This window comes from Achroia grisella, unplaced genomic scaffold (genome assembly GCF_030625045.1).
Source record: "Achroia grisella isolate CSIRO2021 unplaced genomic scaffold, CSIRO_AGI_Agris_v1 utg1971, whole genome shotgun sequence".
NCBI classification, from domain to species: Eukaryota; Metazoa; Arthropoda; class Insecta; order Lepidoptera; family Pyralidae; genus Achroia; species Achroia grisella.
Genome location: NW_026712700.1, coordinates 129,507 through 273,685, shown reverse-complemented (window position 1 = coordinate 273,685; position 144,179 = coordinate 129,507). Strand labels below are relative to the sequence as shown.

General features: G+C 30.5%; 8 protein-coding genes across 9 annotated transcripts in view; 5 read left to right on the top strand and 3 right to left on the bottom strand.

Moving 5' to 3' along the window:
• Window positions 1–5,380, bottom strand: part of LOC131841870 (SET domain-containing protein SmydA-8-like) — a 10,746-nt gene extending 5,366 nt beyond the window's left edge. The window contains 2 exon segments of the mRNA XM_059190233.1: window positions 4,060–4,858; window positions 4,861–5,380. Of these exon segments, the coding sequence (XP_059046216.1) occupies window positions 4,060–4,858; window positions 4,861–5,259 (1,198 nt within the window). The 5' untranslated portion in view covers window positions 5,260–5,380.
• A 2,149-nt stretch (window positions 5,381–7,529) lies between these two features.
• On the top strand, window positions 7,530–11,474 carry LOC131841857 (visual pigment-like receptor peropsin). Its single transcript, XM_059190212.1, has 7 exons — window positions 7,530–7,714; window positions 8,171–8,333; window positions 9,097–9,224; window positions 9,496–9,718; window positions 9,805–9,889; window positions 10,340–10,486; window positions 11,229–11,474. Exons 1-7 carry the CDS (start codon window positions 7,621–7,623, stop codon window positions 11,358–11,360), a joined length of 972 nt encoding a protein of 323 aa, XP_059046195.1. The 5' UTR covers window positions 7,530–7,620; the 3' UTR covers window positions 11,361–11,474.
• Window positions 11,475–11,959: 485 nt separating this feature from the next.
• LOC131841858 (rhodopsin-like) lies at window positions 11,960–15,291 on the top strand. The gene is made up of 7 exons (XM_059190213.1): window positions 11,960–12,080; window positions 12,560–12,725; window positions 13,203–13,333; window positions 13,424–13,640; window positions 14,053–14,131; window positions 14,532–14,687; window positions 15,058–15,291. Exons 1-7 carry the CDS (start codon window positions 11,960–11,962, stop codon window positions 15,184–15,186), a joined length of 999 nt encoding a protein of 332 aa, XP_059046196.1. The 3' UTR covers window positions 15,187–15,291.
• Window positions 15,292–16,047: 756 nt separating this feature from the next.
• LOC131841848 (monocarboxylate transporter 12) lies at window positions 16,048–36,345 on the bottom strand. 2 transcript variants are annotated; one of them, XM_059190200.1, is made up of 6 exons: window positions 35,988–36,345; window positions 22,834–22,953; window positions 20,935–21,159; window positions 18,980–19,771; window positions 18,698–18,898; window positions 16,048–18,542 (listed from the first exon to the last, which is right to left on the bottom strand). In XM_059190200.1, exons 1-6 carry the CDS (start codon window positions 36,136–36,138, stop codon window positions 18,385–18,387), a joined length of 1,647 nt encoding a protein of 548 aa, XP_059046183.1. In that variant the 5' UTR covers window positions 36,139–36,345; the 3' UTR covers window positions 16,048–18,384. The 2 variants fall into 2 exon arrangements, with proteins under 2 accessions (XP_059046183.1, XP_059046184.1); XM_059190201.1 differs by lacking the exon at window positions 18,698–18,898.
• A 25,450-nt stretch (window positions 36,346–61,795) lies between these two features.
• Window positions 61,796–64,856, top strand: LOC131841867 (trypsin epsilon-like). The gene is made up of 4 exons (XM_059190230.1): window positions 61,796–62,087; window positions 62,596–62,825; window positions 63,248–63,429; window positions 64,712–64,856. The coding sequence occupies exons 1-4, from the start codon at window positions 61,796–61,798 to the stop codon at window positions 64,854–64,856; spliced, it is 849 nt and encodes a 282-aa protein (XP_059046213.1).
• Window positions 64,857–65,546: 690 nt separating this feature from the next.
• Window positions 65,547–68,918, top strand: LOC131841866 (trypsin epsilon-like). Its single transcript, XM_059190229.1, has 5 exons — window positions 65,547–65,823; window positions 66,353–66,582; window positions 67,714–67,811; window positions 67,867–67,944; window positions 68,765–68,918. The coding sequence occupies exons 1-5, from the start codon at window positions 65,547–65,549 to the stop codon at window positions 68,916–68,918; spliced, it is 837 nt and encodes a 278-aa protein (XP_059046212.1).
• A 1,173-nt stretch (window positions 68,919–70,091) lies between these two features.
• On the bottom strand, window positions 70,092–74,680 carry LOC131841865 (trypsin epsilon-like). Its single transcript, XM_059190228.1, has 5 exons — window positions 74,460–74,680; window positions 73,533–73,623; window positions 72,752–72,856; window positions 71,705–71,830; window positions 70,092–70,277 (listed from the first exon to the last, which is right to left on the bottom strand). The coding sequence occupies exons 1-5, from the start codon at window positions 74,678–74,680 to the stop codon at window positions 70,143–70,145; spliced, it is 678 nt and encodes a 225-aa protein (XP_059046211.1). The 3' UTR covers window positions 70,092–70,142.
• A 9,710-nt stretch (window positions 74,681–84,390) lies between these two features.
• Window positions 84,391–134,691, top strand: LOC131841852 (uncharacterized). Its single transcript, XM_059190207.1, has 6 exons — window positions 84,391–84,491; window positions 91,558–91,687; window positions 130,488–130,602; window positions 131,384–131,541; window positions 132,193–132,341; window positions 132,438–134,691. Exons 1-6 carry the CDS (start codon window positions 84,438–84,440, stop codon window positions 134,229–134,231), a joined length of 2,400 nt encoding a protein of 799 aa, XP_059046190.1. The 5' UTR covers window positions 84,391–84,437; the 3' UTR covers window positions 134,232–134,691.
• Window positions 134,692–144,179: the final 9,488 nt, after the last annotated feature.

Here is a 144,179-nt window from a genome sequence, read left to right as displayed (position 1 = left end):
GAAATGTTAAGTACATGAGCTGTCACATTAACTGTCTTCAATCCATGGAAAATACGTCAACGACGACCTACTTTATACTGAAACCTCATTTTAAAATATGTCTATCATTATTATGTTTTTGGGGTTAATAGATGAGGCGAGTAGGTAACAATTGATGAACAATCGTAAATATAAAAAATCTATTTTATATATAATTTTATTAAAATCCTCAATAATTATAGGATATAGTAACAATAACCAACATATAGTTAGATATACAATATATAAGTACATTAAAAACCACACAAAAATGTTATTGAGAATCTCATCTTTTGATGTTAATTGAGAAAATAAATCTCACATTTCCCTTGTTCATTTCGTGATATTGTGATGGTCTCCTCGAGCGCACATGTGAAATATTGAAATTATAATATTTTTCTTATGACGTCGAAGTGGAAAATACTTGTATAAATTTATCTTTCAAATAAATGTGTATTTTAAAACATAGAGAAAGCAATAGAGTCTACAGTACATAATATTTTTGTATTATCAATATTTGGCATCATTTGGAAAGCAAAATTATAAACAGAATAAAAAAACGACTAGTACAGTCGTCGAGTTGTAGTTGAAGTGGTTAGGTAAAATTCAACAAAAAAACAAATACTGCCTATTCCTTTATGAAATCGGATGAAATTGATCACTGACTGTTCTGGTGATGTCTTTTTAAAATATATTCATTAAATTTTCAATTGGTTACCTGGTAGTAAATAATATTAGTTATATATATATTACATTATTATATATATACAAAACTAATATTATTTACTATAATATATAGTTACGTATATAGGTATGCTTTTCTCTCTCTTAACAGTCAGGGCAGTGCTAACATGTAGATATTGCGGACAGGTGTTAAACAAAAATGAATTGATGTTAATAAGATCAAATAAAAATAAGATCAAACAAAAGCAAATTAATTTTATTATAAATTATTGTCAAAATAAGTATCTAATATCTAATTATTAAAAATTTCATTGTATTTATATTATATTATAGCCAATAATTTATTTTGTAATTAAAATAAACAAAGAAGCAAGTATTAATTTTTTATTAGATATTAGTGTTAGTACGCATACAAATAGATAGCATCGCAGTATAAGTAATATTTTTATTTTAATACATTTCGTTATACCATTCAGATTTAGTCCTTCGGTAAATCCAATCCTTAGGGCCAATCTTAAACGTAAATCAATAAAAATATGGTTCGAATAAGGTATGAAATTCGATAGTCTTTCCAATACGATTGTTTCCAATCGAAATTTGTCGTCCAGGTCTAATGTTCCAACTAAGCTACCCAGCATACTTTGCACATTGTTCACATAGTGAGGTGTTGCTATTGTCTTACAGTTGTCACAACGCCATTCAGTTCTCGGGTTCAACGGCAACAAAGGTATGAGGACACCAATACATTCCTTATTCGAACATTTAAGGGCTGATAACCGTGTACCCATTTCCGTAGGGTCTTCACATCTCCGACATTTACACCAAAAATTCTTGGTTTTGTTTAAATGACAACGCCTTACGGGCGTACACCACAATATTCCCGTGTAACAGGTTAATATTTCATCTCCAATATCAATGTCCTTACTTGCATATAGGCACATTGTATAATCTTTTTCAAATACACTTCTAGTGTTCGGTACACAGCTGTGATTAAGAAAAGATGACAAATGATATACGCCGCGTAAGGATACCTTTTTCTTACAATAACTTTCGGAAATCCGGTATGAGTTAAACTTTAACAAAGAGTTTGTCATTCGAATATATTTTATTTGACATTCAGGTATTTCATATTGAGTGCGTAGTGTTTGTAGTTCCTCAAAGTCTGAATGATCAGCATTTCTCTGCAAAAATAATACCAATTGTCTCTGTTCTTTGTTTAATGTAAGAAAATGCAAATATATCAACATTCGATTGAGGACTTTCCAGTTTTTCGCAAAGTGTGGTTTCGGTTTCCAATAATCAAGAATGAAAGTACATTCTTTGGTATGTTCTCGTGATGTTCCACATTGCTTGGAGCAAATGAGTAAAGAACACTTATCACAGGGATAACAATAATCACTGATTATGAAACAAATGGAACAGAAAGGTTTAGCTGCGCAATCCGCACGGGGGCCTATAACCATTGGTTTATTGGAAAATATAAGTGAACCTTTCTTTATGAATTCAGTTGCAAATATTCCTCTCCCGCCGATATATGACTTCTTAATGGCCCAATTACGATGTATCGTAAATTCGGCATCCATTCTAAGATGATTTATTGCATTTTTTATGTTGTTTGCTATGAATGAAATATCATTCAGCGTTATTCTATTGTGGGACCCGTAACGAACCGCGGCGGACTGACTTCTCTCAACGATGTACAATGTACCTGACCCGCTGTGAAAATAGCGCCTGGAATAACTGAATTCCATCTGTTTCGTGAATCCGGCTTACGTGTCGATTCTTACGTAACGTATGTGTTTTGCGATTTATGTACAGTTTACGACTACGCTTCGAGTTATTAAAGTTGTATGTTGATATTTTTAGTTGTGTAAGTTGCGTGTTACAATAATTTTTCTTAAGTAATTATGCCTCATTATAGGTGCTGTATTATTACAGGAATACAGTTAAGGATTACAAGAAAATCAGGAGTTATTTTGTTGTTCAAAAGGGACAAAAGTGTACAGAAATATGGTAATTGCAAAATAGATTCCGTATTTATAAGTACTTATACGGTTATTGGATTTGCCATTGGATATATAATTTTCAATATCTACTAGTTTTGTTTTAATAGACAAGCACATATCTTTATTTTAATGGCAGTTTACATCTTAACTTTTATTATAGAAGGAATGAATCCAATAAATTATTTGCAAACGATTTTGGTCTGTTTGTTTGTCCATGCCAAAATTGTAGAAAGCGTGAAACACGCGGTACGATAATTGCCTACATATATATCGTTATGTGATATCGATTATTTAATGCTATAAAATAATTTATTATATATATAAAATAATTAATTTTTATATATAATGTATTTTAAATATAAAATAATATAGGAAAATCCTGCTGTATAGCTAATATTTGCTGGTAGCTACATATAATAAAATCATAAGGAAAATAGGACTAATGTACAGTCGTATTTTTGGAATGAATTGGCAAGGGAAACTGAATTCTATTGATGGTTTATAAACAGTGTTGGTGTGTGAGTACTGTTTCACGTAAAAATATTACTCTACATTTAAATAAGCATAATGTTACCTGAATTAATAAAATAGTAGCTATCCTAATATTGTCTTATTTTTTAAAAAAGTTGTTGTCTTAAGAGATATGCTAAGAATTATTGTCTAATAACTCGACCGTAACACAGCATACAAAGAAGTGACTCCGTCAGGTACCGACGCAGATTTTGGTTTTATATCTCTGGTATACCTATATCTAACTTATCAAAACTATCAATATTTGTCGAAAACAATGGGTGTAGTCAGGAGTGCATTACGAATGCCACCATAATTATTAAGCGTGAACATTATTGCATATGCAGTATATTTTATAGCCATAGCATTATTTTATATGCAGTCTTGAGACAATTACGTAATACTATTATATTAATAATGACATGCTTGTACTTAAAGTTAACTCTCATTTCATATACATTTCATGCTATTTAGGCACAGATTTTGAATAATCCGTAAAATATTTTTAAAAATCCAAATTGTTCCTCCGCTGGGCGCACTATTGTATCTTCACGCATTCTTGGTTGAGAATTAATTGGGATAATATTATATAAGTAGAAGATTTACATTATAAACCAAAACTATGCCGACATGAAATATTTTATAAATGAGTATATCGATAAGATACCCGTAGGTATTATAATTTATCTTAGAGATCCAGATAAATGAATCTGTCATTTGGTGAAGCGAGCCAAGACCGAGAACACTTACACAGAAAATGTCTTTGTATGTACGAGTATTTATATCTACTATATGGAGTATGGCAACTAACACAAAAAATACGTAAGCATTCGAAACTTACCATGCCAACGTAGTCCTTCAGACTCCCCAAGTTCCCATATAAGGCGGCATTGCAGATCGACCACAATTTGATTTGTCTTCGGGATGAACTTTATAATACGGTTTAGAAGAAAGTATTCTAGTTCATTCACATTATTAAAGTCTAAGGTACCCATTAGACTTCCTAGAGCTCCTTGCACTGCACAAATATTTTTACTTGGAACAAATAAACCACATTCCAAACATCGCCATCGTGTTGATAGTTTCAGTGGTTCCACAGGAAGCATAGAGCCAGGACACTCCGTAACGAAGCACTTGAGAGCAGCCAGGAGTGTACCACATTCGGTAGCATCGGCACAACGTTCACAATTACATAGGAAATGTTTTGTTTTATAAAGGTAAGTTCGCCGAGCTGGAGTTCCCCATAATGTGCCAGAGTAACATGTAAATATTTCACTTCCAGATCTAATTGGTTTAACTGCTTTGACCGTCATTTGTAAATCGCTATTGAAAGTGTACCGCGTGTTAGACACACAACGATGATTCATAAGTGCTGCAACTGGATATAAACCTCGTGTGCTCATTTCTTTAACACCGAAAGCTGATGCTATTTGAAATGCATTTGCATCGAGAGCGCAACATGCGATTATCATTAGTTTTTCATCTTCGTCCGAAAAGTCAAAATACTTTTTGAGACGCGTAATTTCATTTCCATGTGGCGGTAACATATGTGCTTCTAGTGAAATCATAAGTTGTTTTTGGTCTTCATTCAGCAATAACGATCGGATGGCGGTTAGTGCTCTTGATTTTTATCAAGAGCACTAACCGCCATCCGATCGTTATCATCGATTTCTTCGGTAGGTAGTTTTTTGGTCCATCTTGATATTATATCACAGTCGTCTTCATGGCTGGTAGTGTTCTGACATTGTTCGGAGCACAGTAATAAGCAGCATTTGGAACATTTAAAAAATTCGTCGCTTTCCAATTTGTTACAAATAGTGCATCCTCTTTGTATTGTGGAACCAGACCGTGGGCCGCGTATGAGGGGATGATCTACAAAAAGAACATCACCTGGCATTATGTCTTCGGTTGCAAATAATCCCCTACCGCCAAATGGTGATTCGGTAATAATCCATTTACTGGTATATTGTGTACCCTCAATAAGCGTATAGAGTCCGAGGTGTTCCTTTACCGTTTGCGCCAATTGCTCCAACGATAACATCCTGCCGTGACTGGCCGACGACAGTACTGCACTGCGTACTCAATGCGAGTATACAAATCAGCGTTTGATAACACGAGTTAGTCAGCGTTCGGATGTGACATTAACAAGACAAATTCGATTCAGATCTTTTCCGCATCCCGATCGACGTGCGCCGGCGGCGTACGTTGTAATTGTAGAGCGTAACCACCTGACGTATGTTTCACGGGTGTTGCCAAGCCAATATAGTAATTCCGATTAGGCCTGTAACTGATCGGTCAATTTACGTACTAAACAATATGTATGTATAAGCAGGTCATATAACAGAATGTGTTAATACAGCGGTTACCTTCGCGTTTGAGTCTTGTGAAAGACGAACTGTCATCTGAGTTAAAAATTAAAATTCACGTTATATAAACCACGTAGGTAGTTTATTTTTAAATTCGTGTGAAGTAAGTAAAATATATTAGTAGACGCTCTGTGCTCAGGTCAAATATATAAAAATATCTAACGATTGGTTGGGGAGTGTCAGAGGTATTCCTATACATATACGAATACGGAAACGTTAGCTTCAATTTGTTTGAAATAAAGCATTCGCTCTATATTGTCGATTTCTATAATTAGAATTTATCGTTAGGATATGTATAATTTGAATATTTCAATTTACACAATTCAAAGTTTGACTAGTAAAGAATGCAACTACCTATCTTATAAGTATATTAGTATGTAAGTATTTAATGGTAATTATATAAATAATATTAACTAATAGTATTAGCAAACTTAGTGCAGGTATAAAATGCGTATTAACTAATTTAGTTATACTTAGACCTTCGAAGTATGTACCGTTTAAATGTACTACAAATAAATAAAATTTAAGTCTTTGATCACAATTTTAAATTAACAGCTTTTTTCTAAATGCGCATAAATACGTTACTATCATTAAAAAATATTTTTTTTTGTCTGTCAATCACTATATCGCTCTATAATATAAGATAGTAACTTAGGCTTTATGCTTTCGATTTTTATTTAATTTAATAAAAAAAATGTTAAATCCACATACCAAACAGCGGGTAACAGCTATAATATATAAATGTTACACTCAAAAAAGTGTGCAGGTCTCTATTAATATAAATTTTGGGCAATATGTTAACAAAAAATTGCAGTTTATATATTAAATTGTAGCGATGATAAGTGTGTTTACGCGCATTACAAATTCTTCCTCATTATATGTGTTGTGGTTTGCATAATGCAATAAAATGACTAATACATCAACTACCAACTGTTGTTTTGAATGTGATACCTACTTATGATGTTATCAGAAAGAATACATAACACGGGTTTCGTACACTGCAATAATATTTATGTTATAGTACCATAGAAAATAATTACTATGCACCTGCGTGATATAATTTTTACTAAATAGGTATAAGCAAATTTTATATGACACAAATGAATAAATATTAAATATTGTTAACCTCATATTATTATAGTAGTATCATATTATTATTTTCTGTGCGGAAGAAGTATGGATTTTATCTTACTTAGTAGGCTTTTATCTTACTAGCGATCCGCACCAACTTCGCATGAGTATTTCAATTAATTGACATTTCGAGATTATCGCACATATACAAACAGACTTGGCGGGGAACTTTAATTTACAATATGTATGGATATATATGATATTTGTCGTTGTTACTATCTGTACTAATACTATAAATGCCTAATGCCGGCTTCGGAAGTCTAGTAGTTTAGCACTTCGCTTTTTTTCCGATGGTCGGATTCGATTTCTCTCATTTCTATTCCTAAGTATTATATTTTGTTATTGTTTGTATAGGTCTGCGTGTTTGCTACATATTTTGTATGCATTTACGAAAAAAATGTATACTACTAAATAGTTTTTGATTTGTATAAGTTCACCTATTACGATATAACAATAATAATATTTCCTGACAAATATGTACATATGTACAGAGTTATATTTAACTCTAAATTTGGAAATAAAGATAACATTTTAGCTTTAATGCCAGTTTTCCAACATACTTATACATATCTACGTAATATTGGAAATTAATTATCGTAGTATTCGTCCAGTTATCATTAGAGGTATTTTTTACTTAATTATAATCTAAAACTAGTTGTTTAACGTATAATGAACATTCACGCCCCCAATGTTGAGCATAAAGTGGCGACAGGACTAGTAACATGATCTTACCCTTTGTGTTCAAACTCGCTGGTTCGACAACCTGACCAGTCTCAATGTCTTCTTGTCTAATGTGGACGTCATATTCGGAGAAGAATTAAACTAAATGAATAATAAATGTCCTAAATATCGGGTGTTCACCATTGGTGACTGAATATCAGTGATTTGAAAGTAGTGATCCAAGAATGCACATGTTCGACTATCCAGAGGATGACTGTCCGTGGTATTATTTTGACAGTTCCTATAAAACGTTGCTCGGCTCTTGTCTGATTTTATTTGGTTAGTGATGAAAAATTAATTGATCTACATATATTTTTATTGATTTATCTATATATTGTATTTGGTTTTAAATTTAAAATACGTTTATCTGGTATAAAAGATACCCAATATTGGCAAAAATAACATAGCCATGGTAGTTACTGCGATGTTACGTCATGTTTTTCGACTGATAGCAAACTCCTAAAAAGATTTCCTATCTCCGTTAAATAAATTTATTAAAATTAGTGTGAAAATGTATCTTCAGAATCGGAACGTACTCTGCTATTGCTGTCAGAGTTCGGACTAGAACATTCCAAAATCTTTATATGTTGCGTGCGGAAACTATGACGTACTTGTGACGATTTGCTTTGATTTAAAAATAGTAATGCGCATTTATATTTAGTTTTCTTAATTTTATACATTTTGATAATTTATTATGAATATTTTTACTTCGCTGTAATATGGTTATTTTGACAGGTGTATTCGGGGTGCTGTTAAACGGTTGGCTTTTTGCCACATTCGTCCATAGCCACTTGCTCATATTTAAGAGTCATATATTGGTACTTAATCTATGTTCCGTATCACTTGGCAGAAACCTTCTAGGATTTCCATTTTCGGGTACATCAGCATTAGCAAAAAGGTAAGCTAAGTAATTGAGAGTTCCGTTATTCCGTTAACCTAGAATCTATAAAACGCAATTTTTTTTTATGGGTGATAAAGGAATGGTGCATCTGCCTGCGATAATAGTTTATGCTGGCGGGGCACCAGTGGAGGATTATAAGATGAGCATGAGGTCATGTCAATTAGACAATCGTGGCAAATTCACAAAGAATTTATCACCATAGTTTCCAGGGGAACCGTGTAGAGGTCAACCTGACATGGCACATTGCTAGCAAAAAGATAATCAGTCTACAATACTAATAATCCCCTTTCCCTCCCACACAACGCAATGTTATATAGAACCACACTGAGTAATAAAAAATTACAATCAATTTTATTGTAAATTAATATGGATCAACATCAGAATAAACAGAGTAAGTTCTTTCTATAAAAATGTAATCGTAAAACTTAGTGTATATTGTAACTAGCGAAAAGACTTCAAGCTTTAGTTGAAATTTAGAAGTCGATCGAGAAAAGATAAAATATTTTTTAATTACAATTTCTGATATTATATATTAATAATTAAAAATAATATGGTATAACTGCTTTATATACTACGATATTAATTTTGAATTATTAATATAAAATTGCGAATTAGATATTAAGTATATATACACGCAAAACCAAATAATATTTTAATAATTTGTTTTCAATTCACTTTTGATTGTATGGTGCAATATTTATATAATGGTATATTATATATAATTTAATTACTATACTTTATTTATATAATTTCATTGTAGATGGTTATTTGGTTCAGCATGTTGCAAACTATTTGCGTTTCTGAACCAATTCCTTGGCATATATCAAATGTACGCGTTATTCGCTATTGTATTAGAAAGATACTTACAAGCAAAACTCTACAGAAAAGGTAAGTTATCTTTATGTTTATTTGAAGTAAATCTATATAAATTGTCAATACTTCCAATAACAAGTATTTTTTATTGTACATCCTCGGCAAACATTGTCAATCATCATACAATATGTATTGTAGATGATTATTAAGTTCAGCATAGTAGCATATTGACTAAGTAATTATTTTATAATGTTAATGAAAAAATATAAATTAATAAATTCTTAAATGAAATTAATCACACATTTACAAGATATTAATTACATCCATCGTAATTGCATTGTTACAGAGAAATCTTTATACATCCAACTGTATTGGACATTGTTTGGTGTGTGTTGGTTCACTTCATTTGTGTTCGCCACGCCGCCTTTGTTCGGTTATGGGATCTATTCCTGCGATGCCACGGGTACCTCGTGCACTTTTCTGTGGCCCTCGCTTTCATCAGGAATAAAACATATCGGATTCAGCATACCATACGTCATTGTGTGTGGAGTAATCCCGGTGACAGCCATGTACGTTCAGTCTTAATGTTTTTGACTCACATATTTGACAAATGGAGAGGTACATAATATTTTGAAAATGCATTATTTTCTTTCAGATTTTATTACATGGGAAAAGCTGTACGTTTAGAGAAAATATATTATAGAAGTGAACACCAGAAAGAACAGAAGCGTCTTACGAAGGTATCTAATTTATTGTTACGGCAGTAAAATTATTAACAATTTTTTTTGTCTTCTGAGCTGAGGACCTAGCAGATGGTACGTAAAAACCATCGCCTATGTACGTGAATAGTATCACCGATATTACATCATCCAATAACAATATCATTTATAAGATACCAATCTGGAGGTATCCTGTCTCCATACTATATAATTTAAGTGCCCTATGTCACCTAGAACAGAAGTCAAAGCAGAAGACTTCGTACTAAGTTTATTATTACCATCGAAACAGTTTTCAAAATATTTTTGATAAACTTAACCACATATTAGTCATGTTTATCATCAGAACTGTAATATATCTAGTAACAATGACTTTAGACCATAGCTTGGAGTCATCACTTCATTTCATACTATATTGTACCAAGTTATCACTCGAGAGAATGTAAGATTTTTTAGTATCTCTTACTGTTACAGAGTGCTCATGCACTATGTATAGCAACATTGGCGTTATGGGTTCCAAGTGCAGTGCTAGCAATCTGGCAATGGATACCTCTGGTGGCATACGGATACAGGCCTCATGTGCCTCCTGCTTTGGCACTCATCGCACCGATAGCTGCAGAGGTGAGAGACCAGTAATGATCCTTATTCAATTTTAATTTAATATTCAGCACTTTTGAATAATAATATTTTTATAATTCTTCACATACGGGTTAATAGTATAAAAATAAATATTCTTTAAAACTTATCACTTTTCAACCTTTTTTTACAATTCAATTACAGTTGTGATATTCATGAGTACAAAGAGTATTAAATAAGTACATATTAAAATTCACATACCTTCTTTGGTTTATGAATTTTAATTTGATTTACATGAAAATTATTGTAAAAAATAAAGTAAATTATTCTGTAAGCAATATGCCGTAGTTGTTTAATATATAAATTCGAATGAAAAACAATATTGTAGAATATAGCATTATTATTTGTATTAAGTGAATAAAATTTAATATTATTTTACCAAAAATAAATGGTATAGAGTCGATATTTATTTTCTAGTAAATTCTGTCCAAGGACTTCAAAGAATACTACCGCCGTGTTTTTTTTAAAGTTGTTTTTTAAATTTGATGAATTTATAGGCGACATTTACTTACATATATTTATTATTATTGAATAGAATATAAAATGATTGCATATAATAAATAAAATGATTGTATTTAATTAAGTAATTAAAGTAAGTAGAAAATGTGTATAGATATGAGTATGTGAAGCAATCGTCTACAAAATTTATAATTACTGCGAAGTACAAAAAGAGTAAAAAAACGTCTTATTGTAATGATGTGATGAAAATAGTATAAAAAAATTTCAGGCAGCGACCAGTATACCTGTACTGTGCTATCTGATCTGTGACGAGAGGATTCGTGCTGCGCTGCTCGGGCGGATGCGCAAAAATTATGCGTTGCTGCACCCAGAACGAGCGAAACTCTTCAATAGTGCCTAAAGATAGAGACAAGTCTCATGAAGACTAGACTGACTAGACTGTGACCCCAAGCTGGAAGTATTCCGGCTGACAAGACTGAAATTAAAGTTACCCGGCCGCTGGAGGGTAGTAAGATGAAATTGTACTGATGGCCTTAAGGAATACATTGTAATTGTAATATAGACGAGAAGGATATAAAGCTTTTTTTTTCTTACGATGTGTTATCTGAAAGTTGTAAATAATAGTATGATATAAAAAATAAAATCGTTGATAATTTCAAGCTTGTTTGAATTAGTCAAAAGTAAATTCTACTTATTCTGTATTAACTTGTATCTTTGTTAGTGTGCATTTAGTATAAGCTGTATCCTTATTTTTATTCTAAGCTATTGTTGAAACAAGTTGTATTGTTGAGAACAATATAAAATAGTAGAGCGTATCATGAGCAGTTGTATCTACTGAAGATGTAATGTGAGATGAGTTACTGCTCAGTATTATTTTATTAGTGGTATGGCAGAGTGCATTCTTGTTCGTTGTCTGTTGTTGCAATAGATAGCTGCGTTTTCGTTTAATATTAAAAAGTTTATCAAAAAGATACAAATTAATTATCATTGTCTATTATAATGAGTAGTCTAGTACAGTATTTTCTATTAGGCGACAAAGACCCAGTCGATCAATGTGTGTGGAAGGACTATTTCGATGATAATTCGAGGACTTTTCTACATCATGGATTAGTATTTTCAGGTAATGCAGTTATTAATTTTAAACGCCAATAAATAATTGTAAATTAACGAAATTATTCGAGATATATTCAATGTACGGTACATGTTTCTTTCACTATTGTCATTCTAAATCCTCTGCTGAATGTAATTGACTTCTTTGGCGCCGCTTCTTCTTTTGATGGGGGCCATCAACGTCTCCCTAATCTGTATTTAACTAGAAGTTTCAATTTCATTACTATTACTATATCGAATAGACATCATGGAACTATTGAGTTTGAGCCAGCTCTCCTTTCTTTGAAATTGTATAACTTAACATTTCGGTAATTTTGATAAATCTTTTTGCAATCCACAGTGCAGGTCAGGTCAAGATCATTCTGGTTCTTTCAATCTTAATTCTTTCATTATCTAATGACGTTAAAATTGTCATATGTAGGTAATGAATTATTTAATATACAAATTTTTTGTTTTATGTTTTTACTTTAATAGTTTCCCAATTTTCAGGTTTCGTTTCATTTATACTGAATTGTTGGCTGAACATGGCACTTATTTCGTCGAGGTTATGGTATGATTTGAGTTATCGCAACCTAACTATCTTTACGGTGGTTGCAGGAGTGAGAAATCTGGTTGCGGTTTTGGCCTATCTGCCTAAATTCAAGTACTTGGATATGTAATATGTTTATTGTTAACTAATATCGTGCAATATTCATTAAAAGTACATTTGTGTTCACCATCAGCGCTGCAATATCATATTGTTTTTATAATGAAAAAACTAAAGATCGCTACTTAGAAAACAATATCACTGTATGGCGTTGATTGTCAAATGAGCAAAAGTAGCATAAAAATATGATGCCTATATATGTAATTTAAAAAATGATATATAATAATTTAACATTACTAATATTCTAATTATACGAAAAGTGTTTTATTTCGAATGCTTTTGCAAAACCGAGACGAATATGATGCGGCATGCGGTTCATATGATGGTAAACGGTTACCGTAGTCTATGAACGTCTGAAAGACCAGGGTATAATGTTAATGTAAAATTCTAGTATAATAGAAGATTTTAATATAATATTTACTATTCTTGATGCTGTACCTAAACTAACCTATTGTGAAACTAACTCTACATTTCTTATAATTTCAGCTGGTTCGAATTACCTATATTTTCCTGCATAGTTTTCGCTTTTTATGAGACTTTCTTTGCTATACTAGAAGTTGAGACTTTGAATCATGTTTGCATTGAGAGATTTGTTGTGGCTCGGTATGCTGCTAATGGTAATAAATTTGTATTTTTTTAATTTATTATGAAAATTCTGCATGTGAATTTATACTGCTAATTTATAAATTCATATTAACAATTTCCAGATTGGCCGATACAGAAAAAGCACTACGTGTTATATTTATTTAGTTCACTGTTTTTCACTACCCTGTATACATATGCTCCAGTTTTCGGCTATGGGGGCTATTGGTACGAATTATCATGCAGTTCCTGTACTTTCGATATGATACTACCTGACACGTATGAGAAATATGTCATCCTCATTGTATTTCTACTTAGAAGTGTGAAACCTGCAATAATGATGTATGTATTTTTTTTATTTTAATGTTTCACTGTTTACTCAGTCATAGTGAGCTGAGTTTATGCTAAATATATAAAGTAAACAAGAAAATCAACCTAAAGCTGAATGTCAGAAAGGCGATGGAATTAATATTTTTTCTACTTTTATTGTTTATAATGCCTATATAATGCCTAAATATATTCTTTACTACTATTCATAGAAGTTGTACTAACTGACATTATATAATATATCTTTACTTTTATAATATTTGTTTTGATATTATTTTTTATGTTCCTCGGGTATTATATTTTTTCTTGGTCTTGTGATAAAATATTTACGATTAAAGTATTGTGTTTTTTTTTATTAAGGTAGTACTTGAAGTAGTTTATTTATTAATTAAGTATATAGTAAATTTGTGCTTATTTTTTGTTTAAGGATTACGATGTTATTTTGGGCCAATCTGCTGCAGACCAAATGTATGACTGTTGACGAAAAGCAAATCAAGTTCACAAAGGTAAATTATTGGTATTCTTTCCATAGTTAAATGATTACAATGTATAAAATGCATATTGTGCTTTTAAGGGTTTTAATTTCATGTCTACCTATCTGTTTGACGAATAGTTAAATTCTTTTTTTAATATGTAATGTACTGTAGTAGCAAGAATCTAATGGATCACAGTTATGTTAGTTAAACGTAATACTGGTATCTATTATTCTATCAGGTAAATAGGTATGTAAATGTCACAAATTTTAATTTCAAGTCACCTACTATACCCACATACTGTACGGGTATATTTTATTCTTGCAGGTTTAGAACGAAATAGCAATGTTGGCTATCTTCGTCTATCAAATGCGTGCGATAGTAGTCGATTGTTATCAATAATATTAATATTTTTATTTTTTGTTTGCTACAGAATGTCGTTGTTATAACCGCTGTTAATTTACTCTGCTGGATGCCAATTGCTATTATCAAAGGACGGATCTTGCTACAGCAGCTATTAGTTAACAATATATTGTCTAATTTGTCTCTAAACGCGACTTATGTGAATTGCGCTTTGTGGCTGAATGGGGTAAGAATTAATAAGACTAAATATAATAATAGAAAAATCTATGTTGTAACTTCTTCTAAAGAAGGAATAAAGGAAAGAAAGTCAATTTGTTTCTAATAGAAATTGTGAAATATATTTGAATTAATTGAAAGCATTCCAATAAATACATCGATGTGATGATCAGTTGATGACTGTCATGAAACCTGCTGTCAGAAATCTGGGGAATAAGCATAATGTCTCTGCATCCATAGAAGTATTCACAAATCCACTAACAAAATAATCATCAGTTTTTACACTACTAGTAAAGTTAACTTTTACGATATTATCTTTAATACGGTACGGAATAATAGGTACGGAGTGTATTAATTGGTCTTTGTTAATTAATTTTCAGCTGGCACCAGCATTAACTGTTATTGCTCTACTGATAGTGGACTCTCGACTACAAAATGTTATGTGCAATTTGCACGTTTCCAAACTTATCCAGAATACTCAAGAGATCGAGCATAGAAAAAGTCAATAAGTCTTTTTTATAACTAGTAACTCACCAATTAGCTTCAGAATAGTTTAGTTTAAAATAAATAAGCTGTGCATTTGTGTCTTTTATCAATTAATGTTTTATTAATAGTTTCTGAACAGTTTAAATATCAGTAACGCGGTCATAAAGACGTAAATACGAGTTTTATATAGATAATAATAAAATAATAAACATTACTTTTGTATTATTTATAACTATTGTGTGATGTGATGATGTAGTAATAAAATAGGTATCCCTTATTTTTTTCGGCCTCGGCAGCATGCAATTTTGAATGTAATTTATTCTACACTAGCTGTACTCGCGACTTCGTCCGCGTGGAATTTAACTTTATTTTTCGAAAATAAAAGAATTTTTCCGAAATAAAATTACCGTAAGTTACTTTTTATTACATCAGTTACCTGTCAAAAAAAGTCCCGTCTAAATCGGTCCAGGCATTTCAAAGATTAGCCCGAAACAAACAGACAGACAGACAAAAATTGTAAAAAATAATAATTTGGTGTATGTACCGTATCTATATTCATATGCATTTAGTAAAAAACGGTTATTTCAATATTACAAACGGACACTCCTATTTTATATATATGTATAGATAAACAAATATTTCTTTTCAATTTTCATCACCAGATAGTTAGTCTGTGCTATAAATTTAGATACAAAGTTTTTTGTACATGTCATATTCCAAGTCAACTCCTTTTTGGTGAACAGAAAATATAAATATATAATACTAATAACATAATCATCAACGCCGTTGGCGTTTCAAGGAAATTTGAATCTAATTGGACGTTGGACATGTGAGAAAAGGATGGAAAACAATTTAAATAACATTTCAAAATAGCATTAATAAATTCCAATATATATTTCAATATTAGGTCTATATGCATATTAACATTAATGTACAATTAACGCATTAGATGCGCAAGAATTCATCAATACAAAACAAAGTGACAAAGATTTGTACGAAGATATCAGTAATTTGCACAGTTCAGTTGATTGTATAATACAATATGTATTACCTAGTTCAGTCAAGTATTTACATTATAATATAATTTACGTATCATTTTCAGAAAATGAATAACGGATTACTCTACTGAACACAACACGGAAATTAATAACTAGCGCCATCTCTCGGACTTTAAAATCTATTAAATAATAATATTAATAAAAATACAATATTCTTCAAGACGTGGAAAGACGGAGAGTTGGCACTATTTTGTATTTTATATCTACTGTAAAAATAAACGAAATGAACCAATGTACTTTTAATTATTTATACAATTACTTAAATATAGATTATGCTTCTGTTAAGGTACGTTGGACCTCATCCATTCTACCAACGATTGGTCCACAATAAGGCCATTAAAGAATCATACGTCATCACCTAAGTCGATATATTTGTTTACTACATCTATTGGCAAAGCGGATATTTTAAAAATCAAATTTATGTGCCCTCGGGAAGATGAATAGTGTTTGTATTTTTTTTTACAATTAATAATAAATATTATAAATGATATTATTTCACATAGGTACAAACAATAGCATAAGTTTGATATCAAAGAGATGAAAAAGTTAAAAGCTTCAAGGAAGTGTTTAAGAACTATTTTAGTGTTTAAATTAAAAGTATTTTAATTTGTATATTAATTTTATACATGTTTAATTAAAGCTATTTTTCTTTGCTTACACTTAATTATCTATGCATATATGTTTTATATAATATCCTTGTAGATGTAGTAAAATATAGTATGTACATATTTATCAATAGTGGGGAAGTTGGTATAACCAACTTTCGTGGTTTTCGACCTTCGTATTACTAGGTATACAAACTATTGTATACCTAGTAATACGAAGGTCTAAAATACATTCATTAGTATTCTGTTCCTCCTCTCCCATGGAAACAATGTGAGTACTCTTTTGGTATGATACATAACGTGTTAGTATTTGAATAAAATTTACATATATTGTGGTACTTTGTGAAAAATTGCAAACAGTAATTGATCAAAAGGTTGAATGAAATTTAAGATTTTATAATCAGTAGCAAGCCAGAAGAAGACAAATAAATATATTAGATGGGTATATATCACCCATCTAAGTTTGTTTTTTCTCTTCTTGGCAAACCCATGTAATATTTCAGTTAAAATTTATTGATAAATATGTATTCGTAATTTGAAATTATATTATAATTATGAACGACAGTTAATGAGTAAGCCTTTATTCATAAAATATTCGAACGCCCAATACATATATTCAATTTCATTTATAGAATTTGAACTTACTTGAATTGTTCTAGCTATTTTCAAATTCAATTCAAAATCAAACATGTTTTCTACAGTATTTTTGTTTTGATGTCGTCATTATTAACATAAAAAAAATATTTACATCCAGTGCACAACAAAATGTTTTATTATGCTGTTAACATATATATGTGTAGTAGTCGACCAAGTTGCATTTCGTGATATATTCGACTATTATCTACTGACCTATCATTTAATATAAATATTTTTAAGTCATTATATCAATGTATATAAGTCATTATACAAATATACACATAGCAGATTGTAATATAATATGTTATTGTGTAAATAAACATACTAGTAGTGAAACTATCTTGGGGTATGATCTTACAATATTCGCCTATATAAGAACCATTTTATATCTTCAAACGTCTCTATTCAAGCCAAGCCGTAATATTTCATGAATTAATCACCTTTCACATAGTTGTAGACTAGTTTATGATATTACCAATTGATCAATGTGATTTGATTACAACATATAGTCAGTATACTTCAAGCATAATAAATTTATCCGTTATCTTAATGCTAAATAAAATATATATACTATATATAAATTTGTTGCAGTTCTTTGGATAAAGAAAAACTATCGGCACCTCACGATTAAACTAATATAGGAAATTAATGTCGTATGCACCTTTTATCACTACATGTTCGTTCATACACTCGCCACATTATGTCTGGAATGAGTTAGATAGCTCTCATCAAAGCATTCACTCACCACTTGTTTATTTACATGATTGTAACTATTATCGGTATAAAAATTATTCTCTTCTACTATTGTAGTATCATATACCCTGTCACTATTGGTTTCATCTCCGGAAGTTAGCGCGGAAGATGTCGAGGGACTGTTGAGTACAATAATGGGGTACCCTCTAGTCCCTCGGGACCCGGCCCGCTATATTTGCTCCATATCCGTCTCATCAATCCATCTGCTTCTGTTATTCCTCTTTTCCAATACAGGAATGAAGAATAGGATGAGACCACTTAAAGCGATCGTGCTTCCCGCTACATAGAACCCGGGCGCATATGAGTTCAAGACATCGTATAGCCACCCTAGAAGTAAAGACGTAGGACAATTAATGATTTATGTCGACATTAATCAGGCTAAATAAATGGTTAACAATTTGTAGAATAAGTGTAGGTATTGAATATATAATAAGTCTTGTTTACAAAATGTCCAAATACTATGCTGAGTAAAAGTGATTTACCTGCAAGAGGTGGACCTATAAGTGACGCGATGCCTTGAAATAATAAAAGGAGTCCAAAGGCATTTGTGAGTTTTTCAAGACCCAGTAGATCTACTAGAACTACGGAAGTGAGGCCGACGTAGGCACCGATTGTGAATCCAAAAACGGTTGCATATACAGCTAGACCCCAAAATTCCCAACATGCCATTGCTAAAGCTGTGCCTGTAAATATATCCAATATTAGAAATGTAATTGTTATGCTATTAACATATTCTGTTAATAATAGAATTAGTTTTTACTTACTAATTCCTGCAACCGTAAGGCAAACATTGTAGGCGCATAAGCGGTTTACCCAAGGTTTGTCACTTATGTATCCAAGAATAATCCTTCCGACCAAATTCGACGCGCCAATAATAGATATCAGGTAGGCAGAGTTTGGTACATTCATCTTCCCACTCATAGGCACAATGTAAACATATGGAATATAAAACCCTATGCTAGTTAAGAAATTGGATAACGAAAACAGAACGAATACTGGATCTACTAGAAGAGAGAGATCGAGCATTTCCGATAGAGCAGCTTTCGATTCAGCCGAACACGGCAACCATCCACATCTGTCTTCCGGTTCTTTTTTTGGCTCTTTTGGAAGTACTCTTTCTGGAGAAGCTGCTCTAAACTTTGCTAAACTATTTAGGCTCCCTTGATATAACACATCAGGTCTTTGCATAATACCACTACCATGTCTTGATTGACTTTTAGATAGTTTTCTTTGTTCATGTGATTTATTTAAAGCCGGCTGAGAAAGTGTTAGCCGGGCTACATCATTTTCTTCAACTTTTCCATTAGCTCGAATAACATTCTCTGTACTTTGTGACCTTTTCAATGGAGAATTACCAGATTTGGGTAGCATAGGCTCTGTAACTGGCGTTCTCCGTTGTTCAGGTACAGGGCGAAACATGAGCCCTAATGGCACGCAGTTGAGAATTAAGGCACCGATGATAGCCATGGCCCCGCGCCAGCCGTATTCTGAGATAAGCGCTGATGTTATTGGTGCAAATAGAAATGTACCAAGACCTGACCCACATACTGCAATACCTGCAATAGAAACAAAAGTTTGATGTGACATTGACAAATGTACACATTTTGTTGTTTTGATTTAAATAAAAGTAAGCAAATAAGCAAATAATTTTAACCAAAGAAGTAGCCATAAAAGCTAGGACAGGCAACTTCCTAATGTGAAAAAACTAAACGTGGATCGGTATGGTCGGTAACAAGTTAACAACAGATTTAAATTTACAATTTATACAATTACAGTCGGCGAGTTATTGTCAATCAAATCAAAAAATCAATTTCAGTCAGTTTCGTCTTTTAAACATAATTTTAAAAAATATTTACTCAAAGTACAAAAATTTTAAACGTGGCAGATAAATACAGTAGTTTTATATACATGTATATTGATTAAATAAATAAATATATCAAGCTATATACATTACACAAAAGTCTTTCTATCAACACTTTTTTATCCTTATATATTTTTCTTCTATTTATCACACATATAATTCATCCATTTAACTGATTCTTCATTTTAGATATTTGATTTGAATTTATCACGAATGCTATTTCTTTTTTTTTTTTTTTTTTTTTTTTTTTTCAAGTGGCTCCACTGAAAATCAGCGCTGTAGTGATACGCTGCGGCACCAGCTGAGTGGTAGCCTTTTCAGCATAGCGAATTATTAGTTTTTAAGTTTTCTTTTTTATCTGTACGCTTTTTTATGCTGAATAAATGATTATTATTATTATTATTATTATTAATATCTATACTATATATTTGACGGCCTCGGTGGTCCAGCGGTTTAGCACACCGCCTTACTTCCGATGGTCGCGGGTTTCGCACGGCACAAACTTTAGTATTATTATTTGTATCGGTCTGGGTATTTTCTAAATAATATATCTATATATTTGTATCAGTTAGCTAGTACGAATAACATAAGTTTTAGCTAGCTTAACTTGGGTCTAGATGGAGCTTGTGAATTGTCCTGAGATTATTATTATTATATACGGTATAATTTGTTCACTGATTATACAGAACAGAAGAATTTACTTTAGAGTGGAAATATGTTTATAACAATATGGTGGGGTTAGATTTGAATAATTACCATTCTTGATGATCTATGATATAATGATGCATTAAGAAACTTGTTGAACTTAGAAAATATTTAGTATATACTATAGAGCATCACAAAATGCACATAACTCACCAGTAGCAAGACTCCTATAGCGCTCGAACCAGACAGTGACACTAACAATAGCGGGCAGGTATATTAGACCAAAACCGAAGCCGGCGCCGACGCCGATGGTGAAGATTAAAGTGAGCACATTTTCAGCATACGCCGATGCCACCACACATACAGCAGATAATAGTGCTCCAGCTATAGTCACCGCACGGCAGCCCCAACGATTCACAAAGGAACTTGATATTGGACCTGAAAAGTTATCAACACAAACTTAAAAAATAGTTAAATACTATTATCGTGGATGTAGTTAACATAACATATACGTTTATTCTTATAAATGGATATGACAAAGATAAAATTATAGAATATAGGTACGTGGGTCGTATTTTACAGTACTAGATTACAGATCAGGAAGTTTTAAATTACTAGTTTGCACAAATTGTAGTAATATTTACGTTATTTAAAACTCGCGTTGCTTTTAGAATGTAATATTAATAAACTGGTACATTTTTATTTGCGAGTTATACAAAGCAAATCCTACTCGTATTATGCTTGATGTAAAGTGGCATTATTATTACCCTGGGATAGGTGACAATTATTTTATCACTAACAATTCTAAAGTTGTTCAGTTCGGGATTGATGGATTAAATATGATAAGCTACTGCAATCTATTACAATATTGTATCATAAATTAAATATAAATACTGTTTTGATAGCTAAGAATGACAGCGAAATTACTGGGAGACTTACTACCGGAATGTGACACTCCGGATGTCACAGTGTATTAGGAGATGTTTGGGATAATGTTTAGGTCTATAGACGATAGACTGTATTACGTAGACGACGTGTGTCGTCAGCTTGTTTGCTACAAATTTTAATCTGTAGTCGATACGGATTTCTGTATTGGTTACATATCGTACTATCTGAACTCTTTAGTAGTTCGTTTCAATGAATATTATTGTGTATATATGATGCATTTTAGGTACTTTGGGAACACTCATATTAATCCTTATGGATTAGTCATAATTAACAAAGTATTTTTAAACGTATAATTGTTAAAAGAACTTCGAACGAGGTATACTTTATGTGAGTCGTATTCTACTTGATACATTGATATGTAGTACTCTGTATTCCTACCGAGAAATAAGGACAGTCGCGTCGCTGCAAACTTTTTTATTTCCTTCATCCAGGCAATATCATTAAATAATTGGTATAATAATTTAATGTTAGATAATAATGGTATTTGGTAAAAACATTTAACCTTTTATATAAAGATTGTTTAAATTAAGTGATAAAAATAATGAGATACTAATTAGTTGTCGGTCTTTTAAAAAACAAAAGAGCGTCGAATATTGTTTACTGATATACCGAGTTTAATAAATAGGATTTACATCAATATGTAAATAATAACTTCTTCACAGTTCACTTAAACAAATATATATATATTGTTATATTATAACCTAATTCTAGACATTTATATTCTATTGCGCCCTCATATGATAAATCATTTAGTATATTGATGTTAGGTCAGATTTACATATGAACAAAAAAAGCAATTGTGTACCATTGTGTTATCAAGGGTAATGAAATTTTTAATATCGGTTTATAAATATTCTAAATCATTGTAATATTACATCTGCGATTTAGTCTGTTTTTGAGACAAATGGTTGCCTATGTCTTTTCTAGTGATATAATTTATTTTCATAAAAACCTGTTTTGGTGTTTAGTCGTGAAAAATTAACAACCACACAGACAAACATTAGTATAGATATGTTAAGAATATATATAATTATTTGTTTAGTCTCTGGTGTGTGGATATGACGTTACGTATTAAAGAATACGTTCCGCTTTAATGCTTTCTTTCATTCATGGAGTATAAAAAGGGACGGATATTTTCCGTTTTTCAATGGTGTCTTTAATTACCTGAACTTAATGTGACCCCCACCAGGATGGAGACGATCCACGCGGTCTTGCCTTTGCCCTCGTTGAAGTAGGTCAGAAACTCCGCATAAAACACGCCGAATGAATACGTCATACCATCGGCTGGAACAGGCAATAATGAAGGGTAAACACGTAGTTTGTATAAATCTTATATTAAATTAATGACGTAATGGGACGTCGGTATGTGTATTAACATTTCGTATATTAACTCTACCATAATCTTTCATATATTTAACATTAGATAAATATGGTTCTTCAAACCATGTTATTAAAATACTGTAGCGTCTTATCATGACTAATTAAAACATATTGTAATTACAGAAATCTTTTGTTTGAGACTTACTCTCAGATTAAGTAAAAAGTAAGCAAAATATTAAAAAAGTTGATATTCTAATAACAGGTGAAATTTATTTTCATTTTGCCATTTTTATGAATATATAACAATGGAAATATCGACCAAATATGGAAACGTTGAACTACTTAAAAAAATACCAAAGAAAAACATTGAGATAGCATATAGTGTAAACATAAATCGCCTCTATTCATGTCTCTAGGTGACGTTATCAGTTTTCATGATGTTGCCAATTTGTTTATCAATACAGTAATACAAAAAATATTAGTGGCTTCATTCATACATCACTGTACACTGTTTCATCAGCTGATAAAAACTGAATTTCTAATGAAGGGCCAAATGATCGTTTTAACGCCATGTTTCATCGGAGAGAAATGATTCACAACACAGTACTGATATACTGCATGATTAATACTTCTGTAATTACTTAATAAACACGCATAAGGGACGCATATAGGCGACGGTTACCATTTAGCATCTTATTAGCCTATCATAATATTTGAATTTCCACATCTTATAAAGACAACCTTAATCTTATTTATCTATTTTATACTTAATTATTTATTTACGTAGATAATCCACTTTAAGTACCATAAACATGTAGACTTGTACTTCAAGATAGTATTACCCAGAAGCTAGTGTTTCTTATCTTTTTAGTATAGGCATATAGTATTTAGGATTAGCCGTGTGTTAAGATTTTTATGATCGGATTAAAAATGTCTCAACAAACAATTAATCCGAAACACTATATACGTGTACTAGAAAACATAAGAAATACTATTATTCTTCATATACCCATTATTCTTACCTATATGAACCTATGGCTAAACCGCTTTTTTTGTAAGCTGTGTTTCGATTGGAGAGTGATATGTAGCGAAATGACAGGAGACGTGGCATAATATCTCAAGTTTTTTTGAATGCCAACCCATGAGTGATAATACTGGTATTACAGAATGACTTGGTGCTATTAATGTACCTATAAAGGCGACGTTGTCCACTTATTATAAGAAGGACTGCCTGATTTTTGCCATTTTCAGTTACATAATAAAATATAATAAAAAGAACCTATATATGTATGTATGTAGCTATAAATATAATGTTATAACATCGAGATATGAAGGTGTTCACAAATCATTGAACTCTGAAAATGTGAGTCTGATATGACATAGCAAAGAAAGGCTTAGTTTATAAAGCGATGAGTTCACTCTGGTTGAAAGATATCCATTTTCTTTTTGCTATTTCTGTACCGAGTCGCTTTTAATATATCACCGTACTCTAGATATAATTTACATTTGTCATTAATAATTTACTTTATTTATGAATTATCTCCGCACTTCTGTTCAAGCATAAATTCAAATATTATATATTTACTATTTGAATTGTGTACATTTCTAACCGGTTGATAAGATAAACTAAGTTTCTCAAATTGTATGACAGCAAAATAACAAATGAATAAAGAAACAAATTTCATACATATATATTTAATACATATTAAAATACATTTTATACATATATATTTATATACGAGAAACGATAAATATTGACATCTTACTTTACAATTACAAGTAAAACAAGGTCAAACTACTTTTTTTTTATTATTGTATAGGTATCTATTTAAAAGTTACAATATCGTACATTAGTTATCTATACATCTATACCTATAAATACAATTGGAGTGTCTGTTTGTAATATTGAAATAACCGTTTTTTACTACATGAATATAAATATATATACGGTGCACACACCAAATTAACATTTTTACAATTTTTGTCTGTCCGTCTGTCGGTCTGTTTGTTTCGGTTAATCTCTGAAATTGGTGGACCGATTTTAACGGAACTTTGTTTGGCAGATAGCTAATAATAATAAGGGGTAACTTAGGCTACTTTAATTTCAGAAAAAATCTTTTATTTTAGAAAAATAAAGTTAATTTCCACGCGAACGAAGTCGCGGGAACAGCTAGTCATAAATATAGACCTACATAAATGACTAAGTTCTTTACAACATACATCTACATATAAGAATAATTACAGAATTCATATTGTAGTATTAGATTATAACTTATACAATATTCTGATCGCGTTCAAACTTACATAAACAATCCCAAGTTACAACGAAGTTACATACATATATCTAAATCCCAGATTCGCAACTTCTTCTGACTGAAACGGTGTCTGAAAAAGTTACTGCAGATATTCGAGCTGGAGTAATCAATCATGAGTATCAGCCCCTTCTCATCCTCATCTCAGTCAGTTGATATTTAATTACCTACTAGTATTGGTCCATATAATGAAAACGAAACTGATCGCTGTACGCACATAGAAGATATACTGAGAAAAACTATTATTGAGAAACTTTATCAATGTAGTACAACCTAATACTATATTACCATTTTTGTCTATGCATCTGTACGCGCTAATCTCTGAAACAGCTTAACTGATTTAGGCGTGGTTATCACTAATATGTTGAGGTAGTTTCACTTGAAATACAGTCTTTAGTTTTATTCTAATGTATTTACATGTAAAAAAGATATAAAATATTATTATTCCGAAACACGATTAAAGGCACGGGCTCAGGTAGTCACTAATATAGCCGATATGAGCGACATGTAATTATATTGCTAATTTCCATAAAAAATAACTTATACATAAGAAAAATAATTTTGAAACGTCCAATTTATACGAACTATAATACATATTGTAACACATGTTTGTTCAATAATTACCGACGTCTTACCCTCGCGGGACTCATTTTCTGCCAGAACAGACAGAAAATACTACATACGACAAAAGTGAATTCATGCTCATATAGATACATATATGGTTTAGAAAAGTCTTGTAATATATTGTATAGATTTTTTTAAGTGCGATTAAGAAACAATCACAAAGATACGATAATATGTAATTAAATATTATTTTTTTATTATATTTCCTTCTAAAAAATATAAAATTATTTTATCTTACTAGTATTATATAGGTGAAAGTTTTGTGAGTATGGACGGATGGATGTATAGATAGATATTTGTTACTCATTGAAGCAAAAACTATTGAACGGATTATGATGAAATTTTACATTAATATAGCTAACATCAGAATAACATGTAGGCTATAAATAAAAAACGTATTATGCAAATTGGGCGACATATAATATAATAATAAATGTCAAGGAAGTGGGAAACAGACGAAGTTGGGCGGGTCAGTTAGTGTTATTATATTTCTAAAACAAGTACAGTGGTATATAATAATAAAATTCATATTTTTAAACAAAAATATAAGAGACAGTGCGATTGAACAACGATTTATTTTTACGCCCCCACGCGCCCGGCTCTGTTTATAATTAGCTAATTTACTGGTGTATGATAAAATTACCACTATCACGATTACGCGACGTGTGTCGCACATGTTCTCTTATTGACACATGTATAGTGTAATGATTGCAAAGATTGTATAATTATAAAAAAAACTATGCACGATAAACTTGACATTGTTTGAAACATGATTCACGTATGTAGTTAATGATATAATATTTTTTTATATAACTGGGATAGCAAACAAACTGACGAAGCTGACCTGATGATAACTGGTAACTGAGGATACAGAGCACCACATAGGTATATTATTATCACTTAATTTCAAAGCCATATTTCACTCTTCCATCGAATCAGTATGCCTACATGCACTTATAACATTTTACTCTTATATAATCAGTTAACAGTGCTGTCACTCAACACTCGGCACCCATTTTGTTTCTGCCTCTATATAACTACCACATACATAGCTCTAGTGAAACTTCAGTCCGCATTAAAACACCGTGTTAATTATAAGCCCATGTAACAAAATATTAAATAAACGTAATAATTAGACTGCTTAGAAATTTTTCTAACTCTACTCACTACCAAGACAATACAGTAAGGAAAAAAGTTAAGTAGCGCCAGCTTATTTAAACAAGGTTTGATGCTTCCTAAGTTGAATTTCTATAAGATAAAGATAGTTACGAGTTTGGACTAATTACATCTCAATAAATAATAAAATTTAATACATATCTCACCATTGATAATTAACAAATTTGCAGTAACAAATATTTGAAGAATCAAATTCATCATTATTATTTTTTATTATTAGAAGGCAGGTTTACTATATTATCATGAGCTGATTACAATAAATACTTTTTACTTAAAGTTCCTACTTCTGTTTTATATATAAAAAATAAACGTTAAAAAGTAAATCTAAAACTAAATCAGTAAGATTTTCATAGCACGATCAATCGAACTAGGAAAAGCATCTTGACATCGCACTACCGCCGTGTTCCATTGTAACGTCACGCTTTTGTTCTTTCATACTTCCATGAGCCTATTCATGATACTATGAATAGACTATAGATATACTGTTTATTGACGTACCTACTAGTATACCTACCTGTAAATAAAACCAGTTTCAACGTTTAACCTACTTTTTAATTAGTTACTATCGTACGACCATGTTACGAGGAGCAAGCGAAGCAAACGATGTCGGTGTCAATACAAGGTATAACTGAGTTAAGAATTTTTATTTATTGATTCCTTAAATATTTTTAAGTTATCTATTTTTAGAGTGTTAATTGTTTATTATTCCTAAAGAAGAAAAATACGGGAAATATTGAATTCCGGCCGATATAAAAATAGTGTATCTACTTTGATTTTGATAAAAATAACTTTCCAGTTATGAATAATACCAAAAACGAAAACTACTTCTAAACACAGTAGCAACACCTGCTATGATACAAGTGAGAAAATATATTTTTGTTTTTGTAAAAATTAGATACAAGATTGTTAATACTTTTATGTTCCTTATGAAATTTTGTATTTCTTATAAAATTTTGTGTATGTATTCAGTATATCTGAGGATAGGGGGTAAATCACTTAGGTCTACTAAGTGATAAGTCGACTTAATATTCTATTTTGTCGTTTTATACAAAAAAGTTTATTTAAAAAAAAAAATTTTAATATTTGTTATGAATCGGCATTAAACAATATATATAACCCTAAATGTTCAACCTTCTACCAACAACCCCTATCTTTAATATCGATATTAGTACTTCAAATTATATGGCAAAACAGTATTTGCCGGGTCAGCTAGTAAATCTATAAAGTTCTAAATAATAAATTTAATAGTCTATCCACGTCTATGGGCGTACTATTAAATGCTCGGAATGTTTATTGCAATACAAATTGGCGTTTTATTTTATGGGACAATAATGTCATTCGAACATAAACATAGGTACCTCACCTGGGGATATAAAGTTAAATGCGTTACGTCTATAGAAGCTCGTTCAAAACACGTGCTCGCAGCTCGCAATTACCTAAAGCACGTTTATAACCTTCTATTTTTATATATACATAGGTATAGTTTTGTGGGTTCCGTACAATATATATTTATAAGAGATTTTCTATAACTTTTATAAAAATAACCAGTAAAAGTAACAGATCTCTGCCTGTTCATGAAAAATATGTGTTAAAAACTGCTAGAACCTAAAGCTGCATTAAAAATACAGTGTTTGTTTTATTCCAATCAGCAAACACAAATATATATATATATATACATTTTTTGTTCAATACTCTAAAATTGCTGATAATAATAGTTGTGTGTTTGTAGTTTAAGAGAAGTAATAATAGTGTCCTGGAAATTCAGCGTGTGCTATTGCTGTATGCTACTAGTAGATTTAAAATACGTATGAAATAAGCAAACCAGTTTCTAATTTTGTCATGCTTATTTGTTGCGAAATTAAACCTTATAATTATAACAACTATTTGTATAATATAACAATCACGATATATAACATGGCAATTAGGGGTTTATGGCTAACATTCTCTCTACACTGTTATGGGACTTCGCCGCCTCTCTGTCCCCCACAAACTTGTAAATCAAATTATGTAAGGTGGCACGTGTTTGGGATCATTTCAAAGTTAAATTATAAATATACATAAATAAATATGCAATAATATAAATCTGGCAATTCTTGTGTACGTATTAGGTATACATTCTATGTCGGAAACAATTTAAATTAAATGCATGAACATAACTTTAATAACGCTTTGTTTTTTATATTTATATGTGTATTTATAGAGAAGCTAGATTACCTAGACACTCCTTTTAATGCAGTTTACACGAGGTTGCGTTATAAATAAGAATGTTGAAGACAATCTAGTGTTTGAACCAATCTAGAATAATCACACGTGATAAAAGCTTGTTTCATAAACACGGAATAAATTGTTATTAGTTTATAACTATGTGTTTAGTCTTATTAATACATAAATATACTATATCTTTACATAGTATAATTTGAAGTCGCTACTGCTGTCTGTTTGCTTAGATCTTTTAAACTAAGCAACGGATTTTAATGCAATTTTTAGCAGTAGATAGAATGATACAAGGGGAACGTTTATATGTATAATATATGTGCAAAGCCAAGCAGTGTGAAAATATAAGCAATACAATATATAGGTACAGATGAGTATGTAAAAAATATTTCAATTTACTGAAATACATAAGTTACACAGCTATTTTATGAATATACTTACTTTTAAAATTACACAATCTTACTAATATTTCATTAACTAGAATGATAATTATTATATTACCTTCTCGTTATTAGATTAGGATAATTCCGTCATATAATAATATATAATGTGATAACGAAAGAGATAGTAAAATGCATTACGTAAAAATCAAAATTACAATTGGACCGATTAAACTTGTTCATCACGTTCTATCGATATACGGTTTGATTATCTTATTCAGATTGGTTACATTATTAAATTACGACGCGCTATTTAGATAAGTATATTGACTATTAACTACTAAATTATCTTATGGAAACATTACCACGCTATGCAAATACAGTCCCCTTCCAGCGTATTTTGTGATAGAATAAGTCTTGCATTTTCCTGTGGGAATATTTTCTACATTAACATGTACTTATTATTAGGTATCTAGTTCTCATACGAAATTAATACAAAATATATTCAGTATGGATATATTTCCTAGTATAGATAAATAAATACAGAGCATAATTGTCGAAATAGTTACAAGGCCGTTAGTAGATAGGCATCTGTTGATAGTGGTGTGTGATTTATTTAGTGGTGGGTCATTATAATATAACTTTTCATTATAGTATAATTTAGAAGCATTTATAAAAATATTTGTTCAATACAACACGAAAATGCTGTTTTAAGCTTCTGGCTGAATTAATTAAGAGGAGAGACGCTATGTATATATTCCTAATATGATAATTTCATTCAAATAATATTGACCACAAACATTAGTTACAAGTTAGTATAAAAGAACGTACAAAAGAAATATAAGTAGCCACTAGATAATAGAAAACAAAACATTGCGGTAGCTTTGAGGTCATCCATTTTCAGCGTTCTAAAAACTAAATGACAGATTTACATTGTAAGACACCGTGCCAAAGTAAAATACCAGTACATTAGTACTAGTATTTTATTATTGTTTGGTTTGTAATAAATAACAGCAGCTGACCATATGTTTGGCAAAAAATTGGGTTGGGTTTAGTTTATTATTATAATATTATTACCATAGAATGAGTACCTATTTATATTCAAATAAAAATGGTCTCCGAGTGATTCAAGGTATTAAAATCACAGAATAGATTTCAATCGACTATTTCTACAGTCAAATAAATTAAATTGGGAGATATTGGAATATTATAAATGAATTATTCGTTTTCGTCAATTGAATACAAATGAGAAATAAATATTGAATTTGGCAGTATATTGCAAACAACAACTAAAGTGTAGCCTCTATAGGTGTGTCGATATAGTTAGAATGAGGGTTAATGTCAAAAAATTAAAAACATTTGCATTCTTATGATAGTATTAGATCGTAGAGATTTATTTTATACCATATGTAACTTGTAAAAGATTCAATCATTATTTAGAATTTAAAGAATGAACTAATATTTAGGACTAACATCTGGATTTAGTCGGGCAACATAGATCAAAGTCTTTATTAAGCTTCTATTGTTGGTATTTTGTACAATGTGTTTAATGTGCCAACGTCTAGCAATATAAATAATAAAGTAGTAGCTGTCGTAAAGTGAATAAGACAGATTCCTGTACGTTGTATGGCTTCAGAAAATTGTATATTCACTTTTCTACTTATTTGAAAAACATGTAAATAGTTCAATGGATTACGCTGTGACTCTACAACAGGCTTTTATAAGTTATTTTATTTTATAAATAATTGAGTCTTATAAGTTAAGGCATTTGCAACATAAAAATACAATATCAGCAGGAAATTTGGAGGTAGGGCTGTAGGGACGGGTAAAAATAATAATAGTAGATATTCATGGCGTAGATATTTATACATTGATAACGTTTAGCTTTTCAAGGTTATTTATACAGATGGTTCCCAGCAATACGCGATAAAAAACGTAGGACGTAGTTTGAAGTTTGATCGACGATTTACTTATGATACAGCAGTACCTTGTACGTATGTACCTAATTACAATTTGAAATGGAAAATTATACCAACTCAAAAATAAAGATAGCGTGATTCTCTTTGAGGAATTCTCAGTCATCTCTTTCCACGTTTCATAGAACAACCCGCAAAGGGAAGGTTCGACCTTTGGTAATGGTACAATTTCCTCGATAAATGTATCCGTGACACGCGACTTCGGTAATGTTATCACTTAACTGCATTGATTTTTCGTTAGATGATCTTCAAGTACTAAGTAAACGGTTAGTTTTCTTTTCATCATGTCTAGGACTCGTTTATCAGTAAGGCCAAGTTAGATTTAGTTTTAAAACTCTTTTTATATGGTTCTAAAAATCTATATTCAATATTAATTTAGGTCTATGTGGAGGTATGTATATATTCCCTACATAATATAGTTCGAAATATTAATTAAATTTTGAATTAAACTTTCATTATCTATCATATGACATAAACTACAGTCTTAAATATGTTTTTCTTTGTTTAATTTCTTCTTCATTTATTTGTTACTTGGGAATAAGTTTATTTAATATCGAGAATTCATAACAAATACATAAATAGACAGAACAGATCTAGATACCTAGACTACATATCTTTTTGAATTTTCAAAATATTATAAATTAAACGCTGCATTCTTATAACTTGAATGACCATATTTACAATGTCTCATTTATTTTTTTGATTACTGTTTGTACGTCGTTTAGGAAGTTTCTTTACAAACAAAATTTGTTTGTAATGTAGAAGGTCAGTAAATAAAATTAATTATTGACAGACATTTTTATACTGTGATATTTTCTACACGCGTTGAATTTTTGAGGTCGCGAAACCATAAAGTTTTTTTTTAATTTCGTTTCGTAAATGATTGGACACGTATGATAGGAGTATGAAACAGAAATTTTATTATAAACTCCCAAAAACTTTATTTGACAATATGTTCAATTATTATAGGTGTATAGGATTTCTATACCATGTGCCTACTCTAAACCTACTTGATGTGAATTGGTTCTTATTAATTAGATTATAAAAACACTGTAGAACATCAGTTCTTCAGAGTTTTATCACTAATTAGTAAATCCACTAAATAATAATTGTATGCATTGTCTATTTGTAAAACTGAGAAATATATAAATATTAGCAAAATTAAGTATTATTTGTTATTTTGTATTGTCATTTGTCAATTGTAAAAAAGTTTTAAATGTGTCTAATAGGTACATAATACTGACTATATATTGTATGTATAGTCAGTATTATGTACCTATTAGATTTCTAAACATACTACCTGTCTCAAATAGATTTTGGTCACTGTTTGCTATGAAATAATAATAGTGTCAAAGTCAGAAATTAAATTCGCTTAAAAAAATGTCTTTCTTATAGAAGCATTGACAGTCAATGTCACTCATAAAGGTTAAGGTTTTTAAGCAATACCTATGTATATAGTTGTCCTGGCTAGCCTAGTTTCGTCATATGAAAAGTACTAATGTTGCTATTACAAAAGTGGTTGGTGATAGGTGATAGAAAAATCTAGGGTTGTATGTATTTTAATGCCATATTATAAAAAATAATATTGTCCAAAAAATAAAAAAAATGTTAGGGTTGGACAACCCTTATCACTTAGGGATATGAAAAATATATAGTAGCCTACTTAGACCTACGAAATATGCAAATTCCATAACAATCGGTCAAGCTGTTTCGGAGGAGTATGGTAAGTAATATAGTGCCACGAGAATTTTATATACCTATATATTCGGACGAGCATTTGCAGATACTAAGCTAAGTTAGATACTACGTTAATTGTTTACAGTATATATTACTCTTCATATTTTAATGTTCATTTATTAATATTTAAAGTCTTCCACATAACTAGGTAAATATTTGGATAACTTTTTAACGGCTGTGGTGAAACAAGTCACTCATATGAATAAATCTTATTATCGATACATATAAATAAAATTGGAATGTCTGTTTGTAATATTGAAATAACCGATTCTTCCTACATGCATATCAATATAAATACGGTACCAAAAAAAATCATTTTTTTTATTAATTTGTCTATCTGTCTGTTTGTTCCGGCTAATCTCTGAAATGGCTGGACCGATTTTGACGGGACTTTTTTTGGCAGGTAACTAGGTAGGAATAACTTAGGCTACTTTTATTTTAGAAAATTAAAGTTAAATTCCACGCAGACGAAGTCGCGGAAACAGCTAATAATAAATATAATGGAACTATGTGATTATTATTTCGCACAATAATAATATTAGGTGAATATATGTATCCACACTATAGATAAACAAACGTTAGAATATAAACAATCTGTAATATTTTCCAGATGAAGTTTTTTGTATGAAGTGGTGTTATTTAGATATTTATAAAACACTGATGTTTTCAAGAATTAAGAAAAATGCGAAAAAGCAAAAATAGCACGGATTTTTCATAGGAAACTGTAGTTACTTGGCAAGGTAATGGCAAGAATGCCTCAATTTTTAAGTTTTTGCCTAAGTATTATTTTTATTTTAATTAACACCGCGCCATATAGTACACACGGTAAGCAGAATGTGTCTTATGGGTACTAGAAATCTGATATAAATAATATTTTTTTAAATACATACAAAATATACATAGAAAACACCATACTGACACAATCAATCATATTCATGTATACAAATGCTTGTACCGTGAGAGGAATCGAACTTGCGACTTGTGTGCTAAACGTCTAGACCACCGAGGGCGTCAAAACATAATAACGATTATGAATAAAACACGATATCTGTGAAAACGTTCAAAACCATTGTAGCGTTCAAGCATTAACGAAACTCAGTTGTCCTGGGGTTCCTTATATGTTTAATAATTTTAAGAGAGAGGTTTTACAAAATATTTATTAAATTCGGAGAAACGGATTCAGGAGATAACTTCGAGAGAACTCAGCCTCCAGAATGTATTTACCTACCTAAAGTATACTTTTGAGTAATATGTAGGACTGATTTAGAATGTAACATTGCAAATATTTATATAGCTATCATAGTAAGCTATATATAATGCCATTCAAAATAGTTCAAATATGGCATCGGCTCTGCTTACATATGATAATAGAGTGTATTTTGTGTAATTCAACAAGTTTAATATATTATATAGCGGTTAAATGGAAAGAGTAGTTAATTACATTTATCATATTGTGCCAACCACTTCACATTATCGACATCTAAATATCTGCCTACTCATATTTGGTACAATTGTTTAATGAGGCCAAACAAGTGACTTATCACAAGATAAACGACCTAAGTCAATGTTCATTAGATATATAGATTTTTACTTGAAATTAAGATTTAATTGTTCCGTAGAAGTATATAAATCATATTAGAAAGGATCATGTGCTTTGTTCTTTTTAAATAGATGCATATGTAATATACTCGTTTGTATTAACTATGTATATTGGCGGGCCACGAATGGAGGATGATAGGATGAGCATGAATTCAGATCTTAGTTCATAGTGACGAATAAACTACGATGGTTACCTAAGAAATCGCGTTGTGGAGGTCATGGGGCCACAAAACCTCGTTACTATCAATTTGCTCCTCCCATGAGGTTGTAGCTAAAGAACATTTGATTCATTTTAGATGTTTCTAGATGTATACATCTCTATTGATTAGTAAATTAGTAGCAGGTAAAATCTAATAGACAGGCAGATATGTGTGGTAGTTTACAAAATATATAGGTATGTATTATAGATACAATTTTAAATTAGTAACCCGTAGCGCCAGAATCAAATATGAACTTAAAATATGTATTTTCGAATGGTATTTTTTTAATGTTATCCGAATTTAGTTTTGCTTAGTAACAATTTTGTAAAGATATCGGCAGTAGTTATCAGATTGGACATCTAACGTTGTGAGTACAAGATAAATGATAAAATATGACAAGGAAAAATATTTGTCAGGTATACAGGTAATAACATGTATTTATAGCACTCCCCTATATCTGCGACATCATATTTATAAAAATGGCATTTATGTACAGTCCTTGATTTAATCTGAGGTAGATTGTACATAAAATCGTCCAATTCTGATCCGATCTTGATCTCACCTGATGCGTGGTGCTGATCTTGTTGTAATGCAATAGGTGCTCATTACCATCAGATGAGCCGTTAGTTGTATGCTAAAATACGTGAAACTGAATAAAAACCTTCTTCTGTCAGTTAAAAAAAATCATGGCCTGTTTTTAAAATTAGATTTGATCTCTCGAATTTTATCATATATAGAGATAAAGTACGATTATAAGTATTATTATAGTAGATTACTCACTGACTATATGAATCATGAAAGATGCGATGACAACCATCCAGCCCCATCCTCCATCAGGTGGCGGTGGAGGGCTCTCCGAAACCTCCCTCGTCGACGCCGCTGCATGTGCACTGTTCCCATTCCTAGAATTCTTCACCACGCCGTGAGACATCTTGCAATTATCTTTTTGGCACTATGTATTAATTTGTCACTTTATAAGGCAGCAGAATACTAATGATATGATTATCAAAGCGCTTTGTTTAAAATACTAGATGATTATCTCTAATACGATGCTAATTTGTACAAATATTTTGTATTGTCATTACGATATGATTGCTTCATATACAGATTAAAACTATGTTATTGATCTCGGATATTTCTTTTTAAAGTTGTTTAAGATTAAACAGAATTAATTATACTTCTAGCATAGAAGGGATTGTTGAAGTTGTCTTGAACTGTAAATATAACGGAAGAATAACCAGGAAGATCAATGATTACTTAGGAAGGGGTAAAAAGAATAGTTTTAAAAGATAATGTTTACTCGTTAAGTTCTATCTATTGTCGTAGATCATTATCTCGATATCTATCTGCTATTTCGGATGACTATTGTTCTGAGTGTTGTTTTGCTCCAAATATTTGCAGTCATTTTTTATTTAGCGCTGGTTTTGTATCTGCAACAAGGAAATAACAACATTTTATTATTTATTATGTAAATTATGTGTCGTGTAATGATTTATAGATCTAAGCTACATAAAAGCCAGTGTCTATCTTGTATTTATATTTAAATAAAAAAAATGTAATAACATTATACCTACTCAAAGATTCTAAATGACATGGTTAATATCGTAGTGATTTAGTACGAGTAGATAGTACTACTGTAATATTATGTTATCTGTGGTATTACATAATTAGGATAATTTTTATTCTAAGAAAGTTAATTTACGAATATAATAATAGTTAATACTAGTTACTAGTTTGATACTTCAGTAGTCTTAACCTTTGGTTTATAGTGAAATAATCTGACAGAGATTGAAATCCAGCAAGCTGAAAATAAATTAAAAGACATTTACCATAAAGGTCGAGTGGGTACATTCAGAAGATAAAGTTTTATACTAAGACGTAATGGGACCGTTTCATCAAGCCTCCATGTAGACATTTAATTAAGATTTATGTACAATTGTAGTATTCTATGCTTAGTATAGTGTCACTACAATCCAAATTAATACTTCCATTAAGTAGGGTAGGTACATGCGTTTAGTTTGAAATAAACAAATATTTATTGCCAGAGCTAAAATCTAGTGACAATATTAATGAATGTGAACAATTTTCCTAAAGAAGCAAATCAGAAAATTTATTTCCATATTAAAACCTTCATACAACCTACACGTTCAAGTAATCATACTTGGATTAAGTAGTACCACAGATAATATAATATGTAGTACGAAGAGTGCATTTTTTTTTATTTTCTACATTATTTTTTGGTGAAATAATGTGAACATTTGAAAGTTAATTGTCTTTCTTGACAATTGACCTTGTATTTATTATAGAACATGGTAATACCATGAATGTCTCATAAGAAGATTACGGCGATGGTACTGAGGTATACCATTACCGTTGCTATGCCAGTACTCTACACATTATGCTACTATTTCATTCAGTGTCGTCACCACAGAATAAAATAAATATATATCGATTATTTAATCATTTTTGTAATGGTTAATCAGAAAAATAACTACTGGGCCAAGTATTTTAAATATTCTTTCATCTATAGAAAGGTGCGTAATCAACGAGTTGGTATACCATATGCTTATTTCATAAAGGTAGAGCCGCGGGATACAGACTCGTTTATAATATCATATTTCTCCACTGTCAATCTTGTGACTTTGTTTGTTGCAATGTAAACAAAGCAAAGAGACGATACGACGATGAAATACATAAAACACGTGCTACCGTTCACAATTGTACAATATCACAAAGTAAATATTTGACTGTTATCTTGTTTCAAACACGAAATGATCGATCGACGGTATCATAGCATGTCAATAATTGAGATAGTCTTACACCATAGCACAAATGATTTGTAGATAGTCCGATATATGATTTCTAGATTATCTATCCTAGATTGGATTATCACTATCGCACTGAAGTATCACATAAATTATGCAATATCTGAGCTTTAGGTAGATATTTTTTTATTAAAATAATGGTAGACTGTACAAACGGATAAAAGCAATTGTGCTGTATATTCAATGACATTGTCAAAACTGTACCAGTCAGTGCAAAGCCAAGAGAATTGAATAAGCTAATATAAAGAGAATTTACGCATATAATTGTCTGCCCTATAATACAATTACGACAGAAAAAACCCCGCAAAACTTAATGAACTTAAAATATAGAATAAAAATATTTTTGTTTATTAATTAATTACAAAAACATATTACCTGCACATTTTCTAAATCATCAATGTTGAGTTTTTATATTGTGTTATTCTTTTTTTCATAAATTATATAACTACTTACATCTGTGACCCTTTTCGAAATAGGTACATAGTATTCTCGTATGCTTCGGTCACATGGCCATAACAATCTGTTTGGGCTTCCAGGGTTAATGACACTATTATTACCAATCAAGCTCAATACTTATTTTGATCGATAATAAAAAGTACCATTTAATGACATCAATTGTTCAGTCCTGAAGTTCTACTCCGTATTAAGAGAAACAAGGCAACGAACGTGGACGTAATTCAAAACAAACAATTAGTCCAATAATATATGAATAGTTGTTATGTTATTGGTCGTCGTCGTCGAAGTACTTTTGGATGATAATCGTATTTCGTCCAGATGGAATAGAATATCTGAATTAAAAACTAAAAGCAGAAATAAAATTGGACCCTTTTCACAACCGCGACCCTTTATTTAGAGATGACTTGAATGATGTGTGACACTAATAAAGGTTTCGGTCGAAGTGTCATGTCAAGTGGAAGGTTTCGTAAATAAATGTATTCCTAAAGCCGTGAAATTAACATAGTAATACAAAAATAAAAAATAAAACACACAATAAAAATATTATGAATTTGTCATCATTACTGGGCCGACCGACCGACTATTATTAAAGCTTTAACCTAGTAAGTTAAAGCTTTAATAGCAGCAAAAAGCATTTCATAGGAACCGATGAAAAAGATTTCCGAACGAACAAAACAAGAATCATTTTTGTAGTAATAATAACAAATCTAATAAAATCACACCCTATTGTCTGTTTCTCAAAGTACCTTATACCGATATCTTACGATATGAGAAACTATAATGGATAGCGAACCAATTTAGAAATTTTGTTTCTTTGTCTGAACGGAAAATAGAACCAGAGATTTAGTTACAGCATGCTACCTTGTGTGAATAAATAATAGACAAATAATAAACTAGGTTGAGTTTTTGTACTTCAATGCTATTCTATGTTATCAATATTTACAGTTCGCCTTTCGCTTGACCGCGGCTCCTTATCATGCACGATAAGAGGTCAATACTTAATACAATGCGCTCGCTCAATAAGCTGTTGCATTATTTATTACATCATACAATTAGATATTGACTTTAAGTGTTTCATATTGAGGCCACAAAAGCTGTAATACACATATGTTTAATTCGTAATAATAAGTATCAACATAATAATATCTAATGAAGAGGTCGTTCTTGTTTACACTTGATTTAGATTCTGGTTAAATGTTTTTTTGACTAAACGAACTCGTGTGTTTGCAAAATAATATCTTGTGAAATAAAAAGATTATTTTGTTATCTAGTTTCTAAATTTCCTAGCTAGAAACATCTTCTACAAGTCGAGTTTAAAAATATCCATAGACCAAAATTTCCAATAAGGACTTTTTGTAACTTATTATTTTGGTTGGTTTTATTTATTGTCTTGTTCTATATCGAGTTTACATAAAAGGAAATAGGTATATTATTAAAATTTTATAATTAGTATTTTAAATATTCCTCTTTCATTTTATCAGTATGAGCATTTAATCTAAATACAAATATGTAAGATCTATTTTTCTATACACATATCATTTACAATGTACGTCATATTATAGTATTTATTTTAATTAACTAACTAAAATAATTAAAAATGTAAAAGGTGTATCTATTACATATATAATTATTTTTGTTGAACTAAAATAGACTCTATTCCTTTATTAATTTGGTAAACGTTAGTGTTTAATATTGTCTTTAATTACTTAGTAGCTGATGAAGATTATTATATTAATGTTTGTACATCCAGAATATCGAGTTACTTCCATTTCCTTAATAAAATGTTTATACATCAACTCGCACGAGTAGAGTATGAACAAACATAACCTACTAAACTTAGTGCACAGTCAATATAAATAGGACCTTCCCTAAATTGTAACAAAAATATTAAAAGACGGTATATGACGAGTAAGCTTTTCTCATACAAATCTATCTATTTCTTATTATTTATAATTCTTTTCTATTAAAACTTACATTAATTGGATTATTCTACTTTCATAATAAGTACCTCAGAAATGGGGCAAGGAGACTTTGTTGACTACATGACTAGATTAATTTTAATGTGGACGGTGCGCGTCCTTATATGTGATATATGATGAGTGTTGGCATAAAAGAAATAAAACAAACATCAAAGGGCATGAAGTATTACCATTTTTACATTTATAACACTGGCTGTTATATATTTTTATACATTCTTATGTTTACTTGTTGTTGTAGGTAATAAAATCTACATTCCAAAGGCACGCCAAATACATTAGCGGGTGGATAGATTTTTGTGGCAAGTAAGAATATGTGTGTTGTTCTTCTTATTATCTCCATGATTACGTTTATGATTTTCTATTGTAGACAACTATGGGAACAAAACTTGTGTAATAATCACCACCAATGTAAAGGAAAAAAGTCAATTAGTCCTCATTCCTACGCTTACGCTTAGACAGACCCCATACTCTATATTCACCTATCTTACAATTAGTTTCACTTGAGAGTTGATGACAAAAGTACCTAAATTTGTATACAAACTAAATTTAGCTTGCAGTTGTGACATTAAGACCTTATCAAAGTCATAGTCAAAATTATTGACTCATATAGGACACCTTGTGCCACAATGTATATTATATTTTTTTATATATTATATTCGCGCTTATTCGCGTCCAAGATTGCCATTAAGCACTTTTATTGTAAAGTCTTCTTATGATGTGACCGTACTAAATTCTGGACTCAGCTAATTCATCATATATGGGTTTTACTTAAAGGTACTTCGTAAGTAATGGTTCGACAGTTTGCCTAAAATGGTAACTCCGGCAGACTACTTGAGCACACTCATTTCGATCAAACTCATTTATATGATTGCTTATTTAAAAAAGTTTTATTGTGAATATTTATAAATAAATAAATAACATACATAAATATACAAAATATACGGCCACTGTAAAGTATGTACGTACGTTAGTATAAAAACAATTTGACATTAGAATAACTAATGTATTATATTCTATTTTTATACACTTATCTGTCTGTCATTTGTTGCCTTATCGCGAGTATTTAAATGTGCTTGTTTGTAATGTTACTGTTTTAATATATGGTGCATATTTGTTTTTTCAATTGACTGTAATAAAGAATTTATTTAACAAAAATATATGGGCAATTAAAATTTGAATTTCATTATTCTTTTTCCAGTCGATAGAATTTAATATCATGTAATTCTCATACTATTTTTGTTCCAGCTAAATTTAGTTCTTTTGTATCCATAACTATATTGTTTTATATACAAATAGTTTTTTAATGGGAAACGGTAAGTAAATATTTTTCTATTTAATGAAGCTAAATTGTGTATTTATTTACTGTTTCATGACTAACGATTGAATCCATCGTGATGTATGGAATTTCGCAATAATATAGTATTTACATGCTACTTTGCAATTAAAGCAGGTATACTTTTTACGCTTCAAAATTGTGTGTAGATACTACTACAATATTGAAAAAAAAGTTTCACACGAGAACACTATTAGTCGTAATGAGTGGTGATGCATTAGGAAAATTCATAATATTTAAGTCAATTTTCATCAAATATATTGTAAATTTTATTATAAAAATTAAACAGATACAAGTTGTTACTGGCAGCTTGTCTATCATTCTTTTTATAAACTTTATATTTTTGATATCTATTTTTTATGTCACTTTTGACTAACTAATATTGTTTTGTTACTTCCTCGCTGCGAGCCCTTTTGGGAAGAATACACATTTTATTTAAATAGGTAGTACTTGTGTTCCCGCTCCAGTAACACGAGTATTTCATCAAAATTGCATAGATACCAATTATTTGAATACCACTATTTCTTAGTGTAAATTATTTGCAAATACAAGCTTCCTCTAAATAAATTATCTATTTATGTTATGGCACTCAAAATACATCTCAATGTTTAAATTACTAACAAAGAAATAAATGCGTGTGATGTGTAGTTTGTTAATATTCTTAAGGTATTCTTTGTTTTGAAATACTCCTCGCTGATTCATTACAATTTAATTATAACACAAAGGCACAACTCCTGTAAAAGTCAAAGAGAAGCAAAATTTGTAATCGCTCGTAATTTACAAGTCATCGAGACAATAAAACATTGTATGTAAAATGCAGTAGTTAATAAAAAATAACTTTATAAAATAGTTAATATTTATTATATAATTATTATTAACAATAATAAAATTACATTACCTGTATTTTAGTTAATAATCACTGCTTTTTTAGCCACTTTACGACACAGTTTTACAAATCGTATGAAATATAACAATCGAACGCGTCTCGGCTGGCGTCCAAGCAGCCGCGTCGTCGCCCTCTGACTGACAACGAAAATAACCGAGATCTGAGAAAACATTGGACGGAAAATATGTTTCCAGATGTTAGGAAAATAAACATTGTTCAGAATATTTAATTCAATAATGTCACAAAGATAGTGGCGGAATGACAGGATGACGTTTTTACAACAGGTTGATTACGTTTTGACAATATTTTTTTAGATACCTGCTTATTATTGGCGGTTGATTGTTAAAATGATAATTCCATATATAAGATAGCTACTACTTTTAATGACAGTACAATCCTAAATTATTATAATGATATAGCTATTTATGGAAAGACGCCTTGTCTGCTCAAAAGAACAATATCGCGAATGGTTTTTTGTTTCCATAATCCTTAAGCCTAAGTTGCTATGAATATATAATGGCCAAACTTTTAAAAATACTTTATATTTTTAAAAGTTTGGCCATTGTATATTTAACGTTTAGAAATAATAATTTTATTTGTCGATAATCGAAACTGTGATTTTCAAAGGCTGAAGTTGCAAGTACTGGTCATATCCAAGTGGTCCTTTTACTTATAATGTTCACTAACAGGTCAATCTCCACGTCGTTTTTCCTAGAAATAATCGTGGTTCTTTGAGAATTCACCATAACGAGATTCTAAAACCAATGAAGCTGATATTTTCTTTTTTTACTATACTATGATACGATGGTGGCAACAAGCATACGGCATACATTTGATGGTAAATGGTTACCGTAGCCTACGGTCGCCTGAGTTTCAGCTAGACCATGGACTACAGAGCTCACAATTTTATTAAGAACATAATAAAACATCTGTGACGAAGTTCTTTATCTGATGACGCAAATTATTCTACGGGTCGTCACACCCCAATAGGCTGTCAGAAGCAGGTACTGTGTTGTGAAGGGCTTAGTATAAAAACAGAAGGTAAAAAGATGAATTTGTTATAGCATTCACTTGTATGGAGTCATTAGAATGTGATAGAGTGGATCTATGTCAGTGATAACAGGAATCCGTTTTTTTTTTTTTTTTATACTACTATGGTGGCAATCAAACATACGGCCCATCTGATGGTAAATGGTTACCGTAGCCTATGAACGCCTGAAACACCAGGGGTATCACTTGCGCGTTGCCGACCCTTAAGAAACCTTAATATACCCTTCTTGAAAAACCCCATGCTGTAGTCTCGTGGGAAAACCTCGGCAGGAAGTTCATTCCACAATCTAAGTGTACGCGGGAGGAAACTACTCTGAAACCGCACTGTTCGGGACCACTTAGATTCCAGTGTGTGGGGATGAATTCCCTGTCGATGGCGAGCGGTGCGGTGGTAAAAGGTGGCTGTTGGCATCATGTCAAACAATTCCTCAGAACACAGTCCGTTGTATAATCGGTAGAACACACAAAGCGAGGCGAAGTCTCGCCTCAAGCTGAGTGGCTCGATACCGCGAGAGAGATTAGGATCATCGACAATTCTCATAGCACGTCTCTGAACCGAGTCAAAAGGGCCGAGCTGGTATCCAGGTGCTCCCGCCCAAAGATGAGAGCAGTACTCCATGTGCGGCCGAACCTGTGACTTATATAAGAGAAGTCTCTGGTCCGCAGTGAAGTATCGCCTCGCTCTATTGAGCACACCGAGCTTCTTGGACGCCAGCTTTACCTTTTCTTCCAGGTGACTGCGGAACTCAACAGTACTAGAGATATCGACACCGAGAATCCCAATACTCTTAGAGATGGTAACGGACGTGTTCTGGAATTGAGGAGCCACAGCAAAAGGGGTTTTCTCAGCGGTGAACGCGCAGGCTTGTGTCTTAGTAGGATTGAATTGAACTAAGTTCAGTCGCCCCCAATCGGAGACTCTGGTAAGAGTACTCTCGATTTCAGACACAAGCTGTTCGTGTTTTGCCTCCACAATGGAAAGAGGGATATTAGCACGGCCCGTGTAATATGCGTCCCCGGTACTGTCATCCGCATAGCAATGAAGGTTAACTGTGGTTAACAGATCATTGATATGCAGCAAAAACAGTGTTGGGGAGAGAACAGAGCCTTGCGGGACGCCAGCGTTAATGTCCATGCTATCGGAGCAATCACCGTCTACCACGTATCCGTAATAAGTTATGTATATATATTTGTATTATACTTATGTATTAAAAGAAATAATAAAGTAAATGATTATATCGCAAATCTTTGGTTGATAATTTCTACCATATTTATATTATACTGCCATCTCTCCCTTCAGTGTAACTTCTATAATTAACATGAACCTAATGGCGTCTCTTATAATTACACTACTGTAATTTGTATCAAAGATCTATATTTATCTGCTGTCATACATACAACCGAAAAACATTACTTTATTCGCCAGTACAGCAAAAATTTCTTGTATATATTTTTGTTGATACATATGTATATCAACAAAAAATTATATCAGCAGATATAGAGAAATATACATATATTTCGTATAAGGAGCCTATTGATTGAAACTATTTCAGAAATAATTTTTTTCGATATAGCATTAGACAATGAAGTATTGCCACGAATGCTTTGAAATATAAGTTGTACTATACTTAGACGTGACTCGATATGTCTAAGGTAAGCCAAAATATCGGTAGACGGTAAACAATCACAGTCATGTACATAGAAGTGGTATTCAAAATCGATAAGCAAGACCGTTTGTTATGATGTGGATTATAAGAAACTACATTAAATTCGTTCTTGGAGCGTAGCAATGCGGTATTATTATAGACTTATTCCGACTGACTAAAATATTATAATAGTAAAACAAAAACAATGAGTATAATAGTTGTTACCTAATAGCCTAAATTTTATGCCTGAACTAGGCACAAAATTTAGGCTATTAGGTAACAACTATTATACTCATTGTGCATGTGCTTACTAGGCTATGGTGCTTGAAAATTTATCCACTCAGAAACGATTTTGTGAAATACATATCTTATGGGAAAAAGGTATTGCAGAGTGTAAAATCTCAATTATTAAAAGCATGACACAAATAAGAGCAGCTCTCTGTTCGCTTATTATTCTCCGAGAGAATTTAGGCAATTTCTTCTAAAAGTTAAAGTACTTCTACCTATCTTTAATATTCAGAGGAAATGGACTTAAAAATTACAATTTAATGTTTTTGGGTGGAAATGATCGTGATCCGAGCACTCTTTCTTATTTATTCTACAAATGAACCGCCCCGGCTTTGTCAGAATGCTCATAACTTTCTAGGTTTTTCTAGTTCTTTAAGTAAAATATAACCTACATCTTGAATAATGTACCTACACTACAAATAGTGAAAGAAATGCAAAAGTATTATAGATGCAGTGGCTTTGGTGGTTACTATCCTTATAACAATATCAATCGCTAATAAATTTATTCACTAGCAGGATTAGATATGTAAACTTTAAATATCTTGTTATTATTGTTTTTTTTATTACTATATAATCTTTAATAGCTAGTACAAGAAAAAATTTTATAAGTGGAAAGAATATACTGCTATATTAATAATCCATATATACTAATATTATAAATTTAAAAACGATTCTGTCTGTCTCTTTGTTACATTTTCATGGCAAAATGTCTAATCTGAGTCTAATGAAATTTGAAATGAAGATAGATTGTGTCATGAGGATCGACATAAGCTGCCTTTATGAGATAAATTTATCTGTAGTTAGAATCTTTTTCCTCAGGATAGATAGCTCCGGTCACGTTTTATAGACTTAATATGTGTGGAAGAGCCGACATAGACGCATATTACGTCATGCAACTTGTCATTTGTAGGTACAGGTCAAATTAACTTGTGATATACGAAATATATAGAGACAAATATTTAATTTCATCTTATTACATGGAGAAATGCCTTTCCTTGGGGATATTAAATAAAGTTCATATCTGAGCATTGTAGATTGTAATGTACTTGATTTTGTTACATTACAAAATAATATGCTAAATACAATGCATACACAAAATGAGATTTTGAATTGTCATCTACATATATATAGTAAGAGTTTATGCAAAAAACTCGAGATTTCAATATACATAAGTGAGTCCAAAAAGAATTTTCTGAAATCCAAAGTACGTGTGTACTTGCGAAAAACAGTACTTAATAACGACGGAAGCGGCTTTTGATAGCTAATGATAGCAAATCCAATTTGGTATGTAATCGACTGTACAATTGAGTACAGAGATAAGAAAAGGTTTAATGAATTACTTAAGTGTCTACTAAAGTTTGACTGTTCATAATCGTAATCTGTAATCCATACCAATAATATTAAAGCGTAAGAGCGTCTGTTTGTATATTTGTCACCTTTTTAGGACTAAATTAATGAATATGAATGATTTTAAGAATATAAAGATATACATTTTATTTAAGAAATATATATAAAGAGGGGTGAAATACGAGAGAGGAGAAATATCAATTTGTCTTACTGATATTTTATACTATCAAAACCAAAATGTGTGTAAGGATGGAGGGATCTTTGTTACTCTTTCACGCAAAAACTACTGAACGGATTTTGATGAAACGTTACAGTAATATAGTTTATACATAAGCTATAAATTTCATGCAGGTGAAACTGCGGCACAGTTAGTTATTAAACGGTGGTGATTAAACAGATATGTCTTTGATACACTACTATGATTACATACTAATATTCAAAAGCTTTGATCTAGATTTTTCCATACACGTTCTCGTAGTTATTATAGAACGTATAAATATCCAATTTACGTGCAAGGTTATCACTGTGAAAATAAACAAGTATTTATTTACCTATGTCAACAACATGTATATGTATGAATGTTATACTTAAGTGTATAATATTATTTAATAATAATATCTGCTATCTACTTACAACAAAAATAATGAGATCAAACATGACATTATTTACAAAATATTAGGTATGATGATTCGTTACTTTTGATCACAATATTGTCAAGTTATTTATATTCTATTATATTTTATATCTTACTCAGATATTCCTTAAATTATTTTATAGTTATAAAGTAAATCGGCCGCTATACTGTCTTAATAATCCGAAGTCTGCTTGCTGTTGGATCAGATGAAAAACTGATTTGACTTGACTTGCAGTGTTCATTAATATTTCACATAACAAAACAAACAATACATATATATATTAATCACTGTTTCTTTTGTCCCATTTAGAATACTACTTAGAATGTATACAATTATACTAAACAAAATGAAAAAATAATATTTTGACACGAGATTTCGTATCAAACACGACATTCTAAAGTACTTTATTATGATTTAATGTAGAAGACAAATAAGAAAATCGCTATAAAAAGACAAAATCTAAACTTCGCGACTTTAAATTAGAGAAAATACAAACAAAGAACGAGTTTGAAGATAATTGACGGGATAATGAAGAATTTACTAATGGGTTCGTTAATATAGCGGTATAAATTTGTAGAATAGAAAATAAATTAGAACCTTCCACTTCTGTGTTTAACTTACTTAATATAATGCATAAATAAATTAAAATTAAGCGAACGGGAGGCCTAGTGGTTTACTTGGTCTCACAAGGTCGTGTCGTGATCGATAGAGCATGGTCGTGAGTTCAATTCCGATCGCTAATTTGTGTGTTACTCATTAACGCTCGGTCTCCGGTGATGATAAAAACTAAAACAAAATTTTAGAATAACAATCGTGCAGTAAGTATATTCAATGCCATTTGTATGGTTTTACGATAGTTTTTATAATGCAATGTTTCAATTCTGTCATACCTAATATATACATTTACAATTGTTGTGTAGGTACTTGTCTTTTACATCATCACGAGAAAATTTGTGTATCTGTACACAAATTTTCTCGTGATGATGTAAAAGATGACGAAAATTACTTTCTTAAATGAACTTTTATGTGTAGTTGTTTGAGACAAACCCAAAGCCCAATTTACTTGACGAGGTAGGAATACAATGCACAACCACTCCCTTTGAAGTCACGTGGTTGCGTGACCTTATTAAATTCTTCAGTGGTGTCCCATCAGCGTAGATTCATCATGACATGACTGACTGAATCATGAAGAATCTGTATAAATTTTAATTAGATGCTCATGCTTGAAGTTTTGTACTACATAATCTAATATATTAAGTAATCTGTGACGTATTGCATTGATAACTTAGAACAAAATTAACTGAGGTAGACGATCTAAAAAGTCGTCTATAAATTTCAATCAAATTTCCCTATTTGGTTCAAGTATATACCATAGCCGATCATATCACTTACAATCAGGTGGGTCATCAGGTTGTTGTTATTCTAGTTACGTATATAGAAAATATAGACAAGACAAGAAACAAGACGATGTTTCTTGTCTTTTCTATATTCTGCTTTGTTTTAAGTACGCTTACGTATGATTACTACCAATATTAATATATTGGTAGTAGTGATATACCTAACTATTATATAAATTGCACAATAAAAATAACACGTTTATAGTGTTTTATTACATACTATTTGACAACTTCAATTTGCTGATTACTCCAACATCGTTGCTGACAATGTCTATTTATTTACGATAAGGTGCAAATAATGATTAAACTCTTAGTTGCAATTATGAACGATGAATACAATCGTATTATGCAAATGTCATACCTATTGTTCGTTATTAAATTATATAAAGTTAATTGTAACTACCTATTGCTACTCTGAACAAAGCGATAATACGTTATATAAACAATTACACATATGTACATATTCACTAGATATTGATTCATGAGTCAAAGTATTGAAAAAAATATAATATCATTCCACAGCTCCTTTAATTTGTTGTTATGTGACTCTTTAAACTATAACTTTAATAATAGCTATATGCACGATCATATGTGGCGTAAATAAAATTATAAATATCTTAGTCGAGCCCGTAACTTTAACTTTTTATTTTGTGTACAGATTATAATAATCCAGGTACTAAATCAGTACTAAGTGCAGCTTATGTTAGTAAGCAATACAGTAGTAAAAATAGCCCCCAATATTTAAAATAATTACTTTAGGATTTATTTCGTTGATAAAGTACTTCTATAATAGTTTGTCTTATTAATTTTCTTGGTACAGACAGCGAGAATTTTTTAAATTATATGTATAGATATCAATTTTAAGTACGAGTAACTCAAATGTCGTTTAAAAATGCCAATAAGTATTATATTACACTTTGTTGATTATAAAGGAATGTATCTACGCAATGTGATATGTAGTAAAAGTTAATTATAAATTAGTTAATGTTATTCGAGTACTGTCCTCATTTCGATAACTACTTGTTGCATTGAATTGCATGGCCGCCAATCTTTGTGTAATAGACATACTATACAATTAGAAATATAAAAAGATACACAAAGTTTTTTTAGCGCCGTTTAGATTTGAACTCTTGGGCTTTGTAATGTAAATTGAGGTAGTGACTACTAGTCACTAGGCTACAACGCAGTGAAATTTTGGTAAGCCATAAATATTCGCGTCAAAATTGGAATATTTGGCAACGGTGACCAATCGCCACTAGTACTGAAGGAAAAAATGGTAACAGACGGATATTAGAGAGACATATAATTCTGTTTTTAAGTTATTATAGGTAAAGAAAATATAGTCAGAGTCTTTATATTCTATAGAGCTAACTAAGAGATAAAAATTAAGCAACAAAATGCATGTAGTTGCGACATCTATAGTAAATGTCCCTACTGCGTGCCCTAGATTAACTACTACTACTGTATTTACATACATACTATAGTTTAACAGAGGTCAGGGCTGTCAACTATAAAATAGTTACTAAGTGGCTACTTAGTAACTATGTGACTATGCAGCTAGTCTGTTTATTATATTCAGAACATTTCGTAGTTGCCAACTCGTAAAATATAACAAAAAATAGTAATGAATATAGACAAATTTTGTGTGTAGGAGCAGCAGTGCTCATAAAAAATATTTTTTTTAAAGGTGAGTTTATTTAGTTTACCTAAACGGTAAACTAAAAGAAACTCTGAATTATTTTATTTTAAAAACCAAACTGTGAATTATACTATTTTTTAATTTATCAAATACTCCATAACAATATCAGGTTGACCTCCACGCGGTTCCCCCTGGAAACTATCGCGATAAATTCCTGGTGAATTTGTCACGATGGGCTAACTGACCTGACCTCATGCTCATCTTATCATCCTCCACTGGTGCCCCGCCAGCGTAAACCGTTAGCGCAGGCGGGAACACCATCCCATTATCATGCATAAAAAAAAACTCCATAACATTAATTATATTCCCGCATTATTTAAATAGTTACAAATTGTATTTTGATGATGACCAGCTTTTGGAGATGGAGAATACTGTTGGAAAATCAAGATGTAGTCAATATAATAGTGACTGTAGGGCGAATTGTTTACTATAGTAGTATCTTAATTGATATTCTAAATGTGAGAACATTCTATTTTTAAATTAATGAAATTTTTAAACTAAAAGCAAAAACAGGTTAAGACGCCCACTTCCTTCAATTTAAAATAAACTCGCAGACATACGAACGGAAGGCAGCCCTAAACAAAGTTAGCTACAATTTGTATACTAATAGACGGAAATAAAATTTGTTTCTAAATTGGTTGCAATCAATGTTTGTTGGTGCCATTTAACATTTACAGTGTAAACATCTAAAATCAATTTACGCGGATGTTATTATTTTTAGGTTAGGTATGTACATTATGTAGGATACAGCTGGAAGCATTCGCTGGTACGTTTAACGATGTAATTAATTATTCACTATGTACGACGTGGGGATATTACGGTACGTTATTGGTTATACATACATGTTGATATGATATGTACAGGATGTTGCCAAACTTAATTGCACTATATATATGTTGTATATAATAATCTGTAATAGCTAGATTTCTGATAATGAATAATTAAGAGTAAACTGTGAAATATTGTGAATTACCGAAATAAATTACGTAAAAAATAAAAAAGTTGCTAGAGTTATACCGAGCTAACATAGCAGAAAAATTTTTTTTTAAAATAATTATTTATCTGTTTCATCGGAGAAGGTGTCGTCATAATATTTAGTGATATTAGACACGAATTTGAACACTAGATATTTTCCATAAAAATGCACTAATAATGATGACCGTAGTTTTACTATATAACAATTACAGATTCATAAATAAAAAAATAATCATGCTGTAACTATGACTATGTAGTAGACATGTATAAGATAAATATATTATAATTGTTTTTAGCTATAGTATTTATAGTTCATACACGTGGAGTGCTAACAATTGACATAAATATAATTTAAGTGGATCATGTTTATAGATCGTTTATGCCTTTAAGTTTTCTAGAATTCTACAAAATATATACATAATTATACTATAATTTATTGAAAGGAATAATCTGAAGTACCTATTTTCTATATACTTACTCATTGTACATAGTCAAATACTGTTGAATCAAACAACCATCGACGGACGAACAGTAATTGTAAAGTATAAAAGTAACTACTGCAATTTGCAGAATAGTACTTCGATAGGTTTAGTGGCAGAAGCTCTGTATGCCTATAGTATTATGCTATTACAAGTATATCTATATATAGTTATATTTAATAGAAAGAGATTCCTCTCTTTTTATATAGTGATTAATACCTGACAAATTCGCCACGATGAACTAACTGACCTGATTTCAACCCCAGCTTTTCATCCTTCTCTGGTCCGCTATTATACACCATTAGCGTAGGCGCAATCGCCATTAAAACCTTGGCCTTGCTTCTACTAAAGTGGATGTTTAATGTAACCAAAGATGATAGGAAGAATTTCCTTAGATAGGAAATTCTTCCTGTAATAACATATTATTTGTAGTGTTGCTTATGGGAAATTTAGAAAGATTTTCTATATTAACTACATCTGAGAAATCAGAGCGAAATTAATTGAGAGTATGGCAGGCTAATTTAGGGCGAATAAATTGATACACATGCATATGCATTTGTGATTCAATGCGATGAAATGTAATGGAAGTTACTTACACAATTCCGCTTGTTTGTTTGTCGTTAATACTGTCATACTTTGTACTTCTGGCATTGGAGATCTCATTAAAACCACATTAGTGGTCATTCATACGTGATGACATACGAAGCCGAAAACAAATATTACACTCTCACTCAACTAAGAGTTTCTGTGTAAAAAATATATTTTACAGTTCCTTATTACACAATTTATTGAAATTGGTAGAAACAATAAACTAGTCAATTAATGTTCAGGCGGTAGTACGAATGTGTGGTCCAAATATATTTTTAAAACAACAACACTGCAACGTCGGGATTTCAGCGGCCCAGAGACAAAATGTTAATCGTTACGCTTCCGAATCTCCGAATTTAATTATAAACCAAGACTTTCAACTCAGGATAGGCGCAAACAATTAATAAAATAGCTAGTAATGTCTCTAATAACGTTATTCTTAAAAGCCTAAAGCTCAAAGCTCTTATATTCTATTGGCAATAAAATACAGACAAAAATGAATAATGTAGGCGTATCGTTGAATCCTCAAATCGGGAAATACATCCTTGTTTCCTCAATGTTTGCATATCATTAATATATTAACTGTCAATTACATCTTCATTGTTATCAGACTTGATCTACCTACGTGAAGTGATTTAATTTTAAATAGATTGGAGCAATCAATAATTTTATTCTGCAAAATAAAGCTGTTTCATTTTATAGGGTTGGCACTACATGATAAGTATGCCTGTCTATTGCATTTTTAATAATCGAAATTACGTTTATAAATAATATAGCATTGGTAACATTCTATGACGTGTATAATGTCAACCATATTAACTACATATTGGATGGAAAGTCATCATTATTGTTATTTTATTTTGGACCTAAAAGTTTTTTAATTTAGATATTAAATTTAAAGAAACATTCATTTTACTATATAATAATCATAACTCAAGACAATTCACGTACCGTCATCTAGTCCCATGCTAAGCAGAACATATGTTATGGCTAGACAACTGATGGAAATACTTAGGTACATTTTTATTCTAAATACACATATAATATACCCGCACATTTGTTATGTTTTCCACAAGTAATGACGGCTGACTGAAAATAACCGCTATATATTGTAGATGCACCTCACTGAGATTGTGCTTATATCAGGAATAACTTTTGCTAAATTTGTATACTATTTTTTTCACTCTGGTGTATACTTTTTTAATAGTTGGCATTAAATATTACTATGAATCTATTTCTGTATATATAGAAAAAACGAGACCGATACAAATAATCATGTTCATGAATACAAATAGTCGTACCGTGTAGTAACTTGGTAGGTATAGTAGGCAACGGAGCCCATGTCATATAAATAATAGCATATAATAGCTAAAATGTCAACACGCGCAACTATTCTTCTAAGTTTCTTTATGGCACAACCCTGACATATTGTTGGTCGAGTCAGAGTGGCAAGTAATACGATTATATGCGGGTGATTGGTCGCTCACTCTACTCCTACTATCTAGGGTATGGTGTAAATGAAGCTCGCGTAAATAAAGTCATGTTATGGAAACATGTCTTCATTTATTGTCTATTGTTTGTGGTGTGCATTGGTTTAAGTTTTATTTTTTCATCTATTGAAATAAGTAAAAATGTGTATAGAAACCGATGTGGTCATACATCTAGGTTTGGATCGTCGTTTTAAGTGAATAATAATAAGGTTCCCTTATTCAGATTATAGCTGCGATTTTAGACTGCTATAGATATTTTGGGTTAACAAATCCATATACATATCTACTTTACGTAATTATCATATCTAATTAAAGAGATCAGAATTTTTGGGTTTTTGTTCTATAGAACATTATGTACGCGATTATGAAGTAAAAACAAAATTACCATTTCATTACCCATTTATATTTAAACTTTTAAAAAAATTGAGTGACTTTTTTACATTGCTAGTGAGTTTCTGTAAAAAACACTATGTTAAGGGTTATTAGGTCTAATTTATAGACCATATATTTTTTTACTATTTCAATAAAACTGTATAAATACGAGGAGATAGTCTAGTGGTATATATAAGTCACATCTACTGTAGATAATGCTCAAACGGTGTGCTGGGTCACTGGGTTGTATAAAGAATATATTAATGCAACAATGACTCTATCACTATTATGACAGACTGACTCGTCTGTAATAATAGTGATAGAGTTAAGCTTGGATACAAATATGAATATATAGGCAATTAATAGCTAATTCTTCTTTATATTACTGCATAAATGGTTTCTTTGTATTTATTGGATGGTATTTTTTGTGCATCATTATTGCCTTGCCTTTATCCCACTATTTGAAGTCGGCGCAGTATGTCAATCTCTTCTACTGATCTCTATCAGCTGTCATATATGAGCATACTCTTCTTTTATTCTATATATTATCTTTCAAACAATCAATCCAACTGTTTTTAGTACGTCCTCTCCCTTTTCATCCATCCACGTTATATTCCGCACAGGTAACTTCAGGAAACCCTTTCTTATTTAGTTCTTAAACAGTTTCGAAACTTATTAGCCAGTAATAAGTGTTTGTATCATTGTATACAAATATCTTCCTATATCTCATATTTCTTTCATACAGTTAACACATACACACAAACCTAATGTTAAATAAATAGCCTAGAAATTTCAAAATGCCCGAAAATGATTTTACTTTTTACATAACATCATATTAAATATAAATAGAGAGGATAGTAGAACTGCAAAGTATATATTTCTAGTTAATAGTACCTTTAACTAGATATGTATATGTATATATATACAAAGCACACGTAAGTACGAGTATTCGCAGAGCAGGCAGGAATAAACGGAAATGTCTTCCGTGTTCTGTTTCCTTGGTATGTGAAACATTTGTATTCACGACACATGTAAACAGAAGGAACCTACACTATCTACATTAAGTAAACAAAGCTGTATAGTTAGCCTCATATACCTAAGTTAAAGTAAGTAGCTGTAAAGTCTAATTCAATATTATATTCGCTTGTAGAATAAAATCGGATGCAATTGATATATGACAGTGTCAACAATAATGTTTGCAAAACATATTATATAGATTTTAAATAATATTGTTTGTTTTCTACGTACATTATTAATGCATTTTAAAGTGAAAATTATTGCTTATCGATTTGATAATTTTGAGAATTATTAATTTACGTTTTATATGGGATTTTTTATTATCAAATTATGGATATATTTAAACATGTCTATGATGTATAGATACATTTAAAATTTTAGATACATTTATTACTGAACACTGTCTCCTTTATGAAGCTGACTGTACCTACCTTTAGCTTGTGGGAATCTGTTTTATGTCTAGACCGTGCTATATACTATATCTTTAGAAGCGTATAATATATATATATACAAGTACAGGTATATAAGTACTTAGCATTCATTTATGGTTCAAAATGAACTTGATCGTTGCTTTTAGGCAACGGATTTATACAAGATAGGAATAGGGTTTTATGAAATTATGTTTCTTATAAATTCTTACTTAATATACTTCAATGTTAAACGGTAAATGTAAAAAATAACCCGTTATAGAGAATTCTATTATTTTCTACTAATAATCTATTTTTTCATTCAGTATTCTACAAATCGATTGATCTGTAATTGTTTTTTACAGACCTGATTACAGAATGTATTATAGAAATGGACTAAAATAAACAGACTAAGTCATAAAAATACAATATCATCGACATGCCAGAGGGTTTAAAAATCAGAGCTACGAGAAAATAATTTATTATGGAAAATTCTATTGTTTAATAATCTATTTATTATGTAATTAATAATAAAATGTCATTTTTTAAATTAAATAGCAATCACTACACAATGTAGGTCGAATTGTTGTGAAATCAAGCAAAACATAAAATAAAACTTGAAAATTGTAATATTACATAGACATACCTTTAATAATATTATATTAAATATTTCTAATCATGGTTGTTTACTCCACGATAAAGTGTTAATACAAAAAACAAATAACCCAATTGAAATCAGATATACAAGGAAAATAATCTCGGATATAATTCTTATTAAATAAACAATCAATATCTGCACAAATAACGATTATTATAAGATAATTAATCAATGTTATTAAGATATAAATCAATAAAAATTATAAATTTTAACTACCAATAAACTGCTATTGTTCTTTGTCACGTGGGCGGCCTTGCTTTTATTTCATTGTCGTGTTTTTAATTACTTTAACAAATATTCTGTCTATTTATATCAATCAAGAAAATACTTAGGTACATCCGAATTAGATTAATAAAATCGTTATAAATTCTAAAATGTACTTTTAATAAACTAAAAGTACACAAGTCCCTATATTATATAAAAGTGCCTGTAACCTTATTTTACCTCATATACATATATTTACAATTACATTGTTAACCATTAAATATAGGGCTAGCAGTCTCAAAACTACGACACGTTCGCTACACGTCGCGTTGAGCATATCCAACTCCGCAATTTTTTCGTGAATAAGGAATATATTCATAAGCTGCATATGTCATCATATCTTCCACAAAGATAATAATCTTGTAGACCTCCACATAGTGCTGGATTTCGAAGTGGAATAGCTACACGTATTTATTCTCTATACGCGGGATCCACGAGAACCATCAGGTTTGTCTTAAGATTTCCTTTTTCACCCAACATAATCTAATATATAATATAGTAAAATGGTAAAAAGTCATATATGTCCTTTCATTTTTTATTTCCGCGAGGCGATGGGAGCACCTGATTTATGTTACTATTGAAAATAAAACAGGCACCGTCACTAGGCCAAGGTTATAGTACCGGCATCTAAAATTAGAAGAACGAACAATATTAACGGTCTGTCAGCGTTACATCAAGAATAATGGATATACAGGTAGGTCTTAATGTTAATAATGGCAGATAATGAAGAATATATTGATTAATAAACATTAAACAGTAAATTTTTCATAATCTGAATAATTCATGAGTATCAATGTTTCCATGGTATAAAGAATAAAACAGTATTAATGTTTTCATTAACGATTATGAAGTTAAAACATTTTGTTGAAAGAATGAAATATAAAAGACTTCTTACATACGTAACGTTATTGAAGTAGTCTTTTTTATTTCATCAGATACTTGCCATTCTCTATGTTATATTATAAAAACGTGTGTAATGGTACCTTTGTTTGATGATGATTCTAAGTAACTGCAGCGATAGAACATGTAGTTGTAGTGGGTATCTGTCACTACAACTACAATATGTATTCTTCTTATGTATTATGATACAATAAGGTATCATAAATGTTACATTGTATTTTTTAAAATTACTTAAGGTAATTAATTAAGGTATTCCTGAATCTGACGTATGGGGCATCTTATGTATCATGGCACTTTCATATCCACAGAGTCACTTTCATATCAACAGTTCATGTCAATGTTGGCAAATCCATACACAAAAAAATATGGACACATTTTGAAGGCTACAGTTTACAAGTATGTCTACACATGTCTCACTATACAGCTATGCAGGTATAGATTCGTAATACAAAGGAGGAGGTGTTGGATACATAGTGCACTTTGCATGTGCAAGTACCTGCTTGCACCTTTAAAATGAAAAAAAAAAGTTTAAAACTTGATATTACTGTATACAAATATAATTTACATGTACTATACTTCTTGTTACTTGTCTCTATATATTGTATTATTGACTTTTAATTACTGTAGTAGGTTATGTGTAAATGTATCTAACATTGACTTTCGTGTACACCTCGAATTATAAATAGAGCACTGTACGAAAAATATTGTTCCAACTATAATTATGTCTATTTCTATTCAGACCTGATAATTATTTTTGATATATGTATACTTATAGGTATAATTCCTTAAAAAGTCACATACAAGTAACGTTTTGTACATTCAAATAAAATATGTATATACAAATATTCACTTCCTTTGGGGCAGTTATTAGAGTGGTATAAAACAATTTAAAATTCAAACAAGTATTTATTATACATTACTTACTTTAACATGCGAGTAGAAGTAATTAAATACCTACTCAGAGACAAGAAACTTCAGTTTTATAATTATTTACACTGTATTTTGTACTAAATTTGTACTAAAAAAGTATTACCCACCTAATTATATACTGCTTCTATCACGGAATCAATAGGCACCATTGTTTTGGTATAAACTATACTTGATTTGGCAGATTTTTTGATGTTTTCTTTTGTCACGATATCTGTTCAATGCACTCCATATTTATTTGTACTAAAGTTAATTGAAATAAGATACAAAAACTTGAAAGAAATGTTTTATTTTGAATTGTTTATTGGATTATTAGGCCGAATTAGGTTATGTTTAGTGCATGGAGCGGCCGAGCGCGGCGCTATCTGCAACCGGCTGAGGGCGACTGACTGACAGAATGCGCCAAGGCGGGCGGTTCGGCATTTCCCACTGAACCCTACTGATCTTCTGAAATAACCTATTTCAAGCGTGAACATTATATTTCTGTGAGTTTGAAAGAGAAAGCAACACTGAAGTCGAACTATATCGAATCAAACCGAGTGTGAATTTACGCTAAAGTAAATAGCAAGTCACAATTCGACTGAGGGCACGTTTTCGCCCGTTAAATTAACATATTAATGTCAATCGTAGATTTTATAATGTAGTTACCAAATTAGATGTTTTTGTTTGTTGGCTATAAATATATTTATTGCTCATCGTATTTATTTATAGCGAAGTTAGTTCAAATATGCAGAAGTTTGAAGGTAAACTTTAAGGCTATTTTTACAAAATTTACTCTTCATAACCAATGCCACTGTCTGGTAATGCACACGCAGTTATGTAGATACATATGTACAATAGATTCGATTCCCGGCCAGGAAAGTTTTAGTTGTTTTTATCTATAACGGTACGTGGGTGTTTTTATGAGAGTATTTTCACTTATAATTTTATAGCAAATACTCTCCTCTCTCGACGTAACGACGTCGATTATTTTGTAGGTATTAAATGGAAAAGTTAAAAATATGTAAATAATTTCTTTTTTAAAATGCTCATAGATTTCATTACTTGAAAATTTTACTTGTATATATTATATATATACGACGGCTGTCATTCATTCTAAATTTAAGAACTCTTGTCGGTGGATCTCTTGCCCTTTTCCACGATCTTCTATCAGTCTTTAAACGTTCATACGTCACGACACCTTGTTCTTCTTTTCCCCTGTTACCTTCTATATTTAATGATATAAATTACATATAACGTTTATCCGATTGGAATAATGTGACTTACAAATGATGACACAATTTTTCAAATATGTGATTAGCCTTTACATAAATATAAACGCAAAACCACACACAGTCTTTATTATATTAGAGTTAATTTATTGGGATCTTAGGGGATATAATTGAATCATTGTCCATAAAGTAAAACAACCCCTCATTCGTCATTCCTAGTAGAATAAGAAGTTAAGGTATGGTACTACGTGAGTTTTGTGCAATGGGTCCTCTGAGAGGATTTTTCCGGCATTCTGTTATTTGTGTAGGACAGTAATGTTATTTCTAAATCGTATTTTATTTGTTACTAGTGACTTGCCCTTGTTTTCGTACTCTTGACAGTGTTTATGTCTGTGATGGAGGTCGAATAACTATCTGCATGTATTATATACCTGTATTATATACACCTTCTGGAAGAAATTCTCTAAAAGGTAGTGAAAATGTAATGAAATTCCGTTGCCTGGTTAAGAATAAGTAAGGAGAGAATCAAACAGACAGAAAAGAAGCAACTTTGTTTTATACTATTAGAGATATATACGTGGTCTATTATATAATGAAAATAGGCCTTACTTAATTAAATGCAGATTTTTTTACATTGCACATGTATTCGTATATGTATAGCCAATGATTGTCACTTTATCAGACATGCGTGCTATACAAGTCTGTGCGGAGGTAACCAAGCCTATCTGCTTGGACTCTACCTCAGCATTAATAATAGTTTGTTGACTAATACAATTTAATCCTTATTAATATACGACAGTGTGTGTCTCTCTATTTGTTTGTATGTTTATTATCACTAACGGCTGAACCGATCTTAATGAAATTTGACGAGATGATAAATTGTATTATAGGACGCACATACCTATTTTTTTCTTTGAAAATAATCTTGTCGGGGTCACAACTTTCAAGATTATTTTTAATAGTCGATGAATAGATTGTACTTAGTGGCTTAAAGTAGTGGTGTAATTTAGATGGCTTAAAATTGTCAGTTGCGCAGAATCCAGTGATAAATAGAAAAAGATGGAGTATGGTATCATCAATTATTGACTTTGCTGATACCGTGAAAGTCGTGAAGTAGCTATTTTTAGTTTTACTAATACTAAAATAGAACACGTTGAAATAATCTTATTAAATATGTGTATAAGGCACATAAAAAGTAGTACCTACATACATAGTATCTATGGCGAAAATAAAATATTGTAAAGCAAACGAATAATTCGGAATCTCTGCAAAAAATCTTTTTTAGTAGCTTTCTACCTGAACAAAAAACAAAAATTATATATAATTTTCTGTTATGAACAAATATTTTTGTTATAATGTTATATTTCCATATAAAGTATAGCCTTTATTTACTTAGGCTTTTGGATAAACTTATGTTGGAACAGAATAACATGTTTTATTTGCTAAAGGATCAAGTTATTATAATTACTAGAACTTATTTATTATTGTTACTGAATTGTACAGCAGTTTGCCCGGTTGAAAGCTTATTCCAACAACTCCAAACAAACAAGAATATTTGAATATAATTATCTACTATTGCTTTGTATTGTACATTTGGTAAATACTATAAGTAGATAGGCATTAATTCAGTGAGTTTAATTTACCAATAGAAGTCTGTTAGATTAGTAATTCCATACTTACATCAATGTCGTAAAATTTTATGGATTGATTTGATTAATCAGTGAGTTTATATTACTTCTCGTATACATATACATAGCAAATGATTGATAACAGAGTTGTTGTATTTTTTATTTCTGTACAGCCTTTTGTTATGTGCCATTTAAAAGATATGGGGGAGCTAATATACAATTGGACAGCTTCTAAAGAATATGAATTGGTGGATCGAATCGACGGTGGAACAGAAGTAGATCTAAAAGATTATCCATTCAATGTTCAGTTTTTTAATTTTGGTGGAATGTGCAGTGGCACAATATTAACGACGAAAATAGTTCTAACAGCTGCACATTGTTTCGATTACAATAGAAATATAGCTGAGATGAGAATATTATCAAGTTGAGTGAATATATTGTATTTCCATATAATTCATTACTAATTTTTCAAATATTATAAACGCTGATGCGGCTGTATGGTTAGATACTTTTTCATATAGAAACTACTAAATGGATTTTGAAACTTTACAGTAATATAGCTCATACAACAGAATAACACATAGGCTATAATTTAATAAGACATTATGTAAAATGCGCGGAAGGTAATGATAACTGATGTAGTTGTGGGGATAAGTTACTAAATTAATATAAATGCTAGACCTACAGAGACTTTGTCAGATATCTGTCTGAACTGTCTGAGTCTCTATTTAAGTTACGAAGCAGTATGCTTTGAGATAAGACGAAATTACAGAATAAGAGGCATAAGGACTTAGTTCTCTGGAATGCCAAAGTATGTACGGTATCGCGGGCGTCACATGATTATTGATTATGTGATGTCTATTGTGAAAATACGTTTATTTGTATTTATATAATTGTTGTTGCCAAAATAAAGAGAAAAATATTCTTTCAGATTGCCAATTTGTCTATAATTGTAAATCTACGATTCACCAGATATGGGACTTTATACTACACGAACATTACAACGAAACAATAATTTTCTCAAACGATGTAGCAGTATTAATAATACACGACAATTTTGTTTTGGGTCCTTATGTACAGAAAGCGGTATTGATCGAGAATGATTTATGGATGCACGAAAATGAGACCAATTTTATAGCCACGGGGTGGGGAGTCGCCGAGGTATAATTAGTTGCTATTAGTTTTTTTAAAGAATTTTTAATTTAGCACTTATACTTAATTCAGTTCCATTATACAACCACTATGTAGAAGGTAGCTACTCTATTTACTAAGTTTGTTCAGATATCGCCTCGAGGAATTGAAAACAGGATTATAGAAACAGGTTTATAACATTTACCTAAATGATGAAATTAAAGTAAATTTAAGCTATCCACCCTAATATTACATATAAAGATAGATTCTATCATGAAGTCTGATATCGACTATATTTTATCTAATACCAGCTACTCGCCCCGGCTTCGCCTGGGTGTACATGTATTATATATATATACCTTCTTTAATTATCACTCTATTAAAAAAAGCTCTTTAAACGATAAGTAGGTACTTTTGATTTTTGTAAAAAAAAATTGATTGTATTTCCACAGAAGAATGATGTTAAGCAAAACAAAAATAATGGACTAATGATGATATACCTGAGATATATACCACGTGCTAATTGCTCACGTATGACCAATGTGCGGCTAAGTTCAGACATGTTCTGTATGTATGGGGACGGACAGCGGGACACGTGCCGCGGGGACTCAGGGGGAGGGATTTTATGGAACAGGTAACGTTATTATACGTATGATATTGTATACATACGGTATAATTTGTATATATACATTCAACAATGTATAGCGTTTTGCTTGCTCCTAAATTAAAACAGCAGCGGAAAATGATTATTATTAAAACTCTTTTTGAGCAAAAATTATGAGTCAATCAATCAATCAACCAATCTGGCCTATTGATTGTTTATCTTTATATTTCGTATCCTTATGTATATAGATTTGTATTAGCTGTAATATAAATCCAAACTACATTGACCATGGCTATTTTAAATTTGACTATAGACCGAGTAAACTAACAGCATAATTGTTTGTAAAAATTCAATAGCATTATTCACATCCACATGCAGTTAAAGTAGACATTTACCTCATAAGGTGGTTAAAAACATATATAAAATAAATGTAATATTATTTTTTATTTTTACAAACTTAACGAAGTATTTATTGAGAGGTGTAGACTTAGTAAAAAAAATTTTAGCAGATGAGAGGCCAGTGCTTTATTAATATATTAGTGAAAACAAAATTCGTACATTGATTTGTAAATAATATCTAATAATATATACGCAATGATGATGAACGCCATTCATTAATGATCTAAGATCCATATTACCATTTCAATTTTTTAAAAATAATTAATGTACAAGGCCTCTATAGTTTTATTATGTATTGCTAATATATAATCTTAGATTTGTATGGGTAGAAATAAATCGATTCATGATTATTAATGACTGATTTTTTACCTACTCGGGCTTCGAACTAAAAACCGGTATTTGGTATAAATAGGAAATCAGTGTTTACAGGAAAAAACTATAGTTGATATAGTGATGGTATTCTGGAATTATTTAAATATTAGTTCGGTGCGTAATTATTTTAAGTATAAAATATTTTTAATAAAAATAATATTAAACACTATACACATATTTACGAGTTTCAAAGTCTAATCGTGCCATTCATTACGCTCCTACTGCAGTACAATGCGTTGACGTTTGAGTGTTTATATTTTCATAAGAATATTTCTAATCTTGTAAATTCGATTCGTTCCTATGGCCTCTTTCGGGTGAAATATTATCAAAATTTTCAGGATCATCATTTTGCTAATATCAAAAGGGTTAGTTAGTTCTGATAGTTTAACCTGGTGAATACCAATTTAAATGGCATTGACCTTCATAATCACCACTTACATTGTAACGTTTTCTTTCAGGTTAATTTCAGTCAATTCTTTTAATATTCTACTATATAAATTTTCGATAGACATTCTGCTCTTTTTATTTTTTGTATTTTCAGACAAATTGTAGGCATCGTTTCGCATGGAAGAGGATGCAGTAAAACACCAAGTATGTATAGTAATGTATACTTCTTGAAACCATGGATAGAAAGAGCTACTCAAGAATTATATAGAAGATTTTGTCGATTTCATTATCACGAATAAATTATGATTACATTACTTTGTGTATTCTATCAGTATCAGTAAATGGTTTCCTTTGTTTTACAAATTCTATGCCCAAATGATGGTAGAGGTTCAACATTTTACTTTGCATAAATAAATGAGGTCAAATATAACATGAATTCAGGACAATATAAATCGGCCTTGTAGGACGTAGACTGGAAAAAGAAAATGAAAATGGTTTTTTTTTTAATAGTTTAGACGTTTTCTCTCTTTCTTTCAATCGTTTAGAGCCTAGAAACAACTCTAGGCTCACTACGTATAAATATTATTTATTTTGTAAAAAAGAAAAATTGGCCCCTAGTATTTATTGTGAAAACATGTTTATATGTACATTTGCATATTTATATAATGACTGTCTGTTGCCAAAAAAAGAGAAAAAAATAAATTGCAGATTCTCAGTTTTATTATTTGACTTAGTTGAATTCATATACTATAGTTTTTATATATCTATTTTAATATAAAAACTTTATTCTTTGCCTTATATTTTTATGACTACGAGTATCCTAGACGGTTTTCGGATATTTTGATATTTATGCCACATCCTTTGAGTAGAGTTTGACGTACATCATTAACCATATCATTAATTATGCAATAAAAAAGTTTATTAACTTCTTGATTGATTAGTAACTAGGCAAAATTTATTGCTAAACGCAGGATTTCTGCTTTGATATAATGAAAAATTCCTTACATTTTCTAAATTATATATTTGTATTACTAATATATGGGAGATTTTCGTTATATTGTAAGCCATTATTGAATAAAAAAGATGGTCTTCAGGGTAAAATTATAGGAGGCGAGGCCGTGCCTATGGAAAGATTTCCAATTTCTGTGCAGTTCTTTAATGCAGGAGCAATGTGTGGTGGAGTTATACTTAGTAGTTGGAGTGTTATTACTGCTGCGCATTGTTTCGACGTGAATGCTAATGTTAATGATATGATTGTATATGTCGGTAAGTTACTAGTTTAGAGACCTGCTCTCTTATCTAATAGTAATCCAGGCGTATATAGTTTCCGACTATTAGACAACTAATACAAATACTTAAATATAAACTATCATAATTATCAACAATGTTTGCGCCGTGCGAGGAATCGAACCCAAAATTCTTAATTTGTAAGAATGGTTTTAAATTTTAGCAGTTACCACGAGCACAGATAACATAATAGCCACGAGGAAGAGTTTAGTTGAATTATTGACAAATTACTAGCAATATACTTATCAAATCGACATCCACACGGTTCATTTAGTTCACGGTTTTAGATATTCCCATCTTAGTAAATTACTGGTGAATTCGCTAACATACTCGTATGCTATCTGACCTGATTTAATTTTCGTCCTCCACTGCTTAATTCAAGTATTCAATACAGTACCTGAATTACACACATTGGCGGGAAGATATATTATAATTATTATTATATTAGTTGTCTATAGGTACTTATAATGATATTTTTTTCTTAAACTTGATTATTTACTTAACTTAGGGTCGAGGTATAACTACGACTTCAATGCTAAAGCGCATGATATATTGTCGTTTGTAATCCACGAGAGATACAACCAAAGTACACAATTCGCCTGCGATATTGCGTTGTTATTCCTCCAAACACCTATAAAGATTACAAATAAATCCGAGAAAGCTTTAATTGTGACCCATAACAGGTGGATGAATGCGAAAGAGAAGCAATTTATCGTCACAGGCTGGGGCTGGACTACAGTAAGTGTGTTTGACATCGTATTATATTTTATAGCGATTTTAAAACGTTTTGTATAGTAAACGTGAATTTTAGCATGATTATGTACGTAATGGGAACGAAGTCTTTTGTTTTATTTATTGAAGACTAATTTTTACACTCATAAATTTTAATTGAATTATTCATAAAATACGAGTATATATTACTAACTAGAGCCCGCTTCTTCGTCTGCGGGATTAATGAATACTTCGAGTAACTTATTTTACACAATATATCTTTATAAATTGTAACTTATGCGTTATTCTGATGGATAAGCTAAATTATTAAAGTTTCATTAAAACGCGTTCAGTAGTTTTTCTGTAAAAGAATACACATATTTCTATATTGTTTGTTTTATGTAACTGAACAGCCTGACTAGCGTAATAGAACTACTAACTGATACATAGGTATATACCACTACCATGAATATTACATCTGCATGTGACGCTCTATGTTTCACGCATGTATTGTATTATCATTCCGGAATACTAAAAGCTACGTTGGCAGGGGAAATAGGTGAAAAGACGACTTTGTAACGAATAGTAATAATAAAGTAATAATATCTCTGGATAATTCATACAGCGCCATTCCATTAGTCCCTTGCTAAGCAAAACTGATATATGTATTTTTAAATACATACATAGAAATATAATGTCCTAAGAAGTTTATACAGAAAAGTATCAGCGTAAAAAACCAAAATTCTTATAAAGATGGCTTACAAGTCACTCAAGAGCTTGATGACTACGAATGTTTGTAACGTACGAGGAATCGAACCCGCGTTTATTGGAATATTTCGATAGCCCATCGGGGCCATAAAAGTATACCGCGGTCATGTGTTTAGATTTTATCTTTATATAAAAAGATCTTTTTTAAATCCATATATTTTTTTAAATTTAAGTTTAGCAATATAATATCTATATACAAATGTTTCTGACTAATTGTAAGACAATCTGGTTTTATATATTGTATTATGATCTTTCGATGTTGCACTCGTTTGACTTGCTTGGTTTACGCTGAGTAATATCTTAAATTACCTTTGTGAGGTAAAAGGGCATATTACCTTGTTCTGTTTCTGTGTTATTGGAATAAAAAAAAATTGGTTACCATTATTTCAGTACGGTGGTCCGATATCGGAAAGCGGTTTGATGATGACTACTCTCCAATTTGTTCCCACGACAAAGTGTGAAATAGTTGATAAAAGTAAGGCAGCAAAATGCATGGGATATTCAGACAGAGAATCTCAAATAAAGAAGAAAATCTTAATATACAGATATGTTTTGTTTATATGGTGGGGGACAGAGGGATACTTGCAGAGGAGACTCTGGGGGTGGAGTACTTTGGAATGGGTGAAATATTTTTCCTAATCAATATTGAATTTTAGTCTAAGAAGTTAGATCGTCGATTTATGTTACATTTAGAACATTGTAATAGCTACTCGGTATGTGTGTGTTAAAATCGATATTTCTACGAAATAATCATCATAACATACTCGTATTTTACCCAGATGTTCATAGCCTGTCGTTACAGTAATTATACTGGATGTCGAATGTATCGCGATAACATATAATACAATATTTTCGTGTTATGTTATAATTAATATTAAAACTTATTTTATTAAGCAAAGGGGTTTCAAAATATGTATACATTAGGACTGCGTATTGAATTACTTTTAGTTTATGACAAGAATTTAATAGAATAATATGTTGATGGTCATTTTTTTACCGTAAACTTAAGCCTTATTTTCCATTTATATAACGATTTACAGATTTGTACATTTGCATTTCAAAAGAGTTTAAGCAGAGTTTTTTGTCAGTTCTTCTCGGCTCAGACTACAGACTGACTGATGGTAGATTTGACTTATACAAGTGTCTGTAAAAGATCTGGAGAAATAGATATATTTTTATTTTCCTTGTAATATACAAGCTGTACTCGCCTAGATCTGGGGTAAGGTATCTTTATGTACCCCCTAATTTTGTAAATACCTGAGTTTAAAGTTCTGAAATACTCACGTATTTCAGTGTGAGTATTTCAGAATTCCATAACCGGTGCTAATTATGAAAAATTGTTTCTTTAAATTAGCCCGACTGTGATCGGAGTCGTGACCTAATTTGTATAAAACAACGTGCTCCGAAGGTCGTGGTATAACAATGGGTATTGATGTTACAGAATGCTAGTGGGCATTACGTCACATGGTGATGGATGCGCTAAAAAAGACAAACCAAGCGTGTACGCCAACGTTTGGTATCTAAAGGACTGGATAGAAGAAACATTTTATAAGTTTATGGAGGAATATTGCCAGAATTCAGATTGGACGACATAACTTAATTATAGTTTATTACTGAGAACAATTATTGAGTTTTAATTAATACTGTCAATATATTCTAATGACCTGCTATTATAGTCAATGTCTTCAACACAATATTTCTTTAGTAACTGGTGAATGTTGATCATGATCCACCTGTGAATATAAAAATATATTTAATAGTATACGAACAGAGAATCAATAATGTAAATTTAACAGTCTTAATGTATTAGGTTCAAATATGTACCATTCATCAATCAAAAAGGTTCTTGTTCTAAATTTTTGATATTGATTTGTATTTATTAGATAGCAAATACAAATATAAGAATAATTTCGGACTAAGAAGATATATTTTAGAAGTGATATAAACAAAATTATAGAGAAACATAATACTAAACTTAAATAGAATATACCTATCTAAAGATATATTAGATTTGTGTTATATACACATAGAATTGACCAAAAATCTTTAACAAAGAAATGCAAAAAAATATTTTACAAATCTTTTACTATATAATTATATATACACTTACTGTGTGTAAACATGTCGAAGTAGTTATAACACATCAGCAGACGTATCACTAAATCATCATCACCTTCATTATATAGTATAAAATAAAGTCGCTGTCGCGGTCTGTCTCTATGTATGCTTAAATATTTAAAACTACGCAACGCATTTTGAAGCGGTCTTTTTAATAGATAGAGTGATTCTAGAGGAAGGTTTATATATATAATACATGTACACTCGTGCGAAGCCGGAATGAGTAGCTAGTTACATAGTGTAATATAAAGTCGCTGTTGCTGTCTGTCCCTATGTATGCTTAAATCTTTAAAAAGACGCAACGGATTTTGAAGCGGTTTTTTAATAGATAGAGTTATTCAAAAGGAAGGTTTATATACATAATTATACATGTACACATGTTTGAAGCCGGGGCGAGTAGCTAGTTAGGTATATAACGTGATTGTATTGTGATTATAATTATATGACACTTGATGATTCAGCATCAATCATCATCAGCAATCATTGACATATATTGTCAATGATTTTATTTATTTTTATTTGTACTCTTTATTGCACCAATTACAGAACAAAAAAAGTTTAATATTTATTTTATTAAGTTAAATTAAATCCTACTCGGATTTTAAAAAGAATATTGATAGCTTATTCCGGTCTGACACTTTAAAGTCTAATTAATTTTTAATGTAATGCTACACTATATTACATGTTATCTGCGATATTACCTACCTGTGGAAATACGAGACATTCGTAAACACAGCTACAAATGGCTCTTTTTTGTTTGTAGCCCCGAAAGACAGAATGCCTACTAGAAAGTTTCTATACATGGCCGAACCACCATTGTCGCTGAGACGGCGCTCCTGGGAAATGGTAGTGTATGGTAAGAAAGCTGGAACACTTTTGACATTATTGCCTGACTCTTTGCAAAGATTGTTTTTGTTTCTAGCGAACCAACTACCAACGAAATATTTTACAAAATATATAGGTTTACTCAATTTACTAATTATATAGAGTATAAAATTAACATTGTATAATTTAAATCTGTATGGGAGACAAATATGTAATATTTTACTTTAAAAATATCTAATTCAAATATATAATAATTGATTTATAAATTTAATAATTTACTTACAGTTAAATACTTTGTTTAGGAAATATTTTGTTAGAAAAAGTTTAATTTTATTAACGTCTCGTACATATTTTACATACAGAAATCAATATATCAAAAATCCCAAAGTTTGTAAAATATTATGACTTTTTAGTTAATTGAAGCGTAATATGGTAAACTTTATTTATTTCTAAAGAATTAAATCATTTATTTAAAATCCTTTTATACCTGCACCTATACATGTATAGTATATAGGTATTCTTTAGATAACCAATTAAATACGTGTTTTAATTTATAAAAGTATACATATTAAAATATTCCTAAAATTATGATGCCTTGTTGTGTGTTGACACGTATGTTTACGTACACGCAAATGCATTTCGTGGTTATTCGTAACATGTCAAGGTTATACCTTCAAAGGATAATTACTCAAAACACGTTTATGAATCGTCTAATTACAAATCGACTGGTCGAAGTAAGAGGGTCATTTATAGTTTACGTGACCCAGTGTCCTCCAACCAGATATTAACTCTAAGAAACGACCTTCGGTTTGAGTGTGCGTGACTACTACGTTTGAGTTACTAATAAACTTTGAATGTCAAAATATATGTCTGACTATCTCTTCGGTGATGGAAATATAGATAACAACCAAATAATTCATTATAGACAATGTAGAAGACTCGCTCCCTGCCACGTTGTATTCAAATCTACTGAGTTAAAAGTGGTAGGTATGTCAAATATTGCATTAAATCACCTTGTAGACAGTTGATAACACTTCTGACTATCCTATCCGAGAATACAGTCGTGAAAGTATGAGTACGTACACTAAAATGGCAAAACAATATGACTGTTCACTTGATGGAAAGTAAAGTGGTAACCGCCTATATGCTTTAATGTCCATACTGCTTTGATTCTGACGGCTGTGGGTTCGATGTGTGTGTGCCGATACTTGTTTAATCGGTCTGTGTATTTTAATTTGTATATTATGGTCGTATATACAAAAAATATATTATAAAAGTATTTATATCACTTGTTTAGTACCCATAACATAAGTTCTCTTGAACTTGGTACTTGACATTAGAATTAGATGACAGAAATGGCAATTCAAATGCTTTGTACAAAGTCTTTTCCTGGTAAAGAAAATATATCATTATATTAATAATATAATAAATAACTTACGAATTGATATTTAGCGCAGAAGTTTGATGACGATATCATACTGCCATAGTAGTTGACACAATCTGCTTTGTCCAATACAACCATCTTAGACAACAGAAGTTTGTTCATTTGATTCGTTGGTACATTCTGTAAATGGATTTTTTTTATCAATGTATATGAATTTTTGTGACATTATTATTAACACCATACTTAATCTGTATGTCCTACAGTGCCATGGTTGTGACAAATACAACAGGAATTAACCACGATAGTTTCTAGGGAGGGCCATGTGGAAGTCGACTTGACATGTACGTTTCTAGTTATGGGACCACTAAAGTCCATATTACCCTACTACAAATCCACTCTTTCTCCTTACTCGTCTATTAAAGGTACATATATAATTATATAATTAACTCTTCTATCGATCAGCACATGCTCTTGGCAGTCTTAGATTAGCCTACAAGATATTAGGTTAATTGTGTTACATGTTCATATATTTTTTCATATTATTTAACTCCGACTAAATAATAGGAAAAAGCGCCATCTGTACGATATTAGGGACAACTAGAAGACTTTGTGGTTGAGACTTTGAACAGCTACGTTCATTGCTTTACAATCTGTTTATCAGCAGAATTGTATGGAGATGAAGAAGATCATATAAACTAGAGGGCACTGCTGAGGAATAAAATGAGAATGTGTGATATTTGGTGGTTTTTGTAGGTGATAAAACATATTAGGAATTCAATTATGATGTATATAAATAATGTATATACATATATAAATAGGATAATGACCATAGTCTTTAACTGAAATAATATTAAAATTTAAACTTTAAATATAGAACGTTCTGATTCGACATATGTCATGACATACCATAAGGACAGAATATTTTCTAAAATAAAGGGAATCCAATATTATTAAGTTATCTTCTTCCCTATCTGTAAATAAGCCATGATGGATTAAGTGAGTTGATTTTGTCCTCATTTATTTATCTGTCACCGTTATTCATTAATAGTTCAAGAGACCATTTCAACATCATCCATATAAATTACTTTAACAATATCTTACCACACTACCCCAGCCTGAAACTTCAATTGGAATGCCAACTCGTAGCGCTACATCGGGCTCTACAAGAATTGTCTTTTTGACGTTTTCTCCAAATTCTACATTCTTCTAAAAAGATATTTTCAAAGCAATAAACATAATTATAATATAAACTTTAATATTATAAATTTAAAATGTTGTATTTATTCCTAACAGTGATTCATATTTAAGATTTATTATTTGAAAGCATCGTGGCATAGTGATTTTCTATCCGGTTTGACACCTAAGAGATTGATCTAGCTGCAATGAAAAAAACTGTATCAATTTACATTTCTGATTAACTCTCCGTTAAAGAAAAACACCGGACTAAAACGATTCTTAAAGCTTTTGCTCTCTGCCACGTTGGATTCAAATATAACTCACTAAATGTCAAGTGTTGCGTTCACCACAATATCGAAAGTTGACAATTACTCTGACTGCCCAACTGTTATATCAGTCATGTCGGTATGTTTTATATTATTTCTAGAATCCTATGACTTACTTGAGAATATAGAGCTAAATTATATTCATAGAAAATCATAAAAGTATATTAAATATCATTTATGTTAATATAATTTACGTTCAAATAAAAAACAGCAAAGTTATTACTCATTGTTCTCGGTAGATCTGCATTCAGAATGTAAAGATAGAATTATAAAATGACTAGGTATTCTTAAAATGTTTAATAGTAAGTTTTTATTCTAGTATACGTAGATTACTTACATTGTATCCTATTCTTTTAATTACATATTTCCTTCTTACCTACTTGCAAAACCAATATAGCAATATCATTATCCATGCTGTTACTGCACCCAAAATACTCATGATTCTTTATTTCAACAACAGATATAACTTGTCTGAAAATAATTCAATTTATTATGCTATTATGCATTTACATGTAAATATTTTGTGAATATTTTATGTTTAAATCCGATTGTGATATTGATAGTACCTACCTATATTGTAACTGTAATATTGTACCTACCTAATATTGTATTGTATACAATATTAGGTAGGTACAATATTACAGTTACAAATTGAAGATACACATGATTGTTAGTTATAGTTACAAAGTTCAGCTGGTTTAACTTACCATAACGAGTATTGAAGGTCTACACAAAATTATTTGCCGAGATTTTCTCTAGAGATTCCAGCATGGGGTTTATAGGCGTAGCAAGCCTTAATATAAGGTATAATAAAATGGAAAAACTATTTTAATATACACTACGTTAAGGTTTTTTAAGAACCGGTAACTTGTAATATCCCTGGAATTTTAGGTGTTCATATATTACGGAAATAGTTTACTATTTGATGTATCGTATGCCTGATTGCCACCACTGTGATATAAGATAACTACAGTTAAGAGTATATTATATAATATCAATAGAGTTATACATAGTCCGCATTGTGTATTGTATTATATATTTGTTTTGTACCAATTTTGAATGTATTTTCTTTAGTTTTTCCTTTTGTTATATTTTTTATTGTGACTTTTTGCCTTGTTACTGTGTGTAGCTCCATTATAATTATTTACCATTTTCTATCCATTGTTTGATTAATTAATATCACGTATACATCCATCCATTCTATCACCCACACGCATGGTAGAATAATATGTATGAATACTATAATTAAGTAATATCGTATTAGTATGATGTATATTATATGTATTTGTAACATATAAAATACTCACCCTTGACCAATTACGGTATTGGAGCCAACTTTTACAAAGCAAGGATTTTCCTTTCGTTTCCGGAAACAACTCGCAGTAGTTAGCACAATCTTACTGTGTATTAAGGTGCCAGAACAGTAAAGGCTATTGTAGATTATCAGAGCATGGTGTGGTACATTATTAATGCTGGTAATTTGTTTGTTGTTTATGTTATTGTCACTATTAGAGTACGTCCCTGACATAATTTCCGGCAGGTACCGATAGGAATACACGTAATAAACAGTGTGTAAAAAAATTATAATTGTATACCTGCAAATAATAAGTCGTTAAATATATTTAAATCTATAGAATGAGATATGTCGTTTATTATTGTCTAGTCTCATCACATATACTATTATGGGTTTTAATAATGACTACTTATATTCCCATAATAGTATTTAATATCAATGATTATACCGGTTATTTTATATCCTTAACCAAATTACATATCTTATATGATGAAGTAATAATTGTAACTAGTGCATTAAAATAACAGAATTAGATAACCAGGTAAAATACTGATTCTTTTGCGTCTCTTTGTTCAAATATTCATTTATACAGCAAAACTTTGTTTCTTGATCTATAAATTATATTCCATGTATTATGTATTTGCAGTGATCTGTGCTCTAAGTCAAATACAATATCAGTATATATACTGATATTGCTATTTGTGCTGAAAGTAGAAATCGAAATAGTAAAGTCAAAGTACCGTCCCAGTTTTGATAAAAGTAATATACAAAAATAGCAATAAGTTATAAATAAAAACGTCAAGAGACTTCCTGTACAAAATATATATAGAATGAGGAATAGGAATCAGTCTCGGCACCGCGACTATGGTTGTGTCGCGGAACACGTGTGGTTATAATAATGTAGGTAAGTTACCCACCCGCTCGTTCGCCTGAAATGAGCGGGTCTCTATGAATATTTTCTTAGATTAAAATAAAACCGACAAGTGCGAGTCGGATTCGCACAGCGAGGGCTCTTAATAATTTTATTTATTTATGAGGTATTTTTTTTATATTATGTGAACGCCAAATTCTACATGTGCTCGAACCGAAACACAGCTTACAAACCAAGTTTAATGGCTGAAATACCTACGCAGAAGACTTTGGAAAAATACTTAATAAATGTTATACCTTAATAACATTTATTTTTACAAATATACATATATATGTATATTTGTAGGTATGTAAGGTATGTATTTGTAGGTTTGTAGGTATACACATATATAAATATTTGAATCTGATCATGATACGTCGTGAGCCTTTTTTATCTCATGACCATACTATATTTTCTATTGACTTTGACTAGAATTTAGAACTAATGTGACGTGTGCGAGATTGATATACTATTATTTATGGAATTATATTAGTCTCAAAAGAGCTCATAATCCTGTTTATATAATACATATAAAAGTTTATATATTTCTATGTAAGAATTCATTACAATATGAGGTAATATAACACCTATCTAATAGACGGTAAAGATTAATATGATTAAGCAAACGTATAGCAAAGTTTCATTGTGAAGTACCTTTCATGATGATTCAAAAATAGTGTTAAATAGAAATAGGAAAAAAAGTGCTACATATTCTCTGTGTAGTATTCTTTTTCAAATCCGCACCGTACGGAACACTAAAAAGAGAACATTTATACACGTATAGTGGATACGTGTATAAATGTAGAGGTACCTACATCTACAGAACAGAGAATGTTCTGTAGATAGATCTATATTACAACAGCGTATTTTAATATTCATTCGTGAATGTGGGTTCTTACCTATATCACTACGAACGATTAACGAAATATTTCGTACTCACCCAATCATCTCGCTTCTGTATGAATTTTAATTTCATTCAGGGGTGCCCTTTCAGAGAATATTTTATAGAGCGGCGGTTCTTGTACTCGTGAAATATGGACGCGAAGTAATAAAGTCGACTGCGATAAACAAAGCGACTGTTATAAAAGCGATAAAAGGATTTCGTACTTGTAACTCTCAATCGTGCCACGCTGGTCGAGTCGCCGATTTTGATGAAGGTATTTGCATTTTTGTAGCGAGTGTTGCTTTGTGTAAAATTATTCGTTTGTACGCAGAATTTTGAAAGCCAATAAAATGAATGAACAAATATGCTTCTGTACTATTTTTGTTACTCGATCGAATTTTCTGATGAATTTAGTTCATTTTAATATTTTTTATGTAATTTGTTTATGCAAAACAGATGACAGCCCATCTGATAGTTAGTGCTAACTGTTGCTTCTGTAAATGAACAATACCACGAACATCATGTTATCGTGTGACATTTGGGAATTGCCATTCCAGAGAACTTAGGTGTTATGCCTCTTATGTCATATATGTATATATATATATATACATACAATATATATATACAATACAATATATATGCATCGCCTCATTAGAGCAAATATGCAAACAAATTAAAACCTGCATATTAAATTTGATAATGAATTGGTACTCAAAATCAATACTGCCTAAACCGCCATTATGTATACATACTAAATATGTAGCTACTTGTGCTACTTGGCTTTGTTGCTAAAATATTAATGTCTGAATTTATAACTAAATGAAAAATACACCCACTTGAATTAACTATATATTATACTCTACGGGCAATATATATTGCCCGTAATATATAGTTAATTCAAGTATATATATATTGTTGCCTTAAAATCTGTGATACTTATAGTCAACTCATATTTTATAACACAGCTTCAAATGCTAAGTGAAAACAAACAATCGGGGCACTTCAATGGTAAAATTCAGTTCGCGTATTGTAGAGTGAAACACGTTTGGCCTGACGGAAGCTGAAGTTTCGATGTGGGATTTTATCGTGTAACAAGCCGAAAGAGATTTCTAAGGATATCCTTTTTGGCTTTAATGCTAAAGTGTATACTAGATAAAAGATAAATATCTGTATTTGATTCATCTTTGTTGGGTTGCTTATTCAGTGGATCGTAACACTATCAACAGTAATTTAAAATAATATACTATACATACTAAATGACCTATTAATTCTGCCGCCAAGGAGCTTGCACTCTGTATTCCGCTTTGAAAGGAGCGAGATAGCAGTAAAATTACCGAGTACTATGATTTAAGATTTTAACACCCAATCAAAGTGTTAGTACGTCTCGGATTTCACGGGTGTTCATAAGTTTTGTTATATTCTCAGATATTTCAGATAACAATATGCCATTTAATAACCTATCATCGGGTATCTAATTAGCGTCTATGTACAAATACGCAACTGAATATAAACCTCTAAGTACGTTTTTATTATTTATAATAAAAAAAAATATTCTTATTTGTATTACATTATTGCGTAATTTATTATACCTACCTTTTAATAATTAAAAAGTGGTTCAGAAACTGACTATTTAAAAGTATTCTCCGGATAAATTATGAAAGAGTCCGACAAGGGACTAAATAAAAAGGTTACAGCACAATAAATCTGGAAAACGATCGGCAACCTTGAAATTAAAAATTTAAGTCCGCTCCTAAATTTAGTTGAAACTTTTTGAGCGCTCATAAATTTTCATCCCTAAGCTGGTGAAATGGATGAGTGCGCAAAGTCAAAGAGAATTCATTCTTATCTCCAGACCCTGCACACTGAAATAAAAATTGTCATAACTTTAAACTTTTATTATTATCCCTGAGAATCATATCCCCGGGTACAGCTTTTGTCGCTTTATTGTCGATGTTATAGGCTTAGTAATGACCCAAGAGCGAGAAAAAAATCTTTTCAGTACCTATATACACATATTACCCATATCCTGACATATTTTTGCACTTAAGGTGTTATTTTCTTGTAAATGTTTTCATATTCTCAGAATAACACGGATTTTCTATTTGTTTTCATAAATTATATACAGAAATGAAGCAATATCAAGCTGACGGTCGCTTCTGATTTTACAAGTAACAGAGCAGTGGAGTTTTACAATACTCTATGAAACAGTTGTAAAACAGAGTTCTCTTTTAAAACGCAATAAAAACAATACAATTTAATCATTGTAAGGCCTGTTATTAATAAGTCACCTTTTTAATAATTAGCCTTACCAGGAGCATGGCTTCTCACAGTTTAACCCACCTTACATTTATAGGTAGTAACATGTGGAAATCGTTCTATTATAAGTATTATATGAATTGAATAAATTATTTTTTATGGTACACTAGAGAAGTCAAAAAATTATTAATTAACCTGGTGTGTACACCAGGTTCTACTTGATGCTTGGTCTAACCTACCATTGTGAGTTTTATATATACACATAACATATAAATAACATATGAATAATAAAAGTATTTCACAAATCAGTGTAGTGGCTCAAGAGTTTACTTTCCTCTCGACAAAATCCTCTCTACCTCTTTATAATATTAGTTTAGATATTGGTAAAATGTTCTCTGAATATTTACTTTTACGGTTTCGTGTTTGAGACAGTTTGTCTGTGGTTTTTCAAAATCAGGGATATCAACCTCGCACGCACGCCCTCTCACCTTCGAGTTACACTTGTCAGCAAATCCTAGAAAATGAGACCCTCCGCCTTTTTCAACAATGTGACATGCGGGATACTCGGCACGTAGGTAAAACTCCATATTTACATATATACATATATTGTAGGTATCACAAATTTTTGTAGACACTGTAGATGTAAATCTGATTTTCCCTATATAACCGACTTGAAAAATAATGTTCTAATCGAATGTGTATTTACGCATACGATGACATGTCTAAGTTATCTGTAAAATAATATTTAAGCAATATAGCCGCCTACACATTTTCTTACATAGTGCATATTTTTTTATATATTTTAGTGTATAGTGTATTAGTTATAATATTAATAAATAATTTGTTAATTTTCTGAAAGCATGCTTTGAAAATGAATATGTATTTACACATTTTAAATTGTGAGTTATCTTTGTACGGAAAAGTAAATGTAAATTTGGTAATATTTTTTCGTATTTGACATTCCAAACATGCGGTGTTTGAAGTTCCAAGTCTGTCATGTTGGTAAGTTATTACTGTTTCCTCAGACGCTTCCTTTGATTTTCTATATTACAATCATTACACTTGATGTCATTGCAGAGACGATATACCTATCTACGTTACGATGTAATTTCCGTGAACAAAGTAATTGCATAAATATCTTAGTATTAAATCTTGTTATATTCAAGTTTTAATTTGATAATAAAAATTACATATCAGGATGTACTACATCTAGTAATATTCACTATTCTGGGTTCTAATACGTTGATGCAATCCTCAATAAAATATCCTTGAATATATTTTTATGAACACACCTCGAACACTTATATTTTATTATGTAGTAGTTGCACCCGCGATTTCGTCGGCGTGGAATTTAACTTTATTACCAGAGTTTACCAGGAATGAACAGACAGATAGACAAAAATAGTAAAAAATGTTATTTTGGTGTATGTACCGTATTTGTATTCATATACATATACTAAAAAACGGTTATTTCAATATTACAATCAGACACACCAATTTTATTTATATGTATACATGTAAAAAATGTATGTATGTAGGGGAGCGGGGGGCACGTTGTTACACGCGTTTTTACCGGGATTTTAAACTCTTTGATGGATATAATTTGACTCATTTGTGTTCTTATAACGTCGTGCACTAGATAAAAACTATCAATGACCCGCCAAGCGCCAAGGAGCTAGGTTGTGTGCATGTGTCTCGATTTCAACCAAGTAAGTAAAAAAATCTTTTACGAAATTTTTGATTCCTGATGTCTATATCTTTTATTTCCTCAAAATTTTTAACCTTGAACGTTCATTACATATCTACCTTGAAATTGCAATATTATTTTATTCTGATATTGATATACATTAATGATGACTTCAATTTATATTAAAAAACGTATCATGGGGCAAGTAGTTACAATTTTTTGGGGTAAGTTGTTACATGTAACAACTACGCTTAAGCTTACTATAAAATTGAAGAATTCGTTAATGATAATAATGTTTTTATAGAAAAACTTCAAATCCATAGCACTGACAATATTATCTAATTACACTAATAATGAGTGCGTGTTATACTGTAATTATTTATATAAAAACATCTATTAAAAAGTTTGTTGCTCATTCTTCTTGTGATGAATCTGCATTCCGAATGAGTGGTAGAATCAAAATATGACTATTCAAAAGTGCTTGTAATGAGTTTATTTGAATAAAGATTATTTCTATTTCTATAAAACTCGATTTAAAAAATATTTCCCCCAGTTGGTATAAAAATAATATGGCTGGGCAGGACTGGTTTCCTGGTTTTAAATGTTACAAGACTGTTTAAAATGATGTCTATTGTTTATGTTTCTAAATAATAATAAAAAAATATGTATAATGAATGATTGTGTTTATTTATCTACCGTAACATCGTGCCCCGATGATGTAACAACTAGCCCCAATTGGGGGGTAAGATGTTACAATCGACTTGTTTAGTTAAATTTCCCATCGTGAAAAAATTACATACATTTTAATAAATTTTCAGTCATATTTTAATAGCTAAATAGACATACTAACTTTGCAAGTAATCCAATGTATAATTTGTTTCATAGCTTTTGTCATATTAACATTTATCTAAAAATTGTAACAATGTGCCCCCCGCTCCCCTACCTATAAATCACTCAGTGTAGTTTATTAGTATCGACCTGCTTTGAACTGAGACTACAAGATTATAAGAGCTAAGGCTGGAAAGTTCTCTGTGATGCCCTTCTTCCTTCCATCTCTCCCGGGATTATGTCGGAACACGATCTATATTAATTACTAACTGCTGCACTCGATTAAGCCTGGCATAAATTGACTATTACATTTATAATGAAATGTGTAGAGTACGATTATATACGTATAATGTATTGCTCTTGATGCAGAATAATTCTCTCTATATTTCATTGCGTAATTAGGTATGTAGACTAAATAGCCGTATATAAAACTATTACAAATAAAATTATAATAGGTAGGGACAAAATTATAATATAAAACTTTGACGTTCATAAACGGCTAGAATGACTTACATGAATACATGATTTTTGAATTAGAATTAGAATTTATAATGAAAGTTGATAAAAGATTCAACTGACTTAAATATACAAAAGGTATCCTATACGAATAAATTACTATAACAAAGTCAAAACTTTAAATAAAGTAATCTATGCATAATATGGGTAATAAAGAAGTAGATAGTAGTGTAATACTTATAAAAGTTATTTAAGAATTTTCCGAAAAATAAAAAAATAAATAAAGTCGGTTTGCTGTCGGTTTGCACTCCAAATGTCTCACTCAGATCAAGCGGCACTCAACCGCAAAACTTTATATCATGAGAGCTTTAAACGTCTTCATTCTTATTTAGATTATATAGAGATACATAAAATTATGATACTGTAGACGTGTATTTTTATATTATTTTATCATTAATATTTTAATTTGTTTTGTTATCATTCTAGAAACATGTAATACTTTAAATTACTTGTTTTCTAAATTAATAAAATACATCCAATTATAAATTTATCGCAATTTTAAGTTTGGAAGTGGTGGGAGCGTAGTGTGATGTAAACGTATTAAAATATTTCCAACGCAATACCTCCAAATCTCTCATTTAAACTTATAACTAAATTTTATCAAGGTTGTTGATTTTGTTTTTAATTGAAAAGTGGATAGGTATAATTGAAGTAAAATATAATTTTTATACTTTTATACGAAATTGCCAGGTGTCTTAAGTAAATTGTGAATATTTTTAGATGCTATACAACATTAATACATGATTATAAAACTATAGCTACTATCTATTATAAATATTGACAGGCAAGTATTTGCACGTTATAATTTGTTTTTAGAAGTACTTATATACGAATACACAAAAGTCTCAGTTCTACGATATTTGTTTATAATCAACAATACTCATAATAGGCCATTACTATAGATAATAAATGTACATCTTTACTCTATGGTCTTTACCATGATGTCTATTTATTATCTGTAGTAAATCTATAGATATTACATTTAATTTCTAAACTGCGTGGAAAAATAAATATAGAGTGCTATATTTTACACGTAAAACAAGTTCCCTTTGATCTGTCCTTTTTAATCAGCGTCCGGTATACTACTGTAACTTTACACGTGCCCAGGTAGGGCCTCTGTCGCTTGGGATCCGTTCTTTGTAGAAAAGTCGGGTATAACCTACTTTTCGCGTTGAATATTTCAAAGGTAACGTATTATCCATCGACAACCGTTTCCCAGACTTGTTTTACATGGGTTATTTTACGTGGCACCGCGGTTTAATTTAATATTGTATGAAGCAATACATTTTCAAGGAAAGCACGAACTGATTTAATTTTTAACAATTTTGATAGTACAGTCGTCGTGGTAAATTAATAAATTAACTAGCTAGGAAACGAAGCAGAACGCTTAGCTAGCTAAGGAAAACTAGCTAGCGTTCTATTTGACCAAAAGTCGTGATGGTAAGGCAGTGTCTGTAACACCTAATGGGAAGTAGTCGTCATGGTCCAACACCATAAACATCCCTCACTACTCGAGTATTCCTAAACTTTTTAAAATGTATAATATATATGTATAACTTATTATAATATTTGGTAATTTTACTGCCAGATTGGCCGCTTTGTAGCAAATTAAGGTTTAGAGACAAATATAGGAATAGACTTTAGATATATATGTACATTTTCCATATTTCATGACAAGCCACAGCCCGAGGTGGTTTGGAATGAAACTAAAATTTGTTACATTCGAATTCGAAATTCGATTGCGAAATTTTATACATTCAAAATCATATTGTTATTTTAAATTATACTTAATATTAAACAATGTTACAATATTATATTTAAGGATATAATTTATATAATTAGTTATAACTTAGAAAATATATTTTAGAAAGGATTTAGACAAGTTTTATTTTTCATCTGCATAAATAATTCTTGTTTGGATATTATCACATTTGAAGTTAAAAAGTAATCACAGTACACATGTCACATATATATGTATAATTATATTACTCATGTAAAAGTAATATAGTATTGAGGGCGTCCTTATTTTGAACATGGTTGAATATTTAAATTCTAATCTAAGTAATGGACTGAATTAGTAGAACCATTTCGGTTTAAATAAATCAAATCAAATTCTATAACGTCGTATCAATTGAAGTGTTATTTGAAAGTAGCTCATTACTTATTCACAGAGATAATTAAAGTGATGACGATGCGAGGTCGGAAAAAAATTCCCCTTGACCTTACATAAACAAATTTCAGTTCAAACAAAAAGGTCGATCGTTACTTCCATGTTATTGTCAAATACTTTGTTTACATAATGTACGACGGAGGTCCGAGCATTGAGGTCGGAAGGCGATGGCGCGTGGCACGCGAGCTCAGTGTTACTACCTCAGTGGTTTCACCACTAAAGTTGACAGATTTATCCCTTTGGTTGATTTGGTAGGTAAACTTTCTTTCTTCTGACTAGTAAATATTACTGATAGCGAATCATAAATAAATAATTATTACATATTAAAATACTATTTTATAATCCTATTTAATAATTATTATTGTCCAATAGGATATGTTTGTAATTATTTTACAGGCAAAAAATGAATGTTATAATGGTTATTATTTTAGTTATGCTATATCATTAAACTATATAGTAAAAAAAATATTTTGCAACAATTATCAAATGTATTCCTTATCGCAAAATTAGATCCGATAATTGAATTCGATAAACCGCCAAAACAGGCAAACAAATAAACTATTACAATAACGAAAATATGCCTGCTTATTTGTTCAAAAATTTGGTAACTTTAGTAAGGTCCAGTCAGTGGACTTATTTAATCGTTGTTGGCAACACTTCGCGAGCTTTTGCGGCAGTCACGACACCGCGGCGGGAAGCTACGGTCGGCTACGGTCGGCTACGAGAAGCTACGGCCTCGTAATGTTGTGCACGCTCGCTCTTTTCGCGCTGTTCGCCTCTACCCAAGGACGAGCGGTAAGAAATTTCAGTTTCCACTTTGGTGTTATGTTGTCGTGCCTTTATTAGGGAAACAACGATTTAGTTCGAAAGTTTACTAATGTGAAGTGGTTATGCCGCATAAAGCAGTTACGCTCGAGTTGAAGTTTTTGTTTCAACTAGTTTTCTTTTCTCTACGCTTTTAATGTGAAAACTTTTTAAAAGTTTGAATATATTCTAAAATATTTTTATTACATACCGATATGTAATAAAAATATTACTATGCATAACAATATAAATACTATGTAATAAAAAAATTGTAAGAAGTGTTTTTTTGATTAAATAAAATAAGGGTTGTTATAAATAATTGACCGTTTTAAATATAGAATAAAAGTCTTTTTTTTATATATTGTAGATTCAAATATTGTATAATCCTAAGTGACTCATCATCGCTGAGCTGAAAGTAATTTATGAAAATCAATGCAGTATATTATTACGCATACACGTTATCCGTACTTATCTAGACCCTCGTAATAATAAATGTACATATTTCCAATATTAACCCACAAAAGAGAAAGAATGAAAATTTGATGCTATGATTGATTGATGCGTAAGATTAGATAGATACTGTTGTTAGTTGGTTGAATGTCGCCACTTTAGTTTAAAGTTAGTTAATGAGTTCTGTATAAAAATTATAGTTATTTTATAATTATTTGTAACAAATAAAAATGATTAATTTTGTAATCGTAGAACTTATATAAAAATACCAGACCAATTCATTATTAATTAAAAGAGTTTATATTAAAAAGAGTTTTGAATATAGCTTTTACTTACATCCTTATTTATACTATATTAAAACCTAATAATCTTCTATTGGTGAAAGTAATCATCGTTAAAATTAAAAGATAAAAAGAATATATTTTTAAATATTAAATAAGAATTCATTCGGAATGGCGCTTAGATTGAAAAACCTATAAAGAAAATTTAATTAAAAGCTATTAAAACCTTATGAAAATTGGACTACCGCAGAATAATTACAAAACCACGTGAAATATAAATAGATGTGAGAGTTCATAAATTAGTGGCTTCCAAGAAAAGTCTTTTCATTTCTCTGATATTGCTAGTTAGATGAGATTGTTAATATTCATAGAGTTCCTCGAGATCTAATAATCTTACGGGATCGGAACGATAACATGTTTTTATTAGAACAATTTATGAATAGTTTTTCTTCATATTTCTTTGAGGTTTCAGTAGTGGAGTATCTTTTTTATTCTGTTATTATAAAGATAAAGCAGCATTTCGATCTTGATTAATGTTTAATTAGGTATTATAATTTTTTTTAAACCTTACTAATATCGTGAAAAGATACGAAGACTGGCAATATCCTATTATGATAAAAGTCCCCAAATAAAACTAAGAATAAAAATAGAATTGTAAATGGTACCGTTTTTCACCACTAAACAGCTGCACTGATCTTAATACAAATTGATATGACGGTAGCGAAGACAGATTATCTTTTATCTAAAAAAACAAACGAAGTCGCTGGTAACAGCTAGTAGGAAAATTATTGTATTAATTGTTGTCGGTATATTTAACATTACAATAAACTAGACAATATCGGGATCTCACAAAAGATAAGTTCGATAAAAGTAATATACTTTCGGCAATTAAAAAATAATGACAACATCATTATCCTATTCATAGTGGTTATTCTATGAAAATTGCATTCTAATTGCTCTCGTCGTATTTAAGTGAAACTTTAACACATATAGTGTTCTTAAATACAACGAGAGCAATTAGAATGCAATTTTAAAAGATAAAACATATAAACAATTTTATTATACCTATATATAAAGTAAAAATAAAGATATCGGCAAAAAGTTATAATAAGTCATGAATAGTACATACATCGCTCTTCTAGATAGCCAATCATGTTACACTGCTCAGCTGTAACATAAATACTTACTTGTATTCAAGTTTCTTTTATTATTATAAATAGGTTTGTGTGAAAGTACTTTCATACGATCGAATTGCCGCATCTTTATAGAATTGAAGTATCTAAATCTGATAATTATTTTCTATGTATTTTATGTTATTATCTACACTAGTATTATAAATAGTGATAGAGAATGGATTTTGTTACGAGGAAAGTAAATACCGGAACGTTTGCACCACTTTGGGAAATTCTTTTCTGTTTATTTATTTAGTTATTATAATATATTCAAGACTTGCAAAGTTATGAGTAGGTAAGAAGAAGAGAAATGAGTATGGGAAAAGCCGATTTGCCAAGTATTATTTAATAAAGTTTAATTTGATATGTATTTTAATGTTGATCATATAGTTGTATGCATTTAGTTGTTGCCACTGGAAAATATGTCATTTTATACATATATTTTTCTGTTTCTTTGTATCAATATTATCTACAACAATGACGTATGGTTGAAACACTGCAGCACATTTTATAGTTGAAACGTTTGCCCGTAGCCCACTTTGTGGATTCTTTCATTACGCTACTAAAAATAACAGTACTGCGTGAAAAATAAAGCAAAAATATTGGTGCACAAAATTGTCTCTATATTTTCCAACATAAAAAGTAGAAAGCTAAAATTTGTTAGTTTTATTTAGTAAATCGGGAATTATTTAAATCTTATAGTTAGATTCTACGTGGGTAAAATTGCACGGTTAAATATTATAACATACTTTTATCCTAATATTTCACTATCTATTTACAGTGAAATATTGACTTATACCATGTAATTCAGTCCCTTGCATTATAATAATTTAAGTAATGCAAGTTACTTACTAATCAGATTTGATTCTAATACTAGAAGGACCTAATTTCTTAGTAATTAGTAATTCAAAATTTTATATCTCAGCAAATTTAAATCAATACTAAATTAGTATAAAATTATATGTATGTATATATAGCCTATCAATTGCAAATATAATCTACAAAATTGATACACAATTGGTAAATATACAGAAAAAACTTTGAAATCTATGAAAATGAATCATAACTCTTTTCAAATATGTTATGCTCATGGAATAATGTCAGTAAATTAATTTGATATGACTAAAATATATTATTAAAAGGGGTCCCTTTAGGCAACGTTCCGAAGATACTAGCAGCTACTATAATTATGTATACACGAAGCCATATATTCCTTCATCAAATATAAACGTATACTAAATGGTATGTAATGTCAGATGACTAATTCTAACTCCAGTATTAGCTGTCTTACCTCAGGGGTTAATTTCGACAGCGCAACATTACATACGACTAATTATGTTTAGTGGGTTCAAATTATAAGCTTCTTAACTACCTAAACTATATAGTAACAACTGAAATGAAATTCACATCGTGCAACAAAGTAAAATCTATTAAACTCCTTCTAACTTTAAGTACATTTTGCAGTAACGGTTACTGAAAGTACCATTTTAATAATGAGTAATATTAAAGTCATAATGGCTTACTCAGTTTATTTACACAGATATGTACTATATATTGTTATAAAATTATTGTTGTCTGTTGTATTATTTTTATTTATGAATATGCCTCATTATTTTCAGTTTCTTTTATTAAGATTTAATACACTTTTATTTACTTTACTTTCAATTATATGTCTATTATAGATGATTAATAAATGTACTTGCGATTAATTCATATTTATTTCTGATTTTTAAAAACTACATACTCGTCTTTTTTATAGTAAAGAACGCCATAGGGATAGATATTTTACTAATTTACGATACACGTGATCAAATCACATGACTTAATAATATCATGATTGAACTTGAAATCTAAAATGAGCGTTCTTCATGTATCTGTCATCTGAACTAGCTGTTCGGATGATTCCTATTTATGTGGTTTCGTCCATTTTATTTTCTTGTTTTTTTCTGCTATGCCCTACGCTAATGTTTATGATATCAGTATTTATGTTGATGTTTAAAATTTTGTTTTAAATTCCAAACAAAAACGCTTACCATATATTTTAATAATATTAAAATAAATATTTTATTAATGAAAAGTTTCTGATGAGCTCAATAGTGTTTGACGTTTTAACAAAGTCTAATAACAATTGTTTGATTTACAAAGTTATAAGACTTGAAGCGTTCTCGTTAATTAAGTTATCGGGAACAGCATGTTTTTGCTGTCTACTTGAACTTCGCTGCGTGACTCAAACTGCCACCGAATACTAATTCTGTTTAAAGTATTGGTTTGTACAAAATATTGTGGTAATAAAAGTAGCAGTCATTTTGGATCATGAAGGATTTTTATAAAACAAATAGTACATAGTGAAAAAGAAATTCTTCGTTGAATTCTAATAAAATGGTCATTAATCACCAATCCATTACGATTGTAAGGCACCGATGATGTAATACACGAAAACCCCAATTTATAAGTATCTTAAGTACCTATATAGTTATTAAGCATAGGATAGTTTGCAAGTCGTCGTTGATAAAAGAAATTAATGATGAAATATGATCGTTTAGTGCAGATTGATTATAGAACTTAACCTATGGTGAACATGGGCGATCACTGTTTCTGTTTAGCGTTTATAAATATGTAGAAATAAAATATAATATCAAAAGAAGAATAAATTTTAAATTATATGTACTTATATACATATATAGTTATATTATCGTAGTTCATAAGTATAATATAAGTAATGGTGGATCGGTCACGCGAATTAACCTTTGTTTATATTGACTATTATTACTATTTTGTTATATTAAGGGTTAACAACTCTGGTAGTCTGTATTCATACGTTATGACTTAAAAATGTTACAAAGGTTATTTAAAAGAGCACTACGTAAGTTTCTTGCACGTTCTTCTTGTAATAAGACAGCTTTCCGAATGCAGTAGATTAAACAAGGATGACTATGACTATTCAAAAGAACCTAAATCAAGTTTATTTGAATAAAGCATTTTCTATTCTATTCTAATCACCAGAAGTATCCCACTTTTGGTGAATCATGTAGTATCTACTCTTGCGCCACGGTTTTTGGTACATAAAAGATATATGTAGCGTATATTTTAAATACAGATATGGGTATTATTGCAGTATAACATAATCATCTGTTACTTAACCGACATCATTATAACAACTTGTTAATGTCCTCCTTGTAAGCTTTTTCTGAACATGCATAAAAATACTCTATCGCACTCACTCATAAGGGATACATTACATGCTTGCTATTACCCTGCGTGGGGATTTTATTGCCTGATATAATATTCTTTTGGAGGAAAAGCAGTGGTGACATATTGCATTTGTACTGCTCCACTGCTCCTGTATTATATGTACAGTATTAAAGCAGGTCACATAAAACGAGTTTCAATTTAGTGTAACAGGCTTTCAAGCTTCAAGAAAACAGTAGAGAGTAAAATTATACATTGTAGTTTCATAATAAGAATAATGTACCATGGATTTCGTAATAAATAATAAATTGGAGAACACGTAAGGGACTAGATTTACGAAATAGAAAGGGATTTCTATGTTATACATATATATACATCAGTATATTATATTCTTGAATTATTGGTTCATTAACAAAATTAATATAGCATGTCACCTAAAACCCGTCTGAGAAATTCTAAGAAATAAATTTCTGTAATTAAGATTGAGATCTCTGGGGAGTCACACCGGGTGGTTTCATTTTTCGTACTGAATGTACGATTACTGTCTCTGTATGTCAGACAAATATTGAACATTACTAATTGTTTGATATTTTGTTACAAGTCGAGTTTAACTTATATGGTTATACCGTGTTACAACTAATATATACAAAATTCCAATATTCATGCCTAATTTTGATATTATGCATGTCAAATGTTTCAACTTCCTCAGTTGATAATATATATATATATCTGACTACCCCACTGGGACTGACAGTCATTACGATATAACTCTCTTCAGTAACTGTCATCAAATTTTACATAATAATTTGGATAAAAAACTCGATGGAATACAAATAAAGATTTTCTCGTGAGAATTAATATTAAGACTTAATTTAAAAAATCGGAGTGATCGCAATCAGTCTGAAACGAGAGTTAACAGATGGCGAACAGGAAATTAGTTTTAACCCTACAAAGCTTTGATAAAATCGAGACTCCGGAACGATTTCAGCTCTGAAAAAGTTTTCTGTGACACGGAATTGGTCGGAGTACAGAGCAAGTGCATCGATGTATATAACGTTCACTAAATGGTCTATTCTCAATATAGAGTACACAGGATTAATTTCAAAGGTCAGGAGCAAGACTATAGCATAAATTAATATCTACACATAATAAAAGCGTGACTGATCGATATATGTACATGACTAACAAAATATTATTGTAAGACTTTATCAAATTAACCCAACTATATAATTATAAGTAGAATATTTTCTGCCCGATGTATTGTGGTATGCTTTTAAAAAATATGTTTTGATTAATTTCAAATCGTTTACAAACAAAATAGATATAGGATTGATTGATTGTCTCAGGTAGTAAAACATATTTATTTGTTCTACATATTCTAATTATATAATTTAATTTTGATTTTAGAATTCGTATACATAATTGATGTCAGAATTTCGTATACGAATTAAAAGGTCCACCGACTTTTAAAGCGCCTTCTTTGTGGTAAGTTTTGGTCCCTCGCTTTGGGATGTTTACTGTCATGTCAATATACAAAGGAGGACATAATCAAAAGGGAAATTGTAATATATATATTTGCTTACATATGTAATTGTCTTTCCAACGTAATATCGTGTCAAATGATGTCAACTTAAACAGAAATTTAATATAATGCTTAATAACTTTATAAATATGTACTAATGTTCATTTGTTTATATTACTATGTAATATTATGTTATCTGTGATATTACTAAACCTTTTCTTTAATATTTATTTATATTTAAATATTAAGGATACGGGTTTTTCAGTCAATAACTATCACCAGTTGTGAATAGAATAACAGGATATTTCCAAGTGAGAGTTCCGAAGTGAGAAATAGTGATTAAAATGCATATATAACTACAGCAAATATAAATATTTGAATACTATATTACGTATTCCAATATTTCTGTTTCCAATATATGTACGAAGATTTTTATTTGACAGGTCAATATCAGCAATACCTGGGTACTGCCTGAGGAGGGGTTCCCAGTATTCTACCGTTACTTCAGAGATCGCATCTCCTGGTACGAGGCTGATGCGGTGTGCCAGTTTCATCATGCCAATCTTGTAACTGGTGAGTAAATAGACTTTCATTTGTTTTTTGTACTTGGAATAGCAAACAAACTGATGCTTACTTGATGATATATGATAAATATCTCCATTATTAATAAACAGCATCACGGACTACGTAATCATGTGCCTGTACATGAGCATGTACTGATGCCTGTACCTCTGATGCGTAGTTTCGGTGGACTATTTTATTATGCCTGCGTAATCGGTTATTCACTGCCTTTTTTCTCTATACTCCACTTTATCTATACTTCAACCGAAACACACCTACAAACTAAGCTGGTCAATTTCGCAGACTATATCGTAGTATCACAAAGTATATCTCAGTTAAAATTTATTTCGGACAATATTATTAATCTATTTATTTAGACATAAAATGTGGAATTCATAATATTACATAGTGTACATATTTATTTAAACAATACAACGCTATGCCATTTACCAATAATGGCTATTATCAATACTCAATATGAAAGACAAATTAGTGTTATCAGTTAGATAGGTATATATGTTATATTTAATATATTTATAAGTTTCCTTAAAAGTGTAAAAATTTACTGTTACCTAAGTGTAAATTTATATGATTAGTTATAAACTTTCGTTCATCTTTTCCTGAAGCATTTTAAAATAATTATTTATAATTTATCGAAATTAATAATTTACTTTTTAATATCTACTAATTCTCAAACTTAATGATTATTTGATGGTGTAGCAGTAGCTAGCAAGGCTAGGCTAGCAAGCCTTACTCGTAATACCGATGGTCTCGGGTTCGATCCCTCGCACAGTACAAATTGGTATTCAAGAATATGATTGTTTGTTTTCTATATATATTATGTATATATTTACAAAAAAATATATTTATATCAGTTGTCACCGATAACACAACTCTGCTTAGCTTGGGACTAGATGGCGTTGTGTGAGTCCAGAGATATTATTTTTGTTATAATAGCCTCTAGTAATTATCTGGAATTTCATAGAACCAAAATCTATAATCTTCGTTATATCACACTACTATTTTAAGAAACTAAAATATGTATGACAAAATTATATACCTTTATGAAAAGTGTCGAAGGACAAACAAAAAAATTGACCACTGAATTATTCAATTTGAAACGAATGTAATTTTATGAATAGAATTCAAAGTACTTTGTCCTTTAAGAGGATTATTTTTATGTCAATACATTTTATCCTTATTAAACCTTTTGAAATGTAATTGATAATGAATTCTTGGTTATTACCTTAATATTGACATCGTACTCTTTAGGACTGACAATGCTGACAGCTTGTCAAGCGGTTTGAATTAACGTCGCTTTTTATTTCGCCTTGAGTTAAGAGTTATTGATCTTCTCTAGAATTTGACTAATGCTTGTCTCAAAAAATTGACGCGTCTTAAATGAGCATTTTATTAGTGGGGGTAATAATAAAAATTACAGAAATACAGTACAAATATCAAGAATACAATATATATACTAGAAGCACACAATGTAAGAAAGAAACGTTTAAAAAGAGTATCTTGATAATTTATCATGTAGTTATTATGTCAATTTTTCTTAATAACTTACAAGTAATTTTTTTAAGATTGAATTTCAGCTTAATTGAGAAACTTTTAAGGGCTACTACGGTCGTTATAGACTAAAATGGATTTCGTTGTCTCGCATCACTTGCTTTTATGTGAAACATTCGCTTGTCCGGAATCCAGAATGACAGATTCCGGAACCTGTACATGTATGTCTACAAAAAAAAGAATTTTATTTTGAATATCGTATTATTATTATAAACGCGAAAGTTGTGAGTATGGATGGATGTTTGTTACTCTTTCATGTAACTTTACTCTTTTAAAAACTAGTAGAGTAGCTGGTACTTAATATTTATCATTATCAGTGAATTGTTCGTGGACAACTCTCGTAGCGTCATCTAGTCACAAGCTAAACTAAGCTTGTATTGTGAGTATTAGATAATTGTAGATATCCAAAGATTTCTTTTATAAAAACATACATGTGTAGAATTTGTATGTCGTTTTGTCATTTTGGGTCGTTCTAATGCTTTTCATTGTACCGAGTATGTTGTATTTTCTAAAAAAACAGTTTAAGCTTTAAGACCGCAGGCGAATGACGCAACTTTTGTACCATTATGTTTCTGTGGTGAGTAAGGTTGTCAGGGGTCAGGATCAGTAATGCACACGTGACACTACTACGGCAGGCATTTTGGCAGGTATACATAGCCGTGACCTATACGGGGCATTTTGTTAACTTCAGACACTTGAAAGCATTGAAATCGTAAAACTGGCTTTTTTTATTTTGAGAGTTAATACGCGTCACAAAATTTATTGCTGTGTTTTGGTTTGTTTTTGCGTTTTTTCTCAACGTAATGGATGGATTTAGATTTTATTAAAACTGCGTCTAAGTTTGTTTTTATTTTCATAGACAAAATGTCAAATTACACATGCGACGCCAACAAACAGCAAGAGACTTTAAAGAAACATTTCTACGTACTTATACCTGTTTTCATATTATAAAGTTGTTAAAAAGCGGAAAATATTACAGAAGAAGAAAAATAATAAAAAATTCACGGGAGAATGGTCAAAATTTAGGAAGTTTACTTTTTACTTAAAAGTTTATTTATCATTAAGAACAATTCTGTGTAACACAGAGACTGACTAAGATTACAGGAAGTTTAAATAGCTTTTTCAACTTAGTTACCTAAACAAGTCTGTGATTATTTTTCGCCTTATATAAGATAAGAACTTCTCAGAGGGTTTTACAAGCTAAATTCATTAGAATACATGAAACGCTCTTCTTACGGGATCCTAAGCATTACCCACGATATATATCGAACTATAACGAGGTTTTAACATTGGAAAAAAATAAGATAGGAAATTGAAAATCACACACGATATATTATAATGCCACCTGATCTGGAGGTATTAACAAAAGCGTCATGTTAATTTATTATTATACATTAATATTAATATAATTACAATAATATAAATTATATATAATATTTAACTTAAAAATGTACAAGGCCTCTTAGACGATTATTTGTAAACAGCTCAAATTGACCGTAGCAAAAAATTGCGTATACAATTTTTTTGTCCCACACTATACCTACCTGTAAAATTATTTTTTCTTGTAATACTGTGACCTAAAGCAATTATTATGAGATTCACTGGCGGGAGCTATGACAGATAACATGTTAGTGAACAAAAATATCTATTGATTGTTTTTAATTTAAATTTTATTATAAACTTTTAATATTATAAACATTTATAATTATTTTGTGAAATATAATATATTATTTGGTGTAGCGTGTAAATAGAAAATCAAGAGAGCTAGCACTGCTATGACAGCGGTAAACCGCTGAAGGCTCAAATGTGCTATGTGACAGTTGGGGTTTCAACAATGGGCCCTTGGGGTCGAAGGATATTATTTAATCAAATATTAAAACGCCTAGTCGACTAATACCTTTTTTATACTACGATGGTGACAAACAAGACAATTTATTAATCCAAACAGATGAGATAATATTACAAGTGTAAAAAGTAATAACTTAGTAATGCATCCAACATTAAATATTAGCAGTGGTTTACACTCCTATTATTGTTACAATATATTATTAATAATTGTAGAGGAAAAGGTTTTTATATATTATTGATTTTGTCGTTATTGTAAATGATTAATATTAATATAATATAGTTAGTAATTATCATTGTGGAATCTATATAAAGACGTGAAGCAAAAACTTTGTACCCCTTTTTACGAAAATTGCGCTGACAAAGGGATATGAATTTTTAATGCAATTTTTTTTTTAATTGTACTTAACCAATAAATGAAATGCCGGCTACTACGATATTTGACATACACACACATTTGTTAAACTCTGTGGTAAAATTGAGAATAGGTTCATATTGTTTGCCTTTAACATTATTTGTCTGTAGTCTTTCACAAAAGAAACATGATAGTATTCAAATTAATTAAGGTCGAATGTATCCACTGGGCGACCACTAGTATAAAGTATTAGATCAATTAATCATCTCAAAATTACCGAATAAATAATATTTGAAGCATCAGTGTGTGCAACAAATGTAACATCGCTCAAAATTAGTTGAATGTATGTCAAACATTAGTGAATAATAATAAAACAAGCATAGATACCCATTTGGTAGATAAAAAAACAAATTGGGACCTACATTGTTTCTTTCCCACTCCATCGAATAGACTAGCGCAACGTAGCGCAAAATTAAGGCCGGAGTACATCCAAGGAAAAAGATTACGGAAGCAATGACGATACTGTAGTGTTCAACGAAGCCAGTTGCGGGCACGAGCAAATTTCAATATTCTCTTGGGCCTTTAGCTCTAATCGACAAATGCAATCCAAGCAAGACCCCCATTACTGTTGATAGCGCTCTCGACCCGCGCGAGATAACGGTCTATCACAAATAACATTGTACCTGATAATAAGGAAATATTTTGAACACGCGTCCAGGTTCTTTTGATATTTGGCAAAAACATGCGGTAAGTGCCAGTATGAAATTGTTTTTCTAAAGTAAGGTTTTATATGCGAATATAATGTAAAAACATGCAGAGTACCATTATAAATAGAGGAGATTTATGATAAGAATGTATTTACAACAGATGTTGTATCTAATAAATACATACTTAATTCATTTAATTAATAGAAAAAATAAATACAACGAACAAAGTATTTACCGTACGTATTCATATTTTTTACTATTTTTGTATATTAAACAAAACCTTTTTATTAATACAATTAGAAGATACTAGTACTGTAATTTAAAAAAGTATTATTTCATAAATTGTTGAAGCTATTTCACGAGTCATGACTGTTAATGAAATCTAATTATGTCGTTGAAATTATGCCTGAATACTAACAGTATAAGACCAGTCCGTCGGTCATTATGTTCGCATAATGACCGACGGACTGGTGGGGTCGATTTTGATCATAACCATAACGACGTTGGACCCTTGATATCGGCGGAGACTGATTCCTACCTCGATTATATTCGGGCCCTTGAATTTATGACCGTCCGATACGTGTCCTATAAATGAGCATACCGTAAAAATGAATATCATCATACTCTATAGGGCTATTGTAAAAGATATTATTGTGAAGACTACGTATTTAAGTAAAGTAAAATTCTACCACATTAATAGTAAAATATCGTAGTTTACTTCTTTAGCCATTAGTAAACGAGTTAATGTTTAATATCGACTTACTAGTTATCAAGTAACATTTTGTATAGGTAAGTAGTTTATGTTTTTAGCTCGTTTTTTAAATTAATAGAATGGCACATCCGCCTGCGCTAACAGTTTACAGAGGACGACGGGATGAGCATGAGGCCAGGCTGGTTAGTCCATCGTGACAAATTCATCAGGAAATTATTATAATGGGCTTTACTATAAATGGCTAGCAATGGAGTCGTCAGTTCATATTATTAACATTCCCTTTTCCTCTATTTTAGCTTCTTAGCCAACCTGATGTTAAGTGGCAACCGTCGCCAATATTCACAACCGCCACATCATTATGTGACTCCTCTTATGATTACAAGAACAGTCACATTCTTGCTATGCTATCTCAGAAGAAACTGAATAAGTAAAGTCACTGATATATTTTATTATTCTGCCGAAACATAGGTTACAACGCAAGCTGCTTGGCTGAAATAGGTGAGATAGAGATTAACTTTGTAAGACAACTTTCTACGAAGTCTCCCTCGATATGTGGTGAACATGTTATATGTAACCTTAATTGAATAGTTAACGACTTAACAGCGCCCGTGATTAGGTATGTTAAGCAGAAGCTTCAAGTTATTATTAATACATAACATACTTATTCGTAATGTCGTCAAAGTTCAGTCAAAAGGATCTAAAGTAGCTTTATGCTACCCAGTAATGACTTACGTAATTCTAATAATAATTCTCCACTTATATAATAATTAAGTATTATATTAACTTATATGACTTTTTCTTTATTCCGGTAATGCGTTTCTGTAAGATATAATTTATCCTAAATGGGCAGCTACGAAATAAGAAAGGTAACAATTTACTAAAAGTTATTCTTTATAAAGATAAAAGAAGATCAACAAGAAAAATGAAAACCCCTAACCCCACATAATTTTCCCCTTTAAAAAAGCGGAAAGCCCCATTTGGTTTCGTCTCATTTTATTATATTCCTTCATTCTGGGTGGCGTTGTACCGAAACAATAGGTACAGTCGGCTGCATGAAGACATTATTTGATATTTGATCATTGGTAAGGGCTGTATAGAAAACAGTTTAATTTTTTTCTGATAATAGCAGAGTTAAAATGTAATTTTTATAAAAAATCTTGGGATACAATTTTGACAATTCATAGAAAAAGTTTAAACGGTTACAAAAAAATATTCTGTTATTGTACATTGAACTGAATTTGTATTTCTTATGATAATTTTGGTATTTTTTGATGCCACTATTTATATAAAGTTGACTGTACCTACTTATTCGCGCTGTCTGAGTCTGACGCGTCATTGTGTACCGCTTCAAAGATCTTGTCGAACAAACCCTTTGTAACATGAGTTTTTTTCTTGTAAATGAAAACTTAAATTAGTTTACAAATACCAATGAAAGAATCCACTCGGCATTGCTGTGAATTTTCGAGTGGCTTCATAACGATTCAGCTTTATTGGAAATACGGCTTTAGTTATCATTTTGCTATTTCTTGCAGAGTTTGCACGAACCAGTTTAATTTAAGTCCAGTTCAATTTTCTCGAATTCTAATCGTGAGCATTGGAGAGAAAAGAGTATTTGCTATATATATATATATATATAATAATAAAAAAAATTGCTTATACGTTTTCTATATCTGCCTACTAACGTTATAAAGATGTTTACCTCTTTATTGTACTTTTGGATATTCGGGGTTATTTATTTTATTAATTCAGGCTATATGCTATCTTTGTCTATAAGGAATTTATAGTCTGGGCTATATTATATATAATTTATAGACTAACAGATTCATGAAATATTATTAAAATATAAATATAAATAATTTTAACAACGACAATCTCCCACGGTAACGCCGATACACCACACCTTCGGCTAGTAGCCCTCCTTCATGAGGGTTGTCAGCATGTTTAAACTTGCTTTGATAGTCCACTTATCTAGAAAGGCTATATCTATATATCACTGCGACCAATAGGAGCATCCATGAGATGGAATAAAAAATGTTATAAAAACGGGGAAAGTCTTAATGGAAGGAAGATTAACGCAATTATTATAGTGAACACGATTTTTAACTAACAACCTCTAATAATGTTAGCTAGAAGCGAATGAAATTGTAAAAATGGTAAAATATTTTTGACTTAGTTAATTATTATAATTAATTTAATTTTGTGTATATTCCACATATAAAATAGAAAATTTTCCTCGTTCACAATATTAGGTTTAAAATTTAAAAATTACTGGTAAATTATATACAGTAAGTTATAAAATTAAAACCTTCTCTTAAATCGCCATTCTGCTTACATTATTCAAGTATCTACTTAACTGTTCAACTCTTAGATGGAATTCCTGTGTAAATTGCCACTTCAACTTTGAATATTAACTTTAAAAATCAACTTTAGCGATGAGGTTCTATAAACTTTGTCTGAAGACTTTCGATTGAGGAAATCTTTCATAGAACGATAACGCCGGCGCCTCCGTAATTAAAATGAAAAATACAAAGAAGGTTTTCAATGACAAAATAGACCATTAATTGACTTTGAATCCGAGTATTGTAATATACATGTTAAGGTAATCCGAGTATCCTTTCACAAAAAATCACTTTAGTCGTAACAAAATTCATTTGTGTCAATAAGTAGGTAAATCCTATCAAGGCGAAATGAATTGGCGGTTAATTAATTTTTTTCTTTGTATATATAGTATAATAATAATGTGTATATGCTTATAAAGTCCACAAAACGAATTGAGACCTCTTAAGAATCTTGAAAAGATTATTGTGAATTTTACCTGAACTTGATTTTTAGTAGGTATACCTATTATAAATATATACATTTAAAATTATTAAACTATTTGGTTGCATATTAAAGTAAGCAAACATAGAACTACAGGAATAACAACAAAACAGCATACACAAACGGTATTATCATTTTGATGGATTTGGTACAACATACAATGAAAATTTGTTCAGAAGTTAGTTATTACATATGTATAATATAATCCTTTGTCTTTGCACAAATAACGTATTATGACTTATTTATAATTATAAGTTACTATACTTATTAAACATACTTGATATGTTCATATTGTTAAACATACGCGTGACTTGTAAGTATTAATTGGTAGTTAACTTACATAATACATATAGGTATATATTAAATAAAACTTTATGGTATCTTAAATAAAAGCAGGTATTCTAACAGGTAAAATATAGCAACTATCAGTAAGTATAATAAAAATGTATATACGTAAAAAATATATGAAATTAATCTCACGTTTTATGAACGAGGGCGTTGTAAAAACGCAAACTTTATTACTCAGTTGCTTCCATTTATATAGCTTGTACCTTTATGTACCTATATTCAAGATGCGAATCCCGAGTTGACGAGAGCAATGGGAACACTTCTGAGGGAAAGCTTAGATAGCGACCCGACCGAAAACCGAATTACTTTTTGAAAAGAATATAACTCTTTCATTTTTCGATAGGACTTTTGGATTAAATATTTTTACTGGAATCATTATATAAATTGGGCCATCTGTGTCTTTAATTTCTAATATTAATTATAGTATAAGAATATGCAGTGACATAATTTAATTATTCTAAAATGTTTAAAAGTCCATTATAAAAGTCTATCTTATCCCAGTAAGAAAACCTGGTTTATGCTTTTAATTATAGAGTAAAAGAGTGACGGAAACCAATTTTGATACCTGTAAATAATAAATACCAAGGATTCTACGGAATTACGAGTACAGTTTACACTTCATTCTCTTTACCTATCCCACAAAAGTATTATATAAACTATTATTTACATTAAAATAACTTAAATGGAGTTCGATACTGGAATTATAGTATCTAATGTAAATAGAGCTACCTAATAACTCTTTATGTTAAAGGAAACGTGGTCAGGTTTCTTTTGAATCTATCCTTGAATGAAATACCTATATCCTTTGATGGTAAAAGCAAAACCCTTGCTTACAAATCTCGGTTCCTTAAATCAATTCTAATGTGGTATTGTACAGCTTTCTATTGAATTCCGTAGAATTTTATACACCACATACGTAAGTGTAGTACTATTTATAATTTTTTCTATATATATTCATGTCAGGTATATTAGTCGCACCTCTAATAGTATAATATGAAATAAATTTTACTACAATTTTTAACGCATAGATATATGATATGAATACTATTATATAATATATTATATAACGTAAAGTGGATGTCACCATTACTATTTTTCAGTGGGCTGACATCATTTTAGATCATAATTTGTTTATTAAAGATGCAGTTGCATGGTTTATTTTTTTACTTTATTGCTATTTCATAACTCATTCTGGTTATAAAATCAAGTAATATGATTTTATGATATTATAGTAATTTAAATAATCTCTACATGTTTCCACGATAACTTGACTTCTGTATAAGCACCATTTACAGTGGCAAGTACAAAGAAACAATGAGCGGTGGCGTCCCAGAAAATTGACCCGGAATTGAAAGAAGCCCGAGACCTTCTTATAAACAAAGATTTAAATAATTCTTGCTTGTAAATCTCCCTCGCTGTCTTATAAATCTCCAAACAAATTTAATCACTGACAATAATAAAAGTAGGGAGTTACGAATAATATATTATATATTTATTCGTAGATACTTACTTTTATATAGATCTACGAATATATGATTATATACATATTTGTCAATGGTGAAGAATATTAACTATATAAACTGCAAAGTTTGCATTTGGAAAATCTATGTCTTTTTTTTATTACAACACGGCAACGATTTTTTTATTAATAATAACATGAATGAATCTATATAAGACGCTTTCCACGAAAAAAAATATATTTTACTCAGATGCCTAGGCACTACAGGTACCTGAATATGACAACTAAAGTGTGCTTCAGTAGTCCACTCAATAAGACTCTTCACATATGAGAGTCTTCCAAGTATTTATTTTATTCAATATTTTGAGAGCAGTTAAAGAAAAAAAAAGAGAAATGGATAGTTCTTTAACTAATTTAGTAGGGTAATTGATGATTAAAATTAATGTATTGTTCATTTTTTCTGTAAGTTTATTGGCAAACTTATGGCGATACTTATTTTTTTTTAATACTTTATAGATCTTTAATTTCAACTACAAAATTAAAATATAAATAAAAATGGCTTTCAACATTCGTGATATCTAGAGATAGATTAAGTTATAAGCAACACAAACAAATTTAAGTCATAAATGTAACATGAATTTCATTTGCATGTACAAATGTTCAACAGTACTCATTGTTAAGCATTTGCTAGCGCGGTAATTACATCAAATTCCAAAATAATACGAAACATAAATTAGGCAAATCGTTGGGGACATAAAATTAATTTTATATTATTCAGCGTTGAAAATAATTTGTATAAAACCAATCACGAAGAGTAGTCCTTTGTATAATGAAAATAGAAGTAAATTTTGTATAGAATTTCGTAGTGTCATTATATAGACAGAACGGAGAAGCGACAGCTGACCCTCGCAGGACCATATATCACGAAAATATATCGACTGCGCGCCAGATTTCGCCACCCGCTTATATGGTTTTTTTTTCTAATTTTGTCCTATGTTATGAAAGTTATTATATGAAAAGATTGTTTACGTTCCATAAAGGCGAATGACAAGCTCAATCTAAAAAAAACAGAACATGTCGTCAATAAATCTTAAGATATATGAGATATTGTCGAATATTTCTTTTCTTACGTTACTTTATTTTATGGAATATATCTGGAAGGTACTATATAATATAAAATTTTGTGTTTTATTTGAAGGATAATCAGCCATTTGGTTCATTAAGCATTAGCATTCTAAAACATAGTTATTAGTGTTTCTCCTCTGATCTCCTCTGATTCAAACTATGACGGTCTAAACCGAATTCCTAGCGGTGCCAGGCAAGAGTTGTCCTTCATCTACTCCGAAGACTTCGCTCCGCAGGTTTTCGCTTCGCTTCCGTTTTGACAGGTTGAAGCTGAAAAGGCCGGCGGCGACAAGATAGAACAATAATTAAAAAAAATGATATAGTCCATGACCGAAAAATATATATAATCGAGCACAAACATCAAATCTAGATAAGAGGGCACCATTTAAATGAAAATACAACATCTATAACATAACATAAATAAGTTAAACTACGACAGCAATATTTTCCCCGCAGTATACAAGACGGGTTAATAAAAGTAAAACAGGAAGGAATAGTAATAAAGTATAATGGCGCATACGGAGTCTTATCATAAACTATCTGTATTCCACGAGTTTTCCGTTTGTATTACTACATAAAGAAAAAAAAGACATCGCGTCAGACTTTTCCTGCATTTCGTTGGGTATATTTAAAATTTAGCGTAGCAGATAGCGAGCAACTGCCATTTTAAAGATTGATTTGGTTGGTAATAAGTGTTTTCATCACTAGAGAAGGACACACACAATTTTGTGTCGATCAGATTAGAACTCACGAATTAACTACATTCGGGTAGTAAACCACTAGATTACCAGACTTTACTACAGGTGGACTCTAAAAAGTAGTCTGCAGAGTAGAGTCACCTATTTCAAATGCCATATTGCTTACTTTGTAAGCTGTGTTTCAGTTGTTGGGTGCAGATTAGGCAAAATCACATGATAGGAGGCATGACTTCTTAATCCTTTGGAGTGGCAACGCTTGAGTGGGGTATCTTAATAACGCGATGTCCATGATGAAGGAATGAAAAATTCTTTATTGTATAGAATATAAACAAACATTTATAAACACTATATAGTATAAATATATAAATATGTATAAATATACAACAATAAGTAAGGAGACGGCAATGGATGACCTTATCGCAGAAAAGCGATTTCTTCCAGGCAACCTTTAAGATGGAGAGAAGCATCCGCCCATTCAGGTCCACAGTATACTTATATAGGCGACGACGTTTACCGCTTACCATCCCGTGGGTCGTCAACTTATTTGACATACCAATTACATAAAATAAGGTTACGACCCTATCTCTACTAAATATTATAGGTATGAATGATATTGTTAGTAGGTGCACAGTCACGCGCGCCCGTCACGTCCAAGGCCCGTCCCGGCCTAAGATCATGTTTGAGGAGAAATTATAGCTGACTCCACACAGCGTTATGTGACTTGAATAAGAAATATTAAGAAGTTGATTTTACTACTGGAAAAAGTAAACGTACCATTATCGTAAAAAATTCCTTTGAAAAAAACAGGTAAATTTTTGTAGAACTAGGAATGGAAAAAACGTAGTATTGCTTGAAAACTGGCGCTGGAGTTGTCGGTGTTCAATTATATTATGAGTAATGAAATGCTTTTAAAAACTTTTACAGTATAGTGTAATAGTTATTTATTCTCTAAAAAGTGTTTACTCTTTTCCTCGCTCATTAATTTCTTTGAATTCATGTTCAATTAATTGTACAAAACTGTAGAAGTCTTTTTTATATTATATGTGAACTGCGACCCCTTTTGATATATTTAGGTAACTGAATTTTTGTTGGAGCAAGAAAGTAAACATTCCTTTTATTATGTCGTAAAGAACCGCGTATCCTGAATTTGCTAAGTGCTCCGGCACGGTGTATTACTTCAATGGTTAATTTACGGACCCGCCAACACCATATGACATAAAAACAAATTAAGTATTGAGGCTAAAGAACGCAATTATTTAAGTTTATAAAATATTTTTTACTAATATGAAAATACAGAGTTAATCGGTTTACCATGTAAAAAGTTATTTAGAATACCTACGAAACTGATCCACATTCACCGAAAAACAAAGTGGAGGTATTGAAATATTTTTTTAACTTTTATTATTAATTGATGACGTGTTGGCGCAAACTTTATGAAGGTTATGAAAAATATTGTCAATTTTCTACTTCACTTCTTGAGTAAAGTTCAGTCTCCTGAATACTATCACTAACCGTCAACTCGGTATATATGTATTCTCTACATGGGGTAGTCGTAAGAGTACAAATATAACTATTATAATGACATACACAAGAATATAGGTATACATTAATAAGTACTAAAGAAATAAAATAAAATAAAATAATTATACCATACATATTTCTTATGTTAATAAACAATTCGTACTGCAAACATCGTACTATAGGTACGATCCTGAAACGACATTCGCCAAAGCTAAAGTGGAGGTGGATGGTATATTAGCATTAATTTACATAACTGGATCGGAGTTCTAAGTCCAGTTGGATTTAAATAATAAATGGATGCGATTCCAAACTTGCTAAGAAGTTTGCACAAAGGGCTGGACTAGAGGACACCATGTATTAGTCAACTTGCTACTGTGTGTCGAGCCTTTTATGTGAAGATTAATAGATTACGACCCCAATCAAATACAGAAGCGGGCTATAGTTACATAATTCTTATCAAATGGGGTATTTCATATTCCGTTGGTTCCTTGAATATATAGTGCCCCATTGAGGCTTTGCACGGGTGTCATAACATAACGATTTTTTTTTTATATTAACATATATATATGTAAGAATAAAAAAAAAAGAAAACATAATATATAGCCTTTCTGATTGTTTTATAATGCTCCTTTTAACAATGAAAGAATTCCTCAAATCGGTGCAATGATTCGGATCCGTTGCAAAGTTTACCTTCGCCATAACAAAAACAAAATGCTTTCTCCCGCTCTCTTTTTATATTAGTAGTGACCTATCCTCGTTTTCTAAGTAGGTAACTGCAACCCAATAGTAATATAATTAAGTACTGTTTAAATTCATTATTTTATACTAGATATAATTTATATGAAAATTAGTGAAACTGAACTACTGACTACCAACAATGTAGGCGGTTTTGTGATCACCGTTTTGCTGTGTACTTGTAACTAACAATGCCTTTATTGTTTCTGGTTTCCCTTGCAACCAATCTTAAACTGACGCAATTGATGCCCTTCACAGGACAGTGGTAAGCCATTGATTAACTAATTAATTAATTCCCTTCAGTACTTTGTATTGAGACAGAAAAAGGAAATTAGGCTAGATAATGACTTCTTTTTCTTAATTAGGTAGCTTGGGTAGGGATATTCGGACTTTAATGTTCGTTGCCCAATTTCTCGTAACATGAGATATTCTACACTAAAGACATGTTTGAGATTTGAATAAGAATTTAATTAATGGAATTAAATTATTCCATATATTTAATACAAATTATTTTAATACAAATAGGATAACATATTAGTAACTTTACGAGTACAGTAGATTAATTTACTAAAGAAATAAAATAATTACAAAGTTAAGGAAAGGAACCATTGCTATAAAAAATTTGTATGATACATCATACTAAATTTCCATACTGAATAATACCCAGCGATCTAAGCTATATAAAAAATAAATACTACAGTCAGCAAAATAAATACTATATTTGAATTCTATTATCAGTTTATACGTAGTAATGAAGGTTCTTCGAGTACATCACACAATTTGACAAATCCCTAGGAATATATAGATTTTCCTGTAATTCGCTTGATCAAATCGTATTTGTCGGTAGAAAATTGAGTAGATCGGCGGCCTAATAAGCTTTATTATTCTGGTGAACTTTCCGTAACTTAGAAAATAACACAAAGAAAAAATTCTCAAGAGAAATTACCTAGAGACAGAAGTCGGACAGAAGTTCTCGAGTGGCGTATATACCTATGTTTATTAAATATTACGATGAAACTATGATGAAAGTACAACAAGTTGGTTAATGAAATAGTTGGTTTAACGTTAATAGGGATTGCTTTTCAGAAAATAAGGAAATTCCCTTCCACTTAATTGAATAGAAGAGGATATAAAATATGTAATCCGTATTTCACAGATACATTTAATTTTCCTGTCATTGTTTCACAGATACATGTAATCCATTTTCTGGATTGAAATATTACCACAACTCTGCATTGAAGGTGATATGTGCAAAGCAACCAATGTTAATAATGCACTATCAATACTCGAGTTTCTACGATATAATTGCCCCATCTAGGACAAGCTGTTATAATAATTGCATCTATATCTTAGGAGATGAATCCTTGTCTAGATTATCTCTCAAGAAGGTCTAGCAGTGCTAGTAAAATGTACCATCTAGTAATTTCGCTGTTGGCAAAGATACAAAATAAATCTATTCTGAATCAATGGAAAATGAAAGAAATAGGTAGACTCTATATAACTTTTGGAAATTCGAACAATAGTATAATATGGTATAAAACTGTTGCTATAACAGTAGGCTGAGCAAAGGCACTGAAAATTGCTTGTTTCTTTTTGCTATTAGTCCATGGATTGTACTCGTGTACAAAACCGATTTCAGGGATATTTAAAATTAAGACTATAATACAAAATACTTGCAAGCTGAAGGTATAAATAATAGTAAAAAAAAATATAAATGATGTGAATTTAAAATAGAAAAGTAGTTGTTAGTACCTTCCAAATCGCCTACTTAATCGAAAATATCTTTAACGTATCTAAATTGTTGAAGTTTGCTTTGTTTGAAGTTTTATGATTGTGAACTTTTATGAAAACGATCACTGCGCACTTACTTAAGTCATTTTATTCGCATACCTTACCTGAAAAGAATGCGAATTTAAATCGATATAAGTCACTTGGCAGTTGAAATGTATTGATATATACTTTATTACAATATTACACCGTGTACAGAATAATTCGACGACAAATATAACAGCCATCTTCTCAGCACCTACAACCCATCCTTATCCGATCACTGATCATACACTTAACTGCAGATTGTCGGCTCTTCAAAATCATTACAAATTTTCCTATAAATGTCCACATGAAATTAACAATAATGATAGTTTATTTTAGCAAATACTTCTTTGTTTTATTCATACACCATTTGACACTTGTCACGTTCCAATATCTATTAAAATATCCTTTTAGATACAGATTCAAAAATCGTAATCCTTATTAGGTATTAATATACCTAATTTACTTGGACAAAAATCTTAAAGTTCTCATATTTGTGTTGAGTTATTTATTTTATTTTTATTTATTTGCTTTTTGTCTGATAAAATATTGTGCAAAATGTAATTATTCACATTTTGTTCGGAACTAAAAACTTGTTAAACTAAATGCTAGCAGGGAACACCAACTAAAATTAAAATAATAAATATATGTAATTTATTACGTAGGTATCCATTAAGCAAATATTTCTCAAAATTTCCACGTAAATGCTAGATTACACATTATAAACGCAGTAAATAGTTATTACATTATAAGTTTTGTGAATATTACTGCTATCCGAATTTACGGGCAGTAAACATACAAGCAGCCGACAATAATCTACTTTATTAGTGGATCTAAGCCAAGGTGCGGCTTTAATAGTATTACCTATTTAACTAGCACTACTGGAAGGTGTGTCTATTGATCGTAGAGAGCTATTTTAGTACCGTTCTTTCGCCAATGATAATTATACAGTGAATATATAGTTTTTGTTACATGCCTTACGAAGTAAAACATCGGTTGAACATTTAAATTCCTGTAGTAAAAACTTAATGTCGATAACTTTTTTCAATTGACTGTTCAAAGGAAGAGATACTTAAATGAAAATAATAACACTCTTTTGTGTTCCACTCATAGTAAATACTAAAATTAATATGTACAAATTAATAAAAACGTATGATTCCTATTTACAAGACAGAGATAACAATTGGCGGTCTTATCGTTAAATAGCGATCTCTTCCAAGGTTCGATAAGTAATTTTTGTGTATATGTTAAGTATTAAATATTAAAGTGATTTTATTTATTGTTTATAAAAGCAAAAGTATACAATGATATGCAGCTTTATTAAGATTCGTACGTATCGAAAATATTAACAATATCAGAAATTAACTGATTAATTATTCATAGTTACTGCTTATATAAATTCATTGGGACATATCTTAAAGTATTTTAATTATATCTAATATAATACACAGTATTTGATTAGACTTCTAAGAATTTCAAAGCTTCAAAATAATATCCCCAACTACATGTTACTGTACCTTACTTACAATTATACAAAGTTTTCCTTGTGTGAACCCTATTAAAGTCCTATTTAACTTTGAGACGTAAATCCAATGCAATAATAACGCAAAGTTAACTCGGCGGTGTATATCTACACGTAAAACAAACATATATGTAAGGCAAGTAGTTTTGAAACAATATGTAAGGGATGTTTGTACAATGCCGTATTGTACATTGTTCTTATTTAAATATGCCCGTATATGTAGTATTTTCGGTATGATATTATAATCTTTATTAATATAATTTATAATTATAATTTATTTATCTAATAACACGATATTATTTGTATTATCGTACAAAAAATCGTAGAGTGATGATATCGTTAAAAACAGTAAGTAGCAATATTTATAATCGTTCATTGTGGCGCTTTTGGTATCTACCAAACTACATACATATATTATTTAGATATCGAGTTGGAATCATGAACGGGACATTTTAGAAAACATTTTTATCGGTTTCATGCACATAGTTTTAAATTAGATATGGCGGACTTAATACCAGTCAACCATGGGTGGTGCAGAGAATAATTAGTGGCGGTTCAAAATATACTTAACTGCATTTTTTAATTGAATCAAATGTGGGAGATGTAGGTATAAGTAAAACTGTACAAATATAATATTTTTTTTATCCAAATTGTATTTGAGGTTAACCATTATGTTAACTAAATTAGCTATGTAGCTAACTAAAGTATTATAGTCATAATGACAGTCCTCAGCGGTAGATCCAGGGCACCTTTTCCTTAAGGTTTATTACACTTCATTAATTCAGGGCCATGATTCGAGAGGCTTCGGGCTTTTTTAACGACACCCTATTACTTTAAATAGCAATTCAGAATAAAATAACGATCCGAAATCCACTTTGTGATGAATATCTCTAATTCAAGGTACCTAGTGTAGATTTATTAGCCAATAAGTTGTCAATGTCACATGAAATATTGGGTCTACCCTTTTAGTCCCGTCTATGGGAATAGTGAGAATGTTCGATAAATGAGATTAAAATTTTGGTTACAAAACCAACCCTTTGGTATTTATAGGTTTTAGTTGTAGTACATCGTAGCTGTGGTATCTTATTATATTAATATACTCTGGAATTTCATCTCAATATCGATTTAATTCGAATCCTGTTTTATACTGTTCTTTTAAAATGTAATCAAGGCAGAACGGTGGCCTCTGTAAACTAGATTTAAGTATACCGCCTTACTACCGATGGTGTTGGGTTTGATTCCTCGGACTTTACAAATATTTGTATTAATCAGTATGACTATTTGTACGATTGGGACTAGATGGCGCTATGTGAATTGCTTAAAACTGAATTAAACCGAATAGATCTATTGTAATATCAGTTAATTGCTTCTATAACTACAAAATATAGAAATAATTCGTTGCTAGTTCACAATTCAAGAGCACAAAAAGTATGAAATAGCGAAGTCCAATGTTATTGGATAAGAATTAGTTTCTAGAGTAGAACGGATATTTGTTAGGAATGTTATTTTACAGGAATTAAAATACAATTTACTTTGTGTATAAGCACCGCTGCCATAGTGAGCATAACATTACCGCGCGGGTACATTTTGTCGACGGGTTATACAAAGCAAATCCTGTTATGATTAGTGTAAAGGGGTAATTTAGACCCACCGTACCATGCAGATGGTTGTAAATATTATTTGTGCGGTTTCACTATGAACTGAAACACTCATATCAGATAATAATAGCACAGTTAAGATAATATTACATAATAAAGGAAAATAACCCACAATCCACATAGCGCCACCTAGTCTTGAGCGTAAGATTGCTTGTATCTCTGTACTAGACAACAAATACTTAACACAACACTTTTTTTATAAAGACATGGAATATACATATACATGGAAAACACACAGATCAACACAAACAATCATACAATGAATACAAATGTTTGTATTGAGCGAGCAATCCAAACCCCCGACTATCTCGTTGACTAAAATAAAAAAGAAATAATGTTCTTCTAACACAGTTTCGTTCTCGTATTTTGTCTTTTATAGCTATATATATATATATTAATAATAGTTTAATTTGTACCTTTTGTTCTGATTTGCACGACGAGATATGATTATGGGGTACGGAGTTATAACTTCTTAGTCCTCCAAAACGTCAACGTTGGAGTTGTAGCATGTTTTCGACGTGATAGTGACCACGTGTATAGATGTTGGTAGCCACTTTTCACCAGCGATTGCCAATGTACTGGACTTTAAAAAAATAAATAACCTACAATGGAAATTCCTCAATGAAATGGATCAGATGTTATTATATTATGTTATTTGATTGAACAATTAAGTGCGTAGCGGTTTTTATATTGATTGTCGCATGTCTAATCATTGTTAATGTAAACCTACTTAAAACAACATTTATTCAAAAGAGCAACACATAAGTTTCTTGCTCATTCTTCTTGTGATGAGTTTGCATTCCGAATGAGTTGTGAAATCAAAAAAATGTGACTATTCTAAAGCTTAATTCTTATATTAAGTTTATTTTAATAAATATTATTTCATTTTCTATTTAGAACATTCTTCGTATGTTCTGTTATATCACATAATGCTATAATGAAATACAGAACTTCAGTATGGTAATGTAGATAAGAAAGTTATGTCTACATTTATGAAACGGATGCCATCATTACAAATATTTTACAAAGATAAGCGGAAAACAAAATCTATTATTATACTAATAGTAATGAATAAATCAAGGGCCCTCAAATTCATTTTATTTGCAACGTCTACTGTCTAGACTGGGTCGAATTCCAGACGGTGTTATCTAATGACATGAATAAAGATTTGGTAGGACGATAACCTGTAAAGTGCAAATTTTGAATAAAATACAATTTAAAGAGATTGTTTTGTACTTACTTTATAATCAGATTGCCAGTATATAATATTATATACAATAGTACCTAATTGATTGTTTATCTGTTGTAACAAACATTCATCCATTATTTTACAATTACCAAATTTAATTTTATTGCTTCTGTGGTTGTACTAAGGTATACACTTATAAGTCATCTTATTAATATTATAAATGCGAAAGTTTGTGAGAATGGATGGAAGAATGTTTCCTACTATTTCACGCTACTACTGAACTGATTTTGATGAAACTGTACAGCTGAAGCTGATGAAACTATACATCGATGTTTTTTTAATGGGCTTTAATTTCAAAAATATTATAAATTGTACGATATATTATTAAGTGTAATGCAGAGGAAATTGCTATGTGGAAGTATGTATTTTTATTACTTGTAACTTCCAGTTAGGACATTTGACTTGTTAGAATATTTATTGTCTGGGTAATTAGGTAACTACAATTAATTCACTAATATGATTAAGTTAATTTAACAGTTTTCAAGAAGGTAATCAATTACTATTTAAATATGTATAAAAGTAACTCAAGTTAGTTTCTTGTTAGGCACATAGATGACATATAAAATATTCCATTTGGAATCTGGAATTGTCCTATATGAGTACCACTTTTGTTTTACATAAAAGCAAATGACATTAGATACATATTTTACCTTAACGTTATGCTTCTGTGACAAATGATATTACCAGAGCCACAGATAACTTAATAGTTCCCAAGGTTCTAGGGTGAGAAGGGTTGGCAACGCAAACGTGATTATGCCTTGACCAATATTGTTCCATGTCATATCAAAAATACCTTTCCTCTCCAAATACAGTCTGTACACAATATAGTATAATATAATATTTATAGATTTTTTTTATACTATACTACTGTTGTTGGCAAACAATTATACGGCGCATCTGATTGTAAATGCTCACCGTAGCCTATGGACGCCTGAAACACCAGGGGGGTCAGGTGCGCGTTACCGACCCTTAAGAAACCTTAATATACCCTTCTTGAGAAACCCCATGTTGTAGTCTCGTGAGAAAACCTCGGCAGGAAGTTCATTCCACAACCTAAACACATTGTCAAAACCTGTTTATATACTGTATACCGTTGTAAAAAAACGTTTCAAACGGTGTTTAATAATGATGTCAATGGAAAATTACTAAATGAATAAGTTCGACATTTACTTACAGTTAGTGGCGAATATACTTTAATAAAGACAGCTATAGATATGGTGCATCACTTTTATACTAACATTATTTCTAAGGGAGGTGTTGGTTCAAAAAGAAACGATAGCACAACGATTCAAAGGCTGAAGAAAATCCGATTAGATTTAGCTCGAAGTTTTCCTATTTCCGTCACTTTGTTCATCTTTAGCGATATTTTAAATCTTTTCTATTTATATGGAGGGTATAATAATAATAATAATTTCTATTATTATTACTGTAAAACAATAGGTACATAAAGGGGATGATTCGAGGTATCGCAATACAAGTAGAGCGAAATGGGAATAAATTTTTCAGATTAATAAACGCAGTACAGTACATGCAGTTTAAAAAAAAATATAAAACCTCGTTGGTATCAATTACACTTTTGCATTTTAACATTAACATTGTAGTAAATAATATATTACTTTGACTAATAAAACGAAACTTTATTGACTTTCATTTGACTTGTCACGTCTCTTCAATCCTTTGCTCTCGGCTTATTTTATTAAAAATTTACATAAGTTATATATACCTGCTAATTTGACAACAAATTTATTCCAGTCTTTGTTTTTTATGTGACAGTTTTGATTTATTTTATTATACTTAATTAAATAACAGAATTTTGCAGAATACAGAAAAATATCAACTGTTACTGGAAATAATGAAACTGCAATAAAGATTAAAGTATTAAAAAAATATTTAAACCAATACAGAAATATTACAATACCATAATTATAAAAATACCATGTTAAACTTAAATAACTACTTTAGTTTTAAAAAAACTCAATTGCAGTTATTTGCGCCCATCTCCAGAGCAATCTATACTTTAAATAAAAACAAGTGAATATTACTTCTTATAAACACAATTTTGAGATAGATAATTTATATATATAACATTATGTATTAATCAGCTGATTAATATACCCCAAGATATATACTGAATAAAATTGTAGATAATATTTTGTACATAAGACATTTCTGGACATAACTTTGAGTAAACTCTTATTTTCTACGTTATTACTGTTATGGATAATATTATTGTAATATATTCTTCACGAAGGTACTTATTTCGTTTTCATGATTATCTAAGTTTGACAAGTAAATTGAAATCCCTCATATTCCAATTTCCTTTCAGATTCCAATAATAATATATTGGTTTACTATCCTCTTTAGATAGATAAATGTTAAATGTAATTACCCACAAAAACGACTACTTTTTTAAAAATAAAAGATAGCTCAGGCGTGAAATAGATTTATTCAATTGAAGTAAATGTATACAATTATTTTGTTAACCTTTTAAATATGTATATAAATGATTTTTATGATGGTATCTTGTGCAAAGGTGGGTGCGGTGCGCCCCATATCAGATAGTCGATGACCAGTATGTATAATACCATGATATGGGACCGCGCCCCATAGGGTAGCCGCCTAAAACCATTGTATATTTCGATATTTTGTTACATTACTTATGCTTACCAACAAATTATTTGCCCATGGTATTCGGAATAAATATAACTATTTTGTTTTTAGACTTATTAAGACGAAGCTAACACTAAATATCTGTATAAACTGTTTAAAAATGTTTAATGTAAAAAATACTGGTTCATTGCTTACATCTTATTTTTTATTGTTTATTTCTTTAATTTTAAATCCTTTTATTAAAAAAATATTACTTTTAGATGTTGAAACCTGTGTTTAATTATGTGGCTTAGTAAATTGTGGTAATTGCAAACCAATAAGGATCGTCAAAACTAAAATTGAATTAAACACAAACAGAATATCACGTCTATACTAAATTGGACTCTAGTTTTGAATATATGTATGTCATATTCATAAGTAAAGTCTAACCGAGTGACTCTTGAAATCGGTTGGCAAAGTTTCACACTACTTGTACTGTACAAGTAGCTAACTATTTCAATAGAATGTAACTATATACTGAATAATTCCGATATTTTTATTGCCGGATAATCCATCACGTGCCACATTGTTGTGGTGTTTCAGTTCACTTTATAGATAATATAAGCCGAAATATAAACATAGTCATCAATCACAAGGGAACACGTTCTGAACGCATAAAAATGACAATGTTTGGAAAGGCAACCGGATTAATATGAATGACGGCCTATATGGAGTGCTGTAATAAAAATGTGAGAAATAAATGGTCCTAGTGATCCATCAGAACAGATAACATTAACATTTATAATTTAATATTTAGAAATAAGACATGTTTAACATAATATATAAATATATATATATGGCTATTATATATTTTTATATTAAGTTTAAGTTTCACTCAAGTCTACCCAGACTTGAGTGAAACTTAATACTTAGTCTAATCAGGTATGTTAGACCAGCCTTATTATTAATATAAAAAAAATATATTTATATCAGATTTATAATTATTTATAGTTATGAGTAGTATCGTAGCGTAACACCATAGTCAACTTTTTGTTTTATTCAGAGTGAAATAAAGCCTAATTAGAAGAATAAAGGACATAACAGTGAGAGAAGAAAAACCTAAAAAAATCTATACTGAGCCGTCTAATCTGTAAGTGGTTAGTGCATTGTCGTAACGAATATGATGAGCCTACAACAAATATGTACATTGAATTGCTTGGTATGAGCACAGATGATATAGGAGTAAAATACAGAGTAAATTTTATGTCGAAATAGACTTTGGAATGTGGTCTTATCATAAATAATTCGAAATAATACAAATAAAATAGAACATTTTGCCCTTATCGTTTTTTCCCGGACACCGTTACGCTACGCATATTAATTAAAGACCGTCATTATGCCGGCCGAGACTGCCTCTAGGGACGTACCTAAATGTTAACACATAAAAATACACTGTCCACATAATTACCTACTCACCCGTGGTAGTAACACCTCGTGGGCATCAAATGAAGCGCGAAACGGATATTTACTGCATATATCCAATAAAGGGTGGAACTATATAAGGTGTTACCGAATTATCTGCATTCCGTACTACAGGATATATTATAGTTAGTTATAGCTTTAAAATCATTAAAAATAAATTCATATCAATTTTTTTCACTAATGAACTATTAACCCCTTCTATAATACCTACCAAAGCATAATGCGATCGACGTAGCAATGGACGTTTTAAAATCAAATTTACACAAAAAGTAATATTTTATATAATTATTAATGATTTTCGATAACTATAGAACACGAGTAAATTATCATAACGAGTATACATATATCGAATACTATACACTGTAGAACGGAATGCAGTTTTGGTAGCATCCTGTATAATAGAAGCGTAAGGGAAAATCAATAGTTGCGTGTTAGGTGTTTAAAACACACCCAGTCTGGACGCTGAATATTTTCGGCTAATGGAAGTATCTACTTAACAAGCATAAAATGAACTGTAGTGGTCTTTGAAATTTATTGGCAGTTATTTTTACGCTTGTCCATAAAACGGAATTCGCATCATACCGTAGGTTCTTTGTTTGTATTTATCTAATGAAAGCTTTTAAGTAAATATGGACATATTTATATAGCTTTGTGTTTTTTATATTGGTATTAATTATATATATTTTAACGATTAAAACTATACGTACAAATATTATAAACAGGAAAGATTTGATTGTTTGTTGCTTGCACTGATTAGCCTACGTGTGAAACTATTGGATCGCTTTAAAACTCTTTTTTTCTATTAAATTCCTGCATTATCCCTGATGAACACATATGCGATAGATTTTTTAAAGAACGTTAGGTATCCTTATGAAAACTTTTGATAATGTAACCCAATATGTGAAAAAAATACCAAAACATCCTTACATCGTGTAATTACTGATTATAGAGCAATGCGATGTTTTTTATTGAATACATCAATGTCTATAAAATGTACTCAATATGTCTAACTGTTATGTCACACTAAATACTTTTTTATATTAAAATATGCAATATGCAGTACATATTTCTCAAATGTAAAACGAACAGAGTCGTAAAAATATAACCAAAAAATAAATCGTATATGCCCTTAAAAGAGCCATCAAATTTATTTCCATCTGATTTTCCTCCCTACATTTTCGTACACAAATGCAATTACTTTTTTAATCGCCCAAAATGTACGTAACTGACCTGCAATGTATTGGCGGGTAGCGTACAGCCGACATGCCCTCGATATGTCGCCCCGGACACTTGACACAGGACGCCGGACGGAAACAACATGCGCCCCTTAATTGCTGTCAACTGTACATATTATGTAGCAAGCACAAAATATTTACGTTTAATACCGATTTTAAAAAGAGAAGATGGCTCATTCTAGTATATTTTTGTATATGTAAAGCGATATGTTTGTTAATTCCAAACGATTTGATGATAATTTTTGTAATGAATCTCGTGTAATCTATGGTACGTCATTATTAAGATCAATTTCTTGTGAAAGAGGATATATATACAAACAAAGAAATTGTAATACATTATTTTCTGTTTATTATAGAAATAATGAAAATCAAGTATAGAGATCCGTGACTAAGAAAAATATATATCTTTTGATATATATCTTTTAACAAAAATACTTCTTGTCTTTTAGAATATTTTTCTATTTAATCAGTTCAATAAGTTTTATCTGAGATCAAATTACTATTTAAAATGTAAGAGGGAAAATTCTGTACCTACGTTAGGACTGAAACTCTTTAACGATATCGCTTCGAGGTGATCTCGGGTATGGGGCGTAAAGTGATAAAGGTAATCCGGCCAATTTACATAACTCTTGAGCCTGAGAGGGGGGTGAACTGAAGCAAGCCTTACAACTTGAATAGGTATTATTGCACTTGTTTACTTTGACTTGAGACTCTTGAACTTCTTGACTTTTATATAATCTCTCCTTTCTTCTGTTAAGCACGTTTATTGGATAATAATTAAAATACTTATGTAATCCCAGCTCCAGATGAATTTTACTCCAACACGTAATCCAAAACGAGCATACTCTTCGTACATTGTTTCTCATTTATATCATTTATCAGAGCTAATAATTTACTCTACATTACTCGAAATAACTGGTGTAGTATAGTGAAACTATAAATAATAGGAAACTATATCAATGATTTATTTTTATATGATTTTAATGCACACTGCATTAAAATCATATAAATAACTTAAATATAATAGAGCTAAATTGGTAAACTATTAATCATCAACTAACTGAGCATACTGTTATAGTTCTAGGACCTGATAATCGATTTCAGATCGAAAACTTTTCTTGTGAGAACCACGTATCACAATCTCAAAAGTTGCAGGGATACGTAATTTTAGTATACTTTATCATTTGTGATTTATGGGTATTGCCCTTTGTTATTATGGTGAATTATACATAATGTATAAGATGGAATAATAATTATTTTAATTCCCAATTCTCAATTAATAAGGTAGATAACCTTATTAACCTTCCTCTTTTGACGAATGATTGAACATTTTTTAAATGTAACATATATTATGGTTACTCCGATTTGTTAATATTTATAGACATTAAACATAAACTGTAAACTGTAACTGTTATTGATTTTTTTTAATAATTTTGTTTATTTGCTTCACACGTACATTTTTTCTTGTTTCATCGGGCCATAATGAGATGACATTATCTAAATTGTCCTGGGTTATTATTATTATTATAAAAGTAACACTCCAATCTTATTTGAACGGTTTTACTAATTTAATCCAATGGGGAATAATTTAGCAGCTAAAAGTTATGTTCTACAATTCAAGTCGAGTAGATTGTTTTTTCAGTATTAGTCCACTAAATTACTAAGTCAGTCTGAACTAGACTTATATGCTCTCTGAACATTAGTTGGAGAAATGAGTGTAGACTGCCAACAGCATTATAAACTCCGAGACTCGGAGCAAGCAGTTTTAAAGTATCTGTCGGCCAACATCGTTTGTTATTTGGGTCAAAGTCAATATATAAAGAAGTTTAATACCATATAGCAATACATAGTATAAAACAAAGACGCCGCCGCTTTCTGTTCGCTTATATCTTTTAAATTACACAACGAATTTTAATGCAGTTTTCAGCAATAGATAGAGTGATTCAAGAGAAAGGTTTATATGTATAATATATGCATGTTATAGTATTACAGCCGTGAAATTCAGAGATTTGTAATGTCTCAGTGCGAAGCCCGAATGTTAGTACTATATATAAGTTGAAATCGTTATTTTTTTAAATATTTCTGGTGATTATTATAATATGCTTTCGTAACTAGTCGATGAGAATGAAATTTTCAGAAATTGATTGTTGCTAAATGTTGATATTCTCTGGATATGAGCGCAGGTACATAATACATGCCGCTGGGAATGGCAAACGAGCCAACACAACGGCCCTGGAAAACGGCTTCTGGCAATTTCATAAACGAATTAGGCAATGAACCTTTATAAATTATATTTTACTAAATATGAAAAAGGAGGTTCGTTTTCATTAGTATCTAGAATTTTGGCCGGCCCAATGGTCTAGCGGTTTAGCATTTCTTTGATAGTCGCGGCCCAACGTGATAAAAACATTTGTATTCATAAGTATGATTGTTTGTATTTGTCTGGAATTTTCTATGTATGAATTTAGAAAAAAAATATTTAAGTATTTCTAACAGTTGTCTAGAACCTATAACCCGAGCTCTGCTTAGCTTGGGACTAGGCGGTGTTGTGTGCAGTCTACGATTATTACTACTTTCTACTTTCACGAAGAGATAATACATATTAATTAGTTAATTATAAACTATCTAATTAAGTAAATAGAACATAAAAATATAATAATAGTGCACACTAATCAATGGATGGCAACAACCTTAGAGATACAAATTTCATGAGTTAGTTTACTGCGTAAAGCTAAAAGATTTGTAAACAACGGCATCTCATAACTCTTACTTCTGAGTTGTACGTGTTGTTGAGAATAAAGAGCGTTTTTCTCTAACATTGACATGTAGTCTCGAGTCATAAAGTACCCTAATCAATAGACAGCTGCGACTGAATCTTTTGTTTGTTTTTACTCAATTCTGTGCTTTATGTCTACGCGCAATAACGCTTACAAACCTGAGAAGGTTTGTTTGAGACTTTAGAAATAGAAGAATATGTTTAATATTTTCGATATGGGAAACTATTGTTAAGTTTATCATGGATATGCATATTTACAGTAGTTTGGTGAACGATCCCTAATCTAATATTCAAAGTAACCTCTAGTTTTTAAGAGAATCATAAAAAAGTTTATGTTACATCAATGTACAAATTCGATATCTCACTAAAATACAAAATCTACATAGTATATAAGTTATCTAGTACTATTATATATTTTATATATTACTATTTTTACTTATCACCATAGTATTATTATCTTTCTTATTTGTATGCCAATCATATAATTTCATTGAGACGTTTTACCTATATATGACAGAGTAAGAAATATTTAAAGATTAAATTCTTAGCACACCTTCATAGACGTTCTAATTATTATCTATTAAGAGACTATTTCCATAAATTGCTAGGTATAGGCGTAAAAATGGCTGAATTCTACATGTGTATAAAAACTGTTTTCAGTAAAACAATTAACTGTCAGAAAACGGCAGTAATAGTTATTAACTAACAACAAACATCTCATTAAATATTGTTCTATTATGATACAAAGTACTAAAATGTCAGCTGCCACCCGCAACATATTACAGCGTGCGGATTACGTACTACTCGTGCAAATCATGATTAATAACTACATTTTGCAATGGACAATAGTAATAATGATATTATCTTTTTAGTCGATTTAGTGTAATGAGTATTATAATTAGCTATTGTTTCCTGAATAATTTAAAATAATATAAAAACTGACAGGTTTAGTATTACTGTTAACATTTAAATCATAGAATATTTTGTGATAACAGAATATATTGTGCTGACTATTGTTTATACGTTAGTAACATAAAAATCTTGAGGAAAAATATGAGAATCCTTTTAAGTAATTTCATTGACTTTTACTTTTTATTTCTGTCTTTCCCTTTAAAGAATAATACAAACATTCATACGCTTATGTAAACGACTCTACAAATGTGGATATGATATGCTGTGCTATGTGACTATGGTCTAGTACCTATTTCGCAATTATACAGTCACATGCTTGCTGCTAACAGTAGTCATAATTATACACTTACACTATAATTTTTACAGATTTTTTTTACGCATAAAAGATGAGCTTATTCAGAGAATCTAGATCTTGAAATAATGTTAAATAAACCCATAAAAATGCGATTAAAATTTGTTTCACAAAAATATTATATATTATGTTAGCTTCAGACAAACTTTTAATAGGATGTTTCTCTTTTGTCTCAGCTCCATTTTACCCTTTTACAGATATCCTTCCGTAAAGAACATGAATAAAGAGGATACGCATGTAATAATGATTATATGCATATATTACTCATTTGGAATCCTCTGTGTGTAATACTGGCGACCCGTCCCGACTTCGCATGGGTTTTATTGTAGGGATCTCGAATTTATTTAAAAATAAAGTACGACTCATGTCACTTTCTCATGCATTGTTGACTTAATAGAAGGTAGGTTTTTTTATAGTTAAATAGGATAATTAAGTATTAATGAATTTATACATAACAAAAAAAACTTTACTTTTATTTATATATTATTGGTTTAGATAACTAATATATATAAAAAAACAAATAATAGTCATCGAGAAGATTACGAAGACAATACAAAAAAGCCCGACATTTGCAAAGTGAACAGAGCCGTCACATTTCCTAGTCACGATCACCAAACTACTGATATTGCCAGTAAAACAGTGTTACTACATGTAGCGAATAATATTGCGGTGGATATGAGAGCCCGCCGTACTACAAATGGCACCAAATGTAGTTAGTTACAGGGATCCCCGGGGCTAAATTGCGGCTGCCTCGACGTTCGACAATCTAATATGAATTTCCTGATTCCGTATTTACCTAAACCCAACCGTTGCAAATTACGTCAGATTATGATACCATTGCTCAATATTTGGTTTAAGACGCTGAGACACGCTATTGTTTTATATACATAATAGGTATTCAGCAGAAATCCTGTGTAGAGCAGAATGATTAGACAGTAATCACTTCGGTTACAAAAGTAAGCGACTATTTGGTACTACAATACTTTTGATTATTCAATTATACATATATTACTTTTTTTTAGTAATTTCTAAGCCAGCCATAGATATATCATTCTACTGTATCCGTATCTATATCTCAATGGACAACTGGATTATAGTCCTATAATACAGTTGTCATTCAACTCTACCATTGCACCTAATCTATACTAACATTATAAAGAAAGACCGCTATTTATTTACTTATTTTGAGGAAAGTAAACTCCGGTATCACTACATCTATTTGAGAAATTCATTCATTCTTCAAAACATATATTAATACTCATCCATATTGACATAGGCTTCATAGCCTTTGTAACTATGTAATTATGTATATATATATAATATATACTTAAAACTTTCAAAGTTATGACTACATCACAATAAGTAATATAATAATTGCCACATTGGCATTCTAATAACCTGAATAAGTTAGAATACTCTGTAAGACTGTATGAAAATGCAGACAATGAACATTCGGGCCTGAACAAATTTGGTGAAAAAATGTTGATCCGTCAATGAATCAAACTCGGACTCCCGCAAAGCAACGTGTCAACCACTGATGAAAATTTATTTGAAGGTTTCTAACATTTTCGCTTTTTTCTCTATTTGAATACCTACTTTGGTACAATGACACGTTGTAAAAATAGACGAGTCAAAAAATGTATTTAAAAAATTATACTAATTGAGTTTATTGCGAGTTCTTTTCAACTCAAGTGATTTGACGATACAGTGGGGGGATAGTAATAGAAAAAAGTTAATGTAATGAGTAACTGTTTTTGACTTTTTAATGTTATTATGATTTTTATTTATTTATAATCGGTTAGTAACCATTATATTTTATTATCAAAATATTTATTTTTTACAGACAACTAACGCTATCTATTTCATAGTATAGTAGTTTGAGCTATTGTAATAATTCAGTGGGTACTAGATGACCCGCGGAACTTCGTCTGCATCACACTTACTAGACATTTGTCATTATATTTCACCCAATTTAGATTTTTTAATCGAAGCCTACATGTTCTTCTGACACAAGCTATATTATTGTATAGTTTCGTTAAAATCTGTTTAGTAGTTTTTGATAGAGTAACAAATATCCATCCATCCATCTAACCATACGCACAAACTATCGCGTTTACAATATTAGTAACATAGTAAGTAATAAGATAATAATAATAAATAAGGCATATGTATTCCTGTTGCTATTACTGTTTTTATTCGCAGTAATTAGCTATTTTTGTTCTCGAATATATTGTAGTAAATGTGAGCGACAGGTAATGAGGGAGTGTGGTGCGGCTCGCTCCAGTGTTTATGGTTAAACGAATCTCTGTTGTTGTCCGTGTTAGCTCATTATGGTCGGAATTCAGCTAATTACGAGGGTTACCTCCGGGTAACAAAATACATGGAGTTACTTATGAGACTTCATCCAATAATGTAATTACTTGTACGAAATTGTTAATTGTATTTTAAACTAGCTGTACCCGCGGAATCACCTGCTGAAATTTATAGCTATGTGTAATTCTGATATATATATGCTATATTACTGTAAAGTTTTATCAAAATTCGTTCAGTAGTTTTTGAGTGAAAGAGTAACGAACATACATCTGTACTAACAAACTTTCGCGTTTATAATATTTATACGGTATAAACGACTATTATTACTATTATCCTAGGTGGAGTAATACTAATTAGCTCTATAAATCCCAAATGTGGTAATTATCAATCATGTAGAATAATTGAGAAAATTCTAACAAAATCACGTATAATTTAGAGATAAATATAGATATTAATTTTCAGTTGTAACTCATATCTCATTAAAACTGTAATATTTTGCAAATTAATATCATTCACATATGTACTCGTACTTCAATTTTTTTATTTTGTTAGATATTTTCTCTATAATCATACAGCATTGATTTTGTGCGAAATTTTCTAAAATAAATACGTTGTATGTTATTTATATTAGAAAATTTCCTGCAATTTATTTATTTAAATTGTTATTTTATCCCTATTAATTGTTATTTAAAAATAATCCATATTTCCCTTGGTCACGCCATAACTTGAGAACGACTTAGGGAATAGGTATTTCATCCCTCTTTATTTTATTGTTTTCCAATACTTTATAGAAAGTTCTTATAGAACGAAATGAAGAATTAAGAAAATTACACAGCAATTTGGAAAATTTCAGAAATACTTGAAACTATTCTAACTTCGCGCGTTTGACAATTCGCCTATTCACCAAGACGCGACAACTTTTACCGGGTCAGCTAGTGTTATTATTAAAGACTGGTTGTTCGCGCGACTTCGACCTCCTGGAATTTAACTTTATTTTCTAAAATAAAAGTAGTCTAAGTTACTCCTTAATACATCAGCTATTTGCCAAAAAAAGTCCCGTGAAAATCGGTCCAGCCATCTCAGAGATTAGCCGGAACAATAAGACAGACAGACAAACAGACAAAAATTGTAAAAAATGATATTTTGGTGTATGTATCGTATTTATATTCATATGCATGTAGTAAAAAACGGTTATTTCAATATTACAAACAGATACTCCAATTTTATTTATATGTATAGATTGAAGGAGACCAGTATTTAGTTGTGAGAAATGAATAGCATAAATTTGACGTTCAACTGTTTTTTTCTGTATAGTTGATTTATCTACTGTTTATTCCATGAAAATATTCAATGAAAAGCGGTTGCCGTAGTCTGAACTAATAACACATTAAATAAATTGAAATCTGAATACTTTTGTTTCAATATAGATGAAATAACGCAAGAGAGATAAGCAAGCAATAAAATATCACGTGGGGCGTGTAGCGGGGCAGTTAAATGGCATCACAAATATTGACTTGGCGGTTCCCAGGAGTTTTGCTCCGTTCCTCGCGTGGTATGTTTGGCTTCGAGCCAGTTTATTTCCACTTCCAACTATATACCACGCCCAGATGAAATATTTTTATAAATTCTTCCAACAGCGCTGATACAACATGATCGTGGTTTCTTCAAAATTTTAGTCATAATTTACTATAATTTGATTTTCTATCTACAAAAGCTTGAGAGGCATGAAAGAGACAGTTTTCTAAACGAAATATAAGATAGACCAAGTAACTAGTTACACAAATAAGGATATTTTTTATCTAATAGGTACCTACTTATTTAGTTATTTTAGTATGTAGGTATATATTTTTATAAGAAAAACCTAAAAACATCAATAAGAATAATAAGAGTATAATATTCTGTAGATTTTAACGAAATAACAGAATCATTTTTAAAAACCTATTTCTATGCGTACACACAAGAATTGCTCGTATTATATTATTCGATAACGTTTAATAGCTATTGTTTTATCGTTTGGAAATCGAAATGGGTACTTCCCGAAAATAAGATTTTTTGTAACGAATTTTCAACCTAAAGAACTACTTCTATAGAATATATAACAGCACTAACAGACTTGTTAAAGTTCACAGAAATTCGTTTAGAGGTGTTTTGAACGACCAATATATGTGCATACATAGGTAAAAACCATTGTCACTGAAAATAATTTATACTCGTACTAGCCTACAGATATTATCTTGTAGTTTACATGTGAATGTATTGCATAAAGGAAGTTAAATATACTGTTAGAAAACTATTAAACTCACAAATTAAACTTAAAATAAAATAATACTTTATTACTAATAAATTAAAATTCATGTAAATATGAATCATTCAATAACGTTATATGTAATAACAGAAGAGAAACGCAATACTATCCTGTATAATACAAGATGGAAGTTCTACCCTCAACGGTTGTCCGCACTATAGCGAGTTACCGAGTGCTTTTTGACGCTCTGGATAATGGACTCACGATTACATTATTAAGACGAAGTATTATCCGTATAATCATGTACATATGTGTGCTCTGAGGGACCATTCAGAGAATTCGCTAAATAAATTAGCAAAGATTTAGTAGATACAAAACCATTGCAGAATAAATTGAGGTTATAGAAAAAACTACACACATTAGGGCAAAAGACATTATATGCTACAGAAGAATAAGAATTTGTTCTAAACATCTCATTTATACGAGTATATGTATTCGAGTATTCGGTTAACTAAATCTTGAGTTGATATTAAATGACAACGGGCATTTTAATACCAATCGCAAGATAGCTTATGGCTTTATATCTACATATACTATGAGTTACGACAGCGATTGCGATCTGCCAATTTCCTTTACTGCGTTCCAATGTATAGTTGTCCACTAGGCCGCGCAAACTCACGACTTTATCCCGAAATTCTGAATGTGATATTTAGTTTTGTAACCCAAACTTTCATGTTATTATTGAGTATATTTTCACTCATATGAAAAATAAGATACCATAATAGTAATTTGTAAAGTAAATTTTGGTGCTATTGTTATTGTTAATGGTTTTAGATAAAATTTAAAATACCGATTATAAATTATTTACGATCTGTATTATAAATTTTATCTTATATAGTTCATTACAACTATAAAATAAATTTTGTACTCAATGAAGTTACTAGGTATAACTCAATTTAAATACATATTTGGATATTAGTCCGTGGGAAACTTTCATTTTATTTAAATTCAATATGCATATTTGTATATGTACAGAAAAAAATTTAAGAATAAGTCATTATCGATAATCTTGGATTAAGAAATAAGATATGAATTAAGATTTGAGATCCCTCTCTAAAATATTATAGTATGTAGTTACTGAAACAGATTTTCGTATCTACCATTCGGTGAAGGTTGAGGTTAATGCATTTATTAATTATACATATTTTGCACCTATATATATAAAAATTTGATATTTAAAAAAAGTACACTGATATGCAAATAATGACTACTAATGATCAGATAAAATTTATTTTTGTTTTTAACTATTTGCGTTGTGGAAATCTTAAAAAGCCCTTTTGTGGCGAATTTCTACGTCACATAATATGAAAATTATATGCAATATTTATATTTCTAATATTTTGGTTTTAATATCTGAATTAATATTAAATGAAGCTATCAGTTACATTTTGAATAAAATATTTTTCCGACCAAAATAACGTTACATTTATTTAATCCCATTTTCTACTTTATAAATTCGTTTAGAATAACATTATTAATACATTTCCTTAATTTTGAGGTCTTTGTACTGATTATTTAAGTTCAATTTACAATACAATGGAAACCAAATACAAATTGATTCAACAAAAACCTGCGAAGTTTACCAATCGAAGGGAATATGAAAATGTGCTGTGTGAATTGACGAGAATATTAATTTAAAGTTTGCTTCGGCCTCCTTCTCGATGAAATATTATACGTAAAAAGCTATGCCGCAAGGGACAATGCCACAATGTGTTATTACAGACCGAGTTAATCCGCCTTTGTTATGAGTTCTGAAAAGGATTTATAGGGATTTTCTCTACTTTCATACTTTCGGCTCAATAGCGCGGTAAAGACAAATCAATACGGTGATGGGTAAGATCGTAAGGTTTTTTGGGCATTATTATTATTTGATGATAATAATAAAAGTAAGTGTATTATAATATACTTACTTTACTACTAATCTGGCCTCGGTGGTCGGGGGTTCGATTCCTCGCACGGCGCAAATGTCTGGGTGCTTTTTATGTAAAATATATATGTGTTTAGGAAGAAAAATAGATTTTACATAGATATTTGCATCAGTTATCTAGCACCTATAACACAAACTTTGGCTAGCTTAACTTAGGTCTAGATGGTGCTGTATGAATTGTCCTGAGATTATTATTATTATATAACCTTTGCTAGATGAATACAGCATATTTTAATTATAGTATAAAAATAAGTAAAAATAGCTGTATTTTGCTTTGCTTTAAAAGTGGTTTACATGATGTTATATGATTAATGGTGATCACACTCCTCACCAGAAGCTGGCATGCGAAATTTATTAATGTCGTAACCAGTCGCGGCGTGAATGAAGTGAAAAATAATTTTCACAATGTTTATAAACTTGTTAAATACATGGTTTGCTCTGTATTTTTAACAGATCCTTAGACCGGATATGTATGATCTTATATCTAAAATAATTACAAATATATTCAATATATTCAATAATTACATTTAAAAACTAAACCGGTAATAATTAATACAATTATTATTTGAATATATTTATATTTAATAGTAATAATAACTAACATAAATAATAATTAACAGCAAACGTTTTTAGGTTTTAACTTCAGATTTGATATAAAAACAAACTTCAACTTTCTTACAATATTTATTCTAACTTTTGGTTCGAATATAAATCATTTTGGATTTCAAAACCGTAGGGACATTTTGCCATTTGCGGAGCTAAAGTAGTGACTAATCAATAATTAAAGTTGGTCAAACCTTGTACAACAGGGTTGACACTTGAAGGTTTTCGTACGCCTCAAGGTAAATTTACGTATTTATTTGTGAGGGCGCGCTCGCCTGGCGGCGTTTGCCCGACTTAATGACGTCAATTTGAATACGACCGACTTGTCGGATTCTCGCCTCTTCACGGTAATGTAAATTTCCCTCTTGCGCTAACCCTGAATAGGGTAGTTTCCTGGTGTTATTTGACACCTGAAATGGGCTGTCAATCAGCTGCGATTGTATCAGCGCCGTTTGAATGGGAAATTCAGCGATTAGGAAACGTTAGTGTTAATAATTTATGTGTTTTGCTGTAACCAGAACTATTGTGCTAAATTACTTTATGTCGGTTACGAGTGAGCAGTGAGCATTGTTTGCATTATTTATCTAACTTGACATTATAAAGAGGAAGCATAATTTTTTTTATTTGTAATGAATTAATTAAAACAATTTTGATATCGATATCGTTTGTATTTCACGTGTAGTGCCGCGAATTACACCGCAATTAGTTTAAAAGTAATTCCTTAATTAATTTCTTAGTCTTCTGCAACTTAATTTCAATACTTATTAATAATTGAAGTATAGTATAGTACAGAATTTCAAAATAAATAGATAATTAATTATTAGTTATGGTATATTTCTAAAATCATCATTTTAAATGGAATAAATTTATTGTACAAACTTATCTTTCAATTTATGCTAAATAATAGTTAGCTCACCACATTCATCAATCATCTTGTTTGCCAGTCTAAGGTGTAAAAAATATATAAATGCAATTCGGTATTTATAAGTAATAATAAATTGCCGTAAATAAAAACTATAATAGACACCGCTACTGGTTCTGTATATGCCGTATAAAATCACAGGTAGTTAATTGTATCAAACCTATCTAAAAGCAACGTGAGTATTCATTGAACGTGAATTACCTACCGTTTTCCATTTGCCGTCTATTTATTTCTTTTTCTTGCTATATATCTAAGAATAGGAAATCGCAAAGGAATTTCCACCAATTTTTCTTTTCTCAGACATTAGATATAGTCGATTCGCTATAAATCTACAAACTGAGATAACCAAGGCTACAACCGGTGTTAAAGGAATATTTATTGGTAAATATTTACTGAATATCTTAAAAGATTATTTAATATTTAGATATTAATTTAAACTGTAATTAAATAAACTTTAACAACAACTCAATCGCTATTTAATTAAATGGATTTCAAGAGTAATTTGACTGTAAACAAACAGTATTTAATTTCCTGTTTTAAAATTACATTTTAGTTAAGAATACCTAAATAGAAACAGCCATGGTATAGCGGTTTGGTACACAGCTTTACTTTCGATGGGTACGAGTTCGATTCTTGGCGCGATAATATTATATAATATGTACCTATATTATATTTTATATACAAATTATGAGTATGATTGTCCGTATTGGTATAGGTGTTTGCTAAGTACATTACGGATGCAAAATTAGAAAAGTATTTAAGTAATTTTATTAGTTGTTTAGCAACCACAGCACAAGCTCTTGAGTCTAGGTGGTGATGTGAGTTGCCTATTAATAATTATTATATACCTAGGCAAAAATGATGTATGTAGTTATAATTTAATACATCTTGTTGTTTCCTCTACTATCATTATCTTTGAATACATGTACAATGCTACTACGCCTGTGTTAGCTGTATACGCTGGCGGGACATTAATTGAGGATCATAGGATGAGTACGAAGTCAGGTCAACTGGTCCATCCTGACAAAACTGGACCGGTCAGGTTGGAACAGTTGACCAGACTTATTTAATTTAAATGGAGGTTGACTTATACTTTTAATTTATCAATTTGCATTGACAAATTGATAAATTAAATGTATAAGTTATTGCGTTGTTCAACTCAATTTCTATTAACATGACGCTAAAAAACTTAATAATCTTAATCGCAGCTTATATTTTTTGTATATTAATTATATTAATACTAATTCTATTGTTGCAGTGGACACAACAGCTCAATATGACGCAGTTCGAGCTTACCTCAAGGAATTGGATATATCTAGCGCTGTGTGGGTCGGTCTCATCCGAAGTAATCCCGACGGAGACTTTACGTGGACGTAAGTACAAACTGTTTAATTCATGAGCTTACTCGGGTATCTCAATGTACATATAGACAACAACCCTAATATGTACATTTGTATCACCGATAATCGTTACTATTTACATGTTGATAAAGGATTTTGTTTGAGTCGAATGCCTTTTTAGGTTCAATTATATTGTCTTTTCATAATTAATACTATGAAATTACAATACATATATTTGAATCTACAAGGAATGAATAATGATTTAAAAATTATCGGTCTCGGTGGTCTAGCTGTTAAGCAAGTCTAGCACACCGCATTACTTCCGATAGTCGCGGATTCGATTCCTCGCACGGTACAAACATTTGTATTCATGAGTATAATTGTTTGTTTCGATCATGATATTTCTATGTATATTATGTATATACATAAAAAATATCTAAGTATTTCTACCTATTTCTAGTACCCATAACACACGCTCTGCTTACCGTGGTACTAGATGGTGCTGTGTTAATTGTCCAGGATTATTTATTTATCTATCCTGTGTAAACAAAGAAATAAATTGTAACAGTCTAATTTCTGTAAGTTATAGATATTGAAAACCGTTAATACTTCAAAAAGTACCGTTTTTAGTATCTCTGTCTGTTTGAATGTACCCAATAATAAAATTTATTTTCACAATAATTAATAGTACGATTAAAAACACCGCTTTTAAAAATACTACGGTAAAGGATTAAACTTACATCATGTAGGGTAATTAACGCGTTACCTTTACATATGTACTAGCGTGTTCTAACATATTATAAATTTATAACAGTGACTATCGAGGCTTAAGTGGTGATGGATACTGGAGTTCAGCGCCAGATGCGAGGGCCGCCCCGCTGTGTGCCGCTGCTGACCCCGCGGCTGACTACCGCTGGGAAGCAAGAGCTTGTGGTGGACCCACTGTAGCGTCCTTCATCTGCGAATTGCCTGGTAAAACATCATATAACAATTTTTCATAAGCATTTAGCTACGTCTACTGTCTGTCACGAAATTGATAATTACACTAATATAATGTTCTGAAATAAATTGTATTGTATGTATATCGACGATATAAATTATATAATAAGAGAATGTAATATTTTTCAAGTCATAAAATTTGCTATAATGCTATCGATTTGCTTCGTTGGAGTTAAATATAATTCAAATGTATGTGTACTATTCTAAATCCTTTTGACATCATCATCATGCTAAGTTCTTACACTGTAGTATATAGAAAACTCAGTACCAATGACGCAAAATATTTCAAAAATAAAAGTGACAGAATACATCTTCAGTGGTAGACTTTGTAAAAAGTCGTCTGTTCTGGCTTGTTTTATAAACTGTGATTTAGTTTAAGGGTGATATCAGGCCGTGAAATTACAGGATAAGAGATATGACATTGTAGTCCTTCGGAATGGCAATGCATGAGCGATATTTAGGGTAAAGTAATATTCCATTATGCTATTCATGGCTTCGTAAGTGATGGTGACCATTAACCACCGCGTGGACCGTCAGCTTCTTTGCCATTCAAACTGCATAAAATATGTAATTTAAATATAATTGTAATAGAAAAGTAAAGTTCGTAAATATTATTGTCCACAGTACCACAATGGGCACTCGGAAATGAAGGCTGCATGGTTCGTGCCCTGCCAGCACTCACTATTTTATATTTACCTGAAAGTGCATCTGTTCAGCTCACCGCAGACTGTGGTATGGCTGGCGTAAAACGAGTTCAGTGTACAGGAAATGTGGTATGTGAAATATTTATGTTTCATTTACAAACATGATTTTCATTTACGAATATGATTTTCATTGACGACATATTTTATTTTCCACTTTTTTTACAGAAACGCGAAGACTTGTTGAAAGATCTATCATGCGCTGTGGAAGAAGAACAAACAAGCACTTCCAATGTAATAACTACAAGTATTACCTGGCCCATGACTTCTGATGCATCATCTACAGATCAAGAATCAATTACAGAAGTAACAACTGAAGAAACCATCACTACTGAACATGAAGATGATATAAATCAAGTGAACATTATTAAATCATCGCCAATACCCTACAATAAAAATTTACAGATTACCAGTAAAATTGTACCAAAGCCAAGTATTAGTAAAGTAAACAATGTCGTCCTTAGTAAAATTATGAATTTTGATGGTACACAAAATAATAACTTACAAAGTAACGAGATCCCAAATCTTGTTTCACATGAAAATTATTTAAGTAATGATGAAAATGAAAAAATGGAAGACGAAAAAAATAAACAGCATAAAATGTTACATGAAGAAATTGCTCGTATTGGTAACTTTGAAACAATATTTACTCAGCCCACTGATCATTTTGTACCTCCATTAGTAATGGCAAAATCTAAGATAAGTGATGACATGACTGTGTTATCTTTAGAAGAAAAACATGCTCAACAACTTGCAGAACAGACATTTGGAAAGTACAGAACTCAATCTGATGACATTAATCGCTCACAAATTGATTCTAGTAACAGTAAAAGTACAACAGAGTATTCTAGTAAATTAACAGTTACAGATATACCATTAATTACAATCACCAATCCTCTGAAATTAAAGGATACTCTTAAAAAAGATAAACCTAAATATAGCGTGCCTAAAAAGTATATTGACAAACAGTATGACTTAAAAAGTAAATCTCACAAAATAACAGATATTAAACAATACAAAACAGAAAAGACAACGGAAATAGCTATTACTCAAACACAAAGTACAATCCCAGATATGGAAACAACCAAAGTTTCGTACTACGATAACAAACAAAATAAAACTGATGAAGATCCCACTATAGATCTCACAGTTATAATTAAAGATTTTGAAGATACTAAAAGTTATGAAGGAGACGTACCGAAAATTGAAGTAATAGAAAATGATACGTCTATAACAAATCCTGAGGTAAAATTTAATACAAATAACAGTACAGGCGAGAAGAAACAAGAATTATCTGTGAAAATACCTGCATTTACACAAAACTCCACATTCACTCACGAAATTATTAAAATAACTATCATTAATGAAGAAAATTCAAGTGCAATTCCAACAATTTTTGAAGTAAGTACCAAAATGCCAGACTTTAAAACCGACTACGAAAACAAATCATCAACCTCAGCCAATCAATTAGTTACATTAAATATTGAACATAACGATGCAATTAATGAAACACTAAATAATCATTCCTATGTTAACATCTCAAATATACAGGAAAGTACAGTAACTTCACCAACAGGTGAATCTGTGACATTTTCCACTACAAAGGAGAAAACTGATGTAAAGGAATATGTAACACCTACTACGAATGAGATAAAAACTTCAACTGAATTTAAAGCTACTTCAACAGCATCACAAACAAATATGAATGAAAGTAATAGTACTGTAGAAGATACCACCAAAACGAGTATTTTTGAAACCACAACAAAAGATGCGGACATTGAAATTACAGAAACTTTAGCATCTGAATATAACTCTACAGATTTATCCGAACCTATAGACGATTTGAATTCACCCTTACTTTCTGCCGCGAATGAACCACTACATCGACCAAACAGATCAAGAAGACCACTGCAACCGCCAAATCGTATAAATAAATTTAACCCATTTCGTATCTTAGGTTAATTCTCGCACTTTGAATATAAATTCGACTGCCATTTACGAAATTCAACTTTGAGGACTGAAAATTCAAAAACACTATATTGCCTCTTTACATTTTTGATTTTATTCATAATAATAAGTACTAGTTCATTTTACTATAATATTGAGATTTATGTATATGTGCTTATCTTCCATTGCAATGTGAAACCTAAATGTCAATATTTAATTTGCTTATTTATTGTTATAACTAACAAGGCATGATGAACTTGAAATCAAGAATAGTAGTTGTAGAATCAATCATACTCGTAGGTACTTGCACAAGGCAATTAGTGGAATTCTGATTTGTTTTATGCAATCACAATATAGAAATTATATTATAGAACTATATTATCTGTTGTGAACACCGGAACAGTTATCTTATACATGCACAAATTAATTAGTTCATTACTAAAAAATGTAGCTAGACATTGATTTTAATTAATATGAATTTAATAAGCTTGTTTTAAACATTTTTTAGTAATTAGGATTAACAGAACTAGTCAGAAGTAACTTAGTCAATTCATATATTCGGATTATAATATAGCTTAGCTATATCTTAATGTTTTACTTTAGATCTATTTAAAATTAAGTTGTATCTGATAATAAGTAAACAGACTTTCATATGTTTGCCAAATCCAATCTTCGAGTACTATAGATTAATTTTAGATACTTGCCATCTATAAATATTATCACCTGAAATTACTTGGTAATAAGTAGTATACATATGGTACACATAAAATAGTTCATAATCAAAGCAAATTCGTAGTAGTTAATGAATCACGAACCATATCATGTTAGAATTAAGGATTTTAGTCTTATAAACATTATTTTTATTGGATGTAAAATTTTGGAAGCTATGTTCAACGAGCTGAAGTGAAAACAATGACGATAAAGCTTGACTATATTGAAAAGGCGTTGCTTTGGAGGTATGTAGTCGATATATTGTTTTTTATGTTTGTCATTAATATAGAAAATATGGATTGTAAGACTTTTTAAATAAAATTTAAAACTGAATCGTGTGTTTTTTATTTGAGTGGGAGCCAACCTGCGGCGAAAATATACATTTATCATACATTTCATCGCCCCCGTTCAATATGTCAATAAGTTATTGAATTAAAGGAAAGCCGATAAGTTGCTTGAAATGAATTACGGAAAATAAAATTACATAGGAATGACTGGGAATAAAGATGAAAAACATTTATCGTCTTTTCCTGTAGACTGTTATGTAGGCACATAATTACTAGTAATTATGTTATCTGTGTTAGTACCATTGTAGTTTTGTTTAAGTTATTAAGTTAGTTCCTGACAATTTTCCAACTATTTTAGAGCGTTATGATGTAGAGCTGTATATCACGCCTTTATGCACATTATTTTGTTTAATTATTAGTATATAAAATTATTTATTATTTTCTTTTGTATGTGGTTATTTCAAGAATATGGTTTATCTAGTAAAAAATCTTTTGTCCAGTAGTTTCATTATAATTTAGTATTTTCATTATTTTTCACAATAATCATGTACTTTCAGAGTTTCCACGTTCTTTTTGCCGTCAAAGGGATTATTTTTTAAAATTCACTGTGTGGACGCGGATTACAAAAACCCTTATGGCAGTCTTCTGTATGCCAGTATATTTTACTGCTTATAATAGTCTCTGAGCCAGGACTATCTATACTAATATTAAAAAGAGGAAAAGATTGAATTTGGATGTTCGGGGTAATCTCCGGTTAGATTAATCCGATTATAAAAAATATTTAAATGTTTTAAAGGCCATTTATAGTCCAATAGGAGCGAAGTTATCATGAAACTTGTTGACGAAGAATGACGCTGACATAGTTTCATCAAAGTTTCCCATTTTACTCTACTACTACTACTAAAAAAGGCATGTCGTACTTTACTAGCTAGGATCAACTAGTAAAATATGAACATGATTTATAATTATAGATGTGGGTAGTAAACTGGGGCACTTATATTATTGTTATTTTCATTTGATACTATCCATTTTACGCTTTTCCGGATAAGATTTTCTCAGTGCCTTCTTGCATTACATATAATAAAGAACTCCGGTGAAAATACCGTGTTACTAAACTCACTTTTGGATTTCTTGATAAGTCAGCGAGTCAGCCAGTTTTTTCTTCTTATATATAAAGAAGATAAGATAAAGTAACAGAGATAAAATGTAGAGGAAAATTCGCAAGTTTCGAGCCACTTAGCTACATTCAATATTTGCGACACACTTCGCTGTCACCTCGCTCAACTTGTCCGCGAACCGCTGATTGGAACTTAATTTAGGTACTTCTCGAGAACGCTTATCAATATTACTTATATCAACTTCCAGAAATTTCCAAGTTTGGACATAATCCACCGCGCATTTTCGTTCATCAACAGAAAGTTACTTGCAAACCTTACTTCTTACACTTTATTGGTTATAACTTCTATTTATATATCTAGTACATAAGGTATACATATATAATATTATCCTATCTGTGGTATAAGTTTAGTTATACTTGTATTTTCGCCTATATTCTAAAGCAAACTAAGATATTTTTGTGGAATTCGAGTTTGTACAAAGTTGACAGTGTTAGTAACTCTGAATCGTCTATTGTTACCGCAGATTACTGCAGTAAACCGTACTGTGGTAGAGTGTTCCAAAGCACAAAATCATTATATTCTAGTTCTTAGGAATGCAAATTGGCGAGATCGTATTTCACAACCTGATATCTATGACGTTCTTGTATATGGGCTCAATTAATCTTATATAATCGTTGCCACAACTGTTATTTTTTTAATTTAAATATTTATCTTGTACTTATTTATCTGAACGATATATTGATTTAACTTGAACGAAATAGAATTAAGGTTACTTAGAAAAAAATACAGTTCATAATACGTTACAGTCAGAAAGTTCTAATTTACGGAATTAAAATTAAAATATATTCTAATTTCTGCGCCTAACCACAGATAACATAATATTACATAGCCTAAATAAATTAGTTTTTTAATAACATTAAATATAGCATTCATAAATTCTGTCAATTACTTTGTAGTTTTGAATAGCAAAAGACTGAATTAGATTCACAAAAAAACTAAATCTAGTGGTACTTTCAATCTAAAAAATTCTTAGAGCGTATTGTAGAACGAATGGTCTCTAATAGGATTCAGCATTACAGCGACGCTTTCGTTTTCCGTTGTTCATAGATCCTAATGGTTCATGAATTGAGACTTATGACCTTTATTAAGAGCGAGGTACATGAAAAGCGTATCAAAAGTAATGGTAGACGAACACGCTTTCCAGAAAAAGCTCATACCTGCAAGGAAATAAACGTAACAAAAATATGTTGTAACATAACTCCACTTCTTTATTTTTGGAATGTTGATAATGCATTTCAGTAATAATTTTACTTTGACCCGATTATAAAGTTTTGTACTTACTATTTATTACGAATAAAATAATAATACAGTAATCTTATTCTCATGATAGAGAAATGTATTTATGTTTTAGAAGCGAATGTTCGCTTAAAATATCTACCAAATCTCTTCATTTATTGCATCTACCAATCGTATGTGGACGTGCGTCATCTACACATTTTCAAGTGACTGTTATCTTAACTCGAAAAAAATATTAATTAAATACAGCTGAAGAGTATATATATGTATATAATCCACATCATTAGGGATAAAAAAACCAATAGAGGAAAGGCTTCCTTGTTGTTACATCTTTCCGTGTTGCTACTATACATTTCACACATAGAAATAATATTAAATATTCATAGGTTTCTCATGTATTATGTTCCGAACATACATAGTCGAGATTATATATAGGTACTTATTCCTCCTACAACACGTCCAGCATATAATTTTGCTTCTATTTCCCTTAGAAGGGAACGTACATATTTTAATATAAATTGACCATACTTCATCAAGCAGAGCTCTTTTCTAAAATAGATTCTTTGACAAATTACAACACAATTCTAAGCATTTTAAGAAATAATGGGTCCAAACATAATTTGGCAATAATATCGTCTTGTCGGTCTGCTGTCATAAAAAGTAACAATAATAGGATGAGGAAATGGCGGACAACGTTAATTTCCTATAAGAGTGGAGCAATTTACACGCAACGATGGATTAACGACGCATAAGCTATAATAAACTATATAGACAAAATAAACATAAGGCAAGAATGTTTTATATACAAAACTACACAAAAGTACGCAACAATTTTTTGTAGGTAAAATTGTTTTCAATTTTGTTTTGAAATTGTTGTTGCCGAAAATAAAGTGTTTTAAATCAATTACTAACCAAAATAATTTCACATCCAATTTTAAAAGTTGTACTTAATTAGGCATTAAATTCAATTAAATAACAATAGGAATGTTCAAACTTGTACAAAGTGCGATGTCTTCGATCATAAACTATAGTAGACTGACTTTATTAGAGTCGAATTGAGGTTCACGATAAATCTCGTACGGTAGACGCTCCCAGCGGGATTGAAGTTGGTTTTGTAGCTACTATGTTGTTGAAATACCTGGTGATTTGAATATATTCCTCATGTTTTAACAGATTTTCCTATCACTGTACTACTTCATACAATTAAGTAGCTGACTCGCGCAACTTCGTCTTCATCACACTTACTTGACTTTTAATGGTAATTAGAGACATTAGTGATCAGTGATTACGTAGTTGCAAACTGTGTAATGATTATTAATTAATTATATACTGTAATTAAATAAAATAAATATAGTATTCAATATTAATTGAAAGAATAACTTTCAGTGTGTATTCTTAATCGTATTTAGAACATCAGTTTTTAGATCGAATATATAAATACACCACTTAGATTTAAAAAGTTAAAGTTTCCATGTACAATTTATTTAATAAGTAAGTATTGAATTTTTGCTCAGATAGCGTAACAGTTGTAATTGTTGGTTCAAAGCTTACCATTTCTTGGATATTTTCAATATTTTTTCTTCATTACTATCTGAAAAACTACGACTTGACATATTTTATGTCCTTGAGATATAGTATTTCTTACTTAATATGATATAACAGTAGTGTAACACCCCGTCAGGGCTAGCCACTTGATTACCAAAATATAGAGTGGAGGTCACATGCTACTGTGGCGTATTCATCCATTATTCAGAGTTATCGGTCGGCCGAGCGTCCAACTCAATTCCTATTAATGGAGATTAAGTGTTTATTGGCATTTCCTTGTGCCGACTTCTGAAGTCGTGAACAATATTGTTAACGAGAGTCAGTATTTGTATACAATCAACAATGTCACATGATTCGGATCTAAAATTTGCTTCAGCATAACAGAAAATCTTTCTCAATGTTTAATATAACTTTTTTATAGTAGTGTTATTGTTTTATATAAGAAAAACTATTGAATAGATATGTAATACAAGTAAATAAATACTATTAAATCCAAATTCTAAGAAATATACCTACTAAGAGTCAACTCTTAGAAAAAAAAACTAAATACAGTTTGTCTTTCTTGTCCAATATTATATAAAATTTCAATTAATCACATTATTTTTATAGCGGATGATTAGGTAGAAATTTCTTTAAACATTTTATTAGATATAATTATATAGGTAATTACTTTTCTTGAAACTTTATGTAAGTATAAAACGGTTCTACATTACGGCATCAACCAAACGATATTTGGATTTTCCGGTCACCGGATAAAACATATCCAATCTGACCTACTGAATTGCTTGGTCGTAAAAATAGAGCGCTTTGTACGGACCGCTAGGACGGGGATAGTAAAACCTCGGAATCTTGGTCATCAAGGAAACCTATGTAGTTAGCAACGGACTTTACCTTTTGCACATTATGTATGTCATTTCTATCGGTATGTATGTACATCTATTGTTACTTTAAAAAGTAAGCATTCTACGTTTCTTTACCCAGGCTGGACTTTATTTAGTCTTCTGTAAAATAGAGAATTTTACCTATTTTAGTAGAAAATATAGCTCTGATAATATTCAATGCAATATATGTTTATTTATAAAATATGTGAGTCTCAAATATTTTATATTATATTGGTTTGTGCTTTTTATTCTTCGTCTATCTATGAAGGTAGAGTTTGTAAAGGACAACTTGATGTCGGTAGTGCTGTTCATAACATGGGCGACGGTTAATATCAGGTAACCCTTTTTGCTATTCCATTTACATAAAAAAATGTAATGTTAACAGACTTATAATTACTCATGTATCTTAATGCAAAAGTATTAAAATGCTCCGCAGTTATTTAGTGCCTGGTGGTGATAAAGTCGCACCTTAACTCGCGACAAGGGCACGCATTATGTAAATTGCTATGATTACGTACCGCCGACCCACCTCTGGATTCTGTCCTGTGTTGAACACAAATCACTTTACGTTAGCTCTTGGATTACAGGTGCCCTTTTGGAATTAGACCTACAGGACACTTGTACTTGAAATATGCGGGGGGAGAGCTTGTTTGCAATGAACATCCCATTGCAAGCAATGTATCATGCGTTGAGGTTAAGCGAAGATATCAACACGGTCCCATCTGGAAATCATCGTTAATTGCAAGTGAATTCGGCATGATGAGCTAACTGGTCTGACTTTATACATAGTACAGGACACCCTTTGTCAGATTTCAAGCATTCAAGTATTTATCTATTAATCCAGTATGATTAAAATGAATGCTTAAAAGGCTGAAATTCAATATATATAGTGCTGTATCTTGTGCAATCAAAGTCTGCTTATAGCGTTTGTAAAGAGACTGAAAGTGGTATAAGGTTTATTTTTATAAACTTTGATAAGTGGCCATAAGCGTACATTAAACCATGGATTTCAAGCAAAAGCATTCCATGGCGTAGTGTAGTTGATGACTAGACCAGAAAATCGGAATAATTTATGGTTGTACAACAACCGAAGCGTTAATGGAATGAGGTGCTCGACTCTAAGTCATGCAGTAGCCTCTGATTTGCTGATTTCGACCGGAAATTTACGTAATGAAATTTTCTTCAGATAGATAATAAATAAAGACATTACATTACATTATTTTTCTTTTCCTTTCTGGTGTGTGTATGTGTATATGTATGTATATGTGTATGTGTATATGTATGAGTATGTATGTATGTATGTATATGTATATATATTTTTGTGTATTTTCTGTATATATTATTGGTTATATATGTCATTGTGACGCGTATTATTTATTGTACCTATTTCCACCACTGCGCAATTCCTCTCAGTAACTCAAAGGTTGACTGGAAGAAATCCCTCTTCTGGGATAAGTCCGCCATTGTACGCATGTTTTTTTTTTTTTCTAAGTCAATTGTGTCCTTTTATTTATAATATTATTGTACAATAAAGTATTACAAACAAACAAACAAAGATTTCTAATTTTATTACCGAATAATAAGATTTGAAGTTTCAGAATCTCCATTTATCTTGGGTACAGATACCAAACATAATAAATATATCATATTTTAGTTATCTTTGTATCTTTTTACAACAAATCAAAGAGAAGATTTCTCTTATTTGGTTACAAATGGGTGGAACAAATTACACCCACCAATTAGGAATATCGTTTTTATCATTAGTATATAAATCATTACATTCCTTGTCCTAATCCTATTGTAGGATTTCACGTATGTAAATCGTTGTATGTTAGTAACAAGGTTGGTAAGTAATTATCGAAAGATGGAAGTTGTCAGATCGTAGCGCATGCATGCGTGAACTAACTTGAGAGTACATCGAGTTGCGGAATGCAGCGGGTAAGTGCCCCAATAATTGGTTTGGCTGGCTAGAGTAGGGAGCCGTGATCAGTTAACAGGGATCATGTAGAACCAGTAGGTATTTGATATTGATTGATTTACTGCTACCTATTATACACTGATGTTTATTGAGCTATATTTTCAATGAAGTTGTCTGCGTTGGTATGCTTTGTAAGAAGTATTTGAAGCACTCACGTTTTTCAAATGACGTTCTGTGGAAGTAACAAATAAGGTGAAAGGTGAAAGACTGGCGTCCATGTTGTCGTAATGTCTTAAATTATGACTTAAGTACCAACTTGTTTATAATGTCTAAAATCTAAATTTACCAAAGATAGTTACTATTCTATATGTATTATTCTACCTTTGAAGGCTTGATGACGACATAACGGATACAAGACATGTGATTTATGTCTAATTCAATATTATAAAATTAAACTTTGTTAGTATAATCAGTAATGCGTAAGTAGGCTTCTCTAAACTTAATATGATTAGATTTGTTTATCTACGTATTGTACGCAGAAGTAATTCAAATTGTTGTCTGTTATTAAAGGATCTGTCAGTTTCACAAATTATTGTTTTCGTTAACTTAGAGCAATATTCCACGAGAACTGCTTCAACTTGACGAAGTTCAAAATTGGAATTTTAATAAAATGCGAACTCAGCGAGGCGGAAATTAAAAACAAAGAAAAAGTGGAAGAAAGATTTAATTATAGACGATCAACAGAAAGCACCGAGTATTTCATTGAAAATATCATTATAAAGCAATATTAACCTCGCGAATTATGTTTTACTTTTTTCATTGCTACATTCCAGAAGTACTGTACCTTTATAAGAAGGAATGAATGAATGATAAAAGCTCTGACATTTATTAACTAGTGTTTGCTATTTTTTTTAATAAAAATTATAAAAAAATATATTACCTATGAATGTTATCAAATTAAAATTTTAAACAATATTTATTACATAATATATTTTTAATGAGATATTAAAATAAAATTATATATGCGTCTTGTTAAAATTAATAAAGCTACTTTTTAATTTACTGTGTGTTCTTTATTAAAGCCACTCCAAGCGTAGTACTTCTGAAGTACTCGTAATTGGAATGAAGCTCTGAAGTACGTATTTTATGAAAAGAAAAAATAAACATTACCTACCTGATAATTAGACCAAACTAGCAGAGATTTTTTTTTAATATCATTTTGAAGTAACTCAACGTAATAGCTTTCTGTACCTAACCTTGTATGTGATCCGCTTTTCTGAGCATCAAGTCAAATGTTCAAGGAAATGCTAATCCTACTTATGAGATTTATATAGGTACCGTATATTATATATTACATATTTACTTTAAAAAACATTACCTTTTACCTTAAAATATAATATCAAATAGAAAACATTTAAATTAATTTTAGAGAACCATCAGTGACCAACTCTGATAACTAATGACTCACAGTTCACTGATTCTTTTTAATTTTTCCATTAACAATTTTTGAGAAAATTGAGGAAAATAATTATGTAATTTAAAGTTATTTAATATTTAGAGGTAGATTGATTTGTGAAAGAATATTAATATTCAGATTACTATTAAATAATATTGTTTATACTGAAAGTCATAAAACGTTGTGTAATGTTTTATTTTAAATGTCAGTTTCACAGGTAATAGCTCTCAATAATATATATTTAATATATATTGTATATGGATATATTTCATTCTTTTCTACTTTCAGCAATTATAATTATACAAAAATTTAATTATAACTATTAATATAAGGGACATTCAATATTAAAGCAGTAGACTTTAATGTATGTAGTAATATGTTGTATAATATTTTGTACCTGTCAAGTATTATAGTAAATATGTCAAGAATCGGTTTTATGCATCTGACTACGCAACTCTAAAAAAGTTTTTATCTACAACAGATTATTCCGAAGTTGGGAAGAAAATTATATTGACGGCTTGTTAACCAAAATGACAAACTCAAAGCTCTTATCGGCGTCTATTAATAAATTGAAAACTTCTACAAATTTTGACAGGACTGTTAAATATTAAAATAAATATAAACATTATCCACTCAATTAATTTGTGGAAGGTTCTGTAGTGTTACATATTACTACATTCGGATCATAATTATCAGAAACTTAAATAATATTTTTTAATATAAATATTAATTTTATAATTGCTATGCCTAT

Bases quoted from the DNA above. Each gene is read 5' to 3' on its own strand.
- LOC131841857 (XM_059190212.1), top strand. From the start codon at position 7,621: ATGCACATGTTCGACTATCCAGAGGATGACTGTCCGTGGTATTATTTT. The intron at 9,225-9,495 runs GTAAGTTATCTT...GCATTGTTACAG, and splicing joins AGCAAAACTCTACAGAAAAG to AGAAATCTTTATACATCCAA. The intron at 9,890-10,339 runs GTATCTAATTTA...TTACTGTTACAG, and splicing joins AACAGAAGCGTCTTACGAAG to AGTGCTCATGCACTATGTAT.
- LOC131841858 (XM_059190213.1), top strand. From the start codon at position 11,960: ATGAGTAGTCTAGTACAGTATTTTCTATTAGGCGACAAAGACCCAGTC. The intron at 12,081-12,559 runs GTAATGCAGTTA...CCCAATTTTCAG, and splicing joins TCATGGATTAGTATTTTCAG to GTTTCGTTTCATTTATACTG. The intron at 12,726-13,202 runs GTAATATGTTTA...TTATAATTTCAG, and splicing joins AAATTCAAGTACTTGGATAT to CTGGTTCGAATTACCTATAT.
- LOC131841848 (XM_059190200.1), bottom strand. From the start codon at position 36,138: ATGTCTCACGGCGTGGTGAAGAATTCTAGGAATGGGAACAGTGCACAT. The intron at 22,954-35,987 runs GTGAGTAATCTA...TGCCTGTTCCAG, and splicing joins TTTCATGATTCATATAGTCA to CCGATGGTATGACGTATTCA. The intron at 18,543-18,697 runs GTAAATCACTTT...CTTTACTTCTAG, and splicing joins TATAGGTCCACCTCTTGCAG to GGTGGCTATACGATGTCTTG.
- LOC131841867 (XM_059190230.1), top strand. From the start codon at position 61,796: ATGATTGATAACAGAGTTGTTGTATTTTTTATTTCTGTACAGCCTTTT. The intron at 62,088-62,595 runs GTTGAGTGAATA...ATATTCTTTCAG, and splicing joins TGAGATGAGAATATTATCAA to ATTGCCAATTTGTCTATAAT. The intron at 63,430-64,711 runs GTAACGTTATTA...TTGTATTTTCAG, and splicing joins GGAGGGATTTTATGGAACAG to ACAAATTGTAGGCATCGTTT.
- LOC131841866 (XM_059190229.1), top strand. From the start codon at position 65,547: ATGAAAAATTCCTTACATTTTCTAAATTATATATTTGTATTACTAATA. The intron at 66,583-67,713 runs GTAAGTGTGTTT...CCATTATTTCAG, and splicing joins CAGGCTGGGGCTGGACTACA to TACGGTGGTCCGATATCGGA. The intron at 67,812-67,866 runs ATGCATGGGATA...ATCTTAATATAC, and splicing joins GATAAAAGTAAGGCAGCAAA to AGATATGTTTTGTTTATATG.
- LOC131841865 (XM_059190228.1), bottom strand. From the start codon at position 74,680: ATGTCAGGGACGTACTCTAATAGTGACAATAACATAAACAACAAACAA. The intron at 72,857-73,532 runs GTAGGTAAGAAG...ATATCTTTTTAG, and splicing joins TTGCTATATTGGTTTTGCAA to AAGAATGTAGAATTTGGAGA. The intron at 71,831-72,751 runs GTAAGATATTGT...ATCCATTTACAG, and splicing joins TTTCAGGCTGGGGTAGTGTG to AATGTACCAACGAATCAAAT.
- LOC131841852 (XM_059190207.1), top strand. From the start codon at position 84,438: ATGTTGTGCACGCTCGCTCTTTTCGCGCTGTTCGCCTCTACCCAAGGA. The intron at 130,603-131,383 runs GTAAGTACAAAC...AATTTATAACAG, and splicing joins GACGGAGACTTTACGTGGAC to TGACTATCGAGGCTTAAGTG. The intron at 132,342-132,437 runs GTATGTGAAATA...CTTTTTTTACAG, and splicing joins TTCAGTGTACAGGAAATGTG to AAACGCGAAGACTTGTTGAA.